Source organism: Papio anubis, chromosome 10, assembly GCF_008728515.1.
Source record: "Papio anubis isolate 15944 chromosome 10, Panubis1.0, whole genome shotgun sequence".
Taxonomy (NCBI): Eukaryota; Metazoa; Chordata; class Mammalia; order Primates; family Cercopithecidae; genus Papio; species Papio anubis.
The window spans coordinates 116,124,245-116,244,920 of record NC_044985.1 but is presented as its reverse complement, the minus strand read 5'-3'; the positions used below and the strand labels follow the sequence as shown (position 1 = coordinate 116,244,920).

Sequence of the window (120,676 nt, the reverse complement as noted above, 5' to 3'; positions counted from 1 at the left end):
TGTCTCTCCTCCAGGACCCCAGCCTGACAGGAGGTCTCGGTAGCCCCTCAGCTCTAAGGCATGTTGTCCTTGAGCAAGTCTGAGCAGGAGGCAGCGGTTCAAACTCAAGAGGCTCAGGGTGCCCCCTCCTACGTGCTGCCTGGGGTCGGCCTCCTCTCCCACCCTCCGGCAGAGGAGGAGCAGCCCCGTCCACCCAGCCATGTCCAGAGCAGGACAGGAACGGTGGTGGGCTGTGTTTGCACGTGGAGGTCACAGGTCTGGGGCCAGTGTGCTCCCGGGAGCCGGCGAGGACGGGGCTGGACCCTCCTTACCTGCATGGGACAGGGCTGGACCCTCCTTACCTGCATGGGCCGGGGCTGGGCCCTCCTTACCTGCATGGGCCGGGAGCACATGTTGGTGAGCACCTCCTTCCGGGCCAGTGAGTACTTGTCATCTCCAAATGTTTGGGTCAGGCTTTTCTAGAAGCAAATCCCAGAAACCCGTGTGGTCCAGCTCGGGGAGAGACTCAGGGCCCTGTCATCTGCTAAGTACCTCATGCCCAGCTCTCAGGGGGAGGAGCTGCCTGGGGGCTCAGCCCTGCTCAGAGGGGATGGGTGGGGAGAGGGGGCAGCTGCCCACAGCCTGTGGCCCACACTGGCCTGAGGTTAGTCCCTTCCATGTCTTGCTGACTGGCCTGGACTCACTGGGCTCCAGCTCTCGGGCCTAGTGCACCTGCCTTCCCCTCCCAGGGTCGGGCCTGGGTGAGATGTCTCCCTCCTCCAGGACCAGAGCCAAGGCCCTGGGTTTCTTAGCTTCGCCCCGGGCACGAAGCACCTGAAAGTACCCACCAGGAACATTCCCGGGATTCCTACAATTCCAGCCCCCACACTCTGAAAGCCTCTGGGCCCAAGACCAGCCCTTTCTGGCCACAGGACCCCTGCCCTCTGCTAGGCCTCCAGGGTCCCCGCTTGGCACAGTCCTGGTGAGGGGGCAGGTCCCATTGTCAGGGCCCCTGTGACTCAGAGGGGCCCTTCCTCCCAGGGCCTCCTTCCTCCTCTATAGGAGAGACCTGGCTGAAGGAAAGGGACTCTGGGGGGAAGCAGAGGCCCTTGGACCCCCCACCTTCCAGGTCTTTCTCTTCTTTCCCCCAAGCAGAGCCTCCCCTGAACCCTGCCCACCACTCACATTGAGGGCTCCTGCGGAGCTGAAGTCCACGGGCAGCCCCATCTGGTCGCAGAATTCCACTAGGTCATTGAGCATCCTTGTCTGGGGTGGGGGGTGCCGGCGCAGCAGGGCCTGCTCGGGGAAGGCGCGGTGGATCTTGTGGGCCACTGCCATGTTGGCGAAGAGCATAAACTCGTCCACGAGCCTGCAGAGGGTGGGTGGGATGGGAGGGACCGCTGGGGTTGGGGGACAGCTGCTCAGGCTTTCCCACGCTGCAGCCTGCCTGGCTCTCTATCACCCCTCAGGTCTCAGCTTAAAGACGACCTCCCAGCTGCCTCATCTCATGTGTTCTGCCAAGTCCCTGTCTTGCCCAGCACTCCCATGGTCTCCCCTGCACCAGTGGGTCTACACCACCTTCTCCTCTGACTGATTAGCTCCGTGCTGGCTCCTCCACTAGACCCTGGAGAGCAGGGATAGCCCCTGTCTAATTCACTGTTGCAGCCCCAGAGCTCAGCAGCCCACCCAATCCGGAGAAGGCACCGAGGAAAGATCTCTGCTGAATGATAGGACACCTGGAACCCTTGGGCAGCCCTGGCTGTAAGAGGGCACTGTGCCCACCCAGGCCATGGGAACCCAGGGGGCCCTGGCCCAGGCCCTAGTTCGAGGACTCCCTGGGGCATGCCGCAGTGGTGAGTGGACTGAGGATCCCGCAGGACCAGGAGTGTTGGGCTCCCTTCTCCCTGGGGATGGTTCCTTGTTGGAGGGAAGCCTCCCGACAGGGTCTCTGAGGGTGGACAGCAGAGTCCGAGGCAGCAGGAGGGAAGCCCTCACCAGGGGATGAGGCAGGAGTCAGGACGGGGTGAGACCCCGGAGTCACCCTTTCAGGGGCTGCTGCTCTGGCTTCACTGTACCTGAGTGTCGTTAGACTCAACAGTCACTATGAATGGACGTGGCTCCCGATGGAAGGACTGAGCAGGCCAAGTCCCTCGGGATCCAGGTGCTGCTTTCCAGTTGCCCCTCTTCCCCCAACATAGCCAGCCAGGGGTCTCCTACCCATGCTCTATAAGTCTCACTCCTGCCATCAATCTCGTCCCCTTACCCTGCTCCAAGTCTTCCCTGAATGTCAGACAGAATTCCCTTCCATGGGCGTTTATAGCTAGGGTCACCTGTGTCACTGTGTAGTGCCATTGGAATCTTATTTAGATTTTGTACTTACATCTTGTCAACCCAAGAGGAGTCCCAGTTCCTGCTGGAAAAATGGCTTATGTGATCTATCTTGGTTGGGTCATCATCAGCAAAAAGCCTCAAATGCATAGTTCATACATTCATTCGTTCACTCATTCCACAAGGACTACCATGTGCCAGGCACGGTTCTGGAGTTTCTCCCCATGCAGCCGGACAATCCTCCTGGGCAGGAGCACCCAGGTTGTTCCCTGGTGCCCCCTTTTCCCTTCAGCCCAGCTGCAGGCCTGGGGGAAGAGGGACGCCTGTAGCCTCCAGGTCGACCCTGGGTTGCATTTTGCAGTGTGGCCAGCAGGGGGCAGCATGACCCCATAGCGGGTTGCACTGAGGCTGCAGGCTAAGGAGGCCACTAGGCAGGCAGGGTGAAGGAGCAGGGCTGTGCAGGGCAGCCCTGGTTTCTCCCCTATGCCCATGCCCCACCCTATGGGTTTAGGAACTGAATGTCTGCGGGCCCCTGGGGCTGAGCCAGGCTCCTGCTCTTAGTTCCTGCAGGGGCTCTCCACGTCCCTTCTCATGGTCTTCAGTAAACACGAGGACAAGGACAGGAGGGAGGGGACAGGGAGAGGGAGGGGACAGGGAGAGGGTGGGGCTGCTGTGGAAGCCTCTGCCATGACCACAGACCTCAGGCAAGCTGCTTCCCTGGCAACTCTGCTACCTGTCCTCCCTGGACCCCAGCACAGTCCCAGGAGTCACCCCTGCCCTCAACAGTGGACAAGTGCACTCTTGGTGACCTTGAATGTGAAGCCTGGTGAGGCTTTGGAGGAGAGGCCCACCGTGCCAGGGCCCCTGGTGTGGCTAAGTCTCTGCTTCCCGTTCGGTCTCAGCCTCTCCCTCCCTCTGAGGGGCTGGGAGTCGGGATAGCGCCTGTGGAGCTCTGGCACAGCCAGTTGGGCCACATCAAGCAGAGACCCAGACAAAGGTCAAGGGCACTGAGGAGGGAGCTGGCACCACAGAGAGTGCACTTCCCAGGCGCAGCCTTGGCCATGATGCTTGTGGACAGCTGCAGGGGCTGTTTGCTGCCCTCATGTCCTTCTGATGCTGCAGGTAGCAGATGGGGGCGGAGAGAACGGGTGGGCTCTGAGCAGGAGTGAATGAAGGCGGGGCTGACCCCTGGCTGTGGTGGTGACGCCCTGGGGTCGCTGGAAGGGAGGTCCCCAGTGGAGTTTGGGGACAGGAAGGTGAAAGCCAAGCCCAACTGCCAGCAGCCAGAGTTGTACCAAGTTCAGGATTCACCATCGCAAACGGGGCCCCGCACCACAGGTGGGAGAACTGAGCTGAACAGTGCAGGGTGGGTGGGGTAGGGTAGGTGGGAGTCGGGCTCTCATCTGGGGCCAGCACATGGACCCCAGGCTCCAGTCCCCTGCCCTGTCAATTCCCTGATGGGCCAGCAGGTGGCGCCCAGCCTCCTCCTCCTCCTCCTCCTCCTGAGGTCCTGGGATGGGACAGCTTCAGCTTAGAGCCCAGGCGCTCCTGCAAGAACCCAGGGCCAGAGATGGAGGCTGTGACAGCGACCCGGTCAGCAAGGCCCTCTCCCCCGACCTCCTCCCTCCCTCTCCTGGGGAGCAGTGCTAGGTGCACAGCCTGGACAGCCAAACCTCCTAAACGCCCCAAGGTGTCCTGGCTGGTCAGGCCGCGCCGCTCCACACTCTGGGCCATGGGAGCCCTGAAGGGGGCAGGGAGGGCACTGGGGCTGCTGGATGGGAGGGCACCCTGTCCCCTGCCCCGGCCTCAGACCTTGCTCCCCTGATGTGGGCACCAGCCCTAATGTCACCCCGCTCCTCCCAGCGCCAGGGGCACAGGCATGAGATCACTGGGCCTGCTGGGGATGGGGCACTGGAGCTCAGGGACTGCCTGACAACTGCTCTCCGAGGGGCTGGGAATGGCTGCCAGCCAGCATCACCTTCCAGAACAGCAAGCCAAGGCCTTGGAGACGGGGCCTCGGTCCCAGCCCTGGCATCGGCCAAGCTTCTGGAGCTTGTGCCACCAGAGTCCCATGACTCTGGAGGTCTGAGGTGGGCTGTGCTGTGACAGCGGCTGCAGGGCCAGGACCCCAGCTCCTCGTCACTCACTCCCAGCACCCCTCCTCCCTGGGTCTGGGCCTCCCTGGGGCAGGAGGGGACGGGGAAAGGGAGGGCAGGGATGAGGCTTGGCGAGCCCCTCACATGCTGTGGCAGACAGCAGGGAAAGGTCACCAGCCCCCACACACAGTACACACTCCCCACAGCAAGGGTGACACTGGTAGACACACAGGTTCCCACAGCGCACAAATGTTCCTCTAAAGAAAAACCAACATCATCAATATATGAAACACAGGACTCTTCATGCATTTACGACAGGGTGTCCTTAGCCCTGAAGGTGCCGGCGAGCACCAGGACTGTGCAGAGGCAGCCACTGGGTGCCGCATTCCTGCTGGCTCAGGTGGGACCTGTTTCTGTGGCATCTTAAAGGATGATCCTGGGAAAGGCTGCTCTCGCCCTGGCAGGGCTCATGAGAAAAGGGTGAAGCCATCTGTGCTTCAGAGGAAGCCTGCCTTCCCTGACCACCAAGGAACCAGATCTGAATGTTTCTCTGCTCAGCTGGAGGGTTGGGGTTCGGTTTTGACATTCAGGGACCTGGGGCATCTGTGGCCAGGAAAGACCTGTCTAGGGATGGTGGAGGGGGGTCCTTCACCTCTCGTGGCCCTGCCATTGGGAGAGGGGCTTCTCCTCAGTGGCTTGCAGGGAACGCCAGCATCAACATCAATCCCATGAAACATGCGCTCTTCATGCGTTTATCATAGGGTCTCCTCTGCCTTTCAGGTGCCGGCGAGCATCAGGCCTGTGCAGAGGCAGCACTGGGTGCCGCATTCCTGCTGGCTCAGGTGGGACCTGTGTCTGTCACATTTTGAAGGACGATGCTGGAATGCCAGCCCTGTCACTCTCTTGCTGCATGATTTCAAACTTTTTTTTTCCTTTAAGTTTGAGACAAGGTCTCGTTCTGTTACCCAGGTTGGAGTGCAGTGGCATGATCTCGGGTCACTGTAGCCTCGACCCCCCGGTGGCCCAAGTGATTCTGATCTCCCTATCTCAGCATCCAAGTAGCTGGGACCACAGGCATGTACCATCTTGCCCGGCTAAATTTTGTTTATAGAGAGGGGGTCTCACTATGTTGCCCAGGCCGGTCTCCAGCTCTTGGGCTGAAGTGATCCTCCTGCCTCTGCCTCGGCCTCCCAAAGTGCTGGGATCACAGGCATGAGAGACCATGCCTCGCCAGATAAATTAGTTAAGCTTTCAGAATCTCCACTTCTTTCCCTGTAAAATAGGCAAGAAATGTGCCAGTGCTTGGCCTTGAAAAAAATAAGACATCATTGTAACATGTCCTATGTTGTGACTGGCATGATTGCCCCAGCTCTAGGAATTGGGCTAAACATGCAGCCACACTTAGAGAAGCTTCTCCTGGCCTCCCTCTGACAAGGGCACCACTCTTGTCCCAGCCTCCGTCTCTTTTACCAGGTGGCCTCCCTACTTCTAGTCATGCTCTGCTCCGTGGACTTCACACCAAAGCTGGTCACATCCCTCTCTTGGAAAGGCCCTCTGTGGCTCCCCTGTCATGGACACAGTCCTACCTCCAGGGAATGAGGTTCTGCATCCAGCTCCCCTCCCCTTCACCCTCTCTTCACCCATCTCCTGCCACCTGCTTCTTGACATCCCATTCAGAGCCCATCCCAGCACTCAGCTGCCATGTCTGTGATGGCCTCTTTGATCACAGGGGCCGTTTCCTTCCATGCCCAGTGTCGTGGACTCCGGTCCCACTGTAGATGCCAAGTGCATCTGCGCAGATTGAAGGACTCTAAGATGGGGCATGCCAGGCTCCAATTCAGGAGCCGAGAAGGCTGGGTCCCTGCCCCAGTGCCCTGTTCTGCTGGGCACACAGCTCTGGACTACGTGCTTCTGATGATGATGCTTGGATACCGACTGCCAAGCTCTGCCTGAGGGAGCTCGTTCCCAGGCAGACCAGAGGCAGCCAGGGCCGGGTCCTCTCTCCTCCCTGCTCCCCACAGGTGGACCGAGTGCCACCCTCGGGCTCAGACAAGACGGCGGCGACATCCCAGGGCAGCATGCCTCCTCCTGCAGAGCTGGGCTTTGTTAGTGTCCTTGTGTCCTCATTCTCCTTTGCATCCTAAGGCTTCCCTAAGTGGCTGCAGTCACCAGACTGTGCCCTTGGAGCAGCACTAGGAGAAGGAGAACAGGCAGCCCCTGCAACTGCCCCACGCAGTGCTGCCCACATGCTCGTCGCTTTCCAGGCCCCTGCAGCCCAGGCTGTTCCATCTCTTTCTGTGTGGGTCAAAGCCTAAGGTGTAAAAAAAAAAAAAAAAGACTGGCCACACACAGTCCCCCCATCCGCAGGCCACAGTCTGCACTGCTGCACCAGAAGGCCTTGACCCTAACTTTCTGGAGCCCTGACAGCAGAGGTGCATTCCTGAGTGCAAGACTAATTCCAAGACATAGTAAGCGAGAAAGGACTGTTTTATAGGAAAGGGGTGATATAGCAAAGGCACGGAGGCAAAGCAAAAACAAACAGGCTGGACGTTGGCTCACACCTATAATCCCAGCACTTTGGGAGGCTAAGGTGGGTGGAAGGTCAGGAGTTTGAGACCAGCCTGGACAACATGGTGAAACTCCTGTCTCCACTAAAAATACAAAAATTAGCTGGGTGTGGTGATAGGCACCTATCATCCCAGCTACTTGGGAAGCTGAGGCGAGAGAATTGCTTGAACCCGGGAGGTGGAGGCTGCAGTGAGCCGAGATCATGCTATTACACTCCAGTCTGGGCAACAAAAGCGAAACTCCCTCTCAAAAAACAAACAAATAAAGAAAAGCATCAGGTTAGTTTGAAAAATAAGAAGTCAAGGGCAGACTGTGTCAAGGGGAGACTGAAGGGCTGGGCCAGGAGGGGCGCAGGGACAGCCTGGTGCCTGTCAACACTCTACAAACAGCACCTTTTCTGGGAGCTGGGGAAGGCTGTTGGAACAAGGGAAGGACTTTGCACAGGGACCTTAGCAGGACACAGTGAGGGACAGAGACTGGGCCAGAGGCAGGGCATGGCTGGGATGAAAGCTGAGCAGCCCAAGGCTCCCAAGAAGCAGCCCCAGGAAGCAAAAAAGAGCAGGGTAATCCCAGCACTTTGGGAGGCCAAGGCGGGCAGACCACTTGAGCTCAGGAGATTGAGACCAGCCTGGCCGACATGGAGAAACCCTGTCTCTACCAAAAATACAAAAATTAGCCAGGCATGGTGGCGGGCACTTGTAATCCCAGCTACTCAGGAGGCTGAGGTAAGAGAATCGTTTGAACCTGGGAGGCAGAGCTTACAGTGAGCCAAGATTGTGCCACTGCACTCCGGCCTGGGTGGCAGAGTGAGACGTGAGACTTCGTCTCAAAAAAAAAAAAAAAAAGAAAGAAAGAAAGAAAAAAAGAAAGAAAGAAAGAAAGAGCAAGGCTGGAGATGGGGGGCCACAAGGGCACCCCCTTCCCAACTGGGCACGGGGGGGCAGGAGGTGGTGAGCACCCAGGCAGAGGCAGTAGGAACAGGAGGTGGCCGAGAAGCAGCTTGGGGACTTGGGAGGAGCCTGCGGGTTGTCCCCAGTGTGAGCTGCCGAGGAGAGCAGGGGCTTGCACAGAGCCCTTGGATTTGACCAGAAGGAGTAAGTCGCAGTGGCGGTGCAGCTGGAGAGGCTGGTTCAGAAACCCAAGAGGACGGAGGGAGGGAGGCTGGCGGGTGTAGACAGTTCCCCGCCAGGTTGCTGCTGATGGGGCTGGAGTTAGCCTGGGGGAGATGCGGGGCGTCTGTCTGCTTCCTGCTTGCTGTCTGAAGCATCCCAAAGGCCGGAATGTATCTGCAGAGGTGCTCACAGAGGGAAAGACCCCAGGAGAGCAGCCAGCTTATGGGGCAGTCTGCAAGGCCCAGGGCAGGAGGGAAGAGCTCGGGATGGGAGCCTGAGGTCCCATCCTGGGGAGGGCAGCTGGCCAGCTCCCAGGAGGAAGCCCCACTGTGGTGTTGGGAGAGACAAGGAGGCCTGTCTGCGTGGGCCCTGAGGCCAGCCCCTGCTCAGTGTCCACAGCTCTGTCCTGACCATGGTCCCTGCAGAAAGGGTGGGTGTGGTCGGATGCCACTTCCTTATAGCATCCTGGAGGCCACAGCACTGAGGAGTGTTCCCCATGCCATGTGACAGTGGCCAAGAGATGAAGGGCCTTGCCCAGATCAGACAGCCAGTCAGGGGCACAGAGGGCTGGACCCCACATCCCTGGGCCCCTTGACCAGCGCCCTGTGGGCCCTGGTCAGACACTTGCCCTGATAGCCCCAGCACAGAGGAAACAGGCTGGAGTCCAGACAGGTGACCCCCGAGCTCTGGCCCGAGGACTGCGCCCTTTTCTTTTCAAGTCCACTGGGCACAGCAGAGAGGAGAAAGCAGAGAGCACGGCCACCCCACAAAAGCGGGGTTCAGGTCCCATCAGCTCAGCTCTGGCCTGGCCACACCCCAGCTGCCTCCTGTTCCCTCCCTGAGGACACCGTGACTCCAGAGGAGTTGAGGGAGACTGGGCCAGCCGTGGGTCTCTCCTCAGGCCCAGGCATGTTGCTAAGGCAGGGCCCAGCTTCCTGACCCAACCTGCTCTGGCCTGGCCCTCAGACTTTCGGTTCCTCTGCAACGTGGTCTCTCAACCCTTCCTGATAAGGAGGCCGTGTCTCCAAGCGTGTCCTTTTTCAGATCCATGCACCCGCTGAAGCGCTGAGACACAAGACACTCAGAGAGTGGCTTTGGAAATAAGCGGGAGCCAGGGCAGAGGGGCAGGGGCAGTCCCCAAAGCTGAAAATGTGTCCATTTTCAAAGGCCTAAGGCAAATGTGAGACAGAAGCAGCCTCTTCTGCTCTCAGCCCTCAGGGCCCTTGTCACACTCTGTGGGAGGCCCCTGCTAATGGAATGAGGCCACTCACAGAGCTTGTTCAATTAGCTCTTGCTGAAAACTGTTAACGTGGCTTTGATAAGAATTGCTCCCAGCCAATTTCAGCCTCATTTCTTCTGCAGACCAAATTTTCCACACTTGGGCATATGCTCCCTGTAAGCTCCAGAGCCCTGGGCTCTGCCGAGGCCATGAAGGCAGCTGCTGGGCCTGTCTCAGAAGCTGTGCACCCAACCATGGCCCCTTCTCCATGGCTGGGCAGCCCATGGGGTGCAGGTGATGGCAACCTTTACATGGGACCTGCTGTGTTCTCAGCAGCTGGAAATTGAATATAGTGTGGGGGAAACCGCAGGGCCCAGGAGGCAGGGGTCTGCGGGTCACTGAATTGCAGGCTGCTGGGGAGAGAAAGTGGAAAAGATCTTGGTGGCAGCTCTGTCCCGGGCCAGGCCAGGTGGGGCTGGAGGCCTGGGAGCTGGAAAGTGGAGGCCTGGCATGAGGGAGCCGCAGGTAGAGCCCCTGGCCTCAGTGTGGGGGGGATGGGGAGGAAGTACAGCTGCTTGACTGATGGACCCCCACCCACAGCTGGCCGTGCACCCTGCTGCCAGCCTCCAGCAGAGGGTGCCGTGGCCGCTGGGTGGCCCACCAGTCACAGCTTGGGCCTCTTGCTGACCCCTTTCCTCCTGGCTGCGCTGCAACCTCCTGAATACATTGGACATTCCCATGAAACCACAGGGAAATGAATGGGGCCCAGTTCACAGGCATGGAAAAGCCCGGAGGAGAAGGCCTCTGGAGTCAGACATTACAGGCCTGCAGGTTTCCTAGGCTGGGAGGCTCAGTCCATGGCAGGGCCTTGTCACTACCATCATCCTGCTCCTGACTGCCGAGGACACCTCCTCCCCTCTGTGAGGATCACAGCAGCTGCAGAGCCCAGGGTCACCCATATGAACCTGGCTCTCCACCTGCCCGGCCACCACCCAGGGACAGAGACTTCCCCCCACCCTGCTCCCTGGTCCCGGGCCTGAGGCTGGTCATAGACCCAGGCAAACATGCATGGCCCTCTGCAGCCACTGCCTGGCTGGGCTGGGACACAGTTGCCACCTTGGAAGCCTTGTTTCCAGGCCCCTACTTTGCCTCTGCCTCTGTCCCGCTGCAGTTGGATGAGGAGGGCAGAAGCAGCACGGAGGCCCACGCCACGGCCTCCCTGGTAAGGCTGCCTCCTCCTGGCTGCCTCAGGCTCAGGCCCTTTCCTGTCTGAGTCGCCCAGGGCAGAGCACGGTTGCTTTTCCTGCTCTTGGTTTCCCGTCGCCACTGAATGTGCCCTGTGCGGCCTCTCCTTTGCTAACGCTCCTCCCAGGCCCCACAGAGATGCACTGGGTCCCTGGGTCAGGAGGGCAGGGCAGAGTGGGCCACGGGCCATGGCAGCAGTGGGATGGGGAAGGCCCCTGCCCCTCAGATGCCTTGGCCTACGTGACAGCATGGCCCCTGGGTACTGGGCCTCCGGTGAGCCTCTTTCTAGATTGTTCCAAGAGGGAGTTTTCATGCTGAGCTCGGAGCTGGGCAATGAATCCAGGCATCCCCCATGTTTTCCCTGATGAGCTCTGTACAGTCAGAGAAACCTCAGGAAGTCCCCAGGTCAGTCCCTTGCCCAGGCCTGAGTGCGGCCCAGGGTCCCTTAGCAGGCTGGCGCTCTGTGGGTCCTTGGCTGTCACACTGAAGGCTCCTTGGCCCCAGCAGGCTCTTGCTGGCCTGTTCCTGGCCTCAGTCCTGCTCCCTTACCGGGCAGGAGATTGGATTGGGGCCACTGTTCCTCAGGGACCCCTTAGAGCTTCCTCATGGGTGACAGGCACCTAGACCTTTAAGACCCCCCTGGGTTTCCATACTGCCCCCTCTGCTCCCCACACCCAAGCTCACCTTCTCCACTCAGTTCCCCGTGGGGCTGTGCAGGTTAAGTTCAGGCCCCGTCCTAGGCATCCTCCAGGTACTGACTCATGGAGCCCCACAGCAGCGTCATGCAGTAGGGGCTATAATCACCCCCTTTACAGATGGGCAAACTGACGCACAGTGAGGTCCCCTTGGGGAGTGAACCCTGTGTTTTTTCTGTGCACATGTGTGTATACACATGTGTGTATGCATCTGTGTATGCATGTGTGCCTGCATGTGTGTATATGCATCTGTGTGTGTGTGCCCATGTGTATGCATCTGTGTGTGTGCATGTGTGCATGCACGTGTGTGTTTGCATCTGTGTGTGTGCATGTGTGCATGCATGTGTGTGTATGCATCTGTGTGTGTGTGCATGTGTATGCATCTGTGTGTGTGCATGTGTGCGTGCACGTGTGTGTGTATGCATCTGTGTGTGTGCATGTGTGCATGCACGTGTGTGTGTATGCATCTGTGTGTGTGTCCATGTGTATGTGTCTGTTTGTGTGTATGCACAGGGGGCAGCGGGGTTGACCTGCTGTGTGCCAGACTTGCTGCCACTTGGGGTTTTCATAGCATCGCCTCATACAAACCCTGCAATCGCCCTGAGAGGTTGGTTGGTCCTGTTATTATTCCTATGTTACAGATGAGAAAACTGAGGCCCAGAGACAAGAAGGGCTCCAGCAGGGTCACTCAGCAGGTGTCGGAGTGGAGAGGACTCACTCCCTGCTCTGGGATTCCACTGGCCTGCATGGGGCCCTGTTCCCAGGTGTCCCAGTGACCCCAAACACTCCATGAGCCTTGATCCTGCAGTCCCTGTCCACGTCACTGTCTCCTAGCCCTGCCCTGTGGGGGTCCCTCTCTTTAGGAACAAAGCGGGTCCTCCTTTTTTTTTTTTTTTTGAGACCGTGTTTCGTTCTTTGTTGCCCGGGCCGGAGTGCAGTGGCACGATCTCGGCTTATTATAGCCCCTGCCTCCTGTGTTCAAGCGATTCTCCTGTCTCAGCCTCCCAAGTAGCTGGGATTATAGGCACTTGCCTCCATGCCTGGCTAATTTTTGTATTTTTGGTAGAAATGGGTTTTCACCATGTTGGTCAGGCTGGTCTCAAACTCCTGACCTCAGGTGATCTGCCCACCTTGGCCTCCCAAAGGCGGGTCCCATTTTTAAGAATTCCACAGAAGGCTGGGCGCAGTGGCTCACGCTTGTAATCCCAGCGCTTTGGGAGGCCGAGGCGGGTGAATCCCCTGAGGTTAGGAGTTAAAAACCAGCCTGGCCGACGTAGTGAAATCTATCTCTACTAAAAATACAAAAATTAGCTGGGTATGGTGGAGCACACCTTAGTCCCAGTTACTCAGGAGGCTGAGGCAGGAGAATTGGTTGAACCTGGGAGGCAGATGTTGCAGCGAGCTGAGATCACGCCACTGCACTCCGGCCTGGCCGATAGAGCAAACTCCATCTCAAATAATAATAAATAATAATAATAACAACAATAATAATAATAATTCCATGGAAGATAGTTGGATTTGAGGAAGCTAGAAGAATTCAGGATCTAGTCCTCTCTACGGGTAAATCAAAGAACTCATAAATAAAGCACAGGGCTGCAATCTAATAACAGGTGTAAAGCTTTTCTTCATACACATAACTTTTCCTCTCTACATTGATTGAACAGGAATCTCAGGCTGGGCGCGGAGGCTCATGCTTGTAATCCCAGCACTTTGGGAGGCCACGGTGAGTGAATCACTTGAGTCCAGAAGTTGGAGATCAGACTGGGCAACACATCGAAACCCCATCTCTACAAAAAAAAAAAAAAAAAAATCGGTAGGTCGTGGTAGCATGTGCCTATAGTCCCAGCTACTAGAGAGGCCGAAATGGGAGGATCACTGGAGCCCTGGAGGTCAGGGCTTCAGTGAACCATGATTGTAGCATTGCACTCCAGTCTGGGTGACAGAGCAAGACAGCGTCTTTAAAAAAAAAAAAAAAAAGGAATCTCAGATTATAAAACCCCTTGAGGCTAGGAAGCCAAACAAAGACAGACTTCAGATGTTTTTTTCTGCAGTCTGAAGGTTCCCGGGCCTGCCAGGAAGTGACGATTTTTACTTGTTCGCTGTGAGGCTGGGAACCCCGGAAGCTAGGCATTCTATGCACATTCACAAATATATTGCAATCAAAGCTTTGGTAATATAGTCAATGTCTCCAATTGTATCCTACGTAAAAAGAGAGCAAATTCTTAAACTTCAAATAACCATATTGTCATAAGAATACTCATGAATAGTGTCTGAATTTTAGAGGGATCCACTCTTGCCTGGATGACACAGCAAGACCCTGTCTCAGAAAAAAAAAATTAAAGCTTCAGTTTAGATGGCTGTTAAACACAGAATTAAAAATTAATGCTTCTTGTGGATTTACCAAAAGCAGATTTAGGCCGGGCATGGTGGCTCACACCTGTAATCCCAGCACTGTGGGAGACTGAGGCAGGCAGATCAGCTGAGGTCAGGAGTTCGAGACCAGCCTGTCCAACATGGTGAAACTGCAACTCCACCAAAAACACAAAAATTAGCTGTGTGTGGTGGCACGTGCCTGTAATCCCAGCTACCTGAGGCTGAGGCAGGAGAATCACTGGAACTGGGAGGTGGAGGTTGCAGTGAGCTGAGATCGCGCCACTGCACTCCAGCCTAGGCAACAGAGCGAGACTCTATCTCAAAAATAAATAAGTCAAAACAAAAGCAGATTTATATTTCAAGGAAATCTTGTTGTACTAACATAGGGGACCAGATTTTTAGTTTTTAAATCAGTGTAGGTTTGTTTTGTTTGTTTTTTACTTCTCCTAGAGCTTTCAGATGAGAATATCAGTGTAGTTTTAATATGAAAGTTAAATCTTTAGAAAGACTCGTGAATAATTTCCTTCTAATTTTAGCCAACCTGATCACATACAAAAATTTCTTTCACAAATTCATCCTTCCCCAAAAGATGGGAAGGATGAATTATATGTGTCTCTGCTCGATGTTTCAAGGTCATAAAACTATAAACCCAACCTAAAAACAGAGTGATCTTTGTTCCTGTAGTTCTTTGATAAATAAAACTAATTTAGTATTGCTGGTTTATTGAAAACAGCTCTGTTTTATACATATACATACATATATACATTGTAATGAGCCAAATACCTTTTAGTTCACGTGATTTAACTATATCTTTGATAAACAAGCTGGTTTTAAATTGGTTGATAAAATAGAAATACCTCAAGCTTTTCTTTCTCTCTCTTTTTTTTTTTTTTTGGAAACAGAGTCTCTCTTTGTTGCCCAGGCTGGAGTGCAGTGGCACAATCTGCACACACCTTTCACGACTTAGCACTTCTATGACATGCTTAGGCCTCTGCTTTGACCTAAAGTTCCCCTTTCTTAGGTAACAAGTTATTTTACTTTAGGACACAAAAAGTTACCATACAAGATCCTTTCTCATTCCAAATTATTCTTTTTTCTTTTAACCGTACTTATCAAAAATATATCTTCATACCTTTCTTCACATCTCTCTCCTACTTACGGGTTCCTTTCTATCCTGTTTTTCTTTCTTTCATAAATCCATATTTTGGATATATGAAAACACATGTTCGCCAGGTGCAGTGGCTCACACCTTCAATCTCAACATTTTGGGAGGTGGCTGCTTGAGCCTAGAAATTCGAGACCAGTCTGGGCAGCGTGGCAGGATCCTATTTCTATTTTTTTTTTAATTTAAAAAAAGTTAAAACAATGTTTAAGTATATAAAAAACTCAAATAAAGCAAAAACATGTTTTTACACATTTTAAATAGTTTTTCTCATCAAACATACATATTATTTTTTGGTACACTTTGTCTACAGAATTGTATAGATTAATTAGAATTTTTAATTCTTAGCAATCTTAATTTCTAGTGAAAACCTAGGAAGCAAAAAACATTTAAATGACTGTCACATATTAGTATTTTACAGATGGGAACCATTTATAATTTTAGAAACATGTTTCCCCATCGCGTAATTTTTATATGTATTAACCCCTATAAATTTGATAGTTCCATAAAATTTAAGAAACCAAAAACAAACTTATATTTATGTTCAGCAATTTATGTATTTGTGTTTTATCTTACTTGGAAATGACCAATATATTTAATGAGTATCTGTCAGTTAAGGTAGCATAACATGACTTTAAGATTTCGAAGTCCGGCCAGGCACAGTGGCTCACGCCTGTAATCCCAGCACTTTGGGAGGCTGAGGCGGAGGACTGCTTGAGACCAGGAGTTCGACAGCAGCCTGGCCAACATGGTGAAACCCCGTCTCTACCAATAATACAAAAAGTAGCTGGGTGTGGTGGCACACACCCGTAATCCCAGCTACTCAAGAGGCTGAGGCATGAGAATCACTTGAACCTGGGAGGCGGAGGTTGCAGTGAGCCGGGACCACACCACTGTACTCCAGCCTGGGCGACAGAGGAGACTCTGTCTCAAAAAAAAAAAAAAAAGATTTCAAATTCTATGAAAAGCTCATTTATAGAGGTTCATCCTATTTACATTTACGCAATTTATATTTTTAACAATTATACCTCCATTAATTATGAATACTGAGATACTACACAAAGCTAGTACTCATTTCCAGGTATTTTCTTGTTCACTATTTTCATAGCCTGTGACTCTCAGGTGTTCACTTAAGAAGCTTAAAGTTAAATACATGGATATTTTGCCAGTAACTCCTAAGACAGAGCTGTTTACATTAAACCAGCAATACTAAATTAGTTTTATTTATCAAAGAACTACACAAAGATCACTCTGTTTTTAGGTTGGGTTTAAAGTTTTATGACTTAAGCCAGGCAAGGTGGCCCACGCCTATAATCTGAACACTTTGGGAGGCCCAGGTGGGCAGATCACCTGAGGTCAGGAGTTCGAGACCAGCCTGGCTAATATGGTGAAACCCTGTCTCTAATAAAATGCAAAAATTAGCAGGGTGTGGTGGCACATGTCTGTTATCCCAGCTACTGAGGAGGCTGAGGCAGGAGAATCACTCGAACCCTGGAGGCGGAGGTTGCAGTGAGCTGAGATTACACCACTGCACTCCAGCCTGGGTGACAGAGTGAGACTCCGTCTCATAGAAAATAAAGAATAAAATAAAGTTTTATGACCTTGAAGCATCTAGCAGAGACACATATAATCTTATCTGACTCGCAAACCCAGGGGAAGACGTACGCTGCAAATACTAAAGATGAACGTGCATGGTGGCTCACACCTATAATCCCAGCACTCTGGGAGGCCGAGGTGGGTGGATCACTTGAGGCCAGGCATTTGATTTTTAATTTTAATTTTAACATTTTTGTCTTGAGGCCAGAAGTTTGAGACCAGTCTGGCCAATATGGCAAAACCCATTCTTTACTAAAAATACAAAAAAAAAAAAAAATTAGCCAGGGGTGGTGATGAGCACCTATAGTACCATCTACTTAGAAGGTTGAGGCATGAGAACCACTTGAACCTGGGAGGTGGAGGTTGCAGCAAGCTGAGATTGCACCTGGGTGACAGAGACTCTGAGAAAAAAAGAAGGAAGGAAGGAAGGAAAGAAAGGAAGGAAGGAAGGAAGGAAGGAAGGGAGGGAAGGAAGGAAAAAAGAAAAGAAAATGCTAGAGATATTTCTATTTTTATTTTAACAACAAATTTAAAACAAGCTTATTTATCAAAGATGTGGTTAAATCACATGAACTAAAAGGTATTTGGGTTCATTACTATGTTATATATGTAGGTATATGTAATATGTATACTTGTATTTATATATGTATGTATCTACACAGGGGTGTGTGTGTGTGTATGTGTATGTGTGTGTGTACATATATATGTACTTTTTTTTTTTTTTGAGACAGGATCTCACTCTGTCGCCCAGGCTGGAGTGCAGTGGTACAATCACAGCCCATGGAACCTTCTACTTCGCAAGTTAAAGTGATTCTTCTGCCTCAGCCTCCCCAGTAGCTGGGACTACAGGCACACGCCACCATGCCTGGCTAATTTTTGTATTTTTTTGTACAGATGGGGTTTTGCCATGTTGCCTAGGCTTATCTGGAACTCCAGCTACTGGGCTCAAGCAATCCACCCACCTCAGCCTCCCAAAGTGGTGGGACTAAAGACGTTTGACACCGTACCCAGCCTATATACATATTTTTTTAGAGATGGGGTCTTGCTATGTTGCTCAAACTGTCCTTGAACTCCTGGGCTCAAGTAATCCTCCTGCCTTAGCCCCCTGAGTAGCTGGGAAAACAGGCATGCTCCACCATGCCCTGTTCACTATAAATTTGAACAAGTTTAATTAATCTAAGTTAACCTGAATAAAATGCCTTAAGGAATTTCTGGACTATTGTGTCAGATTTCAAATTGGAGACACAACGCACGACATGAAAAAACATACTCTTATTTGCTTGACAGCTCCATGCAGGTAGGGAAGCATTTTAGGAGGTTTTTTCAGCTTTTTTCTGGCCCTGTGTAACAGACAAAGCAATTTTTATCCTGAGCGGAGATCCTTTTTGTTATTGCACTGAGTTCACAATTTTGACCTCTTTGATCTGAGAGCCTAATTTTTATAAACATTTCTCTCGTTCTGTTCTTTCTAATAGCAGCCCTTCCATGGACTGGTCCATCACCCAAAGCAACTGTTAGACAGGCAAACCTAAATTTACATTTCCAAAAGGTGTCTAGGTTGTGGGTTGCCATGGAGCTGATGTAATTTGTAGAGCCATTAATTTGAAAACCTTTTAAGACCTCTTCCTTATTGGTTTTTATCTTGGCTGGAAAGTGATATTGTGGGTTTATCTTAATACCAGCAGAAATGTCAGCAGATTTCAAGTAGGCAGAAAAAAGAGAGAGCATTTAACTCTGTAGTTGGCAGTTTTAAAATTCAGTATAAGGAAAAAGCAAACTTGGGGAGTTCAAATGATTCCCATCATGCCATTGATTTTAAAATGTGCATGAGGAAAAGCCATGTAGCTGGCTGTTAATGTTTGAGAATGTCATTCCCTTTCTTATGAATCTCAAAAGCAAAGAAAATCCAATAAATCCTGGAGTTTGCACAAGTATTTCAATGGTGGTGATGCCCTAGTTTCTTTTAACTGGCCATCTCATACCCACCTTTTGAAATTGTTTTGTTGTTGTTATTGAGACAGGGTCATTCTGTCAACCAGGCTGGAGTGCAGCGGTGCGATCACAGCTCAACGTGGCCTCTACCTCCCAGATTCAAGCAATTCTTATGCCTCGGCCTCCCTCGTAGCTGGGCCTACAGGCATGGACCAACATGCCTGGCTAATCTTTGTATTTTTTGTAGAGACAGAGTTTTGTAATGTTGTCCAGGCTGGTCTTGAACTCCTGAGCTCAAGCTATCCTCCCACCTTGGCCTCCCAAAGTGCTGGGATTATAGGCGCAAGCCATTGTGCCAGGCCTGCACTCAACATTTATTTATTTATTTGTTTTTAAATGTTTCCTACGGTACCAAACCATTTATGTTTATTTTTGCTATCGGATGATTAGAAGATGTTCACAAGCACAAAAAAAAAAAAAAAAAAAAAAAAAAAGGCCACAGACGTGGCCATTTACAGATGTGGGAAACCAAACCAAAATCAGAGTGCTCACAAAATTTCAACCAAGGTGCCGCACATCAAACAAAATATTCAGCCAGGCATCCAGAACCAAAAGTGAGTTCACCAGAAAAGACTTGCTGTCTAGACAGAAAATAAATTCTGTAGAAACCAGAGCCCTCAAACCAGAAGGGCACTTCTGTTTATACCAGAAAGTGCTTGCGAAAAGCAAAGCAGCAAATGAAAAAACAAAACTGGCTGGGCACAGTGGCTCACCCATGTAATCCCACCACTTTGGGAGGCCGAGGTGGGCAGATCACTTGAGGTCAAGAGTTCAAGATCAGCCTGGCCAACGTAGTGCAATCCAGTCTCTACCAGAAATACAAAAAGTAGCCAGACGTTGTGGTGCGCGCTTGTAGTCTCAGCTACTGGGGAGGCTGAGGTACAAGAATCGCTTGAACCTGGGAGGAGGAGGTTTCCGTGAGCCGTGATCCTGCCAAGCACTCCAGCCTGAGCAGCAGGGCAGGACTCTTTTGGGTGACAGAGCAAGACTGTCTCAAACACACACACACACACGCCCCAACAAAACTCCAACCTTTATACTCCCAAGAAGGATGCAAGGTCCTTTGTTTAAGGGAGCCTTATAACTAAATCACATCCAGGATAAAGTAAAAAGGAACTGACCAAAGGGAGGGAGTCTGAGTATTCAAGGAGATTCACCAGAACAGAAAATCAACTCCTGGAAAGGGCAGTCTGCAGAGGGCTCAGTCAACACTGCGTTAGATTCCAGGAAACTCTGATTTGTCCAAGATGAGTTCACTTCAGTCCCACTTCTGGCTCCACTATGTGACACTGCATAACAGATACAGGCAGACTCTAAAATAAAATGAAATTTCTTTGGAAATAGGTACTGCAATGGGAATAAGCAGGCCATAGGAAACTATGTGTGAATTTAGAGAGGTGAAGGAAGATAAAGGTTTTTAGAGGAAAAAGGAGGAGGATCACAGGATTGTTTTGAGATATTTATCCTTGGCTACAAGGATCAAGGATATGAGTGGCACCAGTTTGAGGCTGGACAGGCAATTGCTGGGCAGATGTCCTTACAGAAGTATTCTTTGTTGAAAGGTTACGAAAGTCATTATGCAAGCTGGTTGTTTGCAGTCTTCTGTGATAGTTCTTGTTGTCAGGTTTTGTGCATGGTAAATCCCTTTCTTGTTCCTGGCTTTACTTCTCAGGGTTTTTAACAAAAGGAACTCCATTTTGATTCTGACAAGGTTCATAGGCTGGGTGACTGGGATCTGTCCTTAGTCAGGGAGGAGGCAGTGAGTCAGATTCTGAAGCCCTCACGGTCTGTGCCTGGCATCCCCTCGGGCCTTCTCTCTCCAAGGCAGCTCTGGCTACTCTACCCCCTCCCAACACCCGCCCCCAACTCTCACATCAGGTATCCAGTTGTGTCACTCAGGGCTTCACTGGGTGTCGCTGGGCACTGCTGTGGTCTGTCATGCTCTTGCATATGAGTCATGGGGTCACCTGGGCAATCAGGGTGTATTAGTCCGTTCTCACCCTCCTATGAAGAAATACCTGAGACTGGGTAAATTATAAAGAAAAGAGGTTTAATTGACTCACATTTCCTCATAGCTGGGGAGGCCTCAGGAAACTGACAGTCATGGTGGAAAGCATCTTCTCACAGGGCGGCAGGAGCGAGAATGAGAGCAAGCAGGGGAAATGTCAGATGCTTATAAAACCATCAGATCTCGTGAGACTCACTCATTATCACAAGAACAGCATGTGGGGAACCAGCCCCATGATTCAATTTCCTCTACCTGGTCTCACCCTTGACATGTGGGGATCGTGGGGATTACAATTCAAGGTGAGATTTGGGTGGAAACACAGAGCCAAACCATATCACAGGGGTAGGGGAAGCCCCCCACGGTGAGGGAACTGGAGGTGGACCACTGGCATCACCCACTCACCCACAGCCTCAGCTTCTCTTTTGGGGGAACTGCAGGGGAGCCAAGGAGCTGGGCCTCGGACCCCTCTTTATTGGCAGTCTGTGCAGGGTGACCAGGACTGTATGGTCAGAGGCTAAACCCAAATCACCTCCTATAGGCAGTGATTGCTGTGCTCTGGGACCACCGCCCATTGGGACCATGCGGGCCGCACTCACAGCCCCAGGCCTGCTTCTGGCAGGGCTCTGCGTTGCTCTCCGTGGATCAGGGGCTAGGGGAAGGGGGCGAGACAACCAGAAGCCCAGACACCCCGGGGAGAGCTGATCTGGGACAGGGGTTCCCAGGAGGTAAAGGAAGCTCCCTGGTGAAGGTGCGCTCTGCGCAGGCGCTGTTCGGGCAGCCCAGGCACTCTATTAGCGCCCCCTCAATCCTCAGGAGGAGTCCTCCCTGGGCGGTGCTCCAGGGCTGTGGGCTGGGCCATGACGGCCCCCAGCTGCGTAGCTCCAGCTCCTTTCCAGCCGGTTGGTGGGAGGTTCCGAGTGGGGACACGGGATCGGAGGGGACTCCTCCCACTCGTCCCGGGACGCGGCTAGACCCGGAGTCCCCACCGTAGCCCGCGCACGACCCTCGAAAGCCTGTCTCCGCGGCCCCCGACCCAGGTCCCAGCTGCCGCCGCGCTGCCAGGTGGCCCGAGGGTCGCAGGAGGAAGGAAGGGAGCGCGGAACTGGCGGAGGAGGGTGGAGCCGCCGGCGCGTCCCCTCCCTCCGGCAGGCAGGCGGGCGGCGGGCTGGGGCGGCGGCAAAGAAGGCAGCGGGCTCCGGGAGACACCGGCCGCCCGCATCGCTTCTCTCCTGCTCAGGCAGCGGCTCCGGCCCGACCCGCTCCGCCTCTGCCAGGCTCCGGCGCGCACCTGCCGGGTAAGTGGCGCCTGAGTCCCTGCAGCCGCGGTCACCGTGGCGGCCACTTCCGTCACCTTCGTAGCCGCCGCGCGGAGCTTCCCGGCTTTGTCTGCGTCCTCGCCGCTGTAGCTGCGACTCCCAGGCTTGGCTCTCCGGCTCCATGGACTGCGCGTCGCGTCTGCAGGACTCTGGGCTCGCCCGGACAGCTCGCGCCCCGACGTGGGTGAAACTTCGCCCAAGTGTGGATTCTAGGGAGAACCTGTTGAAGCCAGGAGTGGAGCGGAAAGGGGATAGCGAGCGACAGGTCTCGGGTTTTCCATCACGGCCGTGCTGGGAGTGGGTTGTGCATCCGCGACCCTGGGGCGTTGGCGCGTGCCCCTTGGGAAGGGGCAGGTGGGCCGTCGGGCCACCGAGCAGAAGGAGCCAGCGAGCGGGGTTGAAGTGGTCGATCCGGCGGACTTCCGCGAGGACAAAGTTTGGTTCTTTGGCCGTTTTGCGGAGCGTCTGTCTGGGTCCAGTTCGGAGAGCTGAAAGTGCCTCATAGACGTGCCCCTGACCGCACCTCCTCACTTCAGCTTCCGGTCTTTCCCCCACCCCACTTGACCTTGGCTAGGCCAGGTCGTGGACAAGAAAGGCGAAAGGAAGAGGTATGGCCTTTCAATGAAGACCCACTACATGCCACACCCCGTGCCTGGAGCATCCCTCTTCCCATAAGAGGCCTCCCAATTCAGCGTCCAACACGTGTGTGCAGGGAGGAGGACAGGGGAGAAGACTCCACTGTGCACGCCGGGGTAGTGGCCCCGCCAGACTCTCCTCATCCCTGGTTTCCTCAGTGAATGAGGCCGGCAACTGGGTCCTCTGCACCCAGGCCTGCGTCTCTCCTCGCTGTGCCTGGGAGCCCCGTCGGGCTGCTGCGCCTCCTAAGCCTGACTGCTCTTCCCGCAGCTTTGGCCCTGGGGCCATGCAGAGGCCCACGAGGAGGCCAGCGGCCGCGCGCATCCCATAGCCCAGGTGGCCCAGGGCTGCACCGCGGCGGCCTCGGTGCCACGGAGAGCGGTATTCGCTGACTGCGCACTAAGACGCGTCCCAGTAGGTCAAGTACCTGAGCTGCTGCGGCGCGGGGATCGTGCAAGAAGCCTTTCTGCCCCCCAGGCTTCTCTGGAGGAGCAGCGCCACCGGGGACGGGTCTGGGCTGCCGCGCTGGAACCCTGCACGAGATGAGCCTGCTGTCGGGGCTGGTGTTCGCCGCTGGTCTCTGCGCCATACTGGCGGCTATGCTGGCGCTCAAGTACCTGGACCCGGTCGTCGCGGGCGGCGGCGCCTGTCCCGAGGGCTGCCCCGAGGGCAAGGCCTTAGCGCGCGCCGCCGGCGTCCTGGCAGCCAACCTGGACGCCAGTATGGACCCATGCCAGCACTTCTACTCTTTCGCCTACAGCGGCTGACTGAGGTACCGCGCCATTCCCAACGAAAAGCTCACCTATGGCACCATCACGGCCATCCGCGAGCAGAAAGAGGAGCGCCTGCGGCGCCTGCTGGCACGGCCCAGGGGTAGGCCCGGCGGCGCGGCCCAGCGCAAGGTGCGCGCCTTTTTCCATTCGTGCCTCGGCATGCGCGAGATCGAGCTACTGAGTCCTCGGCCCATGCTAGAGGTCGTGGAGGACTGCGGGGGCTGGGACCTGGGCGGCGCGGCGGAGCATCCGGGGGTCGTGACGCTCTGGGACCTCAACCTGCTGCTGTACAAGGGGCAGGGCGTGTACAGCGCCGCAGCGCTCTTCTCCCTCTGGGTCAGCCTAGGTTACAGGAACTCCTCGCGCTACATCATCCGCGTGAGAAGGCCCCCCGAGTGCCCCTCCAGCGGCCGTGGACCCGGGGGCGTCCCTGTCCAGGGGTCCCTGCGCGTGGGAGGAGGGCGCGCGAGAGGAGAGAAAGGGAAAGCAGGGGAGGGGAGCGCTTGGCGGCAGAGCGCAGGAGGAGGGCGCAAGTAATTTCTCTGGGTTAACTGAGGTGTTTAGCGGAGCTGTGGGAGCCGCAATTTCCCAGCCCTCTGGAAGGCAGTGAGGGTGGGGAGGGAGGATGCGCCGGCGGGCTGGGCTGACATCTCCGTGAGGATTGGGGCTGGCGCCAAAGCCAGGAACCCCAACTGTCAGTGCGGCACTGCAGCAAGTGCCCCCGAAAGGTAGGGAAAGTGCAGGCGTTCAGGGGTAGGCTAAGACAGTCGGGGATGGGGCTTTGGTCATCTCATCTGGTGGAAAGAGGGGCTGGGGTCTGCGTGCTTCTGGAGCTGTCCTCATGGATGTCTGGTCGCTCTCTGGGCATTGGGGTGAGAATTCCATCTGTCTGGGGAGTCTGGCATGTGGACCTCTGACCTCTGGCCCCTGTCTCCCTCCCCAGATTGACCAGGATGGGCTCAACCTGCCAGAGAGGACCCTGTACCTCGCTCAGGATAAGGCGAGTGAGAAGGTGCTGGGACATGGGATGGGGAGGCAGAGAAGGCCTGGGGCCCCAGGAGGGGTGGGCCCAGACTAGGCCTGTCCGTGTCCCTGGAGGAGCCCCTTCCCGTGGTGCAGATACTGGCAGCCTACAGTGTGTTCATGGAGCGAGTGCTCAGCCTCCTGGGTGCTGACGCTGTAGAGCAGAAGGCCAAGGAGACCCTGTGGCTGTAGTGGGGACAGCTGATGACAGGGGACCATGGGACAAGACTGGCTCAGCCCTGATCTCTACCCCCACCCAGATCACTCTGTCAGAGTATGATCATTTCCAGCCAGATATCAGCTCCATGTACAAAAAGGTGACGCTGGGGCAGCTGCAGAAGATCACCTCCCCATATGGCCCAGGCCCCTCCCCTGCCCCCTGGACTTGCCTGCTGGGTGTGCCATGAATTTCCGCCTCCTCTTCTGTCCAGTAGTCACATTAAAGGAAGCAGCACTCAAAAAGGACCCAGAGCCCGAAGATCCGATCCTAGCTCTCGCCTCTGCTTTCCGAGGCCCTGGGCAGGGCTGGGAGCTTCCTGAGCTGCAGTTTCCTCACCTAGGGATGGTTGGAAAGAGAAAGTGTGGCTACGGCTCTGCTGTTCCTGCACCACCCTTGGGAGAGCCTCGTGGTGTCTATCCACCATGGGGAGGAACAGAGGCCTTTGCAGGCCAGTTCTGAGTCAGACAGTCACCCTCAAGGTCAGATGCTATCTCCCCATGGCAAGTCAGGAAATGATTCAAGCCCTGACCCATCACATCAGGGGCTGGCATCAGTAGCAAGAGTGTCTTACTGTGTCATTGAGCTCAGCACACTCCAATTCCAGCCTCCACATACTTGGGATGACCTCCTGCCCCTTCTTTGAGGGACTATCTGGGTGCTGGGTCCAGTCGCGGGCTGAGGAGTACAGGCCGGGGTGGTGCCCTTGGTGGCCCATATGAATGTCTTTCTGGACACCCCACTGGCTTCATCTGGCCCCCAGCATCCTGCACAACTACCTTGTGTGGGGCGTGGTGGTGGTCCTGAGTGAGCACCTGTTCGTGTCATTCCATGAGGCATTGCACAAGCTGGCACGGGAGATAGAGGACAGTAACAAGCCACAGGAACTGGTCCGGGTCAGCCTGAGCCAGGCCAACCACCACTTTGGCATGGCGCTTCATGCCCTCTTTGTACATGAACACTTCTCAGCCCGCCTCAGCCAAGGTGGGCTGCTCTGGTTTAGGGTGGGGAGGCTGTGCTGAACTGAGGGTGGAGCCCTCCCGAGGCCATGGTCCTAGCGTGGGGAGCCCCACACATCCCACTGCAGGCAGTGGTACCAGGCCCCGCTTAGGCCTCAGCCCATTCTGAGGCTCCAGGCTGCTCCTCCGCAGGACTCCTCCTCCTGGTCTGTCAGTGGCAGGTGGCCTTCCCCGCCAGGCCCCTGCCCACCTTCTCAGCCATGCTCAGGAGGCATCTCCTTAGGGATGCCCATGGTGGTTGCTGCAGCTGTTGCCTCTTCTAGCTTGTGAGCTTATTGTTGGAGGGGAAGGGTCTAGATTCCTGCCTCCAACGTGTCCTCTTGGCGCCTAGCACCGAGCTCTGGGCTTAGCAAGTGGTACTTAAAGACTCCTTCGTGCCAGGAATGATGGACTAGAGTGAAAGGCTGCTGGGTTGACCCTTGTTCCCCGACCCCTGACCCTGCAGGTGTGGCAGCTGGTGGAAGACATCAAGTACCTCCAGGGCCAGCGCCTGGAGGAGCTGGACTGCGTGGAGACCAGAACAGCTGCTGGGGCCGTGGCGAGGGGCCCCCAGTGCCACCGGTTGGTCCCATGAACATTGACTGAGCACCTCCTGTGTGCCAGTGAAAGAGAATAAAAGGGACAAAGAGGCCTTCGTGGAGTTGACCAGGCCTGCCTCCCCCACCGTGAAGCCCACTCCGGGGCTGGCCTAGTACTCCTTTCCTTGGTGGGCGGGGGTGGGCAGGGACGCTGTGTCCTGAGGCCCCATGCCACCTTCACCTGCCCTCTGGCCCGCAGCTTCAGTACATGGTGGCGATGGTCGGCTACTCAGACTTCCTGCTCAAACTGGGTCTGTGGACAAGGAGTATGAGATGGGACTGTGTCCCTGCCTGCCCAGCCTGACCACAGCCCCTCTGCTAATGGCACCTGGGAGGGCCTGGATGGCCAGGTTGTGGCGCTGTCTGCAGCCTTGCCCTGGTCTGTGGCTGAGTGCTGCCCGTGCCCCGCATAGTTTAAGGTCCACGAGAAGACCTACTACAAGAACATCTTGAACAGCATCCGCTTCAGCATCCAGCTTTCAGTCAAGAAGAATGGGCAGGAGGTGAACAAGTCCACATGGGTGCCTGGCCCAGAGCTGGGGGGTCAGAGGAGGGTCATGAGGTAGTAGCCGGGAGGGTGGTGGCCTAGCTCAGCGGTGGCACAGAAAGTATTTTGTCAGGAGATGGGTGTGGCTGGGCTGCCAAGAATGTCCTGCAGTCCGGGCTCTGTGACCTTCCTACAGAGGTGGCTGTTCCCCCCACAGTGCTCATTGCCTTCTATCTACCCAACAAGAACCAGATGGGTACAGGGTGTGTCTCTACACCTATTGGGTCCAAATGTGGGCAGGTCTCCCACTGACTACACCCTCCCTGTAGTGTAACCACAGAATGTCCTGCAGTCCAGGCTCTATGACCTGACTTCAGTGACCAAGACATAACATACCCGCATGCCTGGTGGCATCCCGGGTGGCAAGCTTCTATAACGAGGAACTTCAGCTGCTTCTTGGTGTTGGGGTCCAGTGTATGCCCTGGTAGCAAAGGAGGAAGCTCTGGTCAGATGGAGTCAGTAGGCCCTGGGGCCCCCTTAGCTCAGAGGGTACAATTGCAAGTCCCACATAGTAAATCCCACACACTGTAGACATCTGGGGACCCCTTGGGAGGAGGGCAAAGGCCAGTTACACAGATGCTAACCCAGTGGGGAGGCCTATTCCTAGAACCAGTGGGATCAGGGCATCATCAGATGCAACGTCAGCACCCAGGCCAGAAGGGCACAGCTGGGATCCCCCTTGAGTCCTCTCGAGAGGCTGCAGGGAGCATCCTCCTCTTCCCCGATCATGAGGCTTCCTGTGCCCATCACTGGAACTGTGCAGGGGCTCACAGGCACTCAACGGGCAGGTGGCCTCGGATCTGGTGGAGACTGAACTTGTGGTGCCATCTGGGGTCTGAATCTTGCGGGGAGTGGGACGCCCCTGCTCACAAGGAGTTGCTCAGGCCTGCCTAGGCTGCAAGCACCTCAAGACTAACCTGGACCTTGGGGTTTGGTTAAAGGGACATCAGGCCCTCCTGAGTGCTTACTGTTTGCTGGGCTCACCACATGCCTCAGCACAGCCCTGGGCAGTGAGCGCCCCAGGAGCTCATGTTTCATATCGAGCTGCATGCTGGTGCCTTCACCTTTCATGCAGGCACCCACCCCATGTGGTTCCTGGGTGTCCCAGAGTAAGGGACTCAGGCCCTCAGGCCAGGGGTTGACACAGTATGCCCTCCAGATGGCAAGCTTTCAGCAAATTGCGGAGTATTAGAGTATTAGAGTTTTAGAGTTTTAGAATATTAGAGTTTAGTGTGTCTGCTTAAGTGGACTGACGGATTATATGATCTAGTTTTAACCGACCTCATCCTCCAAAAGGGCCAAGAGGCTCACACAAGATTCCTATAAAGAATCTGCAACTAACACCAGAAATCTAGAGCAGATGAACCACAGCAGAAGGGAGAGCTGAGAATTCCTTATTACTCCTGGCAGCGCGCATGTCACCAGGGGTACAGACCTGACCAGATGTTAGCTCCTAATAATAAAAAATCAGCAAACATAAAGTATTAAGAAAAAATCAGCAAACAAAACTCTGAATTTCCTGCACTCTGTGATTATTGCTGAAGTTTGCCCTGGGCCTTTGTTCCTGGAGGTATTACTAATTACTTGTGAGCAGTGTGAAATCCTCATGGTTGGCAAGGTGTCTAAAACTAAGCTTTTTTTTTTTTTGAGATGGAGTGTCGCTCTGTCGCCCAGGCTTGAGTGCAGTGGCAAGATCTTAGCTCACTGCAACCTCCGCCTCCTCGGTTCAAGTGATTCTCCCTCCTCAGCCTCCCAAGTAGCTGGGACTACAGGCATGCACAACCGTGCCCGGCTAACTTTTGTATTTTTTAGTAGAGACAAGGTTTTACCATGTTGGCCAGGCTGGTCTTGAACTCCTGACCTCAGGTGATCCGCCCACCTCTGCCTCCCAAAGTGCTGGGATTACAGGCGTGAGCCACTGTGCCCGGCCAAACGAAGCTTTCAGAACCGAAGAAAGAGTGTAATTTTTTCCCATCAATGTTTAAATTTAAGTGCAGTTCAATCCAGTACTTCTTGATATTTCCATACGCAATGACTAATATTTGGAAAGCTCTTTTAAAGTTTCTTGCATGATAGCGTGAGACTAAAAACACCTACCACCAGGGAGAAACTTAATTCTTTCTGTTGCAGGAAAAATGGCAGAAACAATGAGCAGTAAATGATCTGTTGACAAACCGAAAGGCATTTCTTTGTCAGCAAACACCGTCGGAAGATATAGAGAAAACACTGCCAAAGATTGGAAGAAACTCGCGTTAGAGCCAAGTACCCAGTGTGGGCGGTTTGCTTTGCAGTGGGCTGAAGGCACAGATGTTCCCAACATGGCTCAGCTGAAGGTATTTGCCAGGTGTTGTTCCAATAAGGAAATAAACAAACCGCTTTTTCTGTCAGTGTGTGTGAGCCACTAAAGAGAAGATATAGCAGACAAGATGTATTGCCAACAGTAAATGCCTTTTTAAATAAAAACAGTGTTGGCTGGGTGCGGTGGCTCAAGCCTGTAATCACAGCACTTTGGGAGGCCGAGACGGGCGGATCACGAGGTCAGGAGATCGAGACCATCCTGGCTAACACGGTAAAACCCGTCTCTACAAAAAGATACCAAAAAAAAAAAAAAAAAAAAAAAACCTAGCTGGGCGAGGTTGCGGGCATCTGTAGTCCCAGCTACTCAGGAGGCTGAGGCAGGAGAATGGCATAAACCCGGGAGGCGGAGCTTGCAGTGAGCTGAGATCCGGCCACTGCACTCCAGCCTGGGCGACAGAGCGAGACTCCGTCTCAAAATAAATAAATAATAAATAAAATAAAATAAAAAAATCAAATAAAAACAACATTATGAGGAAATGGTGGAAATGCAACCACAGATGGAACAGCTACTCAGAAAGCGTTTTTTCAGAAAAAGCATTCTGGATACGAATCAGCATGCAGAGGTAGGTTCACCCTTACCCCTCACTCACTGGCTCACACCCAGTCTAATCAGCACAGGAAAGAAGCAGCCTGGAGCCTACATGGGATGCTGCAGAAGGTGGTTAATTTTGTAAAGCTTAGATTGCCGCATAATAGAAACTTAAACTTAAACATAAGTAAAAACTTTAAGATACTTGGTAAGGGGAGTGGGTGCAACCATGGAAACTTTCTGGCCACATAGAATGAGTTGCAAAATGACAAAGTACCGAACCCACTTGTCCTGAGTTCTCCCTCTCTTCCTAACTCTCCCTCCCTCCTTCTTACAATCCAGTTTGCTGACTTTGAACTGAAAAGCTCTCCATTTTAGGCGTACCATGAAAAGATGGAAAATATAAATATACTTCCTGTGTGTCCAAAGAGAAGGTAATTATCTTTCCGTGAAAGCTCATGCTAAGGAAAGGGCATATTTTTGAATAGAAGTTTGGAAATATTTTCATGACACTTGATTTTGTGGTCAATAATGTAGCTGACTGATAAGCCCTTATACCTACACATGAAAAACAAAAACAAAAAACAAAAACCTAGAGAACAGAATAATCTAATTCCAGAACAATCTATTTTTAAACTTGTCTAGTTTTAAATAATAGAAGTCCTTGGGTGTGAGCACTCATATAAAATATAATCATGCAGCACCTCCGCATTGGTTAGAAAGAGGAACTAACTGACAACCGGGAAGACAGAAATATACTAGCTGGATTTTACCAGAAACCTTTGCATATTTGATGGATGGAATTTAACAAGGAGTATGATAATTTAGTAAGGCCAGCTAATGGAGTCCATCTTCTGTTCACTTCCCATATTTTTGTAACAGCCACTGAAACCCAGAATTGAAAAAACTGTCCTGAAACCCAGGTTCTCAAATACATGTTTTGTTTTGAGACAGGGTGTCGGTCTGTCGCCCAGGCTGGAGTGCAGCGGCGAAATCTCATCTCATTGCAGCCTCGACTACCCTGGGCTCAGGTGACCTCCCACCTCAGCCTCCCAAGTAGCCAGGACGACAGGCACGTACCACCTGGCCTGGCTAATTTTTTTAAAAATTTGGGGCTGGGCATGGTGGTCATGCCTGTAATCCCAGCACTTTCTGAGGCCAAGGTAGGTGGATCACGTAAAGTCAGGAGTTCCAGACCAGCCTGGCCACCATGGTGAAACCCCATCTCTACTAAAAATTCAAAAATTAGTCTGTCTTGGTGGCAGTCACCTGTAATCCCAGCTACATTGGAGGCTGGGGCAGGAGAGTCACTTGAATCCAAGAGGTGGAGTTTGCACTGAGCCTACATCCTGCCATTGCACTTCAGCCTGGGAGACAGAGACTCTGCTTCAAAACTAAACAAAAATGTGTAGAGGTGAGTTCTCACCATTTTGCCCAGGATGGTCTGGGACTCCTGAACTCAAGCAATCCTAACCTCTTTTCCTCCCAAAGTGCTGGGATTGCAGGCATTGAACCACCACGCCTGGCAAATAGATGTCTTACAATGTTAATTCAATTTTCATAAATGAAATATTCAATCATTCTAGTATTTCTAGTGAGCACAAAATCCTTTTTTTTTTTTTTTTCCTTGAGACTGGGTCTTGCTCTGTCACCCAGGCTGGAGTGTAGTGACATGATCACACCTCACTGCAGCCTCCACTCTCCCAGGGCCCAACAGTCCTCTCACCTCAGCCTCCTGAGTAGCTGGGACCACAGACACGGGCAACAAGTTTGGCTAATTTTTGTACTTTTTGTAAAGACAGAATTTCACCATGTTGACAAAGTGCTTCTTGTACCGTTGTAAATGTACAAATAAATTTGTAATAGTGTAAAGTTCGCTGGAAAATGTGGTTGATTTCACCTTTATTTAATTCTTTTCAATATTCTCTTGGGGCAAGTGTGATACTCACTAAGTATGGCTATATTGGGATGGGTGCTGCAGAATGCTTTCGGAGGGAGGTCAGAAACACCTGGAGTCAGCTCCTTCCCCAGCTCTCAACTCTACCTTCTACCCTCTACCACCCCCACCCTCTACCCAAAAGACCAGACCCTCCTCCTAGCAGCAGCCAGAATGCTCATTTCCCAGCCAGGGCAGGTCACAGCCCTCCTCAAAGACCTCCAACCACACCCCTCTACTAAGACTTCACAGTCCCCCATGTCCCCCACCCTCCTGACCCCTCAGGCTTTCCCCCATCTACCCATCCTCTGATCCAGCCCCTGGCCTCCCAGCCTGCTGGCGCTGCCCCAGGGCCTTTGCACTGCTGTGCCGCCTTGCTCAAGCCCCGCTCTGTTCAGGTCTCCTGCTCAATCGTCTGCTCCTCAGCAGCCCCTCCCGGCCTGCATTATCCACCCCTCCAGCCACCGTGCCCACAGGCACTCACGATTTTTCTCCTAGGAAGCAGTACTGGCATTACACTGTCTAACACTTCCTTTTATTATTGCTTTGTGTTTCCTAGAAGAATGGAGGCCCGGGGAAGGGAGGTAATAGTCTTCCTTGTTGAGAAATCCATGCCCAGTGCCCAGATGGCCTGGGAGGGGCCATGGACTCTGGGCTGCTATCCTGCACCCAGAGCTTCCCAGGTGCTCTTCGGAACTCAGTTGGGTGCTGGAATGGACCTTGGAGGGCTTCGAGCATCTGAGTGGCTGTGACTTGGGGCAAGCCTCTCTGCACCCTAGGAGGGGTGCAGGGGTGTAGCATTAGCCCAGTGGAGGGACAGCAGAGGATGGTGTCAAAGCCCCCCTGGGGATCCCCACCACAGCAGCCTCCTTGGCCTGCAGGGTGGCAGGAAGCCATGCTTCTCCAGGCATCCTGATGCACCCAATCCTTGTGTCCCTCAGGTGCTGCCATGACGGAAGCTAAGAAAGGCACAGGGGGCCCTAGGTCTGGGTGCCTCATGTCCCGGGGAGAGAGCCTGCCTGATCCACCTCAGGATATGGGCTGGGGCTGGGTGGTCTAAGCCTCCTCTTTTCCTGAAATGCAGGCAGCTGCCAGGCACAAATCCCCAGTCCCTGGAGTTGGGGCCAAAATTTGAAGAGCAAGATACAGCAAAGGGCATGGTGTCAACGGCTCAGTCCCCAGGGTGCACTGGGAGGGGAAGGTTCCATGGCAGGACATCTGTGTGGTGACTCCGGGGGTGACAGCTCCAGGTGGAGGCTGGGCAGGACGATTGGAGGTGAGGAGCAGGAGAACACCAGGATGGGGAAGTAGGAGCCCCAGGGACAGAGCCCTCAGGGAGCAGTGGCCGTCCCCAGCAGCAAGGTCCCTGACAGCAGAGGAAGCAACGCCGGGACCACGGACCGCTCCGGGTGTGCGGCGTCGGTGGTGCCGGCAGGGGGCGCCAGGTCGCACGCCGTGTAGGGCTCCAGGCAGGCTGCAAAGGCCATGATGTGCGCTAGGAAGCTCTGCTCCTGCACGCCATGAACCAGGTGCGCCTGCGGGCCGCGCGCGAACACCGCCACGTCCTCGCCTGCGTGTGTCTCTTCGTCCAGGGGCACTCCTGACTGCTGCCGGTACTCGGGGCTCCCTGGTAGGAGGGTTCAGTTCCGGTAGGAAGGTTCAGTTCCAGGCAGACAGAAGGTGACCCTTTCCCGCCAGTCCCCCATCCTTGGCACCCTGGTCCCCTTCAGGGGGCGACCCCGCGGCACTCACCGCTCTCGCTCTCGGTAACATCCGGCCGGGCGCCATCCTTGAGCACATAGCCCGGACCGTTGCCATATAGGAGGGCCGTGTAGGCCTTCCTGTCCTGGGCCTTGCCGGGTGCCAGCCCTGCAGAGAGAGGGGTCCCTGTGGTTGAGCTGAACACAGCTGTGGAGTGCCTCCCACGTGCTAGGAACCGCCACTTTTTGCCTGGTCAGGGGCTTAGTCCTCAGGAGACCCTACAGGGCTGGTGCCAGCATTACTCCCATTTGACAGAGGAGGAGACTGAGGCTCAGATTTCACCCACGTAATTGATGCAGCAGCACCTGCCACTCTCCCCAGGCCTACCGAAGATAGAGCTCCCTCGCAGGGGGTAGCCACCAAAGGAGAAGACGTGGGAGTGGTCAGCGGTGACGGGGGTCAGCGTGTCCTCCTCGCTGGTGAGCTGGCCCGCCCTCTCAATGGCGTCGTCGAACATGACCGCCTCAGTCAGTGCCCGGTAGGCCCTGCTTTCGTGATGACCATGGTCGATGCGACCGCCTGCAGGAAGGCCAGCGAGGGTGGTGCTGAACCTGCCCTGCTCCAAACCCCAACCCCCACTCCCCAGGGGCCACCACGCACCCTCCACGAAGAGGAAGAAGCCGCTGGGGTTCCTGCTTAGCAGGCGCAGGGCAGCCTCTGTCATCTCCATCAGGGAGGGGTCCAGTGTGGGGTCTCGGTGGATCTCGTATTTCATGTCTCCGGGCTCAAAGAGACCTGTGGGACAAGGGGTCCCATGGTGACTGGCAGGCTGGGGGTGGGAGGGTGCTGGCAGACGTGTACACAGGTTCAGAAGGTGCCATCTGAGGCTGTCTGAGGGATGCCAGGGCAGGAAGGGGGTCATTACCCATGAGGTGGGTCACGGATGGGTCCAGGGAAGCCTGCATGAGCTCAGTGCGGTTCCACACGTACCGGGCACCCTGCAGGGAGGGAGAGAGCCAGGCCTCAGCCCACAGCCCTGAGCCCCACACCTCTGCCCTCCCCCTGCTGTGCCTCCTGCACCCGCCAGCCCCCATCACCTGCTGCTTCGCCAGCCATTCCTGCACCAGGTTCTTCCCATCCATCCTGGTCCCATCCTGGCTATAGTTATGAGGGTACTCAGGGTCTGGGGTCCCCATGGGAAACATGTACTTTTGGCCTCCACCCAGGATCACCTGGGAACAGAGGACAGGGCACGTGGGTTTGGGGCCTGGCTGGCCCTGTGCCACTTCCTCCTGCACAGCTCCTGGCTCCCTTCCCCAAGGTTGTGGGAATGGCCCAGCCTGGGCTGCACCTTCTATGCTCCCAACCCCACCTCCAGACCCTGCTGACCCAGATCAGGCTGTTGGTTGCCTGGGTCTGAGCTGATGCCCCCTGTTACTCTCTGCCCAGCCCCAACCCTTGGCCTTGGGGTCGCACGTCAATGTCCATGTTGGAGATGAGCTGTGTGGCGATGTCCTTGCAGCCCTCCCGGCGGGCCGAGGCAGGCACGTTGGTGTCCGAGTACCAGTTGCGGTTCACCGTGTGGGCGTAGGTTCCAGCTGGTGAGGCGTGCTGCACCCGTGTGGTGGTCACTACTCCCACTGACTTCCTTAAGGGTGACAGAGGTCTGTGACCTGGCCCTGATCCCGCAGTGGGCCCCAGCTCACCTGCTTTCTTGGCCCGATTCATCACGGAGACCACCTCGTTGCCACGTGTCGTGTTGCACTGGTTAAAGCGGGCAGCTGCACTCAAGCCAATGGTCTGGAAGTTGCCCTTGACCCCGCACAGGTAGGCCGTGGCTGTGGCTGCACTGTCTGGCACATGCTTGTCTACACTGTATGTCTAGGGACAGAGACAGTCTGAGCTCTTCTCTGGGGCAGACACACAGACCCTGATCTCTGTCCTCTGGGATTCCAACTGCCTCCAGCTCCTTACTGGAGGCCCAGCTGTTTAGGGTCCCTCCGTCCTACCGCACTCCATAGCCAGGATACCCTTCTCTGCTTGAAGACTCTAAGGTGGCCCAGCCCTTACCTTGGACAGAGCCACGTATGGGAAGTGGTCCATGGCCAGGGGGGTCTCAGGCCCCAGTTTGCCCTTCTTCTGCCTCTTTAGGATCCTGGCAGCTGTCACCGTAGACACCCCCATCCCTGAAGGAGCAGAAGTGTGTGAAGCTTGGGCCCCAGGGCTGTCCTGGAACCACTGATAATCTGGGCACCGCGGCTGTGAGGGCTGCGGGGCTGGACAGGCCTTGCTCACTCACCATCACCCAGGAAGATGATGAGGTTCTTGGCGGCTGTCTGTGCAGGCTGCAGCTTTTTGGCGGCACCCAGGGCCTCGGCTGCTTGGTAGTTCCAGAAGTCCAGGTTCTCCTCCTCAATTGGCCAGGGGAGAGCAAAGATCAGGTCAGCCTGGGCTGGGGGGTGCCCTGTGTGTAGGGGCAGCTAGGGGAGCCTCATTACCTGGGATGACACCCAGGGAGAGCTGTAGCCTCAGAGCCAACAGTAGCAGCAGCACCCAGGGCCCCCGCATGTCTGGAGGGCAGCAGGAGAGTGGCGAGGTGGGAATCCGGGGTATGGAGCATGAGCTGCACTCCAGGCTCCCTGGGTTTAAATCAAGGAGAACTGTGTCCAGGCCCCTCCCCTTGTTTCCAACTTGACCCCGCCCAGCCTCTTGATTGGCTGAAGGGAATGGAAGGGTGTGGCTGGGTTCAGCTGGGGCTGGGGTCCTAAGAAAGACAGCTCGGGGTGGGACCATGTGTCCCCCAGGGAAGGGTGGGGTTTTGGGTACGGTGTGGGGTGCATCCTGCAGCCAGGAGCCCCTCCCCCTCCCCCTGCTTACTGTGTCTTATGTGGAACAAGACACCCTGTCACCCGTTCATTTACCCATTTTTTTTCCTGTATTTCCTGGGAGCTGGAGCCAGGCTCTGTTCTGGTGTGGAGAGGAGAAGAGGCTGGAAGCACACAGCCCAGGCCAGGGACTAGGTTCAGCCTTCTGATTCCAGGAGCCTGCGCCCTGTGGGAAAGGGGCACGTGGGGGATTTGCTGCCCTGGCACCCCCTTGTTCCATCATCTGGCCTTGGCCTGGACAGCGGGGGCTGGCAGGAATCTGGGCCCAGAGCTCTAGGGCTGTGGGCGGCTATGGGGCCAATGGTGACAACACTGAGTGGGGCCTGGCCAGTCTTGCCCACTGCTCACGTGTTGTGTGTGATTGTGTATGTTTGTGCGGGTGCATTTGCACTAATGTTTGGACGATGCAGGTGGGGGAAAGTCCAGTGCCCTCGGCCAGCCAGGCCTGGGCTGGGTCTTCCAGAGCAGCTTGTGCACTTGAATTTGACACCTGTTCCCTTGCACAGGTAGAAGGTGCCTGGGCCGACTCTGTTTTCCATGGGCCCTGAGCACGCCCAGAACTGTAGCCTCTCACATGAGGATCAGATGTTTTGATAGCCTCAGGCTGAGTTAAAAAGTATTTCTCCAGTTCAAATATCCTGTCATCATTTTTTTTTCTGTTTTATTATTATTATTATTATTTTGAGACAGGGCCTGGCTCTGTCACCTAGGTTGGGGTGCAGTGGTGCAATCACACCACACCTCCAGGCTCAAGCAATCCTCCCACATCAACCTCCCATTATCTTCTATTACGTGCAGCTAATTTTTAAAAAATTGTATAGAGGCAGGATCTCCCTATGTTACCCATGCTGGTCTTGAACTCCTGGGCTCAAGCGATCCTTCAACACTGCTAGGGTTCCAGACTTGAGCCACCAATCTGGGCCCACATTTGGGAGAAATGGATTTGGAGAGGAACCAGAGTGCTCAAGGGTATGTGACATGTGCCACAATCGTGGGCAAAACAGACCTCTGCCCTTGTGGAGGGCACAATCTAGTTGAAGAGGAATGTTTTTAGAGATGTACAAAGTGCTGGCCGTCAAATTGTGGGGAGTTGCTGGAACAGGACAAGGGGCCTAGGAAGGCCTTTCCTAGAAAGTGTGGTTTGAGCTCAGAATTAGGGATAACTAGGAGTTAGGCCGATAAAGGAAGGGAAGTGGTGATTGCAGGAAATCGTCTGTTCTTGTCCGAGATTACCCTGTGTTAGGGCAATCCCTTTTCCGGGATCATCCAAGGTGGGATAGTGGGTGGAGGAGACGTGTGAACTGTCAGGACTAGTAGATTCTGAATCCTGTCTCTGCCATGTCCTGCTGTGTGGCCTTGGGCAATGTACTTGTCTCTCTGCTGCTTCTGATAGAAAAGGAGGGTGGTGAGGGAGATTCAAGTTGAAGACAAAGTTAATCATGTTTTCAAGTGTTGGCTTTGTCTGCTGTATGGAGATTGCATTAGAGCGGGGATGTTAAGGAAGAGGGAGGGATTTGGGTTCTTGGTGAGAATCACAGTGGCTGGGGCCAGGATTTGGTGCTGTGGGTAGGGAAGAATAGAAAGTAATCCTTTTTTTTTTTTTTTTGAGACAGAGTCTTGGTCTGTTACCCTGGCTGGACTGCAATGTTGTGCTCTCGGATCACAGCAACCTCCACTTCCCTGGTTCAAACAATTCTCCTGCCTGAGCCTCCTGAGTAGCTGGGATTACAGGCATGAGCCACTACGCCTGGTTAACTTTTGTATTTTTAGTAGAGATGGGGTTTTACCATCATGGCCAGGCTGGTCTCGAACTCCTAGTCTCAAGTGATCTGCCCGCCTTGGCCACTCAAAGTGCTGGGATTATAGGTGTGATTAGAAGTGAAAATTAATTGGACTTGGTTGGTGAGGGAGTGGTCAAGGGTAACTCTCAGGTTTCTGGCTTCTGTTATTATGAGTAAAACAGAAGAAGAATGACTGAACTTCATTAATATATTTTCCATTTGTTGTGGTCATGCAAAAAAATATTTTCCATCTGTTCCATTTTAAGATGAATAACAAAAATAAACCCTTATTTACTCTTAGGGATAAATCTTTTTTGAGAAAACGATTTACTAAGACATTTAAAGCCTTTGAGTCTCCCACCTTTCTCCCCAGAGGTAACAACTATCCTGTATTTTGGTTAATCTTGACTTTGCTGTTGATTGTTTTTTACCACATATGCATGTTTTCCTAAATAATATAGTGATTGGTTTAGTGTGGTTTTCAACTTTATATTTATTCTGATTGGGATTCATTGATAATTTTATTTATTTATTTTTAAACTCTTTTTACTTTTTAATTTTTTACATTGTAGAAGTTATCATTATAAACTTTTTCAATCCAAGGGTTTATTACAGTGTTTTTTTGTTTTTTTTTTTTCATTTTCAAAAAACTTTTTCTCAGCGTTTCACTCTGTCACCCAGGCTGGAGTATAGTGGCATGATCTTGGCTCACTGCAACCTCTGCCTCCCGGGTTCAAGTGATTCTCCTGCTTCAGCCTCCCAAGTAGCTGGGACTATAGATGCATGCCACCACACCCGGATAATTTTTTGTATATTTAGTAGAGACAGGGTTTCATCATGTTGGCCAGGCTGGTCTTGAACTCCTGGCCTTAAGGCATCTGCCCGCCTTGGCCTCCCAAAGTGCTGGGATTACAGGCATGAGCCACTGCTCCCAGCCAGTTATCACAGTCTTAATAAAATTTGGAAAAATTTTGAAAACAAGGATAACCAAAAGGATGGCGGGGCATGGTGGTTCACACCTGTAATCCCAGCCTTTGGGAGGCCAAGGTCAGAGAATTGTTTGAGCTCATGAGTTCCAGGCCAGCCTGGAATGAATATATATATATACACACACACACACACACACACACACACAAATATATATATACACACACACACCCCCAAATACATATATATACACACACACACTCAAATATATATATACACACACATACACACCCCCAAATATATATATATATATATACACACACACCCCAAATATATATATATACACACACATTCAAATATATATATGCCCAAAAGGTAGAAGAAACCAAATGGGATCATCCACCCAATGAAATACCATGCAGCCTTGAAAAGCAAGGAGGTCCTGAAGAAGATTCTGTTACAACATGGATGAACGGTTAGGACATTACACCCCGTGAAATATGAAAACCACGAAAGGACAAATACTGTCTCCTGTAAAATAAGATTCTTAAAAACAACAACAAAAGGGCAAATGCACATGAACACACTTCTCTGAGGTCCCTATAGGAGTCAAATTCCTAGAGACAGAAATGGCATGGCGGTTACCTGGGACTGGGGGAGGGGGTAATGGGTTAGGGTTGGGGTTAGGGTTAGAGTTGGGATTTAGTGGGGACAGAGCTTCAGGGTTGCAGGATGAGAACGTTCTGGAGATCAGCTGCACAATACTGTGCGTTTACTCAACACTGCCGCCCTGTACACTTGAAAATGATAAAGGAGGTAAATCTGATGTACCATGTTATGCAGCACAATTCAAAAATTGGTCCAAGAAGAAAAGGTTCCTCCAGCTCCACCCACCCTGGCCCAACCACAGCAGCCCCTTCTCCACTCAGGCCTGTTTATCTCAAACCCCAGGCTTGTGCCCCAGAATCCAGAATCCAGGATCTCACCTGCTGCCCAGCCTCTGCCTGCCCTGCCCTACTCCCCACCACCCCCACAGGCTTCCCCTCAGGCTGAGCTTTCTGGGGTCCTCATGATCTGCCCGCCTCGGCCTCCCAAATTGATGGGATTACAGACAATAGCCACCGCACCCAGCCAAGTTTCTTTTTTTTTGTTTGTTTGTTTTGTTTTGTTTTTTGACACCGAGTCTCGCTCAGTTGCCCAGGCTGGAGTGCAGTGGCATGATCTCAGCTCACTGCAACTTCCAGCTCCCAGGTTCAAGCGATTCTCCTGCCTCAGCCTCCTGAGTAGCTGGGATTACAGGCACCTGCCACCATGCCCAGCTAAGTCTTTTTTTGTTTTGTTTTTTTTTGTAGAGACAGGGTTTCACCATACTGACCAGGCTGGTCTTGAACTCCTGACCTCAAGGGATCCACACGCCTCGGCCTCCCAAAGTGTTGGGATTACAGGCATGAGCCACCGAGCCCAGCCTAGTCCTTTGTTCTTAAAGTTATCAGAAACTTGTCCTAAGAGTACTTGGTAACATCTTTACCATGCATCTGATTGGAGATGCTTTCAGGGAAGGACAATACTATGGATGACAGAGACCTTGAATAGCCTTTCTTAAAAATAGGATTGAAGTTCAGACCTGCCATGGAGGTTCACACCTGCAATCCTAGAACTTTGGAAGGAACTTTGGGAGGACAGCTTCAGACCAGGAAATGCAGACCGGCCTGGGCAACATAGCAAGATCCCGTCTACATAAAAAATAAAAACATGGCAGGGCACAGTGGCTCATGCCTGTAATCCCAGCACTTTGGGAGGCCGAGGTGGGTAGATCATGAGGTCAGGAGATCGAGACCATCCTGGCTAACACGGTGAAACCCCGACTCTACTAAAAAAATACAAAAACTTAGCCAGGCGTGGTGGCGGGCACCTGTAGTCCCAGCTACTCGGGAGTCTGAGGCAGGAGAATGGCGTGAACCAGGGAGGCGGAGCTTGCAGTGAGCTGAGATGCGCCACTGCACTCCAGCCTGGGCGACAGAGCGAGACTCTGTCTCAAAATAAATAAATAAATAAATAAATAAATAAATAAATAAATAACAATAATAATAAAATAAAATAAATAAAAACATTAGCTGGGCATGGTGACACGCATTTATAGTCCCAGTTAATTGGCAGGCTGAGGTGGGAGCATCAGTTGAACCCAGGAATTCAAGACTGCCATGAGCTATGATTATGCCACTGCAACCCAGCCTGGGTGACAGAGAGCCTCTACTTATATTAAAAAAAAAAAAAATCTGATGATAGTTTATTGTAATTAGCAATTGACAAGGAAGTTTGGTTATGTCTGCGACATACCACATAATCATGGAGTGACATGCCTGGTGAAATATTAGATTTCTAATAGTTTTATCCAATGTTGGAATTTTCTTATACCTTGTCCATACAAAAATAAAGAAGTTAGCCAGGTGTGGTGTTGCATACAAAAAAGTTAGCACAGTAGTTGGTAGTCCTAACTACTCAGCAGGCAGAGGCAGGAGAATCCCTTGAGCCCAGTAGGTCAAGGTGGCAATGAGCCAAAACTATGCCACTGCACTCTAACCTGGATGACAGAGCGAGACCCTGTCTCAGGAAAAAAAAAAAAAAAAGAAAGAAAGCTTCAGTTTCGACATGAAATATATTTCAGGAGTAAAAATTAATAACTCTTCCAGATTTTCTAAGAGCAGATCTATACTTCAAGAAAAAACTTTGTTGTACTAACACAGGGGACCAAATTATTAGGTGTGCTTTTTTTTTTTTCTTTCTTTCTTTTCTGAGAAAGAGTCTCACTCTGTCGCCCAGGCTGGAGTGCGGTGGCATCATCTCTGCTCACTGCAACTTCCGCCTCCCACGTTCAAGCAATTCTCCTGCCTCAGCCTCCCAACTAGCTAGGGTTACAGGCACCTGCCAACACACCCAGCTAATTTTTGTATTTTTAGTGGAGATGGGGCTTCCCCATGTTGAGCAGGCTGGTCTCGAACTCCTGACGTCAAGATATCTGCCTGCCTCAGCCTCCCAAAATGCTATGATTATAGGCATGAACCACCACACGCGGCAGCAGATTTTTGGTTTTTTAATCAGTGTAGTTTTTTTTCTTTTCCTCCCTCCCTCCCTCCCTCCCTCTCTCTCTCTCTCTCTCTCTCTCTCTCTCTCTCTTTCTTTCTTTCTTTCTTTTTCTTTCTTCTAGAGCCATCAGAGGACAATATCAGTGTAGGGTTTTTTTGTTGCTGTTGGTTGGTTGGTTGGTTGGTTGTTTGAGATGGAGTCTCACTCTGTCACCCAGGCTGGAGTACAGTGGCACAATCTTGGCTCACTGCAACCTCTGCCTCCCAGATTCAAATTCAAGTGATTCTTCTGCCTCAGCCTCCAGAGCAGCTGGGATTTCAGGCATGTGCCATCATGCCTGGCTAATTTTTGTATTTTTAGTAGAGATGGGGTTTCACCATGTTGGTCAGACTGGTCTCCAACTCCTGACCTCAAGTGATCCACTCGCCTTGGCCTCCCAAACTCCTGGGATTACAGGCATGAGCCACCATGCCCATCCTCAGTGTAGTTTTAATATGAAAGCTCAATCCTTAGAAAGACTCATAAATAATTTCCTTCTAATTTTAGCCAACTTGATCACGTACAAAAATTTCTTTCACAAATTCATCCTTCACAAACCTTTCATGACTTAGCAATTCCATGACATGCTTAGACCTCTGCTTTGACCTAAACTTCTCCTTTCTTAAGTAATAAGTCATTTTATTTAGGACAGAAAATTTACCATACAAGATCCTTTTTTTTTTTTTTTTTTAACTGTTTTTACCAAAACTATATCTTCATACCTGTAACATTCTTCACATCTCTCTCCTACTTACTGGTTCCTTTCAATCTTGTTTTTATTTTGTTCATAAATCCATATTTTGAGACAACATTATATAATCTTCAAATTTGACAAAATTATTCCTTTATTTCCATAAAGAACACATTCTGGCCAGGTGCAGTGGCCCACACCTGCAAACTCAACACCTTGGGAGGCTGCGGCACAAGGATCACTGGAACCTAGGAATTTGAGACCAGGCTGGGCAGCATAGCAGAATCCTCTCTCTATTTTTCTTAATTTATAAAAAGTTCAAATAAGTTTTAAATATACAACAATACCAAATAAAGCAAAAACATGTTTTTACACATTTTAAATAATTTTTCTGATCAAAAATGCATCATTTTTTTTGGTACACTTGGTCCACCGAATTGTATAGATTAATTAGAAATTTTAACTCTTAGCAATCTTAATTTCTAGTGAAAAACTAGGAAGCAAAAGAAAAAAACATTTTTTTCTTTTTTTTTTTTTTTGAGTAGGAGTTTCACTCTTGTCACCCAGGCTGGAGTGCAATGGCGCACTCTCAGCTCGCTGCAACCTCCACCTCCTAGTTATTCTCCTGCCTCAGCCTCTGCAGTAGCTGGGATTATGGGCACCCGCCACAGCACCCAGCTAATTTTTGTATTTTTGGTAGAGACAGGGTTTCATCATGTTGGCCAACTGACCATCACATATCACCGTTTTACAGATGAGAACCATTTATAATTTTAGAAACATCACTGTTTTATGTGTATCAGTACAACCGCAATATATTTGGTAGTTCTATAAAATTTTAAGAAGCCACAAACATACTTATATTTATGTTTGGCAATTTACGTTTTTGTGTTTTATCTTATTTGGAAATGATCCCTATATTTAATGAGTATCTGTCACTTAATGTAACATAACATGACTTTAAGAGTTCAAATTCTGGCTGGACGCAGTGGCTCTTACCTGTAATTCCAACACTTTGGGAGGCCGAGGCGTGAAGATCAACTGAGGTCGGGAGTTCAAGATCAGCCTGACCAACATGGAGAAACCCCATCTCTACTAAAAATACAAAAATTAGCTGGGCATGGTGGTGCATGCCTGTAATCCCAACTCAGGAGGCTGAGGCAGGAGAATCCCTTGACCCTAGAAGGACGAGGTTCCGGTGAGCCAAGATCATGCCATTGCACTCTAGCCTGGGCAACAAGAGCGAAACTCCATCTCAAAAAAAAAAAAGATTTCAAATTCTGACTGGGCGCGGTGGCTCACACCTGTAATCCCAGCACTTTAGGTGGCCAAGAGGGGAGGATTGCTTGAGACCAGGAGTTTGAGACCAGCCTGGCCGACATGGTGAAACCCTGTCTCAACTAAAAATGCAAAAATTAGCTGTGCATGGTGGCACATACCTGTAGGCCCAGCTACTTGGGAGGCTGAGTCAGGAGAATTCCTTGAACCCAGAGGCTGAGGTTGCGGTGAGCCGAGATCTCACTACTGCACTCCAACTTGGGCCACAGTGAGAGAATCTGCCAAAAAACAACCAACCAACCAAACAAAAAAATCTCAAATTCTATGAAAAGCTTATTTATAGACATTTATGCCATTTACATTAACCTAATTTATATTTTTAACAACTATATCCCCATTAGTTCTGAATACTGAGATATTACACAAAGCTAGTTCTCATTTTAGGTTATTTTCCTGTTTACGATTTTTGTAGCCTGTGACTCTCAGATGTTCACCTAAGAACCTTAAAGGTAAATAAATAGGTATTTTGCCAGTAACTTGTAAGATAGCTGTTTTCATTAAAGCAGCAATACTAAATTAGTTTTATTTATTAAAGAACTCCACAAACAAAGATCATTCTGTTTTTAGGTTGGGTTTAAAGTTTTATGACCTGGAAGCATCTAGCAGAGACAGGTATAATCCTACCTCACCTGCAAACCCAGGGGAAAATGTACACTGCAAATGCTAAAGGTGCTCACGGCTGTAATCCCAGCACTCTGGGAGGCCGAGGTGGGTGGATCATTTGAGGCCAGGAGTTGGAGCCTCAACCTCCTGAGCTCAAGCAATCCTCCCACGTCAGCCTCTTGATAGCTGGGACTACAGGTGGGTGCTGCCACACCCAGCTAATTTTTGTATTATTTGTATAGGCGGGGTTTCATCGTGTTGCCCAGGCTGGTCTCCAACTCCTTAGCTCAAGCCATCCTCTCACCTCAGTCTCCCAAAGTACAGGGATTACAGGCAGGAGCCACCTCGAGGGGCCGACCTTCACCGTGTGTTATGTGTGTTTTTACGTTTACTATGGTGCTAAACTATTTATGTTTATTTTTGCTGTGGGATGATCAGAAGATGTTCAGGAACAAGCAAGGAAAAAAAAAGAGCCAAATCACTTAAAGACATGGGAAACCACACCAAAATCAGAACGCTCACAAAATTTCAATCAAGGTGTGCACATCAAACATAATATTCAGCCAGGCATGCAGAACCAAAAGTTAATTCACCAGGAAAGACTTGCCTCATGGACAGAGCATAAATTATTTAGAACTCAAAGTCCTCAAACCAGAAGGGCACTTCTCTTTACACCAGAAAGTGCTTGCCAAAAGTAAAGAAGCAGAAGAAGAAAAAGAAAGAAAGAAGGAAGGGGGGAGGGAGGGAGGGAGGGAGAGAGAGAGAGAGGGGAGAGAAGGGGAGAGAGAGAGAGAGAGAGAAAGAAAAAGGAACCCAACCTTTATACTCTCAGGAGGGATGCAAGGTATTTTGTTTAAGATTATAACCAAATCACATCCAGAATAAAGTAAAAAGGAACTGACCAAAGGGAGGGAGTCTGGGTACTTGAGGAGATTCACCAGAACAGAAAATCAACTCCTGGAAAGGGCAGTCTGCAGAGGGCTCAGTCAACGCTGCGTTAGATTCCAGGAGACTCTGATTCGCCCAAGCTGAATTCACTTCGGTCCCACTTCTGGCTCCACTATGTGATACTGCATAACAAATACAGAAAGACTCTAAAATAAAATGAACTTTCTTTGGAAATAGGTATTGCAACGGGAATCAGCAGGCCATAGGAAAGTACGTGTGAATTTAGGGAGGTGAAGGAAGACAAAGGTTTTAAAAGGAAAATGGAGGAGGATCACAGGATTGTTTTGAGATACTTATCCTTGGCTACAAGGATCAAGGACATGAGTGGCACCAGTCTGAGGTTGGACAGGCAGTTGCTGGGCAGATGTCCTTGCAGAAGTATTTTTTGGTGAAAGGTTAGGAAGGCCTTTGCGCAAGGTGGAACTGGAGCCTGGACCACTGGCATCACCCACTGACCCACAGCCTCAGCTTCCCTTTTGGAGACACTGCAGGGGAGCCAAGGAGCTGAGCCTCGGACCCCTCTTTACTGGCAGTCTGTGCAGGGTGACCGTCAGAGGCTAAACCCATGTCACCTCTGATAGGCTGCGATTGCTGTGCTCTGGGTCAACTGTGCATTGGTACCATAGGGGCCGCACTCGCGGCCCCAGGCCTTCTTCTGGCAGGGTGCTCCGTTGCTCTCCCTGGGTCAGGAGCTGTTGGAAGAGAGCGAGGCCAACCAGAAGCCCAGACGCCCCGGGGAGAGCTGATCTGGACAGAGGTTCCCAGGAGGACAAGGAAGCTCCCTGGTGAAGGTGCGAAGACGCTGTGCGGGCAGCCCAGGCACTCCATCAGCGCCCCCTTATCCTTTAGGAGGGGTCCTCTCCGGGCTCCAGCCCGGTGCTCCAGGGCTGTGGGCTGGGGCAGGACGGCCGCGAACTGCGTAGCTCCAGCCCCTTTCTAGCCGGCTGGTGGGCAGCTCGGCGTGGGGACGCAGGATCCGAAGGGACCCCTCCCGGGAGTATCCGCTGCCCTCACTGGTCCGGGACACGGCTGGACTGGCGGGCGGGCGGGCGGCTAGGCTGCAGAGAAGGGCGCTGGGAGACAGCGGCTGCCCACGCAGCTCTGTTCAGGCTCACGCTCTGGCTCCAAGGGGGCCCGCTGGGCCGGGTCCTGCTCAGGTGCGCACTTGCCCCGTATATGGCGCCGAATCCAGGCAGCCTTCGCCACCATCGCCGCCGCTGCGCGGAGCCTCCCAGCTTCGTCTAAGTACTCTGGGCTGCAGCTCTGGCTGCGGTTGTGTCTGCGGCTCCCGGGCTCGGCTCTCGGGCTCCGGGAACTGCACCGCGCGGCTCCAGGAGTGGGGCGCAACCGAAGAGCTCATGCCCCGTGGGAGGTAAAACTTCACCCAAGTTTGGGTTCTGGGGAGAACCTATTGAAGCCAGGAGTGGCTCAGGTCGGGGACCCACACGGAAGTGGGAGTGGGGGACGGACGGAGCCGGTCTCGGGTTCTCCATCAGGGCCCTCCAGGAGGTGCGTTGTGGATCCGCAACCGTGGGGCGTTGGCGCTCCCCTCTGGGGAAGGGGCGGGTGGGCCGTCGGGCCACCTAACAGGAGCCAGCGAGCGGGGTTGGAGCGGTCGATCCCGCGGACTTCCGCTAGGACAGAGTTTGTTTCCTTGGCTGCTTTGTGGAGCGTCTGTCTGGACCCAGCTGGGAGAGCTGAAAGTGCCGCAGAGAGGCACCCCGACCGCACCTCCTCACTCCAGCCTCCGCTCCTTCCCCACCACCCTACCCGGCCTTGGCTGGGGCAGGTCGTGGACAAGAAAGGCGAAGGGAAGAGCGACGGCCTTTTAATGAAGGCTCACTACATGCCAGGCCTCGTGCCCGGCGCCTCCTGCTTCCCATCAGGGCCCTCCCAACCCTGCGGCTCGCAGGTGTGTGTAGGGAGGGGACAGGGGAGAAGAATTCACTGCACGTGGGGGTGGTGGCCCCGCCGAGCCCTCCTGGTCCCTGGTTTCCGCAGTGAATGAGGTCCGCAGCTAGGGCCTCTGCACCTCGTGGTGCCCGGGAGCCCCGTCGGTCTGCTGCGCCTCCTGAACTCGCCTCTACCCTTCCCGCAGCTGCGGCTCCGGGGGCCACGCGGAGGCCCACGACGAGGCCAGCGGCCACGCGCATCCTGTAGCCCAGGTGGCCCAGGACTGCACCGCGGCGGCCTGGGCGCCATAGAGCCACCGTATTCGCTGATGGCGCACTACGATGAGGTCAAGTAAGTGAGCCGTTGCGGCGCGTGGGGGCGCACACGGGGCCTCCCTGCGCTCAGGCTTCCCTCGGGCGTAGCGCCACAGGGCCCAGGCTGAAGCGCTGGAAGTGGCGCTAGGTGAGCTTGCTGTTTGGTTGGTGTTCGCCGCCGGCCTCTGCGCCATCCTGGCGGCTGTGCTGGCGCTCAAGTACCTGGGACGGTCGCGGCGGGCGGCGGCGCTTGTCCCGAAGGCGCCTGTCCCGCGCGCGCCGCTCACTTCTTGGCCGCCAACCTGGACGCCAGCATCGACCCATGCCAGGACTTCTACTCTTTAGCTGGCGGCTGCTGGCTGTGGCGCCACGCCATCCCCGACGACAACCTCATCCATGGCACCATCGCGGCCATCGGCTAGCAAAATCAGGAGCGCCTGCGGCTCCTGCCGGCGCTGCCCAGCACTAGGTGCGCGCCGCCTTCTGCTCGTGCTTTGAGATGCGCGAGATCGAGCGACTGGGCCCGCGCCCCACGCTGGAGGTCATTGAGGACTGCGGGGGCTGGGACCTGGGCGGCGCGGCGGAGCGTCTGGGAGTCGCGGCGCGATGGGACCTCAACCGGCTGCTGTAAAAAGTGCAGGGCGTTTTACTGTGTTAGCCATGATGGTCTCAATATCCTGACCTCGTGATCTCCCCGCCTCGGCCTCCCAAAGTGCTGGGATTACAGGCGTGAGTCACCGTACCCGGCCACGGTGAAACTCCGTCTGTACTAAAAATACAAAAAATTAGCCGGGTATGGTAGCGGGCGCCTGTAGTCCCAGCTACTCGGGAGGCCGAGGCAGAAGAATGACGTGAACCTGGAGGGCGGACCTTGAAGTGAGCCGAGACCGCGGCACTGCACTCCAGCCTGGGCGATAGAGAAAGACTCCATCTCAAAAAAAAAAAAAAAAAGAAGTGCAGGGCGTGTACAGCGCCGTCGCGCTCTTCTGGCTCACCGTCAAGCTGGATAACAGAACTCTCCGCGCTACGTCATCCGTGTGAGTGCGCCCCCTGAGCACCCTGCCACCCGCCGCGGACCCAGGGCGCAGTGGCCTTGCCCAGGGGTCCCTGAGCGCCAGAGGAGAGGAAGGGAAAGCAGGGGAGGGGAGAGGAGGGAAGCGCACAGCGGCAGAGGTAGGGAGGAAGGCGTAAGTAATTTCCCTGGGGTAACTTTGGTGTTTAGCCCAGCCGCAATTTCTCAGCCCTCTGGCAACCAGTGAGGGCCTCACCCTCACTCACCTGACCTCCAGCCCGCAGCTTCAGTACATGGTGATGATGGCGGCTACCTGGACTTCCTGCTCACACTGGGTCCCTGGACAAGGACTATGAGGTGGGACTGTGTCCCTGCCTGTCCAACCTGACCACAGCCCCTCTGCTAATGGCACCTGGGAGGGCAGGTGGCCTGCATGGCCAGGTTGTGGCGCTGTCTGCTGGCAGCCCCCTCCTGGTGTGCGGCTGAGTGTTGCCCGTGCTCCCGCAGTTTGAAGTCCACAGCAAGACCTACTACAAGAACAACTTGAACAGCATCCGCTACAGCATCCAGTGCTTAGTCAAGAAGACTGGGCAGGAAGTGGACAAGTCCACGGGGGTGCCTGACCCAGACCTTAGGGTCAGAGGAGGCTCACTGGGTGTGGGCGGACAGGTTAGTGGCCCAGCCCAGGGATGGCACAGAAGATGCACTGTCAGGAAATGGTTGTGGCTGGGCCACCAGGACAGCCTTCAAGGATGAGGAGGCTAGGATGTGAGGGTAGTGTTGGAGGAGGTGTGTCCCTCCCAGCTCACCCCACCTTCCTACAGAGATGCTCCCTCCACAGGTTCTCATTGCCTTCCATCTACCCAACAAGAACCAGATGGGAATGGAGTGTGTCTCTACACCCCTTGGGTCTGAATGTGGGTGGGTTTCCCACTGACTACACCCTCCCTGTACTGCCATGACACTGCAGTCCAGGCTCCAAACCTGGCTTCAGCAGTCAAGTCATAACATACCCTGGCCAATGCATGCCCAGTGGCATCCCGGATGGCAAGTTTCTATCAAGAGGAACTTCAGCTGCTTCTTGGTGTTGGGGGTCTGGTGTGTGCCCTGGTAGCGAAGCAGGAAGCTCTGGTTGGATGGAGTCAGTAGGCCTGGGGCCCGCCTTAGGTCAGAGGGTGCAATTGAAAGTCCCACATAGTAAATCCCACACTAGGCATCTGAAGGCCCCTTTGGGAGGCTGGGATTTAGGGGGGCTTCCTCTAGGGGTGAAGCCCCTTTCAGAGCCAAAGAAAAAGTTACACAATTTGTTTCCATCTATTTTTTTTTTAGATGGAGTTTTGCACTGTTGCCCAGGCTGGAGTATAGTCATGCAGATGCTAACCAGGTAGGGATACCTGTTCTGGACCCAGGAGGGCCTAGGGCACCATCACATGCATCGTCAGCACCCAGGCCAGGAGAGGGGCCCAGCAGGGAACCTCCTTGAGTCCTCCCAAGAGGCTATAGGAAGCGTGCGCCTCTCTCCTGCTCACGAGGCTTCCTGTGCCAATCACTGGATCTGTGCAGGGGCAGGGCCTTAAGGAGGCTCCAGGTCTTGTGGGGACTGAACCTGTGGTGCCCTCTGGGGTCTGTGCTCTGCAGGGAGTGAGACGCCCCTGCTCACAGAGAGTTGCGCAGCCTGAGTGGCCTGCCTTGGTCCAAGTAGTTTGGGACCAACCTCAACCTTGGGGTTTGGTTAAAAGGACTTTAGGCCCTCCTGAGTCCCTACTGTGTGCTGGGCTCACCACATGCCTTGCCATAGCCCTGGGCAGGGGGCGCCCCAGGACAGGAATGTGTACCTCTCCTGTTTAATAGTGAGTTCCATGCTGGTTCCTTCACCCTTCATGCAGGCACCCACCCTAGGTGGTTCTCGGGTGTCCTGGGGGAAGAAAATGGGGTGCCCCAGGCCAGGGGTTGACACAGTACCCCCTCCCACATACATCTTTCAGTGGACTGGGGAGCATTAGAGTTCAATGCAGCTGCCTAAGTGGATTGATGGATTATGTCGATGAAAAGAGACAAACTCTAAAATATTTGAAGAGATGTATTCTGAGCCAAATATGAGGGACCATAACCCCTGACACAGCTCTCAGGACATCCTGAGAACATATACCCAAGGTGGTTGGGGCGAGCTTGGTTTTACACATTTTAGAGACATGAGACATCAATCAAATACATTTGAGAGATACATTGGTTTGGTCCAGAATGGCTTCCAGGTTATAGGTAGATTTAAACTTTTTCTGATTGGCAACTGGTTGAAAGAGTTATTATCAATGGAAAGGAATATCGGGGTTATGGTAAGATGTTGTGTTGAGCAAAGTTTTCTCATGCAGATGAAGCCTCTAGGTAGCAGGCTTCAGAGAGAATAGACTGTCAATGTTTCTCATCACACTTAAGGTCTGTGCTGCTGTAATGCTGGAGGGGATGATGAGGCATGTTGGAACCCCACTTCTCCTCAGGGCCTGAACCAGTCTTTGAGGTTAAATTTTAGAGTGCCCTGGCCAAGGAGGAAGGCCTTTCAGATGGCTGGAGGGCCTTAGAAGTTTATTTTTGCTTTACAATTGTATGATTTAGTTTTCACCAAACTCAACCTCCAAAATGACCAAGAGGCTCCCGGAAGATTCCTGCAAATAATCTGCAACTAACACCAAGAATCCAGAGCAGGTGACCCACAGCAGAAGGGCGAGCTGAGAATTCCTTACCACTCCTGGCAAAGCTCAGGTCACCTGGGGTACAGACGTGACCAGACGTTAGCCCCGATATAAAAAATCAGCAAACAAAACTCTCTGAGTCCCCCCATTCTGTGGTTACTGCTGAAGCTTGCCTCGGGTGCCTTGTGCTTGAAGAATATATTGATCAGTACTGTGAAATCCTCATGGTTGTCAAGGCCTCTAAAACTAAGCTTCCAGAGCTGAAGAAAAAGTCACACAATTTGTTTCCATCTATTTTTTTTTTTTTTTTAGATGGAGTCTTGCTCTGTTGCCCAGGCTGGAGTGCAGTGGTGGGCTCTCGGCTCGCTGCAATCTCTGCCTCCCAGGTTCAAGGGATTCTCCTGCCTCAGCCTCCCAAGTGCCTGAGATTACAGGCACCCGCCACCACGCTTGGCTAATTTTTGTATTTTTAATAGAGACTGGGTTTCTCCATGTTGGCCAGGCTGATCTCGAACTCCTGACCTCAAGTGATCTGCCTGCCTCCACCTTCCGAAGTGCTGAGATTACAGGCGTGATCCACCGCACCAGACCTCATCAATGTTTAAAGTTATATGCAGTTCAACCCAGTATTTTTTGCTATTTTCCTAAGCAACGATACATGTTTGGAAAGCTGGTCTAAAGTTTCTTGCATGATAGCATGAGACAAAAAACACCTACCACTCAGCAGACACTTATTCTTTCTGCTGCAGGAAAAGTGACAGAAACAGTGAACAGTAAATGATCTGTCGACAAACCGAAAGGCATTTCTTTGTCAGCAAACACCTTTGGGAGATGTAGAGAAAACACTGCCCAAGATTGGAAGAAATTTGTGTTACAGCAAATTTACCCAGCGGGGGAGGTTTGCTTCACAGTGGGCTGAAAGCACACATGTTCCCAACATGGCTCAGCTGAAGGTATTTGCCAGGTGCTGTTCCAATAGGGTAATACACAAACCACTTCTTTCATTTTTTCTCATGTCCCACTAAAAGGTAGATATAGCAGACAAGATATATTGCCAACAGCAAATGCCTTTTTAAATAAAAACAATGCCATGAGGGAATGGCGGAAATGCAACCACAGATGGAACAGCTACTCCGAAAGGGCTTTTGTAAAAAAAGGATTCTGGATACAAATCATCCTTACTCCCCACTCATTGGCTCATTCGCAGTCTAAATCAGCGCAGGAAAGAAGCAGCCTGGAGCGTACCTGGAATGTTGTAGAAGGCAGCGGAGTTGATTTTGTAAAGCTTAGGTGGCCACATAAGAGTAGAAACTTTGAGATGCGTGGTAAGGGGATTGGGTACGACCATGGAAACTTTTCAGCCACATAGAATGAGTCACAAAGTACTGAAATCACTTGTCCTGAGTTCTTGCTCTCTTTCTTCCTAATTCTCACTCCCTCTTTCTTGAAGTCCAGTGTGCTAACATTGTTGGGGCTGAATAGAGCTGTCTATTTTAGGTGCATCGGGAAAAGACTGAAAATATACAATGGGCCGAGGGTGGTGGCTCATGCCTGTAATCCCAGCACTTTGGGAGGCTGAGGTAGTCGGATCACCTGAGGTCAGGAGTTCGAGACCAACCTGACCAATATAGGGAAACCCGTCTCTACTGAAAATACAAATTAACCGGTCTTGGTGGCACAGGCCTGTAACCCCAGCTATTTGGGAGGCTGAGGCAGGAGAACCCCTTGAATCTGGAGGTGGAGGTTGCAGTGTGCTGAGATCGAGCCATTGCACTCCAGCCTGGTCAACAAGATCAAATCTCCTTCTCAAAAAAAAAAAAAAAAAAGAAAATAAAACGAAACTGTTTTACCCAAAATTTTGGTTCACTGCCCTCATACGATCGCTGATCGGACTAATGACAATTTTTTGAGACTAAGTTTCACGATTGTCCAGGCTGGAATGCCATGGAACTATCTCACCTCACTGCAACTTCTGCCTCCTGGGTTCAAGTGATTCTTCTGCCTCCAGAGTAGCTGAGATTACAGATGCCTGCCATCACACCTGACTAATTTTTTAATATTTAGTAGAGACTGAGTTTCAACATCATGGCCAGGCTGGTCTTGAACTTCTGAACTCAGGTTATACGCCCACAGTGTGAGCCACAGTGCCTGGCCCTGAACAATCTTAAAGTTTAGCTTTGGGACTCTCCCATTTTCTCAGAAATCTCATTTGGATCCAACTGTGTTTTATACATCTGTGAGTCCGTATTACAGTGTTTTGCTGTCTCATGACTAAAATTCTAAAATGAAAGCTATAAGGTCTTATTTATGTTTCTGTCTATGTATGTATGTTTTTGCATGTTGTATGTTGTGTCTCTAAGTTGGAATCTGGCATAGTCAGCCAGAAATCCCTTAAGGAATTCCATTCAGGGTGGCTGGACATGGTAGCTCATGCCTGTCATCCCAGCACCTGAGAGGCCAATGCAGGTGGATCAGCTGAGGTCAGGAGGTCAAGACCAGCCTGGGCCACATGGCAAAACCCTATTTTTACTAAAAATAAAAAAAAGTAGCAGGGACTGGTGGCATGTGCCTGTAATCCTAGCTACTCAGGAGGCTGAGGCAGGAGAATCACTTGAACCCGTGGGTGCAGAGGCAGCTGTGAGCCGAGATCACTCCAGCCTGGGTGACAGAGTGAGACTGTGTCTCAAAAAAAAAAGAAAAAAAGATAAATTAAACTTGTTAAAATATACAGTGAGCAGGGCATGTGAAGCATGCCTGTATTCCCAGCTACTCAGAGGGATGAGGCATGAGGATTACTTGAGACCAGGAATTTGAGGCCAGTCTGAGCAACACAGTAAGTCCCCATCTCTAAAAAAATATGTATATAGGCTGGGTGTGGTGTCAGACATCTTTAGTCCCATCACTTTGTGAGGCCGAGGTGTGTGGATTGCTTAAGCTCAGGAATTCAAGACCAGCCTAAGCCACGTGGCAAAACTGCATCTCTACAAAAAAACAACAACAACAAAACTTAGCTGGGCCTTGGTGGCATGTGCCTGTAGTCCCAGCTACCTGGGAGGCTGAGGCGGGAGAATCACTTTAACTCCAGAAGTAGAGGCTGTAGTGAGCTGTGATTGCACCACTGCACTCCAGCCTGTGTGATGGAGTGAGACCCTTTCTCAAATATAGATATATATACATACACACAAATATACATATATACATGCACACACATATCTATGTATATGTACACATGGGTAGACACAAATACATGTATACATATGTAAATACATGTATACACATATACAAATATAGCATAGTAATGAACCCAGATACCTTTTAGTTCACGTGATTTAACTACATCTTTGATAAATAAGCTGATTTTAAATTTGTTGATAAAAATACAAATATATTTAGTATGTTCTTTTGTTTCTTTTTTTCTTTTTTCTTTTTTTTTTTTGAGACGGAGTCTTGCTCTGTCCCCCTGGCTGGAGTGCAGTGGCACTATCTCGGCTCACTGCAAGCTCTGCCTCCCGGGATCATGCCATTCTCCTGCCTCAGCCTCCCGAGTAGCTGGGACTACAGGCGCCCGCCACTGCGCCCGGCTAATTTTTTTGTATTTTTAGTAGAGACGGGGTTTCACCATGTTAGCCATGATGGTCTCGATCTCCCTCCTGACCTTGTGATCTGCCCGCCTCGGCCTCCCAAAGTGCTGGGATTACAAGCGTGAGCCACCGCGCCCGGCCTTCTTTTTTTTTTTTTTTTAGGACAGAGTCTTGCTCTGTCACCCAGGCTGGAGTGAAGGGGTGCAATCTTGGCTCACTGCAACCTCCACCTCCCAGATTCAAGTAATTTTCATGCCTCAGCCTCCTGAATAGATGGTACTACAGGCACACCTCACCACCCCTGGCTAATTGTTGTGTATTTGTAATAGAGAATGGGTCTTGCCATGTAGGCCAGGCTGATCTCGAACTCCTGGCCTCAAGTGATCCACCCACCTCGGCCTCCCAGAGTGCTGGGATTACAGGCGTGAGCCACCGTGCATATCCATCTTTAGCATTTGCAGCGTACATTTTCCCCTGGGTTTGCGGGTCAGGTAGCATTATACATGTCTCTGCTAGATGCTTCCAGGTCATAAAACTTTAAACCCAACCTAAAAACAGAGTGATCTTTGCTTGTGGAGTTCTTTGATCAATAAAACTAATTTAGCATTTCTGCTTTAATGAAAACAACTCTTGTCTTACAAGTTACTGGCAAAATACCTATTTATTTAACTTTAAGGTTCTTAGGTGAACATCTGAGAGTCACAGGCTACAAAAATCGTAAACAGGAGAATAACCTAAAATGAGGATTAGCTTTGTGTAATATCGCAGTATTCAAAACTAATGGGGATATAGTTCTTAAAAATATAAGTTAGGTAAATGTACATGGCATCCATGTCTATAAATAAGCTTTTCATAGAATTTGTTGTTATTGCTGTGTGTGTTTTGCTTTTGTGTGTTTTTTTAGGCAGATTCTCACACTGTTGCTTAGGCTGGAGTGTAATAGCACCATCTTGACTCACTGCCACCTCTGCCTCTCAGGTTCAAGTGATTCTTGTGCCTCAGCCTCTTGAGTAGTTGGGATTACAGGCGTGTGCCACCATGCCCAGCTAAATTTTGTATTTTTAGTAGAGACAGGATTTCACCATGTTGGCCAGGCTGGTCTCCAGCTCCTGGTCTCGAGCAATCCTCCCCTCTTGGCCTTCCAAAGTGCTGGGATTACAGGAGTGAGCCACTGCCCGGTCAGAATTTGAAATCTTAAAGTCATGTTATATTACATTAAGTGACAGATACTCATTAAATATATGGGGCATTTCCAAATAAGGTAAAACACAAAAACATAAATTGCCAAACGTAAATATAAGTGTGTTTTTGGCTTCTTAAAATTTTATAGAAGTACCAAATATATTGGGGTTGTACTGATATACATAAAATTATAAATGGTTCCCATCTGTAAAATACTGATTATAGGGATTACAGGCGTGAGCCACCACACTGGCCAAGATATGTCTTTTTTAATGGAATATTGCTCTGTTGCCCAGGTTGGAGTGCAGTGGAATGATCTCAGGTCACTGCACCCTCTGCCTCCCAGGTTCAAGCAATTCTTCTGTCTCAACCTCCCAAGGAGCTGAGATCACAGGCACGTGCCACCATGCCTGGCTAATTTCTGTATTTTTAGTAGAGACGCGGTTTCAACATGTTGGCCAGGTTGGTCTCAAACTGCCTACCTCAAGCAATCCTCTAGCCTCAGCCTCCCAAAGGGCTGATATTACCGGTGTGAGCCACCGTGCCTGGCAATGAATATTTTTCTTTATATAAGCTCAGTTTTTCCTTAAGTTTATTAGAAACTTGTAGCTACTAAAAATAGAAGACTTCCATCTCCTGCCAGCAAACTGACTAAAAAGCAATATTATTACAATTTCCTTAGATGCTTTGAGTCTAAAGCATGCTTTATTTTGTTAAAAGGGAGATGGCAAAGTGAGGGTGGTAGTGAAGACATCATAGAACCAACTGAGATTCTCTCTTTGACATTATCAGAAGGAATGGAAAAGATTAAAAAACTAATAACTTTCTCATTGTGAAGTCCAATGCTATTGTGAAGTCCAGTGCTATTTAATGTCATGCCTAGATAGCAGCTAAAACATCCCCCACAGCACCTAACATCATCGGGAGTGGCACAGATTGGCAATATGTATATGACACATTTTAGAAAATGCTGGTTGAGATGAAAATGGGAAATGTAGCTAGAACAGACACATCTAATCTAAATGAAACTGCGAGCATGTTCCTTCTTCTTTCCTTCTTTTTGAGATGTATCAAACATTAAGCATAGTGCTTAAAACAGAAAGCTATGGCCTAAAGAATAATTACAGAATTGAACACTGAAGAAACCACCACCCGGATCAAGAAATGGACTGTGACAGTGAGTGTGGTGGCTCACGCCTGTAATCCCAGCACTTTGGGAGGCCGAGGTGGGTAGATTGCCTGAGCTCAGGAGTTCGAGACCAGCCTGGGCAACACAGTACCCTGTCTCTACCAAAAATACAAAAAATTAGCTGGGCATGGTGGCGTGTGCCTATAGTCCCAGCTACTCGGGAGTCTGAGGCAGGAGAATTGCTTGAACCCGGGAGGTGGAGGTTGAAGTGAGCCAAGATTGCGCCACCGCATTCTAGCCTAGGTGAGAGCGAGACTCCATCTAAAAAAAAGGAAGAAATGGACTATGACCAGGATCTCCCCAGCCCACCCCATACCTTCCCCGTTCATAACCCTATCTCTTCCTTTGTCACCAAAGGAAACTGAATTGTTGGGTTTGTTTGTTGGTTGGTTTTTGTTTTGTTTGTTTGTTTAGAGACAGAGTCTTGTTCTCCCACCCAGGCTGGAGTGCAGTGGCAGGATCGTAATTCACTGCAGCCTCACACTCTGGCTCAAGTGAGCCTCCCAACTCAGCCTTGAAAGTAGCTGGGAGTACAGGCATGTGCCACCACACAAAGCTAATGTTTAATTTTTTTCTAGAGATAGAATCTCCCTGTGTTGATCAGACTGGTTTCAAACCCTTGGGCTCAAGCAATCTTCTTTCTTACCTTGGCCTCCCAAAGTGCTGAGATTACAAGTATGAGTCACTGCACCTGGTCTCCCTGAATTTTTTGATACTCATTTCCTCTTCATAGTTTTATCCCTCATATAGTTTAGTTTTTCCCAGTTAAACTTTATGTACATAAAAGATATGTTCCACCCTATGTATTCTTTTGTGATTTGCATCTTTTGTCCAGCTTTATGTCTGTGAGATTCATTTAATCTGTTGCCTGTTACAAAAGCCTGATTATATCCATTGCTGTATACTATTCTAATTGTGAAACTACTGACCTTTTATCTTTTCTGTTGTCAATCAACATTTGGGGCTGTTTCAATGTCTGACTATTTAGACGATGCCACTTTGTACACGTTGGTGCTTTCCTCCTGAAACGTGTGCCAAGTTTCTCCAGGACACTTACCCAGGACAGAATTGCTGTCTCGTGGGATGTGCACAGCTGAACATTCAGAACGATGCTCCTATTGGTTCCTCCAGTTCCCTCCAGCTCCCTAGGGATGGACTTTTAAATCTGTGCCAACGTGGGATCTGGGATACCACCCCACCCAGTGTGGTCTCTTCTACATTGGTGGACACTTTTTCACACACGTTTATTGATATTTCTTCTTCTTTTTTTTCTTTTGTGAGACAGGGTATCCCTATGTCACCTGGGCTGCAATACAGTGGCTCAAACATGGCTCACTGCAGCGTCGAACTCCTGGGCTCAGGTGATTCTCCCGCCTCACCCTCTGGAGTAGCTGGGACGAAAGGCGTCCCAGGCACCACCACACCTGAGTAATTTTTTAATTTTTTGTAAAGACAGGGTCTCTCCATGTTGCCCAGCCTGGCCTCAAGGGATCCTCCTGCCTCAACCTCCCAAAGTGCTAGGATTACAGGCCTGAGTTAGGAAACCAGGGCAAACTGTAGCTGAGGATCGCTTAAGGTCATCATAAGAAGAGCGTTGAAAGAAACTTCCCACTACACAGCTATCAGAACGGCTAAAATAAAACATATGACAACACCAGATGCTGGCAAGTATGCTGAAAAATTCAATCCCTCAGCTTGCTGGTGGACACGTAATGGTACAGCCAATCTGCAAAACAAGCTGGCAGTTTCTCCAAAAACTACACATGCAACCGCCATACAGCCCTGGCCATTTATCCAAGAGGAATGAAAACATATGTTCACTAAAAAACCTACCCACGAATGCTCATCGCAGCTTTATTTATAAAAGCCAAAACTGAAAGCTTCCCAAACTTCCTTCAGCAGGTGGTTGGTTAAACACACTGTGGTGCTTCCACCCTGTGAAATAGTGCTCAGCACTACGCAGGAGCCAGCTATGGCACACGCTTGGATGAAGTTCCAAGAAGTTATGTCGAATGAAAAAACACCCTTCCCAAGAGATCACACGTTGTTTGTTGGCATTTATGTAACTTAGTTGAAATGACAAAATTTTAGACATACAGGATGCAGAGCAGATTGCCAGGGATTAGGGACAGGGGAAGAGGTGGAGGAAAGAGGTGGCCTGGTTATAAAAGCGACCGCGTGGGGTTGGAGCACTTCAGTATCTCAACTATGGTGCTGTTACACAAACTTACTTGGGTGATAAAATTGTATACACACTCCCACACATATGCACATGAATACAGCGAACACTGGGGAAATCCGAATAATCACTGTAGATTATGCCATTGAGGGAGGCTAAGCAAAGTGCACAAGGCTTTTTTTTTTTTTTTTTTTTTTTTTTTGGTGAGACAGAGTTTCACTCTTCTTGCCCAGGCTGGAGTGCAGTGGCACAATCTTGGCTCACTGCAACCTCCGCCTCCCAGGTTCAAGTGATTCTCCTTCCTCAACGTATGGAGTAGCTGGGATTACAGGCATGCGCTACCACACCCAGCTAATTTTGTATTTTTAGTAGAGATGGGGTTTCTCCATGTTGGTCAGGCTGGTCTCAAACTCCTGACCTCAGGTGATCCGCCTGCCTCGACCTCCCAAAGTACTGAGATTACAAGCATAAGCCACTGCGCCCAGCTGGTATTTTTTTTTTTTTTTTTTTTTTGAGACGGAGTTCTGCTCTGCAGCCAGGCTGGAGTGCAGTGGCGCTCTCTTGGCTCACTGCAAGCTCCGCCTCCCGGGTTCATGCCATTCTCCTGCCTCAGCCTCCCGAGTAGCTGGGACTATTGGCGTCTGCCACCATGCCCAGCTAATTTTAATTTTTTTGTATTTTTAGTAGAGACGGGGTTTCACCATGTTAGCCAGGATGGTCTCGATCTTCTGACCTCGTGATCCAGCCACCTTGGCCTCCCAAAGTGCCGGGATTACAGGTGTGAGCCACCGTGCCCAGCCCGGTATTTCTTATGTTATTATTATTATTATTTTCTTTCTTTTTCTTTTTTTGAGATGTTTTCTCAGTCACCCAGGTTGGAGTGCAGTGTGCCATCTCAGCTCACGGCAACCTCTGCCCCCCAGGCTTAAGCCATCGTTGCACCTCAGCCTCAGGAGTAGCCAGTACCACAGGTGCACATCACAATACCTGGCTAATTTTTTGTATTATTTTTATATAGTTGGGATTTTGCCATGTTGCCAGGCTGATCTTGAACTCCTGAGCTCAGGCGATCCACCCACTTCGGCCTCCCAAAGTGCTGGGGTTACAGGCTTGAGCCACCACGCCCAGCCTTCTTGTATTATTTCTTACTACTACATGTGAATCTACAGTTTGTCAAAAATTCCAACTTAAACACGAAACTCTGCTGGGTGCAGTAGCTATTTCCTGTAATCCCAGCATTTTGTGAGGCTGAGGCGAGCGTATCGCCTGACTTCAGAAGTCTGAGACCAGTCTGGCGATGATGTTGAAGCCCTGTCTCTACTAAAAATACAAAAATTAGCCCAGTGTGGTGGCTGGCTCCTGTAATCCCTTATACTCGAGAGACTGAGGTGGGAGAATCACATGAACCTGGGACGCGGAGGTAGCAGTGAGCCGAGATTGCGCCACTGTACTCCAGCCTGGGCGACAGAGCAAGACTCTCTCAAAAAAAATAAATAAAATAAAAATGAAAAAAAGTTAGCCAGCATGGTGGTACACACATGTAATCCCACCTACATGGGAGGCTGAGGCAGGAGAATCATTTGAACCTGGGAGGCAGAGGTTGCAGGGAGCCGAGATGGTGCCACAGCACTCCAACTTGGGTGACAAAGTGAAACACCATCTTAAAAAAAAAAAAATACTCAGGATGGCTGTGAAAGCTCCTGACTGGCTCTGACTTTGGAGTGAATCAATGAATTAATTAAGGGCCTGCCTGTTAGTGAGTCTCCTCTGACCTTTAGGCAAGAATATTTCTAAGCAAGATGAAGCAGGAGGTAGAGGGAACTAAGGGGGCAACAAGCAGGAGGTAGGAATGGTCCATGGAGGGTGACATCTTCCCTGAGAGCCCCAGGATGACCAGTGGGAAGCCAGGCAGGATGCAGACGGGAGGACCCAGGAAAGCTCGGCATGAGGGGAGGCCCTGGGCGTGGTGTGGAGTGGGGCAGGGCAGGCAGAGGCTGGGCAGCAGGTGAGGTCCCCTGGGTTCTGAGAGCCAAGCCTGGGGTTTGAGGTAAACAGACCTGAGTGGAGAAGGGGCTGCTGTGGTTGGGCTGGGGTGGGTGGAGCTGGAGGAGTCTTTTCTTCTTGAACCAATTTTTGAATTGTGCTACATAACATGGTACATGAAATTTATCTCCTTCACCATTTTCAGGTATACAGGGCGGCAGTGTTGAGTACACGCACAGTGTTGTGCAGCTGATCTCCAGAACGTTCTCATCCTGAAACGCTGAAGCTCTGTCCCTATTAAACCCCAACTCAACCTTAACCCCAACCCCAACCTTAAACCCAACTCTAACCCTAACCCATTGCTCCTCCTCCAGTCCCAGGTAACCTCCATTCCACTTCTGTCTCTATGAATTTGATTCCTCTAGGGACCTCAGAGAAGTGTGTTCATGTGTATTTGTGCTCTTTGTTATTGTTTTTAAGAATCTTATTTTACAGGAGACAGTATTTGTCCTTTTGTGGCTTTCATATTTCACGGGGTGTAATGTCCTAACCGTTCATCCACGTTGTAACAGAATCTTCTTCAGGGCCTCCTTGCTTTTCAAGGCTGCATGGTATTTCATTGGGTGGATGACCCCATTCGGTTTTTCCATTGTCTGTTGATGGATGCTTGGCTTTCTTCGACCTTTTTTTTTTGAAATGGAGTCTTGCCCTGTCACTCAGGCTGGAGTGCGATGGTGCAATCTTGGCTCACTGCAATCTCCGCAGGTGGGTTCAAATGATTCTCCTGCCTCAGCCTCCCAAGTAGCTAGGACTACAGGTGCCTGCTACCATGCCCAGCTAATGTTTGTATTTTTAGTAGAAATGGGGTTTTACCATGTTGATTAGCCTGGTCTTGAACTCCTGACCTCAGGTGATCTGCCCACCTCAGCCTCCTAAAGTGCTGGGATTACTGGTGTGAGCCACCGTACCTGGCCTGTTATTAGTCTTTAAATGGAATAGATGGAAAATATTTTTTGCATGACCACAAAAATGGAAAATATATTAATGAAGTTCAGCCATTCTTCTTTTTTACTTATAATAACAGAAGAGAGAATCCTGAAAGTTACCCTTGACCACTCCCTCACCGACCAAATCCAATTAATTATCACTTCCTTTTTTTATTTTTTGTTTTTTGAGACAGAGTCTGGCTCTGTCGCCAGGCTAGAGTGCAGTGGCATGGTCTCGGCTCCTTGCAACTTCCGCCTCCTGGGTTCAAGCAATTCTCCCGCCTCAGCCTCCCTAGTAGCTGTGAGTACAGGCTCTTGCCACCACGCCCAGCTAATTTTTGTATTTTTAGTAGAGATGGAGTTTCACCATGTTGGCGAGAATGGTCTTGATTTCCTGATCTCTTGATCCGCCCACCTCAGCCTCCCAAAGTGCTGGGATTACAGGCGTGAGCCACCACACCTGGCCTAATTTTCACTTCTGATTACGCCTATAATGCCAGCACTTTGAAAGGCCAAGGTGGGCAGATCACTTGAGGCCAGGAGTTCAAGACCAGCCTGGCCATGATGGTGAAACCCCATCTCTACTAAAAACACAAAAATTAGTCAGGTGTAGCGGCTTATGCCTGTAATCCCAGCTACTCAAGAGGCTCAGGCAGGAGAACTGCTTGAACCCAGAAGTGGAGATTGCTGTGAGCCAAGTTCACACTACTGCACTACCTTGATTCTCACCAGAAATCCAAGTCTCTCCCTTTTCCTTAACACTCCCACTCTAATCCAATCTCCCCACAGCAGCCAAAGCCAACACTTTAAAACATGATTAACTTTGTCTTCAACTTGAATCTTTCTCACCACCCTCCTTTTCTATCAGAAGCAACAGAGAGACAAGTAAATTGCCCAAGGCCAAACAGTAGGACATGGCAGAGACAGGATTCAGAATCTACTAGTTTCGACAGTCCACATGTCTCCTCCACCCACTATCCCACCTTGGGTGATCCCAGAAAAGGGTCAGCCACTGCCCTAACGCAGGGTAATCTCGGACAAAGACAGATGATTTCTCCTCCAATCACCACCTCCCCTCTCTTATCAGCCTAACTCCTAGTTGTCCCTAATTCTCAGCTCAGACCACACTTTCTAGGAAAGACCTTCCTAAGCCCCTTGTCCTATTCCAACAACTCCCCACAGTTTGAAGGCCAGCATGAAAAACATTTCTTTTCCACTGGACTGTGCCCTCCACAAGGGGAGAAGTCTGTTTTGCCCACTGTTGGAGGCTAAAAAAATGATGGTCATGATCAACTCAGTATACCACTGGAGGCTATGTGAGTAAAGAGCAAACTGTTCTCATGAAACAGGTTGTTGACAAACTGACAAACTGCTTCTGCCGCCCAGAAGGAATGCTGACAGCAGTCACGCCCCAGGCGCAGTGTTTCTTGTGATTGGGCACATCTGAAGCCTGATAACAATAATGTAAACCTGTGATCAATCAAGCAGCTGAGCAATCATTAGCTGCTCCTCCCTGCTCTTGCTACCCAGTAAATACGAAGGGCTGTGGAAGCTCAAGGCCCTTGCTCACTAGAAGCAAGGAGCTCCCTGGCCCCTTCTTTAGAGCAGTATCTTTTGCCTTTGTTTTCATTTCTGAGTTCTTCCCCCTTCATTCAGTCCCGTAGTAACCGTGACAGTCCACCATGTGGCACACATCACACACCCTCGAGCACTCTGGTTCCTCTCCAAGTCCATTTCTCCTGAATGTGGGCCCAGATTGCTGTGACAGGTGAGTACCAACACACCCAGCTCATTTTCATGTTTGTTTTAGAGGGGGGTTTTCATCGTGTTGCCCAGGCTGGTCTCCAACTCCTTAGCTCAAGCCATCCTCTCACCTCAGCCTCCCAAAGTGCAGGGATTACAGGCAGGAGCCACCTGGAGGGGCCGACCCTCACCATGTGTATGTGTGTGTTAAGAATTCCTATGGCGCTAAACTATTTTTGCTGTGGGATGATCAGAAGATAGTCAGGAACAAGCAAGAAAAAAAAAAATGAGCCAAATCATTTAAAGATGTGGGAAACCAAACCAAAATCAGAGTGCTCACAAAACTTCAACCAAGGTGTGCACATCAAACAAAATATTCAGTCAGGCATGCAGAACCAAAAGTGAGTTCACCAGAAAAGATTTGCCTCGCAGACAGACGTTAATTCTGTAGAAATCAGAGTCCTCAAACCAGAAGGGTACTTCTCTTTACACCAGAAAGTGCTTGCCAAAAGTAAACAAGCAAAAAGAAAAAAAGAAAGAAACCCAAACTTTATACTCCCAGGAGGGATGAAAGGTCCTTTGTTTAAGGGAGCCTTATAACCAAATCACATCCAGGATAAAGTAAAAAGGAACTGACCAAAGGGAGGGAGACTGGGTACTTGAGGAGATGCTCCAGAACAGAAAATCAACTCCTGGAAAGGGCAGTCTGCAGAGGGCTCAGTCAACGCTGCGTTAGATTCCAGGAGACTCTTGATTCGCCCAAGCTGAATTCACTTCCGTCCCACTTCTGGCTCCACTATGTGACACTGCATAACAAATACAGAAAGACTCTAAAATAAAATGAACTTTCTTTGGAAATAGGTATTGCAAAGGGAATCAGCAGGCCATAGGAAAGTACGTGTGAATTTAGGGAGGTGAAGGAAGACAAAGGTTTTAAAAGGAAAATGGAGGAGGATCACAGGATTGTTTTGAAATATTTATCCTTGGCTACAAGGATCAAGGAAAAGAGGCACCAGTCTGAGGTTGGACAGGAGTATTTTGTGGTGAAAGATTAGGAAGGTCTTTGTGCAAGGTGGAACTGGAGCCTGGACCACTGGCACCACCCACTCACCCACAGCCTCAGCTTCCCTTTTGGAGACACTGCAGGGGAGCCAAGGAGCTGAGCCTCGGACCCCTCTTTACTGGCAGTCTGTGCAGGGTGACCAGGACTATGTGGTCAGAGGCTAAACCCACGTCATCTCCGATAGGCTGCGATTGCTGTGCTCTGGGTCAACTGTGCATTGCTATCATGGGGGCCGTACTCGCAGCCCCAGGCCTTCTTCTGGCAGGGTGCTCCGTTGCTCTCCCTGGGTCAGGAACTGGGGGAAGAGAGCGAGGCCAACCAGAAGCCCAGACGCCCTGTGGAGATCCTGTACAGGGGTTCCCAGGAGGACAAGGAAGGTCCCTGGTGAAGGTGTGCTCCGCGCCGGCGCTGTGCGGGCAGCCCAGGCACTCCATTAGGGTTCCCTTATCCTTTAGGAGGAGTCCTCCCCGGGCGGTGCTCTAGGGCTGTGGGCTGGGGCATGGTGGCCCCCAGCTGCGTAGCTCCAGCACCTTTCTAGCCGGCTGGTGGGCAGCTCAGCTTGGGGACGCGGGATCCGAAGGGACCCCGCCCAGGAGTACCCGCTGCCTTTACTGGTCCTGGGACAGGGCTGGACCCCGCGGGCTGGCGGCTCGGCGGCAGAAAAGGCAGGGGGCGCTGGGAGACAGCAACTGCCCGTGCAGCTCTGTTCAGGCTCAGGCTCTGGTTCGTAGTGGGCCCGCTAGGCCAGGTCCTGCTCAGGTGCGCACTTGCCAGGTAAATGGCGCCGAATCCCTGCAGCAGTCACCACCATCTCGGCCACTGCGCAGAGCCTCCCGGCTTCGTCTGCTCGCGCCCCGCGGGAGATGAAACTTCGCCCAAGTTTGGATTCTGGGGAGAACCTATTGAAGTCAGGAGTGGCTCGGGTCGGGGTCACAGACGGGGAGCGGGGGTGGGTGAGGGACGGAGCCGGTCTCCATCAGGGCCGCCCAGGGGGTGGGCTGTGTATCCACGACCCTGGGGCGTTGGCGCTCCCCCCTGGGGAAGGGGCAGGTGGGCCGTCGGGCCACTGAGCAGAGGAAGCCAGCGAGGGGGGTTGGAGTGGTCGATCCCGCGGACTTCCGCGAGTACAAAGTTTGGTTCTTTGGCCACTTTGTGGAGCCTCTGTGTTCAGCGTGGAAAACTGAATGCAGCATAGGCGCGCTCCTGACCGCACCTCCTCACTCCAGCCTCCGCTCCTTCCCCCACATTCCGGCCGGCCTTGGCTAGGGCAGGTCCTGGACCAGAAAGGCGAAGGGAAGAGGTACGGGCCTTTCAGTGAAGGCCCACTACGTGCCAGGCCCCGTGCCCAGCGCCTCCCGCTTCCCATCAGGGCCCTCCCAACCCAGGGACCCGCACGTGTGTGCAGAGAGGGGGACAGGGGAGAAGACTCCACTGTGCACGCGGAGGTGGTGGCCCCGCTGAGCCCTCCTGGTCCCTGGTTTCCCCAGTGAATGAGGCCCGCGGCTGGGGCCTCTGCACCCAGGCCTATTCCTCTCCTCGCAGTGCCCGGGAACCCCGTCGGGCTGCGGCGCCTCATGAGCTTGCCTCTGTCCTTCTGGCAGCTGAGGCCCCAGGAGCCACGCTGAGGCCCACGAGGAGGCCGGCGGTCACGCGCATGGCGTAGCCCAGGTGGCCCAGGGCTGCACCCCAGCGGCCTCGGCGCCATGCAGTCCTGGTATTCGCTGATGGCGCACTGCGATGAGTTCTAGGAGGTCAAGTATGTGAGTCACCGCGGCGCGGCGGGCGCTTGCGGGGCCTTTCTGCCCCCAGGCCACCGGGCCCAGGCCGGGCTGCAGCGCTGGAAGCAGCTTGCGGTGAGCCTGCTGTCGGGTTGGTGTTTGCAGCCGGCCTCTGCTCCATCCTGGCGGCTATGCTGGCGCTCAGGTACCTGGGCTCGGTCGCGGCCGGCGGCGGCGCCTGTCCTGAAGGCTGTCCTGAGCGCAAGGCCTTTGCGTGCGCCGCTCGCTTCCTGGCAGCCAACCTGGACGCCAGCATCAACCCATGCCAGGACTTCTACTCGTTCGCCTGCGGCGGCTGGCTGAGGCGCCACGCCATCCCTGACGACAAGCTCACCTATGGCACCATTGCGGCCATTGGCGAGCAGAACAAGGAGCGCCTGCTGGCTCGGCCCAAGGGTGGACCCAGCGGCGCTGCCCAGCACTAGGTGCACGCCTTCTTCCGCTTGTGCCTCGAGATGCGCGAGATCGAACGACTGAACCCGCCGCCCAGGCTGGAGATCATCGACGACTGCGGGGGCTGGGACCTGCGCAGTGTGGCGTGGCGGAGCGCCCGGGGGTCGCTGCGGGATGGGACTTCAACCAGCTGCTGTAGAAAGTGCAGGGCGTGTACAGCACCGTCGCGCTCTTCTCACTCATGGTCAGCCTGGACTGCAGCAACTCTTTGCGCTACGTCATCCGTGTGAGTGCGTGCCCGGAGCGCCCCGTCAGGGGCCGCGGACCCAGGGCGCAGTGGCCTTGCCCAGGGGTTCCTGCGCGCGGGAGGAGGGTGCGCTAGAGGAGAGGAAGGGAAAGCAGGGGAGGAGGTGAGGGAGGGCACAGCGGCCACGCGCGGGAGGAAGTCGTAAGTAATTTACCTGGGATAACTTCGGTGTTTAGCGGAGCAGCGGGAGCAGCCATTTCCCAGCTCTCTGGCAGGCAGTGAGGGTGGGGGTGGGGGGGTGGAGGGAGTGCACGGCAATATATTCAAGCTTATGTACAAAGCATCTGAGGTCGAGTTGAAGAAACAACTTGAAGAATGGTCTCACAGCAATTACAAACAAATACCCTTCGGCAATTACAAGAAGGCTTTCAATGACTGAACCCGAATACTTGGTTGCCTGAGTTAAATATACACATTTGGGTGATGGCCGCTATATTATTTTTTGTATCTGATTGCTAGGCTTCTGTAAATGGCTCTGTGCTGCCGCCCAAAGCATTTATGACCAGGGAAGAAGGATAGACGCTTACCTTGCATTAGATAACCAGCAAGCTCTAAGAATTAAAGAAGGGGGAGATGTGGGGGGTGCATTTGAGCTTGAGGCATGGAAAAATACTCAGGCACTGTGTGTACGTTGTTTGTGCGTGAGAATGTAACTCCTTGACCTTGAAAACAGGACAAGGAGTGGAATGTGTGATAAGGAGCGCTGAAAACAGCCTCCTAAGAATGTGGTCTGAGTGCTTTTACAAGGCCATATGTGCCTCATGACCCCACGGCAAAAACCTATCTGGTGGATGTTTGTAGTTTAACAAGCCCTCTAATAAATACTTGGCGGACAGATTTGGGGGCAGCACTCTCTCAGAGGAGCTGCTCCCTGCCCCGCTCAGCTGGAGTCGTCTGAGTACTTCACTCTCAGCGTTCACAGCAGCTACAAGCTGCAAGTGGTGACCCCAACGTGACCACCTTGAAATTATGCGTGGAGCAGGTCGACTCATCAACTTTTGGAACTAAAAATACCAAAAATTAGCCGGGCGTGGTGGTGGTTGCCTGTAATCCCAGCTACTCAGGAGGCTGAGGCAGAAGAATTGCTTGAACCCGGGAGGCAGATGTTGCAGTGAGCCGAGATCGGGCCACTGCACTCCAGCCTGGGCGATACAAGCGAAACTCCGTCTCAAACAAAACAAAACTCATGCTAAGGAAAGAGCATATTTTTGAGCAGACGTTTGAAAATATTTTCTTTGACACTTGATTTTGGGGTAAACAATGTATTGGACTCATAAACACTCATACCTACACAGGAAAAGGAAGCTTGAGAACAGAATGATCTAATTTCAGAATAATCTTTTTCCTCCCCCTCCTCCTCCTCCTCCTCCTCTTCTTCTTCCTATTCCTCTTCCTCTTCCTCTTCTTCCTTCTTCCTCTTCTTCTTCTTGAGATGGAGTTTCACTCTCGTCACCCAGGCTGGAGTGCAATGGTGCCATCTTGGCTCACTGCAACCTCTGCCTCCTGGATTCAAGCAATTCTCTTGTCTGAGTTTCCCGAGTAGCTAGGATTACAAGAGCCTGCCACCACACCTGGCTAATTTTTGTATTTTTAGTAGAGACGGAGTTTCACCATGATGGCCAGGCTGGTCTCAAACTTCTGACCTCAAGTGATCCACCTGCCTCGGCCTTCCAAAAGGATGGGATTACAGGCATGAGCCACAATGCCGAGCTAGAATAATCTGTTTTTAAAACGTCTTCACTTTTAAAATATAGAAGTCCTTGGGTGTGAGCACTCATGTAAAACCTAAACATGCAACACCTCCGCATTGGTTAGAAAGAGGAACTTCCTAACCCACTGACAACTGGGAAGATAGAAATATACTAGCTGGATTTTACCCAAACCTTTGCATATTTGGTGAATGGAATGTAACAATGAGTGTGATGCTTTAGTAAGGCCAGCTACTGGTGTCTACCTTCTGTTCACCTCCCATGTTTTTATGACAGCCACTAAAACCTAGAATTAAAAAAAAAAAAAAACAAAAAAAGAAAAAGCTGTCCTGAGAGAGCCAGGTCCTCAAATAGATGTATATATTTTTCCAGACAAGGTCTTGCTCTGTTGCCCAGGCTAGAGTGCAGTGGAGCAATCTTCTTTCACTGCAGCCTCAACCTCCCTGGGCTCAGTTGTTTTTGTAGACGTGGTCCACCATGATGTCCTTCATGTCTCTCAACTCCTGAAGTCAAGTGATCCTACCCCCTCTTCCCTGGGGCAGCTGGACTGTGTGCTGGAGCCACACCCGCTAAAATAAATAGATATTTTACAACGTTAAATTGACTATGTCATCTAATTTGCTAATATTTTCTTTTTGAGACGGAGTCTCACTCTGTCAGCCTGGCTGAGGCAGGGCAGGATCTGCTCACTGTAAGCTCCTGCCTCCTGGGAGCCCCATTTATTCTCCGGCCTTTAGTTCCTGAGGGCAATGGGATCAGGCAGGCGCCACTCAGGCCCAATATTTACTCTTAGCAGCATAACGTATTCCCACCAAGAAATATGGATGGTCCTCGATCTCCGACCCCATGATCCCACTATTCCAAATGTTGGGATTACAGGTCGAGCCCAATGCTCAGCCCATACACATTTCTGAGTGAGCAAAATGCTTGCCTTTTTCTCAAAAGACGGAGTCTGGGTCTGTGAGGCATTGTGGCTGAGTGCAGTGGATTCCCAATCTACCGTAACCTCCCAGGCCCACCATTCTCCTGTGGGCTCTCAGCTTCCTAAGAAGGTGTTGACCACCACACCTGGCTAAATTTTGTAGTTTTAGTAGAGACCGTGTTTTTAGACCAGTTTTAGTTTTAGTTTCACCATGTTGGTTGGGCTGGTCTCAAACTCCTCACCTCAGGTGATCCTCTCACCACAACCTCCTGGGTAGCTGGGTCCACAGGCATGGGCCACAAGGCTTGGCTAATTTTTGTATTTTTTGTAATAGTGTAAAATTTGCTGGAAAATGTGGTTGATTTCACCTTTAATTCTTTTCAGCCAGATGCGTGGCTCATGCCTGTAATCCCAAACTTTGGGAGACCGAGGTGGGCGGATCACCTTAGGTCAGGAGTTGGAGACCTGCCTGGCCAACATGGTGAAACCCCGTCTCTACTAAAAATACAAAAACTAGCCAGGCGTGGTGGTGCACACTTGTTAACCCCTAGCTACTTGGGAAGGTGAGGCAGGGGAATGACTTGAACCCGGGAGGAGGAGGTTGCAGTGAGCCAAGACAAGATCATTGCACTCCAGCCTGGGCAACAGAGTGAGACTGCCTCAAAAAAAAAAAAAAAATTGTTTTCAAGGTTCTCTTGGGGCAGGTGTGGTACTCACCAAGCATGGCTGTATTGGGATAGGTGCTCCCGAATGCTTTCGGAAGGTCAGAAACACCTGGAGTCAGCTCCTTTCCCAGCTCTCACCTCTACCTACTACCGTCTACCACCCCACCGTCCACCCAAAAGACAAGATCCTTCTTCTGGCAGCAGCCAGAGTACTCATTTTCCACCTAGGGCGGGTCACAGCCCTACTCAAAGACCTCCAACCACATCCCTTTACTCAGACTTCACACTCCCCCATGCTCCCCACCCTCTTGACCCCTCAGATTTATCCCTCTACCCACCCACCCTCTAAGCCAGCCCTTGGCCTCCGAGAGCACCTGCCGGCGCTGCCCCAGGGCCTCTGTGCTGCTGTGCCACCTTGCTCAAGCCCCACGCTGTTCAGGTCTCCTGCTCAATCGTCTGCTCCTCAGCAGCCCCTCCTGGCCTGCGTTACCCACCCCTCCAGCCACTGTGCCCACAGGCACTCACGATTTTTCTCCTAGGAAGTCATACTGGCATTACACTGTCTAACACTTACTTTTCTTACTTGTTTATTTATTTTTTAAATTAATTAATTTACTTTTGAGGCGGAATCTCGCTCTGTCGCCCAGGCTGGAGTGCAGTGGCATGACCTTGGCTCACTGCAACCTCTGCTGCCCAGGTTCAAGCGATTCTCCTGCTCCAGCCTCCTGGGTAGCTGGGACTACAGGCGCATAGATAAGGGATTTCACCGTGTTAACCAGGATGGTCTCCATCTCCTGACCTCGTGATCTGCCCACCTTGGCCTCCCAAAGTGCTGGGATTATAAACACTTCCTTTTATTATTGCTTTGTCTCCCAGGACAGCGGAGGCCCTGGGGAGGCAGGGGAGTCTTCCTTGTTGAGAAATCTATGCCCAGTGTCCAGATGTCTGGGGAGGGACCTTTGGCTCTCGACTGCTGCCCTGCACCCAGGAGCTCCTTGGATCTCAGTTGGGTGCTGAAATTGGCATTTGGAGGTATGGAACATCTGAGTAGTTGTGATTTGGGGCAAGCCTCTGCCATGAGGCAGAGGGCCCCTTGGAGGGGTACAGGAGTGTGGAATTAGCTCAGTGAGGGGCAGCCAAAGGCTGTGTCAAAATCCCCCTGGGGTTCCCCACCCCAGCAGCCTCCTTGGCTGGCGGGTGGCAGGAAGCCACGCTTCTCCAGTCATCCTGAAGCTCCGGAGTCCTCAAGTCCCACAAGTGATTCAAGGACTGAAGCAAAGGTCAGCCGCGCGCGGGGTCTGGGTGCTTCTCTTCTCCGGGAAGGGAGCCTGCCTGGTACCCAAGGACTGTAGGTGGGGGCTGGATGGCCTGAGCTCCCTTCTTTCCTGGGGTGCAGGCAGCCACAGGGCACAACCTGCAGTCCCTGGGGTTGGGTAGGGAGTCCAGGAATAGCCAAGGGGCAGCTATGGTGTCATGGGCTCAGTCCCCAGGGTGCACGAGGAGGTGAAGGTTCCATGGCAGGACATCTGTATGGTGACTTCAGGGGTGACGACTCGGGGTGGAGGCTGGGCAGGACAACAGGAGGTGGGAAGCAGGAGAACTCCGAGATGGGAAAGCATCTTAGGACGGGATAAATTAGAGCAGGGACTGGCCCCTAGCAGCAGTAGGCCCCAGCTGAAGAGGTAGGACTCAGATCATGGAGCTTCCCAGGGTGTGCGGTGCTGGTGTGGTGCTGGCGGGGGGCGGCCAGGTCGCACGCCCTGTAGGCTCCAGGCAGGCGGCAAGGCCACAGACGGCGCCTTTACGTAAGCTCTGGGTTCCTGCACCATGGTCCAGGTGTGGTCGCTAAGGCTAACACCTCACATGCCACGTCCTCGCCGGCAGGGTTCTTCTTCGGGGTCTAGGCACTGGGACTGCTGCCGGTACTCGGCCCTGGCAGGAGGGTTCAGTTCCGTAGGAAGGTTCTGTGTTCCAGGCAGACAGGCTGCGACCCTCCCCGCCAGTCCCCCCATCCCTTGGCACCCCGGCCTCCTTCCTCCCCAGGGCGACCCTGCGCACTCACCGCCCCGCCTGTGTAACATCCGCCGGGCCATCCTTGGAGCATACAGCCCGGACTGCTATAGGAGGGCTGTGTAGGTCTCTGTTCCTGGCCTGCTGGGTGCCAGCCCTGCAGAGAGGGGTCCCCTGTGGTTGAGCTGAAACACAGCTGTGGGAGTGCCTCCCATCGCAAAGTTCAGGAACCACCACTCCTTTTTGCCTGGTCAGGGGCTTATCCCTGTGGAGACCTTGGGTGGCCAGGGCTGGTGCCAGCATTACTCCCATTTGACAGAGGCGGAGGAGACTGAGGCTCAGATTTCACCCACTAATTGATGCAGCAGCACTGCCACTCTCCCCAGGCCTCCACCAAGATAGAGCTCCTCCCCGCAGGGCAGCCACCAAAGGAAGACGGGAGTGGTCAGCAGACGGTGCAGGGTCAGCTGTCCCTCTGGTGAGCTAGCCCAGCTTCTTCACGTGGGAGGGTTGCTTTAAATATGATTGTCTTTGGGTTAAGTGCCCGTAGGTTTGCTGATGACTATGGTTTCATGCATTTAGAAGCATAGAGGTGGTGTTGAACTTTTCAGCCTTGTTTCCAAACCTCTAACCTTCCTACTCTCTAGGGGTTGCCTCACACCTCCACGAAGAGGAAGGTTGGCTGTTCTCAAGCCATAGCAGTGTAGGTAGCTCTGTTGGTCTCTACCCAGGAGGGTCCATGTGTCCCTGTGATCCTCGCATTTCACATGTCCCGGCCTCAAAGACCCGCAATGGCACCATATAGTGACTTCCGTGGCAGGCTGGGGGTGGGAGGGTGCTGGCAGACGTGTACACAGGTTCAGAAGGTGCCATCTGAGGCTGTCTGAAGGATGCCAGGGCAGGAAGGGGGTCATTACCCATGAGGTGGGTCACGGATGGGTCCAGGGAAGCCTGCATGAGCTCAGTGCGGTTCCACACGTACCGGGCACCCTGCAGGGAGGGAGAGAGCCAGGCCTCAGCCCACAGCCCTGAGCCCCACACCTCTGCCCTCCCCCTGCTGTGCCTCCTGCACCCGCCAGCCCCCATCACCTGGTGCTTCGCCAGCCATTCCTGCACCAGGTTCTTCCCATCCATCCTGGTCCCATCCTGGCTGTAGTCATGAGGGTACTCAGGGTCTGGGGCCCCCATGCGAAACATGTACTTTCGGCCTCCACCTAGGATCACCTGGGAACAGAGGATAGGGCATGTGGGTTTGGGGCCTGGCTGCCCCTGTGCCACTTCCTCCTGCACAGCCCCTGGCTCCCTTCCCCAAGGCTGTGGGAGTGGCCCGGCCTGGGCTGCACCTTCTATGCCCCCAACCCCACCTCCAGACCCTGCTGGCCCAGATCAGGCTGTTGGTTGCCTGGGTCTGAGCTGGTGCCCCCTGCTACTCTCTGCCCAGCCCCAACCCTTGGCCTTGGGGTCGCACGTCAATGTCCATGTTGGAAATGAGCTGTGTGGCGATGTCCTTGCAGCCCTCCCGGCGGGCTGAGCCAGGCATGTTGGCATCCGAGTACCAGTTGCGGTTCACCGTGTGGGCGTAGGCACCGGCTGGTGAGGCATGCTGCACCCGTGTGGTGGTCACTACTCCCACTGACTTCCCTAAGGGTGACAGAGGTCAGGATATGTGACCAAGGTCTGTGACCTGGCCCTGATCCCGCAGTGGGCCCCAGCTCACCTGCTTTCTTGGCCCGATTCATCACGGAGACCACCTCATTGCCACGTGTCGTGTTGCACTGGTTATAGCGGGCAGCTGCACTCAAGCCAATGGTCTGGAAGTTGCCCTTGACTCCGCACAGGTAGGCGGTGGCTGTGGCTGCACTGTCTGGCACATGCTTGTCTACACTGTATGTCTGGGGACAGAGACAGTCTGAGCTCTTCTCTGGGGCAGACACACAGACCCTGATCTCTGTCCTCTGGGATTCCAACTGCCTCCAGCTCCTTACTGGAGGCCCAGCTGTTTAGGGTCCCTCCGTCCTACCGCACTCCATAGCCAGGATACCCTTCTCTGCTTGAAGACTCTAAGGTGGCCCAGCCCTTACCTTGGACAGAGCCACATATGGGAAGTGGTCCATGGCCAGGGGGGTCTCAGGCCCCAGTTTGTCCTCCTTCTGCCCCTTTAGGATCCTGGCAGCTGTCACCGTAGACACCCCCATCCCTGAAGGAACAGAAATGTGTGAGGCTTGGGCCCCAGGGCTGTCCTGGAACCACCGAGGGTCCGGGCACCGGGGCTGTGAGGGCTGCGGGGATGGACAGGCCTTGCTCACTCACCGTCGCCCAGGAAGATGATAAGGTTCTTGGCAGCTGTCTGTATGGGCTGCAGCTTCTTGGCAGCACCCAGGGCCTCGGCTGCCTGGCGGTTCCAGAAGTCTGGGTTCTCCTCCTCAACTGGCCAGGGGGAGAGCAAAGATCAGGTCAGCCTGGGCTGGGGGGTACCCTGTGTGTGTGTGTAGGAGCAGCTAGGGGAGCCTCATTACCTGGGATGATGCCCAGGGAGAGCTGTAGCCTCAGGCCCAGCAGCAGCAGAAGCACCCAGGGCCCCCGCATGTCTGGAGGGCAGCAGGAGAGTGGGGTGGCAGGAATTCCGGGTGTGGAGCATGAGCTGCACTCCAGGCTGCCTGGGTTTAAATCAGGGAGCGCACTGTGTCCCGGCTTCTCCCCTTGTTGCCACCTTGACCCCGCCCAGCCTCTTGACATGAAGCCACACTGGCTGAAGGGAGTGGCAGGGTGCGGCTGGGCTGGGCCAGGCTGGGGTTGGGGTCCTGAGAAAGGCAGCTCAGGGTGGGACCAGGTGTCACTCAGGGAAGGGTGGGGTTTTGGGTACAGATGCCATCTGGGTGAGTGTTGTGTGCAGCCTGCAGCCAGGAGCCCCTCCCCCAACCCCTGCTCACTGTGTCTTGTGTGGAACAAGACGCCCTGTCACTCATTCATTCACTCATTTGTTTCTATATTTCCCAGAAGCTGGGGCCAGGCTCTGTTCTGGTGTCGAGAGGAGGGGAGGCTGGAAGCACACAGCCTGGGCCAGGGCCTGGGTTCAGCCTACTGATGCCAGGAGCCTGGGCCTGGTGGGAAAGGGGCACGTGGGAGGCTTTGCTGCCCTGGCACCCCCTTTTCCATCATCTGGCCTTGGCCTGGACAGGTGGGGCTGGCAGGAATCCGGGCCCAGAGCTCTAGGGCTGTGGGCAGCTGTGGGTGCAATGGTGACAACACTGAGCCGGTCCTGCCCATTGCTCACATTCTGTGTGTGATTGTGTAGGTGTTTGTGTAGATGCACTCGCACTAATGTTTGGATGACGCAGGTTGGGGAGAGTCCACCCCAGCCCAACCACAGCAGCCCCTTCCGCACTCAGGCCTGCTCGCCCTGAGCCCCAGGCTTGGCCCCCAGAACCCAGGGGACCTTACCTGCTGCCCAGCCTCTGCCTTCCCTGCCCTACTCCACACCACCCCGACAGACTTCCCCTCACGCCAAGCTTTCCCGGGTCCTCCTGCCTGCACCCCGCCTGGCTTCCCGCTGGTCGTCCTGGGGCTCTCAGGGAAGACGTCGCCCTCATGGGGCCTTCCTGCCTCCTGCTTGTTGCCCCCTTAGTTCCCTCTACGTCCTGCTTCATCTTGCTGAGTTACAACATTTCTGGGCTAAATTTCAGAGGAGACTCACTAACAGGCAGGTCCTTAATTAATTCACTGATTCACTCCAAGCTCAAGGCCAGTCAGGAGCTTTTGCAGCCATCCCCACGATTATTTTTCAAGCGGGATTGTTTTGGTTTTGGAGACAGGGCCCCGTTCTGTTAGCCAGGTTGGAGTGCGATGGCTGGGTTGCGGCTCCCTGCAGCTTGTGACGTCCCAGGCTCAAGCTATCTTCCCACCTTTGCCTCTCACGTCGCTGGGACCAATGGCATGTGCCACCACACCTGACTCATTTTTTATTTTGTGTAAAGACATGGTTTTGTTATGTTGCCCAGGCTGGTCTCGAGCCCCTTGGGCCCAAGGGATCCTCACATCTCAGCCTCCCAAAGTGTCTGGATTACAGACATGAGCCACTGCACTCTCCTTCTTCTTCTTCTTTTTTTTTTTTTTTTTTTTTTTTTTTGAGACATGGTCTCATTCTGTCACCAGGCTGGACTGCAGTGGCGTGATCATGGCTCACTGCCGAAGCCTTAGCTTCAGCCTCCCCAGTAGCTGGGCTTATTGGCACCAGCCACCATGCCTAGCTAAATTTTTTTTGTAGAGTCTCACTATGTTGCCCAGGCTGCTCTCAAACTCCTGGCTTCAAGTGATCCTCCCGCCTCAGCCTCTCAGACCACTGGGATCACAAGTGTGAGCCACTGGGCCCAGCTGGGTGTTGTCGTTTGGCAACAATATTCATTCCCAGCCCCTGCCATCCTGTCCCCTGAGTGGCAAGGGCTGTCACCATATTTCCCAGTGAGATGCCCTGGTAAGATCTGGAGGGCAGGAGGCAGGCAGAAGCCATTCATCCGTGGTTGGCGGTAGCTGGTGAGGGGGCGAATTCAGCCCTGTCCGGCCACTTTGGGAGGCTGAGGCAGGTGGATCACCTGAGGTTGGGAGTTCAAGACCAGCCTGACCAACATGGATAAATCCCATCTCTACTAAAAACTACAAAATTAGCCAGGCATGGTGGCACATACCTGTAAGGTGGGCACTGAGCTGGAACATGGTCTGGACTGCACAGAGCTTGGTATCCCCAAGGGCACCAGGTGGTAGAGGGTGCTAAGGGATCCAGATGGGGCCCTACAGGACCAGCCCTTCCTTCCCAGAGAGCAGAAGGACCAAGACGACCGATCCTCAGAGAATACACGCCACAGCCTGGGCCTCCCCTTGCCCCAGGTAACAGCAACCAATAATCCCAGGAATGGAGGCTTTATATCTTCCTCCAGCCCGGGAAGACCTGCTGCTTCTGCTTTGAAATCCCTGGGTCTCAGAGGAAGGGCTGTAACCAGACATTATGACAGGCGACTCTGGCATGAAGGTAGGAGGCAGGGTGGCCAAGCATTCCCATGTGGCCAGGGTGTCATCATAGACTTTGAATGTGGACGAGTATCCTTTGTTTTCTGCGAGTGACATTGGCGTGTGTCTGGTCTCCAATCTTGCTCAGGCGCCTGACAAAATTCACCACATAGTGAGCAACATAGCGAGACCCTGTTTCTATTTTATTTAATTAATTAATTTATTTATTTATGTTTTTTTGAGATGGAGTCCCATTCTGTCCCACAGGCTGGAGTGCAGTGATGCCATCTCAGCTCACTGCAACCTCCACCTCCCAGGTTCAAGCGATTCTCCTGCCTCAACCTCTTGAGTAGTTGGGATTACAGGCGCCTGCCACCATGCCCAGCTAATTTTTGTATTTTTATCTTTTTTGTTTTTGTTTATTTACTTGTTTTGGAGATGGAGTCTCGCTCTGTCACCCAGGTTGGAGTGTAATGGTGAGATCTCTGCTCACTGCAACCTCTGCCTCCCAGGTTCAAGGGATTCTCCTGCCTCAGCCTCCCGAGTAGCTGGGATTACAGGCACCCGCTACCAAACCTGACTCATTTTGCATTTTTAGTGGAGATGGGGTTTCACCATGTTGACCAAGCTGGTCTCGAACTCCTGACCTCAGGCATTCTACCTGCCTTGGCCTTCCAAATTGTTGGGATTACAGGCGTAAGCCACTGTGCCAGGCTAATTTTTGTATTTTTAGTAGAGACAAGATTTCACCATGTTGGCCAGGCTGGTCTCGAACTCCTGACCTCAAGTGATCTGCCCACCTCAGCTTCCCAAAGTGCTGGGATTATAGGTGTGAGCCACTGCACCTGGCCAAAAACTATTAAAAGAAAAGGAGTGTCAAAAAATTTAGGCCGCACTGGGGGTGGAGGCTCACACCTGTAATCACAGCACTTTGGGAGGTGAGGCATAAGCCCGGGACCTCCAGACCAGCCTGGGCAACATGGTGAAACCCCATCTCTACCAAAAATGCAAAAATTAAATGGGCAAGGTGGCACACACCTGTAGTCCCTGCTACTCGGGAGGCTGAGGTGGGAGAATTGCTTGGGCGCAGGAGGTTAAGGCTGCAGGCAGTGAGCCGTGATTCCCCCACTGCACTCCATCCTGGGCTACAGAGCAAGACTCTGTCTCAAAAACAAAACAAAACAAAACAAAAACACACACACACACACACACACACAACACAAAGTCAATGGGTCTCTTTGGTGAGGAAGGAAGAAGTGGGGTCTGAATAGGGGTGCGGGGTACATATGGGGAGATCCTGGCCGTAGTCAGTTTCTTGATCTGAGTGGTATTGCTTTGGTGTTCAATTCTGTAACTCTTCTTCAGGCAGTATCTTTCTGTTGTATGCAGTTTTAATGTTTGGCATATCTCAGAAGGCAAGAAGGAAAGGAAGGAACAAGTTGGTCATTTGATCCAGATTAGATGCAACTGTTCCTGCTGCATTTTCCATTTTCATCTCAGACAGTATTTTTCAAAATGTGACATGCGCATGTTTCCAAAGGGTGGTACTGAAACAGGATAGGTAATCAAGGAAGTGACCATGTTCTTGGGATGCAGCAAGCGTGGTGACCACACAGTCAACACAATAAGCCTCAGCATTCGAATTGTAATTCAGCTCATTCAAGCAAAGCTATCTTCAGTGGGGATTTTTCTTTCTAGAGAACATGCGCGTTTTGATTTTACCTATCCTCAAACTGACCCTTTGCTCATAATAGTAAAAAGCACACCTGGGTGGAGATTTAAGAAGTTAATGAGACATGCGACGCATGAACGAGCATGTACAGCTACTCACATGTGCGCTCAGAGGACCACCCAGAACATGCTTACTAGCAGCACCTCTTCCCACCCCCTCAGGAATAGTCATGTAAAATTTCCATAAAGGGAGTCTCCCTAGTGCCAACCTTTGCTGTCTTGTCTTTATGAGTAGCCCACCCTGAATTCTTCTGTCTGCCTATTCTGCACTTCACTTTCAAGATATTCTTTTTCTTTTGCAATAAATTATTGCATGCCGCATCTCCTTTGCTATTGCATCTCTTGTTTAAATTATTTTAAGCTAAGAAGACAAGAACTGAAGTCTCACATCAGCTGTCAACAGCACTCCAGATTATTTTAGGTAGTGTGGGTGTCAAAGCAATTCCATCTTGGGGGCTAATTCACCACGTTGATGAATGCCAGTTCTCGGAGGGCCTCTGAGATTTCCCGTTCATGTCGTGTTTCTTTTGCAGGAGCACCTACTTCCTGTAAATCCTGCCCTTAGGACAAAACGACTTTGATGTTATCATATTTCAATTGTCCTACACATCCCTTTGAGGTCGCCCCTCCCCTGTGGCCCTCGGTGTTGGGGGGTAAAGCTACCATCTTGCCTCACCGCCACCTGAGACTCAGACATAGCTTCTGTTCGTAAGTCTCTATTAAATGTTTTTTTCTAAGAAACTGGATATGTCAGCAATTCTCCTGCCTCGGCCTCCTGCAGTGGCTCACACCTTTATAGGAGTCCGAGGTGGGTTGATTGCTGGAACCCAGGACTTTGAGACCAGCCTGGGCAACATGGCAAGACCCTGTCTCTACCAAAAAATGTAAAAATCAGCTGGGCATGGTGGCATATGCCCGTAGTCCCAGCTACTTGGGAGGCTGAGGTGGGAGGATTGCTTGAACCCAGGAGGTCGAGGCTGCAGTGAGCTGAGACTGTGTCAGTCTACTGCAGCCTGGGCAGCTGCCAAAACAAAACGAAACAACAAAAAAACCCAGAGACCCCTGAAAAGCAGTCTCTGCCACCTGGAAACTTGCTGCCTTGTCATTTCAACATGCTTGTCTACTTCAGTTGATGCATTACTGTGGGAACAGCAAGACGAGCTGGCAATTCCACATACTCCCCTTGTTCAGCACGCAAATGGTGCACAGCTATGCGGTTATCTAAAACTACTCCAGGCTGGGCATGGTGGCTCACACCTGTAATCCCAGCACTTTGGGAGGCTGAGGTGAGCGGATCACTTGAGGCCAGGAGTTTGAGACCAGCCTCTCCAGTATGGTGAAACCCCATCTCTACTAAAAATACAAAAATTAGCAGGGTATTTATGGTGGTACACGCCGGTAATCCCAGCTACATGGGAGGCTGAGGCAGCAGAATCACTCGAACCCAGGAGGCGGAGGTGGCAGTGAGCCGAGATTGCACCACTGTACTCCAGCCTGGGTGACTAAGCGAGACTCTGTCTTAATAATAATAATAATAATAATAATAATAAAACTACTCCAGCTAAGGAGTCTAGGGACTTGCTGGGCAGCCATAGTAGCTGCCATTTGGCTTGCTTTGATCCACAGGGCAGCCCTCAGGAGCACAGATCTGTGTCTCGGGTAGCAGCAGTCACTACGGCTGTCTTTTCTAACCAGGGATCAGTCAGGTTATTACTACCTCCAGGCAAAGCCACGCCTGCCTGAAAGACTTCCTGACTCATTACCTGCCAGTCAGATGGAGTGCTGTCTGGCTCACCAGCAAGGGAAAAGAGGAGCTTGCCTTCTTTTGGGAAGGGTAAGGGAGTAGCCCATCTGGGATGCCCAATAGAAACGGGGGCTTCGTGGTCCCTAAAAGGGTACACGTAAGGAGTACTCAGTCCACAATTCTTTTAGGGGTCTTTGGATGTTCAGGTAGGGACATGTAAAAAGCTGTGAACTGTTGGGTTAAGAGGTCGCTATGATCCAGGACAGATTGACTTCAGTGACACCTCCAACAGTGGATGAGCTGGTGGATGAAGCAAGAGCTTGTGAAATACGAAGCAGTGAGCTGTCCTTCCATCCAGAGGCAGGAAGGTGCTGGAGAACAGTAACAGCCAGAAAAGCGCAAGTTCCCTTTATGATTTCTTAGGGTCTTTGGCTGGGCTTTGAACTCTGCCAGTTTCTCCTGGAGGAACTCCAGAAACACTGGCTTTATCTGAGTGTAGTAAATCTGCAGCACCCACAGATGAGTGGGTTCTCAGCAACACCTCAAAAGGGCCGACCACGGTGATTGCTCTGATACTCAGCCTGCTGGAATTTCCAGGTCTTCAACAGAACTTGGTCCCCTGGTTTCAAAACTTATTTATTTATTTATTTATTTATTTTAATTTGAGATAAGAGTCTCGCTCTGTCACCCAGGCTGGAGTCCAGTGGCTCAATGTTGGCTCACCGCAGCCTCCACCTCAGGTTCAAGCGATTGAACTGCCTCAGCCTCCCGAGTAGCTGGGATTACAGGCATGTACCACCACGCCCGGCTAATTTTTGTATTTTTAGAAGAGACGGGGTTTCACCATGTTGGCCAGGATGGTCTCAAACTCCTGAGCTCAAATGATACGGCCGCCTCGGCCTCCCAAAGTGCTGGGATTACAGGTGTGAGCCAACACGCCCGGCCTCAAAATTTAATTGTAAAAATATTGTGTGTGTGTATATATATATTTTAGATGGAGTTTCACTCTTGTTGCCCAGGCTGGAATGCAATGGCACGATTTTGGCTTACAGCAAAATATGTGTGTGTGTACGCGCATGTGTGTATATGTGTATATATACATATATACACACATATATACGTATATATATATATACACACACACATATATACGTGTGTGTGTGTATATGAAGACAGGGTCTTGCTCTTTTGCCCAGGCTGGAGTGCAGTGGCGGGATCAAAGTTCACTGCAGCCTCCAATTCCTGGCCTCAAGCGATCCCCCTGCCTTATTTGGCCTCCCAAAGTGCTGGGATTACAGGCTCATGCCACCATGTCCAACTTAGTTCCACAGTTTCAAAGAGCCGAGAGGCACGTCTTCAGAGAACTAGAGCCTGTGGGAAATGCTCAGGGAGACCAGGTACTGCATCTCCTCATTGTTTTATGTATGATCCAGCTTCTGTTTCTGGGGAGGAAAATCCCTCAAGGGACAGGACATCCGGGGATGGGAAAAATGGTTCATGCTACCCAGGGTGCACATGCTTCTGTCCTTTGCTCACGCGTAATGGAAACACACTGACCATCCCCAGATTGTGCAGCCTGAGGACTCTTTTGAAATGAATCGCAAATTAATCACTGCAGACATGGCCAAAACTGGGCTAGCTTTAGGGACCCTGTTCAAGGTAAGAGTTTCACTCCCTTATTGGCGAGTTTTCAATTTTATTTTATTTATTTATTTATTTATTTATTTATTTATTTATTTATTTATTTTTTAGAGATAGAGTCTTGCTCTGTTGCTCTGGTTGGAGTGCAGTGGCGCAATCTCTGCTCACTGCAACCTCTGCCTCCCGGTCAAGTGATTCTCCTGCCTCCGCCTCCTGAGTAACTGGGATTACAGGCGCCCACCACCACACTTGGCTAATTTTTTATTTTTAGTAGAGATGGGGTTTCACTGTGTTGGTCAGGCTGGTCTCAAACTCCTGACCTCAGGTGATCCACCTGCCTCAGTCCCCCAGTGTTAGGATTACAGGTGTGAGCCATCACGCCCAGCCAAAAACATTTTAATAAATTCCAAAATCTTATTTTTAACCATTACTGCTCTGTAGCAATAGTTGACGTCCCAACCGGAGCCAAGAGCAGTGTCGATCTTGAGCCAAAGACATGTTAGCATCTTTCTACTGGCAACAGATGCAGTTCATCAGAGAAATGCACAATCCAAGAACGTGCCACACATCAACAGTACCCACTGCCACAGCATGGAGGGGAGGGGAAGGGGCTGGGATGTCTCCTGTTTGGGGCTCTCACAGTCAGGCTGCCTGGGGCAGGGCAGCACCCCACAGCCTTCTACACCCCAGCACCAAACCCCCAGATGCTCGCTTGTCTGTCCCTGCAGATACTTGGCTCCAGGAGAAGGTTCTGGGGGCAGGAACAGATGGGGTGACCGCGGGCCTCTGGGACATCTCTCGGGTGGCAGGACGCACAGACTGGAAGGCCACCTGAGGTGGCTGAGCCTGGAGGAGGGAAAGGCCTGAGGGCAGGGGCGGGAGGCCTTGGTCGCCTCCCACAGCCAGCCCCATCTGGACGGTGGTGAACAAAGGCAGCCGTGCCCAGTCACTGTCGTTCAGGCGCTGCGAGGCACTCTGACAAGGGACCCGATTGAGTGTTTCTTTGAAGAAAATTCACTGTAACCAGATCAAATGAGCTTGTTAATCCAGACACCCCAGACATGGCGGGGAGCAGAGGCCGTGCTCACCAAGGCTTTCATCCTAGTTTTCCTGGCAGCTCTGGGGGAAACCAAGCCACGGGAGCTTCCCCACGGAGGGGAAGGAGGCAGGCTGGGCTGAGCTGGCTGGGGAGGGACTGCCCAGTGGCCGGCCAGCTCTGCCTGGGACCCGAGGCGTGGGAACTGTGGGTACTCGGGACACTGGGTGGGCAATGGGGCCCGGCTGTGTCACCAGGAGCCGGTTTCCCCTCCTGGTTGGGAACCCACTTGAGGGCCCTTCCTCCTCTCTACCAGGCCCAGGCCAGCTTCTCTGTCCAGTCTCCCTTAGCGCTGCCAGGGCACCAACTCACACCAGAGCCGGGCACAGGGCCTCACAGAGTGCTGCTTGAGGAACTGCGGGGAGACGGTGTTGCAGGACTCATGACCCCCACCAGGCCCTGCAGAGCTGGTCCAGGAGGAAGTGGGGGCAGGGTGACGGGGTGCTCTCAGCACTAATTCCTGCATACTAATTATATTTTTAATCAGGCAGAATGAGACTCCGGCATCAATCTGCCAGGCAGCCAGCTCTGGATCGTGCTGGAACTGACAGGAAGGTTCCAGGCGGTGACATCGGCTCAGCAGTGAGGTGTGGAGCCTGAGCTGTGTCCCTTGCCCTGGGTGCAAGGGGCATTCCACTGCCCAGGCTTCCCAGAGGCACCCCAAACACCAGATGGCACTCCACACTTGATTTTGTTCCCTGACATGGATTTGCTGAAAAGCCCTCATTCCTTCAGCAGAGGAGGGCAGTGCGGGGAAAAGGGGGGTTGGCCACTCAGAGGGGTGCTGGGCCATTGCTGGCCAGGCCTCAGCCTTCCTTCTAGCCCCACCATCTTCCTTGCAGTTTGCTTAAAAACTGAGAGGCAAACATAAAATAAAATCCAGAAATAAAAATAAAAACAGGCCAGGCACAGAGGCTCACACCTATCATCCCGACACTTTGAGAGGCCAAGGCAAGAGGATTGCTTGAGCTGAGGAGTTTGAGACCAGCCTGGGCAACAAAGCAAAATCCCATTTTTCCAAAACAAAAGCCCAAAAACAGCTGGGCATGGTGGCACAGGCCTGCAGCCCCAGTTACTCGGCAGGCTGAGGCAAGAGGACGGTATGAGGTCAGAATTTTGAAACTACTTGAGCTGCGATGGTACCACCATACCCTGAGCCTGGGTGACAGAGCGAGACCCTGTTTCTAAAAACATTTAAATTAAATTTAATAATTTAGAACATTAAATTTAAATTTGAAAAATTTAAACATTTTAAAAACAGAATTAAAAATTCCCCTTGGTGTCAACAGTTCCTATTTCTAAAAGCCAGCAGGGCCCGGTAACCTCAGTCCTCCCCCTCCTCCTCCTCGGGGCCCAGGTGGCCCTGGGTGCCCAGCCACTTCAGGACAGCACTATACTAGAGGGCCATGGCTGCCCGCAGGACTCCCTCCACCAGGCTGAAGACAGTGATGACCTGTGCAGAGCCCAGCTGGGAGGAGACAAGGATGGCAGGGGCTGATGCTGAGGCGCAGCTCCATCTTGGTCCCTACAGCAGGACCCCAGGCCCCTCCCTCAGCCTCTGGAAGCCTCTGCTTGCCCGCCAGCAACGGGGGCCTGCTCCAGGATGAATGCTCTGGGTCAGGGCAGAGCTGAGGGAGTCCGAGGCCACATGTCCCTGACGCATCCTGAGAGCTCCCAAGGCTTACAAAATGCAACCTGGGAGCCTGGCTCCACCTTCGGGGAACGATGTTGGTGAAAACGGTGCCAGAGAATTTCTTGGGTGTAAACTCATAGCTTTCATCAAGTTCTCAAAAGGACCCCAGAAGGCCAGCACCCCTGCATTAGAGGGATGGCAGAGCCCCACCTCTCCACACTGTGGTTGTCCCCAAGGGAGGGAAGGTGGTGCCAGAAAGCAGAGCCACAGGAGGAGGTCTGGGTGAGCTGGGAGGGCCTGGGGGTCCTGAAACCCCACCCAGGAGGCTGCAGTGCTGGGGGAGCCCAGGGGACACAGATGAGGGCAGGGGGCACCGCAGGAGGCAGGGGAGGGCTCGCCAGGACTGAGGGGGATGGGACACAGAGGGGGCCGCCTGCCCTCCCACCCTGGAGGGCTTCACTGCTTGGAGGTGGCCCTTGGCCCTCATCCCTGGCCCACCCCTGTCTGGCTGGAGGGAGCTTCAGGGAGGCCCTGCCAGGCCATCTCCGGCTAAAGCAGCAGGTGAGAGTGACCGGGGGCCAGGGGCTGGAGTTGGGAGGGCCTGTGGCTGTGTGTGCTAAGGTGAGCAGGCGGTAAGGGGTCCAGGGCTGACTGCACTGAGGTGGGGACAGAGAACGGTGGCAGTGGAGCACTGCGCCTCCTGCTGGTGCCATCTGTCAGTGCAGGCAAGGCTGGGCCCACCGCAGGGTGACCTAGGCTTGAACTTCAGGACACAGAGCCCCGAGGGTCCGCAGGGGGACTCTGTCCTTCCTCTTCTGCCCAGCTCCAGGTTATGAATACCACGTTTACTGCACACAACGGGCTGGACATTGTACTCCCAGGGCATTTTGGATGTTAGGAAATTCAAAGCCAGACACAGGGCCCAGGTGGTGACCTCAGGCTGAGTTCAGAAGTAAATATGCGAAAAGGCGTCCAATCAATGTGGAATAAACCACAGGGGTGGGGTGGGGGAGGTATCACAGACTCCAGGTTGGCAAAGACCTAAAAATCCACCCATAGGGAGGTGGAGGGATAGGCACCCCAAACACCAGACTCAAGAGCATCATTCAGGACGTCAAGATGTGCACATACCAGGCTGCAGCAATTCCATCCTGGGAAAGTGTCCTGTAGAAACTTGGCACACGTGTCCCAGGATGTAAGCACCAGCGTGTGCAAAGTGGCATTGTTTAAATAGCCAGACATTGAAAAACCCAAAGGCTCATCAACAGCAGAAAAAGTGTCAAGAGTTTCATAGCTGGAATATTATATAGCAATGGAAATGACCAGGATTTTGTAACATAACAGATTAAATAAATCTCACAAACACAAAGTTGAACAAAAGATGCAAATCACAAAGGAACACATAGGATAGAACATATCTTACACATACATGAAGTTCAAATGGGGCAAACCTAAACTATATGGGGGATAAAACTATGAAAAGAGGCCGGGTGCAGTAGCTCACGCCTGTAATTCCAGCAACTAGGCTGAGGCGGGCAGATCACCTGAGGTCAGGAGTTTGAGACCAGCCTGGCCAACATGGCCCATCTCTACTAAAAATACAAAAATTAGCTGGGTGTGATGGCATGTGCCTGTAATCCCAGCTATTCTGGAGGCTGAGGCAGAAGAATCACTTGAACCTGGGAGGTGGAGGCTGCAGTAAGCCAAGATCGTGCCACTGCACTCCAGTCTGGGTGACAGAGTGAGACTCTGTCTCAAAAAAAAAAAAACTATGAAAATAAAATGAGTATCCAAAAATTCAGTGGTGGTTGGGTGTAGTGGCTCACACCTGTAATCCCAGCACTTTAAGAGGCCGGAGGATCGCTTGAGCCCAGGAGTTTAAGACCAGCTTGGGCAACACAGTGAGATCCCATCTTTAAAAAGAAAAAGAAAAAACATTCAGTGGAAAGAAAGAATAGTGTTTTCAATGGGAAAGGTATGGGGTGGTGTGGGGGAACCCTGGCCACAATTTCTTGATCTGGGTGGCGGTTACTTTGGTGTTCAATTCTGTAATTATTCTTCAGGCCATACCTTTCTGTTTTATGCACTATTCATCATGTTTGACATATCTTAAAAACAAAGAAGGAAAAAGGAATGAACACTATGCAATGTGATCCAGATTAGATGCATGGGTTCCAGCCACATTTCCCACTTTCACTGCAATCAGCATTTTCCAAAATGTGACACACTTATTTCCAAAGTGTGATACTCCAGATTAGGTGGTATGGGGCATGTTTTAGCTGCCATCAGACAAGACATTAAATAGCATTAAACTTCACAATGAGAAAGTTATTTTTTAGACAGGATCTAGCTTTGTCATCCAGACTGGAGTGCAGTGGTGTGATCTCAGTTCACTGCAACCTCGGCCTCCCGGGCTCAAGTCATCCTCCTGCCTCAGCCTCCTGTGGAGCTGGTATTTTTTTGTAGAGATGAGATCTTGCTATGTTGCTTAGGCTAGTTTCAAACTTCTGGGCTCAAGCGATCTGCCCACCTTGGCTTCCCAAACTGCTGGGATTACAGCATGAGCCACTGTGCCCAGCTGGTTATTTTTTGATTCTCTTCCAACCCTTCTGATAACGTCAAGGAGAGAGTCTCACTTGGTTCTATAATGTCTTCACTGCCACCCTAACTTTGCCATCTCCCCTTTAACAAGACAAAGCATACTTTAGACTCAAAGCATCTAAGGAGGCTGTAAGGACATTGCCTTTGGTGTGTGTGGAATACACAGTGGCTTCTGTTTATGGTAAGAGATGGTGGTCCCCCATGTTTCAGTTACAAGTTTTCTTTTCTAATAGATTTAAGGAAAATCTGAGCTTATGTAGAGAAAAATATTCAGTAAGTAATACCACAGGCAGTAATGTGGCTATGGCAAAAAGCTGTCAAGGTGATAGGTGATTAGCTGAGCGCTAAGAAGCATGGATTTAAAAGAAGTAAATTAAATAGCCTTTGGATCTGAGCTGAAATTCTCTCTCCACCACTTACTGAGTGTCCTTCAGAACGGAACCTCTCCAAGCCTTAATTCCCTCATCTACGAACAAGAAGAATGATAGTCCTGTCAACCTCAAGAAACAGAGGGAGGCTCCCCAAAACTGTGGAGTTTAATTGGGAACAAGCAGCAGCACTGCATGTGGAGCCCCAGCCTTAGTAAACTAGGGGCGCATCAGAGGGGAAGCAAGGAGGGCTTTGAAAGGCCAAAGGAGCAGTGCATGCTCGGTTTTTTTTTTTTTTTTAGTTGCTCTATTGCCCAGGTTAGAGTGTAGTGGTGCGATCTTGGCTCATTGCAACCTCCACCTCCTGGGTTCAGGCGATTCTCCTGCCTCAGCCTCCTGAGTAGCTGGGATTACAGGCACTCGCCACCACATTTGGCTACGTGGTTGTTTTGAAAGGAAGAGAACACTGGTTCCAGGGGCTTATCCCAGGAGCGGACGTCAATTTACAAGTGGACACAGCGCATCAAGCAAGTGTTCTTGTGCATCCGGCTAGCCGTCCTTGTGACTCATGTAGCGAGCTGCAAAGTCCTGAGAAGTGCTGGCAAAAGGTCTTGTTTCAGGCGTCTGCGCCTCAGAGCCCTTCCCAGAGGCTTCGGAAGGGCTCTGATCACAGGCAGGTGTGCGGCGGGAGGGGCCTCCTTCATAACCTCCTGGCCACATTATTTTGTTGTTGCTCTTAGGGTTGGACAAAAGTGGCTCCATTTTGATTCTGACAACTTTCATAGAGCCTGGGGCTCAGGGCTGTTGTGGGGACTTAATTAGTGCAGGGTCTGCTGCAGAGTTAGCACGGGGAGCGGGGGGAAGAGGTGAACCCTGACCTTCATGAACATGAGACAAGTCCTGAACATCTTTGAAACCCTGTTTCCAATCTGAGGGTCTGCACACCACACAGTGGGCCAAATGGTAGCGGAAGCAGTTCCTTCCTAGAGCACAAATCTCTTAAATTCCTAATTAAGGGCTGTGTAGGCAGGACCTCCCTCTGTCCCATCCCACCTACCAGGGAGGGGCATCCAGGCATTCCTCACACACAGAAGAACTTGGGTCAGGTACCTGGGGTGGGAACAAGAAGGGACTGTCCCACCCCCAAGGCAGGAGACACCCCAACCTCCTCCCCACGGGCTTCCTGGGGAGGCCTCTCAACAGGCTGTGGAGCCCCCTCAGCAGCACAAGCAGGGCACTGGGGCCTCAGCCTGTGGGAAGCTGCAGGCACAGGAGCGGGTTCAGGGAGGGGGCGCTCAGACAGGCACCCTGAGCCCCAAGTGGACTGACCCTTCACCCCTGCTGAAGTGGCAGGGGCCAGGCCTCCCCTTGGCCCAAGGATGGCAGCACAGGCAGGGGCACCTGGTAGGTGTGTGGTTCAGCCAAGTCCTAGCTCATGGTTGTCCTTTGAGAGTGCGGGACAAGACTAAATTCTGCCGTGAACGGTGCTTCGGGCATCTATATGGATGCGTGGAAAGGAAAGCTTATGAAGTCAAGGACACTGTAACTGTATTCAGTGGTTTAACCTTGATCTTGTATCATAAGAACCAGGAGGACGACTGGTAGGTTGAAAACCTGTTAAGCTGAATACACTAATGGAGAGTTTTGCTTTCCTGTTCTATTTTGCACTTCAATTTCTGGTGGGGTCTCAATTATTTGGCTAACTGGTTTCCAGAACCAAGCAATACACAATTTGTGAATGTTAAAGAACACAACACAGTTCATGAGCCTGGCTGAGAAAAACAACGTTCTAAAGTAAAATAAATTATTTAAATGGATGTTTCTCCTAAAGTGACTTTCTAAATATTAAAAACAAAACAAAACCACAAACTGCCACCAAACTATAAAAACCCTTAAAAAGAGAGAAGGTACAAAGAGATGATCTTACAATAAGGTTTTAAATTCAGAACCTCAACTCAGGCATGTGCAAATTGAAGCTCATCATTCCAAGAATCACCTCTCGTCTCCAGAACCTTCTTGAATGTGAAAGGCATCGCTCTCCAGAACCACCTTGAATGTGAAAGTCATCGCGTCCTGTTGCCTCCACCAGGGCTCAGATCTTTTTTTAAAAAATACAATTACTTTATTGATTTCTTACAATCAAATACTGCCAACTAGCATTCCTTCCACTCGCGGATCATTAAAAACAAAGAACAGACTTCCTTGGTATTTTCAAATGATGCATTATGCAATAAACAGAGTTAGAACTTAAAATGCACCCTTATTAATTATGTAAACTGGTAACTGGTGTTAAGAAGCATAACTAATAATTTGGTTTCTTCATAACACGGAAATTTAAACATTTCTCCTGATAGTCTTGAGGTTATCATTGTTACGAGTAGTGCACAGTGTGGCACATATGGTTTCATCTAGAAAGGAGTGTCTTACACACCTTAAACACAACATCATTAACAAAATGCATACATCAATGCCTGAGACAAAGTATGTTTCAAATACGAAGCAGCCCCTCAGGCCGTCATTTTAATATTTAGGTTTTGCATGATCATTTATGGCATTATAGATTAATTACACATAACATACTTTTAAACATTTTAACCCTGACGATAAGAAAAATAATTGCTGCTTGAAAAAAATCTTCCAGCAAGCCATTTGGTTGGTATCAGGAGAAACTGACCCTCCATGAGTTTAGTGTCTGCCAGGTCGGCATCATTAGCTCAAGTCAGTGAATCCGATATGCGACACGCTTCACAGTGACTGTTCCCCACGTCCTGGCAATGCCTCGTCTCCCACAGTACGCCAGATGACGAGGCATTTCCAGCATTACCCTTGCCTGTGGCTTTCCCTTTTCATTGTTTGTTGCTGCATTAACTGTATTATTTAGTACTATTTCCTCTTCTCCCTTCTTCTATGGCCTTCCATTTTAATTACTCACAAATACTTTCAGAATATCCTGAGAGCGCTCCGTAAGGGGACGCTCTGGAGATGGAAAATCCGAGGGAGAAGATCGGGTACTGGAACGTACTTGACGTTCCTGGCATCTGCTGCAAACCTCTGCAAGGCTGAAGAGGGTGTAGCGGTTTTCGAATGCAGAGGCACGCTCCGTAACTGACTTTTCTACAAAATCAGCACCCACATTCAGCTCCTTTTCTACTGGACCTTTTAGAAGTCTGGCCTTTTCAGCCTTTACCTGTTTACACTTTCTTTCCTTAATCTTTCCTTCTCTGCCACAAGGAATTCCACATGCCTCTTCAAACCTGCAACTGGGTTGCCTGCTCCTCTACAGGTGTTCATCGTGCTTTGAGGCTTTGCTTCCAATACACGGCTCTGCTGGTTCAGTCTTTTGCTGAAGTAAGAACAGTCGTGTGTCTGGATCCCTGTCACAGACGCCCTGAGTCTCGGGCGGGCGTTCCTCTGTGGAGGGCTGTGCTTCTGCATCTTCAGCAGAGGGGCTGTGAGAGGCCTGAAGATGGGCAGCCCCATCCTTGTCTGCGTTCTACTGGGCCCTTGTCCGCGTCTCCTGGGCAAACCGGCGCGGTTTCGCATGGCTATGCCTGTGCAGTTCCAGCGGAAGGTCAGCCTGCTCAGCCTGCGTCAGCTCCGTAGCTTCAGAAAGACACACCACGGCCTTTCAGTGACAGGAAATCGCCTCTTCATATTTGCCCGCAGCTAATCAACAGTCTGCTCTGATGATGAGCCAGGTTGAGGGGCCTTCAGTTACTTCCACAAGACCCCAGGGGAGGCCGCAGTGGGGGAACATGGAGGGGACAGTAGAGCAGTGTGACGCAGCTGCGGAGACAGCAGCCCCTCTCAAATCTTTAACCTGCCTCAGCCCTCCCAGTCCCCACTCTGACTCCTATCAGCCCTTGAAATCTGTGATTTTGACCCATGAACACCTCTTACATCTGTGCCCAGCAAGGACTGGGGCACACTCTTCTGCAGAAGAGACCCATCGACCGTGCAGGTGACACAGCCGCTCCTGGCTCACGGAGTTGCCCAGGGACTGGCCACTCACCCTGGGCTCCCAGGGACCCCAGCCCAGCCTGGGCTCACACATGAGCCTAGAGGTTCCATGGAGGCAATGAGGATTTGTCACTGCCATGACTGTTACTTGAGGCTTTAAGTAGAAGACCATACGCAGCCTTCTAACCGAGTGGGAACCTGAGGTTGCGTGTCAGTAGGAATTTTATCTGTTGCTAGAATAGTGGACTGTTTCATACACCTTATGCTGAATGTAAAAGCCTTGGAAGCCAATTGTGGATCATTCCTGTGCTAAGCATGAATACATTTTTTTTCAACTTCAGCTTTTACTTTTGTCCAAATTATAAGTGAATGTAGTTTAAAGTATCAAACCGATCTACGAGGTTAAAACAAAACAAACAGCAGTTCCCTGTCTCCCTCCTCGCATTTTCCCATCTCCGAGGCAACCACTTTCCCCTCTCTTGGTTTTTTATTTTAATATTTACCACTGTTGCTAAATAAGATACTTCTTCATGTCTGAATTTTAAGCTATATATATATGCTATATATATATGCCACACACACACACACACACACACACACACACACACACACACACACAGAGTCTACTAATGTTCTACTATCTATTGTTGTGTGACAAACTACCCCCAAACAACCTTAAACAATGATAGTCTATTGTCTATATTTTGATCACAAAACTGCCATCTGGGCAGGGCTGATGGGACTGCCTGTGTGTACTCTGAGGCCTCAGCGGGTCTGGCTTGCAGGCTGGGGGTCTGCATGGCTGCCCACCTGGTGCCGGCTGTGGGCTGAGAGCAGCCCCTCCACAAGGGCTTCTCCAGAGCTGCTTGGGCTTCCTCACAGAAGGGCAGGTGGGTTTCCAGAGACGGGGAAGCTGCCAGTCTCGAAGGCCTGGGCCTGCAACTGGCAGTGTCCCTTCTGCCACATTATTAGCTTAGCAGCCCCGGAGCCTGGCAAGATTCAAGAGGCAGAAAGAGAGTTTATAATCATCTTCAAGCCACACCTTCCCACTGAGGAAAAAGAGCATTTAGCTTCCATTTCACCAACTGCATTCCCTATCTTCCAGCCTCCTGATAGAGTTCTACGGTAAACTACATCCTGACTCGGCATTTCTATCGTGACGACTGTGTAAACGCTATTGCCAGATCGTAAACTGGGACTAGCTACCTTTTCTTGCTTGCACTGCTGTTTTCTCTGAAGCCAATAATCGTCTTATCTTCACATGTGGATCATTCTGTACGTACTATGAATCCAACCCGAGGCTCTATGCCAAGCACTTCAGTGTTCTCTCAGGCTCTTCTGGGGAATTCGGCTTTCTATCCATGTTGCTGTACTGCTGCCCTGGGCGGGACGTCCCGAGACGGGCTGCCAGGCACCACCCTGGGGCTGAACTGCTCCCTCGCCACTGTCCCGAGCACTTGCTCCACTGCAGCTTGGAGGACCCTGGGTCCTGTCACCACGGTTTCCTCTCTGTGGCTTCTGCCCTCATTTCTGCCCATCTTTCCTGAGAAAGAAGGTGAGGGACATTTATCTGTTGAGAGCTCACCCGTCTGCAGTGTTTTTACTCCAGTGGCACCGAAATGTGTCTCCATGGTGGCAATCATTGTGCCCCCAAGGGCCCTTATTTTGCTCTCTAGGAACTTTTTAGAACCTCCTCTCCTTTCACGATGGCTCTCGCACCTCCATGAAGGTGTCCACTATCTTTGTCTACAGCTTTCTTTTTCCTCCACGGTCTGTGTTCCCCACGGAGCTTGTTTCTTGTTTGTTTCAGGAAGTTTTCCTCCATGAAGGGCAATCCCTGGCTGTGCATGGATAGGCATGAGCGGGGTGACTGGAAGCTCCAAGTATACCAAGGGGCTTGCAGACTGAGATGCTCTGGAGGGTGGCCTGGCTGGGTCCCTGGGTTGAGGGATCTCTGAGGTCGGGTTGTCTCCTGCTGGGATGGAGAGAGAACTGACAGCTTCACCAGTCCCTGGTCATGCAATGAGATTAGATGGAGTCTTCTCATTTCTGGTCTGGAAGGGGAGGGCCTGGCTATCCATTCCCTGGGGACTGCCTGGACACGAGGGCTAGTCTCAGCACCCCTTATGCACTTAGCCACACATCCCCCTGAACAGGCCTGGTCCTGGCCCAGAGACCCTTCGTTTTGCCTCTGTAGGAGATGGCTCTCCAGGGCCCGCTGGTAAGATGTCAGGACAGGTGTTGGCCTCTGCAGACCATGGTGGAATCTAGGGAGCTGCCTGCCTACTGAATATATTGTTTGCAACAGTGATTCCAGCCATCCCTCTCCACCCCAGCCCAGAGGTCCCCGGTGCTGCTCAGTCCCAGAGCTGGGGGTCCTGTGGTGTAGGCTAGGGCAGTTTCAGCTGTTGCTGCTGCTGGCTTTGGAGTCGCCTTTCTCAGGTCAGTGATGCCTGGGACACTCACTCATCCTCTGCTTTCCAGGATCCAAAAGTGCTGTTTGCTCCTCTGCTCTCACCCGCCATGCAGTATGGATTGGGTTTAAAATCCTCCCTTTCTTGCCTCTTTGTGGACTTGGAGAAGGGAGTGACAGCAGGAGCGTGCTACTCTGCACTCTCCATCCAGAGCCTGTAGTAATGACTTGCAGCCAGCTAAGTGGGCCCAGGCCACCAGGGCCACCCCTGGCTCCTCTCACAGGTGCAGCAAGTGTACCCTGCTCTCTCCATACCTGGCCAGGCTCCAACTCCCCTGGCCTGTTCCTGGCTCTCCTTCTAAGGCCCAACTCAATCCACTTACTCCCAGGTCTTTCTGGGACCTCCTGGTCCATTCTGGCTAGTAGGGACCTCCTCTCCCCGGCCGGAAGGAGTTCTATGCCGGGCAGGTCACAGCTGCACATCCCATCCTGCCTGCCCTCCCAAAAGGCACTGCTGGGCAGGCCCGGCTCCTTCATCCATGCGGCTCTCCTCCTTCCCACCCTGGCCCTGCACACCCAGTGTTCTACTGACCAGCTGCAGGCACAGCAGATCCTCACAGGCCTTGTTCTCTGAACACCTTGCAGTGGCCTTGAGAGGCTCTTGTCCCACAAAGGAGTCCAAGCTGTCGCTTCGGCTGCATGCGCTCACCACGGGCCCTCCTTGCTGCACTGTCCTCAGGCCACACACAACTCTAGAGAAAACCCATCCCCACCTGTGACTTTCTCAGCCTGTCCCCGCGAGGCCTCTCTGGACGCCTGCACTGTCCCCTCAGCCCTTTCTCCTGGCACCTGGGCCATCACAGCCCCTCCTGCCTGGCCTCCCACTTCCTGACTCATGGCGGCGCTGCTGGGTGGTGGAGTCACTGCAGTGGCCTCCGGTGCTGCCTCTGCACAGGCCTTGCCTCCTCTGGCGCCCCCTTCCCAAGCTTCATGCCCATCCGCTCCCTTCTGCGGCCTGACATCCTTCTCAGGGGCCAGGAGGCCGCCACCCCAGGCTGCCTGATCCCAGTTCTTTCCTGAGGTCCTTCCTAACAGGAACGGGGGAGGTGTCAGTTTCTCTCCAGGAGGGTGGCTTCAGTTCCTTCCCCAGGCCGGGCCACGGCCTGCGCCATCTTCCCCTGGGTCCAGGGAGCCGGCACCGACCCTTCCGGGTGGAGAACACACTCACGGGCCTCTGAGCGTCGCCAGCCCCTGGTCATGGGATGAGGTTGGTGGTGTCTACCTCTCCCTCCCCCCCCCACGGTGTCTTCTTGAGGAAAAGACAGAGTCTCGCTCTGTGCCCTGGGCCCTGGCCGGCAGGTGCTGTGGGACAGCTCAGGGAATGGCCAAGTCCTCCTGCAAACGAGGGTCAGTGCCTGGTCACTTCCTTTCTTGAGTCCTTTTGGCTTAGGGGCCATATAAGAGGTTGGGCCCCCAGGACCCATGGAGAGCCATCCTGTGAAGGTGCTGCAACTGATTGGAGTCAACCAATGCTCCTAAAGGAGGAACGTGAGACGCTGGGCTCAGCATGACTGACGCGGGGAGAAGGCTACCGCCTTCTGAGCTCTGCAGGGTGGGTGAAGGCCTGGGCTGACCCCCGGCCCTAGTTGGGCACAAACTGCCAGGTCACTGTAGGCAGAGGCCTGAACTGACCTCGGATACCATTTCCACTTCCCCAGATGGGGATGGGGTGGACTGGGCTACGCATGGCCTCCACGGGTTCCAGGACTCCGCTATGCTCTGGGGCTACAGGGAAGGCGAGGGCTGTCTGAAGAACCTTGAGCTCCAGCATCTGCTTCCCAAACAAGTCCAGGCAGCAGGAACCCCTTGCTCACCCCCTGGCTACTCCCTCACTGGGGCCTGGGGGCGCCACACAGGGACAGGTGTCCGCCCAGGTCTGTGCTGCCTCCAGAGGGAACAGCCCCAGGCTTCATGGGGAGGCACTGGGGACAGGGCCAGCCTGGCCTGAGAGGCTCAGAGAGGAACTTGGCCACTGGGTTCCTCAGGAGGGTGGGCAGTGTAGAGGGAGGGGAAGGGCTGGGATGTCTCCTGTTTGGGGCTTCACAGTCAGGCTGCCTGGGGCAGGCAGCACCCCACAGCCCTTCTACACCCCAGCACCAAACCCCCAGATCGCCAGCTGTCTGTCCCTGCAGATACTTGGCTCCAGGAGAAGGTTCTGGGGCAGGAACCAGATGGGGGTGACTGCGTGGCCTCTGGGACATCTCGGGGTGGCAGACGACAGACTGAAGGTCAGCCTCTGAGGTGGTGGCTGAGCCCCTGAGGGAGGAAAGGCTCCAGGGCAGGTGCGGGACGCTTTGGTCGCCTCCCACAGCAAAAGCCCCATCCGACAAAAAGGGCAAAACAAAGCCGCGCCCAAGTCACTGCCTCACGACAGGCATCTGACAGAGTGCCCTGGCACCAGCTGAAGATTGGATGTGAGGCACAACAAGGACTGTCTGCACTGACACCATGGCGGTCGCCTCCCGGGCCGTAAACGCCACTCTGGCGCCCCTTCCTCCCCCGCCTGCGCCCGGCACAGCCTGTCCAGTCTCCTTAGCTGCCAGGGCACCAACTCACACCAGAGCCGGGCACAGGGCCTCACAGAGTGCTGCTTGAGGAACTGCGGGGAGACGGTGTTGCAGGACCCATGACCCCCACCAGGCCCTGCAGAGCTGGTGCAGGAGGAAGCGGGGGCAGGGTTGGACACAGTCACATGCATCAGGGTGACGGGGACACTCTCAGTCCTGCATACTAATTCTATTTTTAATCAGGCAGAATGAGACTCCGGCATCAATCTGCCACGCAGCCGACTCTGAATCGTGCTGGAACTGACAGGAAGGTTCCGGGCGGTGACATCGGCTCAACAGTGAGGGGTGGAGCCTGAGCTGGGTCCCTTGCCCTGGGTGCAAGGGGCATTCCACTGCCCAGGCTTCCCAGAGGTGCCCCACACACCAGATGGCACTCCACACTTGATTTTATTCTGTGACACTGATTTGCAGAAACCCCCCATTTCCTGGGCAGAGGAGGGCAGTAGGGCCCAGAAAAAAGGGGGGCCGGCCTCCCAGGAGGACTGGGGCCCACTCTGCTGGGGTCACTGCTGACCAGGCCTCAGCCTTCCTTCCAGCCCCACCCTCTCCCCTGCAGTTTGTTTAAAAGTTGAGCTGTAAAAATTAAATAAAAGTAAAAACAAACCCCTGAGTTGTTAAAAACCAAATTAAAAATCCCCCTCTGTGTCAATAGGTCCTGTTCCTAAAGCCAGTGTGGCAGGACAGGCAGGTGGGGCAGGTGGCTGGCAGAGCTCAGCTGGTGCTTGAGTCCTCGGGCTCACCATCAGACTCTTCCTCCTCCTCCTCCTTCTCAGGGCCCAGGTGGCCGTGGGTGTCTGGCCGCTTCAGAATGGCGCTGTACTTGAGGGCTGTGGACTCTGCCTGCAGGACCACCTCCACCAGACTGAAGATGGTGATGACCTGTGCAGAGCCCGGCCGTGAGGGGACAAGGACGGCAGGGCCTGATGTTGAGGCGCAGCTCCGCCTCCATCCCTGCAGCAGGACCCTAGGCCCCTCCTTTGGCCTCTGGAAGCCTCTGCTTGCCTGTCTGTAATGGGGGTCCCCTCCAGGAAGAACGCTCTGGGTCAGGGCAGAGCTGGGGAGTCAGATGCATCCTGAGCACTCCCAAGGCTTATGAAACACAACCTGGGGGCCCGGGTCCACCTTCAGGGCACATTGTTGGTGAAAATGGTTCCAGACAATTTCTTGCTTGTAAATTCATAGCTTTTATCAGGTTCTTAAAAGGACCCCAGAAGGCCAGCAGCCCTGCTGCATTAGAGGGACAGGCAGAGCCCCGCCTCTCTCTCCACTGTGGTTGCCCCCAAGGAAGGGAAGGTGGTGCCAGAAAGCAGGACCTTCAAGAGGGGTCTGGGTAAGCCAGGAGGGCCTGCAGGCCCTGAACCCCACCGGGAGGCTGCAGTGCTGGGGGAGCCCAGGGGACACAGATGAGGGAATGAGGGGCACCGCAGGAGGCAGGAGAGGGGTCATCAGGACTTGGGGAGCTGGGACACAGAGGGGTCTGACCTGCTGTGCTGGCTCCTGCTCCATGTCCTCAGGCTCCCAGACCAGCGTGAGCTCCGGCTTCTTTCCCACCTTCTGGAAGTGGTGGGACCGCAGGGCCAGTGCCTGGAGTGCAAACACCAAGCCTCAGGCTTCAGCTCTGGGTGCTGCTGCCTGGCCTTCCACCCTGGAGGGCTTCAATGCTTGGAGGCGGCCCTCAGTCCTCGGGCCTGGCCCACACCTGCCTGGCTGGAGGGAGCTTCAGGGAGGCCCTGCCAGGCCACCTGTGGCTGGGGCAGCAGGTGAGAGTAACCAAGGGCCAGGGGTGGGGACTGGGGAGGCCCGTGGCTCTGTGTGCTATTGTGGGCAAGTGGTCGGGGCATCCAGGGCTGACTGCACTGAGGTGGGGACAGAGAACTGTGGCGGCAGAGCACTGCGCCCCTGCTGGTGCCATCTGTCCCAGTGCAGGCAGGGCACAGACCCCTGCTGCGTGACAGAGGCTTGAACTTCAGGACACAGAGTCCCGAGGAGTCCGCCAGGGGACTCTGTCCTTCCTCTTCTGCCAGCTCCCGAGTTTAGGAACACCATGTTTACTGCACCTGGCAGGCTGGACACTGTACTCCCAGGGCACTCTGGATGTTAGGAAGTCCAAAAGCCAGACACAGGGCCCAGGTGGTGACCTGCAGACCCCCAGGGCCAGCTGGAGCCAAGCCCCTAAGGACAGGCCCGTCATGGAGAGAGAACTGTGAATCAACAGTCACTCCAGGGCAGAACCAAACCAGGACCCAGCTCTCTTCCCTTGTCTTCAGGGGACAGTTTCCAGAAGCTGACCAAGGACCATTCCTCCTGGCCTCAATTCCTTCACATTCCTCTCGACTTCGGGTCCCCAAGCCTGCACCCTCAATAGAGCTGTACTAGCCATGGAGGGGCCTGATCTCCTGGTTCTGGGTCCTTGGGGAAGGGGGCCAGGACTGACCCTCGGACTCGGAGGGCAGCATCCCAGGCAGGAGAGCTGGTAGTCTCTTGCAGGCCCATCAGGTGGGCTTTGTGTGCTAGGGCTGGGGAGGCGAGGGGTGGAATGTGACCCATCACAGCCTGTGCACCCCTCCAGTGTGGGATGGCAGGGCTGCCCGCTCCGCCCGCCCAGGCTCTCCCAGGAGCACTCCCGTTGCAGTAGATGCTTCTGCCGTGGCCGCAGCACCAGCTGCGTCAGGCTTGGTTCAGGGGCTTATCACCATGGCCCCTGACTCAGGGGAGCCACTCTCCTGCAGGGACAGTGCTGCAGCCGTAGCTCCTGGCACTGCTAGGCTCTCGAGGCCCCCTCCTGGAGTGGTGAGAACACCCAGGAAGAATTAGGGAGCCAGAGGGAGGTGAGGGCACCAGGCTGGAGAGCTCACCTTGACCAGAGCGGCAAAGAAGAGACCCGGTGCTGAGCTCACTGCAGCTTGGGCCTTCCTGGTCATTGCAGTGGTCATGCTGCTTCTGCAGAGGTGGCAGGCGCCATGTCTAGTTGCTCCCTATAGCCTGGGAGGGCAGGAGTGGTGAAGCTGGTGCTGTGTATGGGGGAGTAGGCAAGGCATGAGGGTGGGAGCCTGGGGGGCTGGGAAGAGCTATGGTTGGGGGATGGGCTGCATGCACCCCATGCAGCAGGTGGGACCCTTGCCCAGCTCCCCAGGAGCAGCAAAGTGGCCCTCTGGGGTCAGCCCTCCTCTAGGCGTGTCAGGGCTGGCTGTGGGCCCCAAGCAGCCTCTGCGGCACCGGCCCGTAGGGAGTTTCCAGATCAGGCTCCCCTATGCTTGGGTCGCCCGACCCTTGGACCTCCGCGGTCACGGCAGAGTGGTCTTGGGCCACCGAGCACCCGCTGTGGGGATGGGCAGCCCTGAGCTGGCCCAGGTCTGCCCTGGCCCCAATCACATCCCTCACCTAGAGCAGCAGCCAGGAGGCGATGCACCAGGACATCGGCAAGCGGATCAAATGAGGTGAGAGAATGTTCTAGGGGAGCACGTTGGCCAGCGTGGAGTGCAGGAACTCGCCCGAGGTCCTGCAGCCTTGAAGCAGAAGTACAGTGCCATCTGCGGGACAGGATGGGTCAGAGCCTGGCCAGGCCAGCTGCCCGGCCAGGCCCAGAGGGCCGGCACCGCCACAGCCCATACTGTTGCTTGGCCGGTGTGCTTTGGGCCTGACCCTGGGCTGCTGGCTGCTGAGTGAAGCCAGGGAGGACTGGGGCCAGGGCCCTTGCTGCACAAGGGGACCCAAGGGGAGACCAGGAGGCTGGGCAGAGCCCATGGGTGCCCAAGTCCTTTTCAGGAGACAAATCTGGCCTACCTGGGCCTCCCAGATGCCCTCAAGGTGGCAGCACTGAGAATGGGCTGTGGACTCGATCCCCTGGATCATCCAGAATCAAAATCTATAAAATCATTCATCTTCAAAATCAATCGCGGTCAGGCAAAATCTCGAACGAAAAAGCGCTTTTGCATCCGGAAAATCGTAAATGAAATAATCGTCGGTAAATCTTTTGAAAAAATCGTCATCGTCATCAATCGGCAAATCGATAAATCATCCGGTCGATAAAATCGGAGAAAAGAGAGTAAAGTGAGTAGAGGTGGATAGTAAAGAGGTGGATGAAGTAAAGGGAAGGAAGGGAAGAGGCAAGGTGGAGTGGAGTGGATGATGAAGGAAGGGAGGGAAAGAAGGAGAGGGAGAAGTAAGTGGTGGAGGTGGATGATGATGAGGAGGAGGTGACGGTGGAGGAGGAGGAAGTGGTGGTGGAGGTGGATAGGAAGGGAGGGCAGCCTGCAGTTTTACACCAGGGCTACGAACAGTGCTGGGAACAAGGAATGGTCTTTTAAAGAAACCGTCATCCTGGCAAGAGTGGGAGGAGGAAGAAAGCCGGACCGGGCCAGGCAGCCAGGCCGCTGGTCAGGCAGTCCTCATCCCCTCTGGCACTGATCCTGCCAGCTGAAGCCACACTTCACCCGGATACCTCTGTGCTGCATGTGCTCCACCCACAGCAGCAAGGAGGCAGTTTCAGCCTGTCAGACAGCCCTTCTCATCTCCAGCCATCTGATCCTCCCAGGGACTGAGACACAGGCCCGAGGAGTTCCAAAGACCCTTGTGCTGGGCAGGGCTTGGGGCTGGGACAGGGAGATACCCAAGAGTCTCTGGGACCAGCACACAGCCTGGCCAGCTGAGACCCACAGTCACTGAAGCTGCTTGCCCTGCAGTCCCCAGTTTTCAGGAGGCTGGGTGTCCAAGGCCAGTGCTGCTGCCTGGGAGGCAGTGAGCGGGTTCCTTGCAGAGGTCCAAAGGTCACTCCTGTGTGTCTGTTCCCTTGCTCCCTGGCTGCTGTACACACTCACCCTCCTGTGCCCTTGGCCAGACAGCCAGCTCCCGTTACTCTGTGCACGGGCCCTGGAATCCCAGAGTAGCTAGTGATGACCTTAGCAGGCTCCCTGCTCCGCCCTTCCAGCCCTGCTGGTGCAGGTTAAGTTGGGGGGCAAGTCTCCAGGGGAGGTGGGCACAGCCTCACTCCCAGACATCTGGGCTTTGTTCTCAGCGGTGGCCCAGTTCCCCAGATGACCTGGGTGAGGTTGAAGGGCCCTGGCCCCTCCCTGGCTGGTGGAGGTGGCTCCAGGGGTCCCGAGTGGGGACATGGCTCCACCAGGCCCAGAGTCCCTGGGGACAGCCCTGGGAGTCCTGATGCAGAAGCTCACTGGGGACCGTGCCCCCCTCACACTTTCTGTGCTCTCTGCTGCTGCCCTGCCCTGTCCCCACACACTTGGTTCGGGGCAGGAGGAACAGGAGCTTACCGCAGACCTGGTGACTAAGCTGCCATCAGATTCCCAGGCAGGAGGTGCCTCAGGCTCCCTGGCAGGCGAGCCAGGAGAATGCAGCCTTTTCAGGCTCTGGCTGACTCGCGGCTCTGATCCCTGGAACTCCAGCTTGGCTTGTACCTCCTTGAAGGTGATGGCATTAGAGGCAGGGGCATGGGAGGGGCCCTAGCAGGGCAGAGCCAGAGGCAGTTCTGGGACTCAGGGGCTGCTGTGCCTTCTCTGCCAGGCCTAGAGCCACTGGAGTGTGGGAACAGGGCTTGCCAGGTCTGGCCAGCCCCACCTCAGCTGTATGTGGGTGCCGTAGGTGCTTGGCTGGGCAGACACTTGTGACGGGGGGCAAATCAGGGCGGCCAAGCCCAAGCAGGCCCTGATGGCTCCAAACCCAGCAGAGCTTGAAGTGTCAGAAAATAAATCCACTGGGGTCAGCTGAAGCCATCAGTTCTTGAGAACAGACTGAATCTGCTGTGTGACCAAGCCCCTGAAATACAGCCTGGCCTGCCCACAGGCTTGGGCGCAGGGGCCAGAGCAGACTCAAGTGGCACCCCACTGCTCCTGCTGGCCTGAGGGTCCTCTGGGGTCCTGGTCCCAGGATGCTCAGGCCCTGCACGGGTGAAGCTCAGCCTTGGGGCTGTGACAGGCATCCCAGAGCAAGCCCAGCTGTCCACCCCACAGGCTGCCACCTCCTGCAGGCCCAGGCCTAGGCCCACGGCCAAGTCTGCTTCTTTCCCACACTGGCCAGAGGCTGACAGCTGGTTCTGGACTCCACATGCAGGGGTGGAGGCTGTGGAGTGTTCCCTGGGACAGGAAGCCACACGGGACCCTGTCTCTCCTCCAGGACCCCAGCCTGACAGGAGGTCTCGGTAGCCCCTCAGCTCTAAGGCATGTTGTCCTTGAGCAAGTCTGAGCAGGAGGCAGCGGTTCAAACTCAAGAGGCTCAGGGTGCCCCCTCCCTGCGATGCTGCCTGGGAGTCGGCCTCCTCCCACCCTCCGGCAGAGGAGGAGCAGCCCGTCCACCCAGCCATGTCAGAGGCAGGGCCAGGAACACTGGTGGACTGTGTTTGCACGTGGAGGTCACAGGTCTGGGGCCAGTGTGCTCCCGGGAGCCGGCGAGGACGGGGCTGGACCCTCCTTACCTGCATGGGACAGGGCTGGACCCTCCTTACCTGCATGGGCCGGGGCTGGGCCCTCCTTACCTGCATGGGCCGGGAGCACATGTTGGTGAGCACCTCCTTCCGGGCCAGTGAGTACTTGTCATCTCCAAATGTTTGGGTCAGGCTTTTCTAGAAGCAAATCCCAGAAACCCGTGTGGTCCAGCTCGGGGAGAGACTCGGGGCCCTGTCATCTGCTAAGTACCTCATGCCCAGCTCTCAGGGGGAGGAGCTGCCTGGGGGCTCAGCCCTGCTCAGAGGGGATGGGTGGGGAGAGGGGGCAGCTGCCCACAGCCTGTGGCCCACACTGGCCTGAGGTTAGTCCCTTCCATGTCTTGCTGACTGGCCTGGACTCACTGGGCTCCAGCTCTCGGGCCTAGTGCACCTGCCTTCCCCTCCCAGGGTCGGGCCTGGGTGAGATGTCTCCCTCCTCCAGGACCAGAGCCAAGGCCCTGGGTTTCTTAGCTTCGCCCCGGGCACGAAGCACCTGAAAGTACCCACCAGGAACATTCCCGGGATTCCTACAATTCCAGCCCCCACACTCTGAAAGCCTCTGGGCCCAAGACCAGCCCTTTCTGGCCACAGGACCCCTGCCCTCTGCTAGGCCTCCAGGGTCCCCGCTTGGCACAGTCCTGGTGAGGGGGCAGGTCCCATTGTCAGGGCCCCTGTGACTCAGAGGGGCCCTTCCTCCCAGGGCCTCCTTCCTCCTCTATAGGAGAGACCTGGCTGAAGGAAAGGGACTCTGGGGGGAAGCAGAGGCCCTTGGACCCCCCACCTTCCAGGTCTTTCTCTTCTTTCCCCCAAGCAGAGCCTCCCCTGAACCCTGCCCACCACTCACATTGAGGGCTCCTGCGGAGCTGAAGTCCACGGGCAGCCCCATCTGGTCGCAGAATTCCACTAGGTCATTGAGCATCCTTGTCTGGGGTGGGGGGTGCCGGCGCAGCAGGGCCTGCTCGGGGAAGGCGCGGTGGATCTTGTGGGCCACTGCCATGTTGGCGAAGAGCATAAACTCGTCCACGAGCCTGCAGAGGGTGGGTGGGATGGGAGGGACCGCTGGGGTTGGGGGACAGCTGCTCAGGCTTTCCCACGCTGCAGCCTGCCTGGCTCTCTATCACCCCTCAGGTCTCAGCTTAAAGACGACCTCCCAGCTGCCTCATCTCATGTGTTCTGCCAAGTCCCTGTCTTGCCCAGCACTCCCATGGTCTCCCCTGCACCAGTGGGTCTACACCACCTTCTCCTCTGACTGATTAGCTCCGTGCTGGCTCCTCCACTAGACCCTGGAGAGCAGGGATAGCCCCTGTCTAATTCACTGTTGCAGCCCCAGAGCTCAGCAGCCCACCCAATCCGGAGAAGGCACCGAGGAAAGATCTCTGCTGAATGATAGGACACCTGGAACCCTTGGGCAGCCCTGGCTGTAAGAGGGCACTGTGCCCACCCAGGCCATGGGAACCCAGGGGGCCCTGGCCCAGGCCCTAGTTCGAGGACTCCCTGGGGCATGCCGCAGTGGTGAGTGGACTGAGGATCCCGCAGGACCAGGAGTGTTGGGCTCCCTTCTCCCTGGGGATGGTTCCTTGTTGGAGGGAAGCCTCCCGACAGGGTCTCTGAGGGTGGACAGCAGAGTCCGAGGCAGCAGGAGGGAAGCCCTCACCAGGGGATGAGGCAGGAGTCAGGACGGGGTGAGACCCCGGAGTCACCCTTTCAGGGGCTGCTGCTCTGGCTTCACTGTACCTGAGTGTCGTTAGACTCAACAGTCACTATGAATGGACGTGGCTCCCGATGGAAGGACTGAGCAGGCCAAGTCCCTCGGGATCCAGGTGCTGCTTTCCAGTTGCCCCTCTTCCCCCAACATAGCCAGCCAGGGGTCTCCTACCCATGCTCTATAAGTCTCACTCCTGCCATCAATCTCGTCCCCTTACCCTGCTCCAAGTCTTCCCTGAATGTCAGACAGAATTCCCTTCCATGGGCGTTTATAGCTAGGGTCACCTGTGTCACTGTGTAGTGCCATTGGAATCTTATTTAGATTTTGTACTTACATCTTGTCAACCCAAGAGGAGTCCCAGTTCCTGCTGGAAAAATGGCTTATGTGATCTATCTTGGTTGGGTCATCATCAGCAAAAAGCCTCAAATGCATAGTTCATACATTCATTCGTTCACTCATTCCACAAGGACTACCATGTGCCAGGCACGGTTCTGGAGTTTCTCCCCATGCAGCCGGACAATCCTCCTGGGCAGGAGCACCCAGGTTGTTCCCTGGTGCCCCCTTTTCCCTTCAGCCCAGCTGCAGGCCTGGGGGAAGAGGGACGCCTGTAGCCTCCAGGTCGACCCTGGGTTGCATTTTGCAGTGTGGCCAGCAGGGGGCAGCATGACCCCATAGCGGGTTGCACTGAGGCTGCAGGCTAAGGAGGCCACTAGGCAGGCAGGGTGAAGGAGCAGGGCTGTGCAGGGCAGCCCTGGTTTCTCCCCTATGCCCATGCCCCACCCTATGGGTTTAGGAACTGAATGTCTGCGGGCCCCTGGGGCTGAGCCAGGCTCCTGCTCTTAGTTCCTGCAGGGGCTCTCCACGTCCCTTCTCATGGTCTTCAGTAAACACGAGGACAAGGACAGGAGGGAGGGGACAGGGAGAGGGAGGGGACAGGGAGAGGGTGGGGCTGCTGTGGAAGCCTCTGCCATGACCACAGACCTCAGGCAAGCTGCTTCCCTGGCAACTCTGCTACCTGTCCTCCCTGGACCCCAGCACAGTCCCAGGAGTCACCCCTGCCCTCAACAGTGGACAAGTGCACTCTTGGTGACCTTGAATGTGAAGCCTGGTGAGGCTTTGGAGGAGAGGCCCACCGTGCCAGGGCCCCTGGTGTGGCTAAGTCTCTGCTTCCCGTTCGGTCTCAGCCTCTCCCTCCCTCTGAGGGGCTGGGAGTCGGGATAGCGCCTGTGGAGCTCTGGCACAGCCAGTTGGGCCACATCAAGCAGAGACCCAGACAAAGGTCAAGGGCACTGAGGAGGGAGCTGGCACCACAGAGAGTGCACTTCCCAGGCGCAGCCTTGGCCATGATGCTTGTGGACAGCTGCAGGGGCTGTTTGCTGCCCTCATGTCCTTCTGATGCTGCAGGTAGCAGATGGGGGCGGAGAGAACGGGTGGGCTCTGAGCAGGAGTGAATGAAGGCGGGGCTGACCCCTGGCTGTGGTGGTGACGCCCTGGGGTCGCTGGAAGGGAGGTCCCCAGTGGAGTTTGGGGACAGGAAGGTGAAAGCCAAGCCCAACTGCCAGCAGCCAGAGTTGTACCAAGTTCAGGATTCACCATCGCAAACGGGGCCCCGCACCACAGGTGGGAGAACTGAGCTGAACAGTGCAGGGTGGGTGGGGTAGGGTAGGTGGGAGTCGGGCTCTCATCTGGGGCCAGCACATGGACCCCAGGCTCCAGTCCCCTGCCCTGTCAATTCCCTGATGGGCCAGCAGGTGGCGCCCAGCCTCCTCCTCCTCCTCCTCCTCCTGAGGTCCTGGGATGGGACAGCTTCAGCTTAGAGCCCAGGCGCTCCTGCAAGAACCCAGGGCCAGAGATGGAGGCTGTGACAGCGACCCGGTCAGCAAGGCCCTCTCCCCCGACCTCCTCCCTCCCTCTCCTGGGGAGCAGTGCTAGGTGCACAGCCTGGACAGCCAAACCTCCTAAACGCCCCAAGGTGTCCTGGCTGGTCAGGCCGCGCCGCTCCACACTCTGGGCCATGGGAGCCCTGAAGGGGGCAGGGAGGGCACTGGGGCTGCTGGATGGGAGGGCACCCTGTCCCCTGCCCCGGCCTCAGACCTTGCTCCCCTGATGTGGGCACCAGCCCTAATGTCACCCCGCTCCTCCCAGCGCCAGGGGCACAGGCATGAGATCACTGGGCCTGCTGGGGATGGGGCACTGGAGCTCAGGGACTGCCTGACAACTGCTCTCCGAGGGGCTGGGAATGGCTGCCAGCCAGCATCACCTTCCAGAACAGCAAGCCAAGGCCTTGGAGACGGGGCCTCGGTCCCAGCCCTGGCATCGGCCAAGCTTCTGGAGCTTGTGCCACCAGAGTCCCATGACTCTGGAGGTCTGAGGTGGGCTGTGCTGTGACAGCGGCTGCAGGGCCAGGACCCCAGCTCCTCGTCACTCACTCCCAGCACCCCTCCTCCCTGGGTCTGGGCCTCCCTGGGGCAGGAGGGGACGGGGAAAGGGAGGGCAGGGATGAGGCTTGGCGAGCCCCTCACATGCTGTGGCAGACAGCAGGGAAAGGTCACCAGCCCCCACACACAGTACACACTCCCCACAGCAAGGGTGACACTGGTAGACACACAGGTTCCCACAGCGCACAAATGTTCCTCTAAAGAAAAACCAACATCATCAATATATGAAACACAGGACTCTTCATGCATTTACGACAGGGTGTCCTTAGCCCTGAAGGTGCCGGCGAGCACCAGGACTGTGCAGAGGCAGCCACTGGGTGCCGCATTCCTGCTGGCTCAGGTGGGACCTGTTTCTGTGGCATCTTAAAGGATGATCCTGGGAAAGGCTGCTCTCGCCCTGGCAGGGCTCATGAGAAAAGGGTGAAGCCATCTGTGCTTCAGAGGAAGCCTGCCTTCCCTGACCACCAAGGAACCAGATCTGAATGTTTCTCTGCTCAGCTGGAGGGTTGGGGTTCGGTTTTGACATTCAGGGACCTGGGGCATCTGTGGCCAGGAAAGACCTGTCTAGGGATGGTGGAGGGGGGTCCTTCACCTCTCGTGGCCCTGCCATTGGGAGAGGGGCTTCTCCTCAGTGGCTTGCAGGGAACGCCAGCATCAACATCAATCCCATGAAACATGCGCTCTTCATGCGTTTATCATAGGGTCTCCTCTGCCTTTCAGGTGCCGGCGAGCATCAGGCCTGTGCAGAGGCAGCACTGGGTGCCGCATTCCTGCTGGCTCAGGTGGGACCTGTGTCTGTCACATTTTGAAGGACGATGCTGGAATGCCAGCCCTGTCACTCTCTTGCTGCATGATTTCAAACTTTTTTTTTCCTTTAAGTTTGAGACAAGGTCTCGTTCTGTTACCCAGGTTGGAGTGCAGTGGCATGATCTCGGGTCACTGTAGCCTCGACCCCCCGGTGGCCCAAGTGATTCTGATCTCCCTATCTCAGCATCCAAGTAGCTGGGACCACAGGCATGTACCATCTTGCCCGGCTAAATTTTGTTTATAGAGAGGGGGTCTCACTATGTTGCCCAGGCCGGTCTCCAGCTCTTGGGCTGAAGTGATCCTCCTGCCTCTGCCTCGGCCTCCCAAAGTGCTGGGATCACAGGCATGAGAGACCATGCCTCGCCAGATAAATTAGTTAAGCTTTCAGAATCTCCACTTCTTTCCCTGTAAAATAGGCAAGAAATGTGCCAGTGCTTGGCCTTGAAAAAAATAAGACATCATTGTAACATGTCCTATGTTGTGACTGGCATGATTGCCCCAGCTCTAGGAATTGGGCTAAACATGCAGCCACACTTAGAGAAGCTTCTCCTGGCCTCCCTCTGACAAGGGCACCACTCTTGTCCCAGCCTCCGTCTCTTTTACCAGGTGGCCTCCCTACTTCTAGTCATGCTCTGCTCCGTGGACTTCACACCAAAGCTGGTCACATCCCTCTCTTGGAAAGGCCCTCTGTGGCTCCCCTGTCATGGACACAGTCCTACCTCCAGGGAATGAGGTTCTGCATCCAGCTCCCCTCCCCTTCACCCTCTCTTCACCCATCTCCTGCCACCTGCTTCTTGACATCCCATTCAGAGCCCATCCCAGCACTCAGCTGCCATGTCTGTGATGGCCTCTTTGATCACAGGGGCCGTTTCCTTCCATGCCCAGTGTCGTGGACTCCGGTCCCACTGTAGATGCCAAGTGCATCTGCGCAGATTGAAGGACTCTAAGATGGGGCATGCCAGGCTCCAATTCAGGAGCCGAGAAGGCTGGGTCCCTGCCCCAGTGCCCTGTTCTGCTGGGCACACAGCTCTGGACTACGTGCTTCTGATGATGATGCTTGGATACCGACTGCCAAGCTCTGCCTGAGGGAGCTCGTTCCCAGGCAGACCAGAGGCAGCCAGGGCCGGGTCCTCTCTCCTCCCTGCTCCCCACAGGTGGACCGAGTGCCACCCTCGGGCTCAGACAAGACGGCGGCGACATCCCAGGGCAGCATGCCTCCTCCTGCAGAGCTGGGCTTTGTTAGTGTCCTTGTGTCCTCATTCTCCTTTGCATCCTAAGGCTTCCCTAAGTGGCTGCAGTCACCAGACTGTGCCCTTGGAGCAGCACTAGGAGAAGGAGAACAGGCAGCCCCTGCAACTGCCCCACGCAGTGCTGCCCACATGCTCGTCGCTTTCCAGGCCCCTGCAGCCCAGGCTGTTCCATCTCTTTCTGTGTGGGTCAAAGCCTAAGGTGTAAAAAAAAAAAAAAAAGACTGGCCACACACAGTCCCCCCATCCGCAGGCCACAGTCTGCACTGCTGCACCAGAAGGCCTTGACCCTAACTTTCTGGAGCCCTGACAGCAGAGGTGCATTCCTGAGTGCAAGACTAATTCCAAGACATAGTAAGCGAGAAAGGACTGTTTTATAGGAAAGGGGTGATATAGCAAAGGCACGGAGGCAAAGCAAAAACAAACAGGCTGGACGTTGGCTCACACCTATAATCCCAGCACTTTGGGAGGCTAAGGTGGGTGGAAGGTCAGGAGTTTGAGACCAGCCTGGACAACATGGTGAAACTCCTGTCTCCACTAAAAATACAAAAATTAGCTGGGTGTGGTGATAGGCACCTATCATCCCAGCTACTTGGGAAGCTGAGGCGAGAGAATTGCTTGAACCCGGGAGGTGGAGGCTGCAGTGAGCCGAGATCATGCTATTACACTCCAGTCTGGGCAACAAAAGCGAAACTCCCTCTCAAAAAACAAACAAATAAAGAAAAGCATCAGGTTAGTTTGAAAAATAAGAAGTCAAGGGCAGACTGTGTCAAGGGGAGACTGAAGGGCTGGGCCAGGAGGGGCGCAGGGACAGCCTGGTGCCTGTCAACACTCTACAAACAGCACCTTTTCTGGGAGCTGGGGAAGGCTGTTGGAACAAGGGAAGGACTTTGCACAGGGACCTTAGCAGGACACAGTGAGGGACAGAGACTGGGCCAGAGGCAGGGCATGGCTGGGATGAAAGCTGAGCAGCCCAAGGCTCCCAAGAAGCAGCCCCAGGAAGCAAAAAAGAGCAGGGTAATCCCAGCACTTTGGGAGGCCAAGGCGGGCAGACCACTTGAGCTCAGGAGATTGAGACCAGCCTGGCCGACATGGAGAAACCCTGTCTCTACCAAAAATACAAAAATTAGCCAGGCATGGTGGCGGGCACTTGTAATCCCAGCTACTCAGGAGGCTGAGGTAAGAGAATCGTTTGAACCTGGGAGGCAGAGCTTACAGTGAGCCAAGATTGTGCCACTGCACTCCGGCCTGGGTGGCAGAGTGAGACGTGAGACTTCGTCTCAAAAAAAAAAAAAAAAAGAAAGAAAGAAAGAAAAAAAGAAAGAAAGAAAGAAAGAGCAAGGCTGGAGATGGGGGGCCACAAGGGCACCCCCTTCCCAACTGGGCACGGGGGGGCAGGAGGTGGTGAGCACCCAGGCAGAGGCAGTAGGAACAGGAGGTGGCCGAGAAGCAGCTTGGGGACTTGGGAGGAGCCTGCGGGTTGTCCCCAGTGTGAGCTGCCGAGGAGAGCAGGGGCTTGCACAGAGCCCTTGGATTTGACCAGAAGGAGTAAGTCGCAGTGGCGGTGCAGCTGGAGAGGCTGGTTCAGAAACCCAAGAGGACGGAGGGAGGGAGGCTGGCGGGTGTAGACAGTTCCCCGCCAGGTTGCTGCTGATGGGGCTGGAGTTAGCCTGGGGGAGATGCGGGGCGTCTGTCTGCTTCCTGCTTGCTGTCTGAAGCATCCCAAAGGCCGGAATGTATCTGCAGAGGTGCTCACAGAGGGAAAGACCCCAGGAGAGCAGCCAGCTTATGGGGCAGTCTGCAAGGCCCAGGGCAGGAGGGAAGAGCTCGGGATGGGAGCCTGAGGTCCCATCCTGGGGAGGGCAGCTGGCCAGCTCCCAGGAGGAAGCCCCACTGTGGTGTTGGGAGAGACAAGGAGGCCTGTCTGCGTGGGCCCTGAGGCCAGCCCCTGCTCAGTGTCCACAGCTCTGTCCTGACCATGGTCCCTGCAGAAAGGGTGGGTGTGGTCGGATGCCACTTCCTTATAGCATCCTGGAGGCCACAGCACTGAGGAGTGTTCCCCATGCCATGTGACAGTGGCCAAGAGATGAAGGGCCTTGCCCAGATCAGACAGCCAGTCAGGGGCACAGAGGGCTGGACCCCACATCCCTGGGCCCCTTGACCAGCGCCCTGTGGGCCCTGGTCAGACACTTGCCCTGATAGCCCCAGCACAGAGGAAACAGGCTGGAGTCCAGACAGGTGACCCCCGAGCTCTGGCCCGAGGACTGCGCCCTTTTCTTTTCAAGTCCACTGGGCACAGCAGAGAGGAGAAAGCAGAGAGCACGGCCACCCCACAAAAGCGGGGTTCAGGTCCCATCAGCTCAGCTCTGGCCTGGCCACACCCCAGCTGCCTCCTGTTCCCTCCCTGAGGACACCGTGACTCCAGAGGAGTTGAGGGAGACTGGGCCAGCCGTGGGTCTCTCCTCAGGCCCAGGCATGTTGCTAAGGCAGGGCCCAGCTTCCTGACCCAACCTGCTCTGGCCTGGCCCTCAGACTTTCGGTTCCTCTGCAACGTGGTCTCTCAACCCTTCCTGATAAGGAGGCCGTGTCTCCAAGCGTGTCCTTTTTCAGATCCATGCACCCGCTGAAGCGCTGAGACACAAGACACTCAGAGAGTGGCTTTGGAAATAAGCGGGAGCCAGGGCAGAGGGGCAGGGGCAGTCCCCAAAGCTGAAAATGTGTCCATTTTCAAAGGCCTAAGGCAAATGTGAGACAGAAGCAGCCTCTTCTGCTCTCAGCCCTCAGGGCCCTTGTCACACTCTGTGGGAGGCCCCTGCTAATGGAATGAGGCCACTCACAGAGCTTGTTCAATTAGCTCTTGCTGAAAACTGTTAACGTGGCTTTGATAAGAATTGCTCCCAGCCAATTTCAGCCTCATTTCTTCTGCAGACCAAATTTTCCACACTTGGGCATATGCTCCCTGTAAGCTCCAGAGCCCTGGGCTCTGCCGAGGCCATGAAGGCAGCTGCTGGGCCTGTCTCAGAAGCTGTGCACCCAACCATGGCCCCTTCTCCATGGCTGGGCAGCCCATGGGGTGCAGGTGATGGCAACCTTTACATGGGACCTGCTGTGTTCTCAGCAGCTGGAAATTGAATATAGTGTGGGGGAAACCGCAGGGCCCAGGAGGCAGGGGTCTGCGGGTCACTGAATTGCAGGCTGCTGGGGAGAGAAAGTGGAAAAGATCTTGGTGGCAGCTCTGTCCCGGGCCAGGCCAGGTGGGGCTGGAGGCCTGGGAGCTGGAAAGTGGAGGCCTGGCATGAGGGAGCCGCAGGTAGAGCCCCTGGCCTCAGTGTGGGGGGGATGGGGAGGAAGTACAGCTGCTTGACTGATGGACCCCCACCCACAGCTGGCCGTGCACCCTGCTGCCAGCCTCCAGCAGAGGGTGCCGTGGCCGCTGGGTGGCCCACCAGTCACAGCTTGGGCCTCTTGCTGACCCCTTTCCTCCTGGCTGCGCTGCAACCTCCTGAATACATTGGACATTCCCATGAAACCACAGGGAAATGAATGGGGCCCAGTTCACAGGCATGGAAAAGCCCGGAGGAGAAGGCCTCTGGAGTCAGACATTACAGGCCTGCAGGTTTCCTAGGCTGGGAGGCTCAGTCCATGGCAGGGCCTTGTCACTACCATCATCCTGCTCCTGACTGCCGAGGACACCTCCTCCCCTCTGTGAGGATCACAGCAGCTGCAGAGCCCAGGGTCACCCATATGAACCTGGCTCTCCACCTGCCCGGCCACCACCCAGGGACAGAGACTTCCCCCCACCCTGCTCCCTGGTCCCGGGCCTGAGGCTGGTCATAGACCCAGGCAAACATGCATGGCCCTCTGCAGCCACTGCCTGGCTGGGCTGGGACACAGTTGCCACCTTGGAAGCCTTGTTTCCAGGCCCCTACTTTGCCTCTGCCTCTGTCCCGCTGCAGTTGGATGAGGAGGGCAGAAGCAGCACGGAGGCCCACGCCACGGCCTCCCTGGTAAGGCTGCCTCCTCCTGGCTGCCTCAGGCTCAGGCCCTTTCCTGTCTGAGTCGCCCAGGGCAGAGCACGGTTGCTTTTCCTGCTCTTGGTTTCCCGTCGCCACTGAATGTGCCCTGTGCGGCCTCTCCTTTGCTAACGCTCCTCCCAGGCCCCACAGAGATGCACTGGGTCCCTGGGTCAGGAGGGCAGGGCAGAGTGGGCCACGGGCCATGGCAGCAGTGGGATGGGGAAGGCCCCTGCCCCTCAGATGCCTTGGCCTACGTGACAGCATGGCCCCTGGGTACTGGGCCTCCGGTGAGCCTCTTTCTAGATTGTTCCAAGAGGGAGTTTTCATGCTGAGCTCGGAGCTGGGCAATGAATCCAGGCATCCCCCATGTTTTCCCTGATGAGCTCTGTACAGTCAGAGAAACCTCAGGAAGTCCCCAGGTCAGTCCCTTGCCCAGGCCTGAGTGCGGCCCAGGGTCCCTTAGCAGGCTGGCGCTCTGTGGGTCCTTGGCTGTCACACTGAAGGCTCCTTGGCCCCAGCAGGCTCTTGCTGGCCTGTTCCTGGCCTCAGTCCTGCTCCCTTACCGGGCAGGAGATTGGATTGGGGCCACTGTTCCTCAGGGACCCCTTAGAGCTTCCTCATGGGTGACAGGCACCTAGACCTTTAAGACCCCCCTGGGTTTCCATACTGCCCCCTCTGCTCCCCACACCCAAGCTCACCTTCTCCACTCAGTTCCCCGTGGGGCTGTGCAGGTTAAGTTCAGGCCCCGTCCTAGGCATCCTCCAGGTACTGACTCATGGAGCCCCACAGCAGCGTCATGCAGTAGGGGCTATAATCACCCCCTTTACAGATGGGCAAACTGACGCACAGTGAGGTCCCCTTGGGGAGTGAGCCCTGTGTTTTTTCTGTGCACGTGTGTGTATACACATGTGTGTATGCATCTGTGTATGCATGTGTGCCTGCATGTGTGTATATGCATCTGTGTGTGTGTGCCCATGTGTATGCATCTGTGTGTGTGCATGTGTGCATGCACGTGTGTGTTTGCATCTGTGTGTGTGCATGTGTGCATGCATGTGTGTGTATGCATCTGTGTGTGTGTGCATGTGTATGCATCTGTGTGTGTGCATGTGTGCGTGCACGTGTGTGTGTATGCATCTGTGTGTGTGCATGTGTGCATGCACGTGTGTGTGTATGCATCTGTGTGTGTGTCCATGTGTATGTGTCTGTTTGTGTGTATGCACAGGGGGCAGCGGGGTTGACCTGCTGTGTGCCAGACTTGCTGCCACTTGGGGTTTTCATAGCATCGCCTCATACAAACCCTGCAATCGCCCTGAGAGGTTGGTTGGTCCTGTTATTATTCCTATGTTACAGATGAGAAAACTGAGGCCCAGAGACAAGAAGGGCTCCAGCAGGGTCACTCAGCAGGTGTCGGAGTGGAGAGGACTCACTCCCTGCTCTGGGATTCCACTGGCCTGCATGGGGCCCTGTTCCCAGGTGTCCCAGTGACCCCAAACACTCCATGAGCCTTGATCCTGCAGTCCCTGTCCACGTCACTGTCTCCTAGCCCTGCCCTGTGGGGGTCCCTCTCTTTAGGAACAAAGCGGGTCCTCCTTTTTTTTTTTTTTTTGAGACCGTGTTTCGTTCTTTGTTGCCCGGGCCGGAGTGCAGTGGCACGATCTCGGCTTATTATAGCCCCTGCCTCCTGTGTTCAAGCGATTCTCCTGTCTCAGCCTCCCAAGTAGCTGGGATTATAGGCACTTGCCTCCATGCCTGGCTAATTTTTGTATTTTTGGTAGAAATGGGTTTTCACCATGTTGGTCAGGCTGGTCTCAAACTCCTGACCTCAGGTGATCTGCCCACCTTGGCCTCCCAAAGGCGGGTCCCATTTTTAAGAATTCCACAGAAGGCTGGGCGCAGTGGCTCACGCTTGTAATCCCAGCGCTTTGGGAGGCCGAGGCGGGTGAATCCCCTGAGGTTAGGAGTTAAAAACCAGCCTGGCCGACGTAGTGAAATCTATCTCTACTAAAAATACAAAAATTAGCTGGGTATGGTGGAGCACACCTTAGTCCCAGTTACTCAGGAGGCTGAGGCAGGAGAATTGGTTGAACCTGGGAGGCAGATGTTGCAGCGAGCTGAGATCACGCCACTGCACTCCGGCCTGGCCGATAGAGCAAACTCCATCTCAAATAATAATAAATAATAATAATAACAACAATAATAATAATAATTCCATGGAAGATAGTTGGATTTGAGGAAGCTAGAAGAATTCAGGATCTAGTCCTCTCTACGGGTAAATCAAAGAACTCATAAATAAAGCACAGGGCTGCAATCTAATAACAGGTGTAAAGCTTTTCTTCATACACATAACTTTTCCTCTCTACATTGATTGAACAGGAATCTCAGGCTGGGCGCGGAGGCTCATGCTTGTAATCCCAGCACTTTGGGAGGCCACGGTGAGTGAATCACTTGAGTCCAGAAGTTGGAGATCAGACTGGGCAACACATCGAAACCCCATCTCTACAAAAAAAAAAAAAAAAAAATCGGTAGGTCGTGGTAGCATGTGCCTATAGTCCCAGCTACTAGAGAGGCCGAAATGGGAGGATCACTGGAGCCCTGGAGGTCAGGGCTTCAGTGAACCATGATTGTAGCATTGCACTCCAGTCTGGGTGACAGAGCAAGACAGCGTCTTTAAAAAAAAAAAAAAAAAGGAATCTCAGATTATAAAACCCCTTGAGGCTAGGAAGCCAAACAAAGACAGACTTCAGATGTTTTTTTCTGCAGTCTGAAGGTTCCCGGGCCTGCCAGGAAGTGACGATTTTTACTTGTTCGCTGTGAGGCTGGGAACCCCGGAAGCTAGGCATTCTATGCACATTCACAAATATATTGCAATCAAAGCTTTGGTAATATAGTCAATGTCTCCAATTGTATCCTACGTAAAAAGAGAGCAAATTCTTAAACTTCAAATAACCATATTGTCATAAGAATACTCATGAATAGTGTCTGAATTTTAGAGGGATCCACTCTTGCCTGGATGACACAGCAAGACCCTGTCTCAGAAAAAAAAAATTAAAGCTTCAGTTTAGATGGCTGTTAAACACAGAATTAAAAATTAATGCTTCTTGTGGATTTACCAAAAGCAGATTTAGGCCGGGCATGGTGGCTCACACCTGTAATCCCAGCACTGTGGGAGACTGAGGCAGGCAGATCAGCTGAGGTCAGGAGTTCGAGACCAGCCTGTCCAACATGGTGAAACTGCAACTCCACCAAAAACACAAAAATTAGCTGTGTGTGGTGGCACGTGCCTGTAATCCCAGCTACCTGAGGCTGAGGCAGGAGAATCACTGGAACTGGGAGGTGGAGGTTGCAGTGAGCTGAGATCGCGCCACTGCACTCCAGCCTAGGCAACAGAGCGAGACTCTATCTCAAAAATAAATAAGTCAAAACAAAAGCAGATTTATATTTCAAGGAAATCTTGTTGTACTAACATAGGGGACCAGATTTTTAGTTTTTAAATCAGTGTAGGTTTGTTTTGTTTGTTTTTTACTTCTCCTAGAGCTTTCAGATGAGAATATCAGTGTAGTTTTAATATGAAAGTTAAATCTTTAGAAAGACTCGTGAATAATTTCCTTCTAATTTTAGCCAACCTGATCACATACAAAAATTTCTTTCACAAATTCATCCTTCCCCAAAAGATGGGAAGGATGAATTATATGTGTCTCTGCTCGATGTTTCAAGGTCATAAAACTATAAACCCAACCTAAAAACAGAGTGATCTTTGTTCCTGTAGTTCTTTGATAAATAAAACTAATTTAGTATTGCTGGTTTATTGAAAACAGCTCTGTTTTATACATATACATACATATATACATTGTAATGAGCCAAATACCTTTTAGTTCACGTGATTTAACTATATCTTTGATAAACAAGCTGGTTTTAAATTGGTTGATAAAATAGAAATACCTCAAGCTTTTCTTTCTCTCTCTTTTTTTTTTTTTTTGGAAACAGAGTCTCTCTTTGTTGCCCAGGCTGGAGTGCAGTGGCACAATCTGCACACACCTTTCACGACTTAGCACTTCTATGACATGCTTAGGCCTCTGCTTTGACCTAAAGTTCCCCTTTCTTAGGTAACAAGTTATTTTACTTTAGGACACAAAAAGTTACCATACAAGATCCTTTCTCATTCCAAATTATTCTTTTTTCTTTTAACCGTACTTATCAAAAATATATCTTCATACCTTTCTTCACATCTCTCTCCTACTTACGGGTTCCTTTCTATCCTGTTTTTCTTTCTTTCATAAATCCATATTTTGGATATATGAAAACACATGTTCGCCAGGTGCAGTGGCTCACACCTTCAATCTCAACATTTTGGGAGGTGGCTGCTTGAGCCTAGAAATTCGAGACCAGTCTGGGCAGCGTGGCAGGATCCTATTTCTATTTTTTTTTTAATTTAAAAAAAGTTAAAACAATGTTTAAGTATATAAAAAACTCAAATAAAGCAAAAACATGTTTTTACACATTTTAAATAGTTTTTCTCATCAAACATACATATTATTTTTTGGTACACTTTGTCTACAGAATTGTATAGATTAATTAGAATTTTTAATTCTTAGCAATCTTAATTTCTAGTGAAAACCTAGGAAGCAAAAAACATTTAAATGACTGTCACATATTAGTATTTTACAGATGGGAACCATTTATAATTTTAGAAACATGTTTCCCCATCGCGTAATTTTTATATGTATTAACCCCTATAAATTTGATAGTTCCATAAAATTTAAGAAACCAAAAACAAACTTATATTTATGTTCAGCAATTTATGTATTTGTGTTTTATCTTACTTGGAAATGACCAATATATTTAATGAGTATCTGTCAGTTAAGGTAGCATAACATGACTTTAAGATTTCGAAGTCCGGCCAGGCACAGTGGCTCACGCCTGTAATCCCAGCACTTTGGGAGGCTGAGGCGGAGGACTGCTTGAGACCAGGAGTTCGACAGCAGCCTGGCCAACATGGTGAAACCCCGTCTCTACCAATAATACAAAAAGTAGCTGGGTGTGGTGGCACACACCCGTAATCCCAGCTACTCAAGAGGCTGAGGCATGAGAATCACTTGAACCTGGGAGGCGGAGGTTGCAGTGAGCCGGGACCACACCACTGTACTCCAGCCTGGGCGACAGAGGAGACTCTGTCTCAAAAAAAAAAAAAAAAGATTTCAAATTCTATGAAAAGCTCATTTATAGAGGTTCATCCTATTTACATTTACGCAATTTATATTTTTAACAATTATACCTCCATTAATTATGAATACTGAGATACTACACAAAGCTAGTACTCATTTCCAGGTATTTTCTTGTTCACTATTTTCATAGCCTGTGACTCTCAGGTGTTCACTTAAGAAGCTTAAAGTTAAATACATGGATATTTTGCCAGTAACTCCTAAGACAGAGCTGTTTACATTAAACCAGCAATACTAAATTAGTTTTATTTATCAAAGAACTACACAAAGATCACTCTGTTTTTAGGTTGGGTTTAAAGTTTTATGACTTAAGCCAGGCAAGGTGGCCCACGCCTATAATCTGAACACTTTGGGAGGCCCAGGTGGGCAGATCACCTGAGGTCAGGAGTTCGAGACCAGCCTGGCTAATATGGTGAAACCCTGTCTCTAATAAAAATGCAAAAATTAGCAGGGTGTGGTGGCACATGTCTGTTATCCCAGCTACTGAGGAGGCTGAGGCAGGAGAATCACTCGAACCCTGGAGGCGGAGGTTGCAGTGAGCTGAGATTACACCACTGCACTCCAGCCTGGGTGACAGAGTGAGACTCCGTCTCATAGAAAATAAAGAATAAAATAAAGTTTTATGACCTTGAAGCATCTAGCAGAGACACATATAATCTTATCTGACTCGCAAACCCAGGGGAAGACGTACGCTGCAAATACTAAAGATGAACGTGCATGGTGGCTCACACCTATAATCCCAGCACTCTGGGAGGCCGAGGTGGGTGGATCACTTGAGGCCAGGCATTTGATTTTTAATTTTAATTTTAACATTTTTGTCTTGAGGCCAGAAGTTTGAGACCAGTCTGGCCAATATGGCAAAACCCATTCTTTACTAAAAATACAAAAAAAAAAAAAAATTAGCCAGGGGTGGTGATGAGCACCTATAGTACCATCTACTTAGAAGGTTGAGGCATGAGAACCACTTGAACCTGGGAGGTGGAGGTTGCAGCAAGCTGAGATTGCACCTGGGTGACAGAGACTCTGAGAAAAAAAGAAGGAAGGAAGGAAGGAAGGAAGGAAGGAAGGAAGGAAGGAAGGAAGGAAGGAAGGAAGGAA

General features: G+C 52.8%; 3 protein-coding genes, 1 long non-coding RNA gene and 4 pseudogenes across 6 annotated transcripts in view; 4 read left to right on the top strand and 4 right to left on the bottom strand.

Annotated features, from left to right (window-relative positions):
• The first annotated feature begins 21,810 nt into the window (after positions 1 to 21,810).
• Positions 21,811 to 28,183, top strand: LOC101003901 (annotated as a pseudogene). The gene is made up of 4 exons (XR_001893744.3): positions 21,811 to 21,954; positions 22,038 to 22,124; positions 22,657 to 23,476; positions 24,042 to 28,183. The product of XR_001893744.3 is annotated as an endothelin-converting enzyme-like 1 (transcript).
• A 3,638-nt stretch (positions 28,184 to 31,821) lies between these two features.
• LOC101003546 (alkaline phosphatase, germ cell type) lies at positions 31,822 to 36,350 on the bottom strand. Its single transcript, XM_021924133.2, has 10 exons — positions 35,497 to 36,350; positions 35,306 to 35,414; positions 35,077 to 35,192; positions 34,483 to 34,887; positions 34,104 to 34,238; positions 33,932 to 34,004; positions 33,667 to 33,801; positions 33,394 to 33,585; positions 33,058 to 33,174; positions 31,822 to 32,932 (listed from the first exon to the last, which is right to left on the bottom strand). Exons 1-10 carry the CDS (start codon positions 35,797 to 35,799, stop codon positions 32,637 to 32,639), a joined length of 1,881 nt encoding a protein of 626 aa, XP_021779825.2. The 5' UTR covers positions 35,800 to 36,350; the 3' UTR covers positions 31,822 to 32,636.
• LOC110740450 lies at positions 36,296 to 48,253 on the top strand (annotated as a pseudogene).
• A 157-nt stretch (positions 48,254 to 48,410) lies between these two features.
• On the top strand, positions 48,411 to 61,823 carry LOC101003202. Its single transcript, XR_002516306.1, has 3 exons — positions 48,411 to 49,190; positions 49,851 to 49,905; positions 61,528 to 61,823. It is a non-coding gene; the product is annotated as an uncharacterized LOC101003202 (long non-coding RNA).
• Positions 61,824 to 66,817: 4,994 nt separating this feature from the next.
• Positions 66,818 to 67,802, top strand: LOC103876600 (annotated as a pseudogene).
• Positions 67,803 to 72,542: 4,740 nt separating this feature from the next.
• On the bottom strand, positions 72,543 to 75,749 carry LOC101026727 (alkaline phosphatase, germ cell type). The gene is made up of 10 exons (XM_031651715.1): positions 75,415 to 75,749; positions 75,209 to 75,325; positions 74,980 to 75,095; positions 74,616 to 74,790; positions 74,367 to 74,539; positions 73,988 to 74,122; positions 73,626 to 73,888; positions 72,951 to 73,055; positions 72,752 to 72,820; positions 72,543 to 72,648 (listed from the first exon to the last, which is right to left on the bottom strand). Exons 1-10 carry the CDS (start codon positions 75,632 to 75,634, stop codon positions 72,543 to 72,545), a joined length of 1,479 nt encoding a protein of 492 aa, XP_031507575.1. The 5' UTR covers positions 75,635 to 75,749.
• A 15,063-nt stretch (positions 75,750 to 90,812) lies between these two features.
• On the bottom strand, positions 90,813 to 96,511 carry LOC103876602 (annotated as a pseudogene). Its single transcript, XR_635898.3, has one exon. The product of XR_635898.3 is annotated as a nuclear receptor-binding factor 2 pseudogene (transcript).
• Positions 96,512 to 98,081: 1,570 nt separating this feature from the next.
• The window catches only part of DIS3L2 (DIS3 like 3'-5' exoribonuclease 2), a 441,955-nt gene continuing 419,360 nt past the window's right edge, over positions 98,082 to 120,676 (bottom strand). Inside the window, 2 exon segments of the mRNA XM_031651606.1 lie at positions 98,082 to 98,592; positions 99,196 to 99,297. Of these exon segments, the coding sequence (XP_031507466.1) occupies positions 98,425 to 98,592; positions 99,196 to 99,297 (270 nt within the window). The 3' untranslated portion in view covers positions 98,082 to 98,424.

Excerpts from the sequence above, each read along its gene's own strand:
- LOC101003546 (XM_021924133.2), bottom strand. The coding sequence starts at position 35,799 with ATGGTCCCACCCCGAGCTGTCTTTCTTAGGACCCCAGCCCCAGCTGAA. Across the intron at positions 35,193-35,305 it reads CATCATCTTCCTGGGTGATG|GGATGGGGGTGTCTACGGTG; the intron begins GTGAGTGAGCAA and ends CTGCTCCTTCAG. Across the intron at positions 34,888-35,076 it reads CATACGTGGCTCTGTCCAAG|ACATACAGTGTAGACAAGCA; the intron begins GTAAGGGCTGGG and ends CTCTGTCCCTAG.
- LOC101026727 (XM_031651715.1), bottom strand. The coding sequence starts at position 75,634 with ATGTCAAGAGGCTGGGCGGGGTCAAGGTGGCAACAAGGGGAGAAGCCG. Across the intron at positions 75,326-75,414 it reads CTCCCTGGGCATCATCCCAG|TTGAGGAGGAGAACCCAGAC; the intron begins GTAATGAGGCTC and ends CCCCCTGGCCAG. Across the intron at positions 72,649-72,751 it reads TGCCGGCGAGGACGTGGCAT|GGCGTGCGACCTGGCCGCCC; the intron begins GTGAGGTGTTAG and ends TGGAGCCTACAG.